The sequence below is a fragment of the Athene noctua genome, chromosome 1 (genome assembly GCF_965140245.1).
Source record: "Athene noctua chromosome 1, bAthNoc1.hap1.1, whole genome shotgun sequence".
Taxonomy (NCBI): domain Eukaryota; kingdom Metazoa; phylum Chordata; class Aves; order Strigiformes; family Strigidae; genus Athene; species Athene noctua.
The window spans coordinates 43,076,550-43,220,728 of NC_134037.1; the positions used below are offsets into that span (position 1 = coordinate 43,076,550).

General features: G+C 39.3%; 1 protein-coding gene across 13 annotated transcripts; it reads right to left on the reverse strand.

Annotated features, from left to right (window-relative positions):
• Positions 1–12,266: 12,266 nt before the first annotated feature.
• Positions 12,267–60,499, reverse strand: MAP3K7 (mitogen-activated protein kinase kinase kinase 7). 13 transcript variants are annotated; one of them, XM_074896045.1, is made up of 19 exons: positions 60,357–60,499; positions 48,321–48,431; positions 46,651–46,716; positions 45,707–45,752; positions 44,903–45,041; positions 43,755–43,879; positions 40,665–40,793; positions 38,482–38,612; positions 38,003–38,084; positions 36,660–36,811; positions 35,845–36,004; positions 33,230–33,310; positions 26,855–26,922; positions 20,846–20,954; positions 20,431–20,475; positions 18,918–19,004; positions 18,036–18,097; positions 17,377–17,492; positions 12,267–15,333 (listed from the first exon to the last, which is right to left on the reverse strand). In XM_074896045.1, exons 1-19 carry the CDS (start codon positions 60,444–60,446, stop codon positions 15,153–15,155), a joined length of 1,980 nt encoding a protein of 659 aa, XP_074752146.1. In that variant the 5' UTR covers positions 60,447–60,499; the 3' UTR covers positions 12,267–15,152. The 13 variants fall into 13 exon arrangements, with proteins under 13 accessions (XP_074752146.1, XP_074752155.1, XP_074752148.1 ...); XM_074896054.1 differs by lacking the exons at positions 18,918–19,004; positions 20,431–20,475 and having other exon boundaries at positions 20,846–20,940; positions 26,850–26,919; positions 35,845–35,907; positions 35,938–36,004; XM_074896047.1 differs by lacking the exon at positions 20,431–20,475 and having other exon boundaries at positions 26,855–26,919.
• Between the last annotated feature and the right edge of the window lie 83,680 nt (positions 60,500–144,179).

Genomic DNA, 144,179 nt, shown 5'->3' on the forward strand with positions numbered 1-144,179 from the left:
GAAGTGTGCATTTACATTTTCTGCATGAGTTTGCAATTACCATTAAAATAAAATTCAGTTATGTCCTTTTAAATTACTAAAATGTGAAGAACAGATTGAGCTGGTCCCATTTGTTGTAGAAAATGACTTGAAAATGGCCTACATTTCAAAGAATTAAATGATTCTTACTGAATAAGAGGTTTTAGAAAATGATTTCCAGTTGTCTAGAGTTAAGGTGCTTCCAGGCATTCTGGTTTAAACAATCTTTCTGTTAAAATAATGGATTGTTTAATGTTCCCTACCTGCTTCAGTACAGGTTCATGGAAGGAACAAAGACAGTTTTCCCACAAAGCCTCAGTTACATCTTTCTTTAGGAATAAACAAGAGAAATGACATCTCAGCTGACCACATCCAAAACCTAACTCCAAGGTACCACAGCACTGAGCATCAGTCCCGAAAATGTCCTTCCCAATGGGGAGGTTCCTCCTCATGTCATGAATTTGAGGGGGGCTGTGTGTGCAAAAATATCCCCAAATTCTAAAATGCAGCAGCTCTGGGGCTTCACTACAAACACAAAACTCCTCCATGTGTCTTTGAAACTGTAACTCTAGTAAGACCAGGCTAAAAATTTTACAGGTACCCAATGATTTAAAAGCCTTTGTCTCACTTAAACATAATAAATGTATGCATTTGAAAGACTGATCCCTCCAGCCACTGATGGTGACTGGGGCCCATTCTCCAGTGTCTGGCTGCGAGATTGCTGGACCACTCTTCAGCAATGCACACTTTTTTATCTGGAAGGTTAGATGCCAAATTTCTGCAGTCTGTGTCATCCCATGTCCAGGAATGTCAGTGACTACAGAAGGAGGAAAAGTAAGGTGGCCTTGACATTGTTGCTATATGTCAAATGGAATTAAAAAAAATTTTTTTTTTTTACAGGACTGTGATGCCAGATCAAAGTGATTTGGCCAACTAGTGCTCATCTTCAAAAGCAACTTGATCTTTTAAGAAACTATTTCCCATTGACTTCAGTGGAAACCTGGGTTTCAAAATGCCAAATACCCTTCTGAGCATGCAGTTCAGACACCTAAATTATTTGGCTTTTTTGAAAGTTCTATCTCACTAGAAATGGCCTTATCTGCCAGAAAAGTTGAAGGGTTCCTGAAAGGAGTATTGTCCTCAAGAACATACTCTGTATTGCAGTCTGAAGTGCCCAAAATTGTTTTTAATAAGAAGTTTTACATCGTAATGACAGTGTTCAAGAGAGTACAGCAGTGTTTGTATTTATTTCCCATCATAACCTGCTGCAACTTAACTTTTTTTAAAATTAAAGATCATGTAAAGTGAGCAGTGCAAAATCACGAGGAAAACCACAGTCTCATCCATAGTTTGAACAGACACAGAAACAGTTTACTCTTTTGTATAGCAAAAAGGTCAAAATACACGGCTTTCAGGGAAACACAAGCAGATGTATCTATTATAGATTATAACCTTTAGCTAAGTTGTAAACCATGCTTATTAAATAATTGATAGTACATCAGAGCTTCAGAAAAGCCATGTTTAACATGCTGTGTTTAAATAAAACGGCTTGTGATAATGATTTTTTGTAAAACATTAAAGTACAATTATTGACACAGAGACCAACAGGATTAATCACTTCCATTTTATTAAACAGATTATTATATCTAAATTCATGATGAAACTCACAAAAATCTCTAGAAGAGGAAAATTAAACATGTTTTCACTGTGAAATATCACTTTAAACATGTATTTGCAACAGAAAGCTTGTTGAGGGTTTCTTCTATTTAAAAATGAAGCTTAAATGCTCTATAGACTGCTCATAACCCCAGAATGATATAACTAGCTTTAAAGGAAATGATTAGATGACTCTTAACTGATGTAAATCACCAGAGCTGTGCTAGAATAAGTAGAAATCTACTCAATGGACAATTTTGATTTCGAATAAGATATAGACTGCAGAACCACCAAAGTAGTTTCCATATACTTTCTTTAAATTATGGTGAGAAGAGGAAAAAAAAAATTAAAATTTTTCTACACACCCCCCCACCCCCCCCACCCCCCCCAGTTCCCATAGATGACTGTAAGACTACATGTTCATTTGGTAGAAGGAAATGCAAAAATACACCTCGTTTTCCTTTTTGTCATGCTCTGGTAAGTTTAGAAAGGTTGCACTGCTACAAGAAATAGTCAGAGGGAGCATGTAGTTAAATGTAGAGATGCCTCATCTCTAAGTGTTTTATTTGTCTGCATCTCTTATGTGAGGTAGGAGGATGAGAGTGGTGCAAATGCCACACTTCTGCCTTCAAGAGCCCTGCCCACTGCCAAAGCAGAAATTGGACTCCAGCAAGTACTTTTAGAATCCTTTCAGGGTTAAAGATAAGAAGCCACGATGGGCATGAGGCTTACATCAGGTCTTGCCCATGGCAGTCACCACCGGAGCAGGAGAACCCTGCACTTGTCCTTCTGCTCTTTGGTGGCAGTTGCAAATACTGCAAGCATCCTTTGGCCACCTGAGTAATTTCAAAGGCTACTCTAGTAAATAATCTGGGTGATTTAGGTACTGTGTTGGTTTGTGGTTTTTTGTTTGTTTTGGTTTTTTTTTTTTTTTAAATGTGGAAAATCCTAAAGCAAAAGTAACATCCAAGGTTATTAAAAATAAGTAGACTAATTTCAGATTCTTCTAAGATTACTTCTTCTTAACTGCTATAATCCAGATTTTTTTTGTGTGTCCAAGCCTGTCCAGCTGTCATCAAGGTCATCCTGGGTTTTAAGTAGCCTCTTTGTAGTACCTGCAAACCCCAGCCTCTACCAAAGCCCACATTTTCTCTGCTCTTAAATAATTAACAGTGTCTAATTTCAGACACAAAATCATTCTGCACCCATTAGAGAGGCTTTGTGCATTGAACAGGTTCCACGTGACATTCCTTCTCAACAATTCCAGACCAGAAGGAGGAAACCACTGCAATTCCCATTTTCAAGCTGTAAAGCAGCTTTTCAGCACTACCAGCTGACTACTTAGTGCATTTTAATTAGCTCAGGAACATTCCCAGGCCACCGCGTTGAAATGAAATGTGTGCACAACTGAAGACTCGCTCATTGGCAATCAAATTTTTAAGTTGCCAGGCCTGCCAAGTTCTCTCTGCAAAGCTGAGATGCTTCTTCAAAAGAAGTGATATTTCTCTGGGGGCAAGGAAAAAAAATAAAGCCATATTTTTGCATAATCACAGCTTTCAGTAGTACAAAATTCACTGCTCTGTGGGAAATTACAAAACAAAAAGTCTTAGTAAGTATGAAGTCCTCTGTGCTCTGACATGCTAATACAAGGGAAAAATTGCCTTGCGCAGAAGAGATTATAAGGGCTATTTTGTGCCGTTTTTCTGTTGCCAGGTCTTTATTCAGGGTCTCACATTTATGGAGTGGAGCATCACAGTTTGAAGGGCTCTGTGAGCAATATAGCTCAAAAAAAATCTTCTTCCTGCTGCTCAGCCCTCCTTCAGCAGACATCTCTCTCACCTCCAGGAGACCCAGGTTATAGCATGATGTAATTTAGCCCCTGCTGGCAGTCTCAGTATTGTTTAATTAACTTTTTCAAATTTATTGTGGTTTCTTGCAGATCCAGCGTAAATGCTGTGTCTTGGCTACTGCAAAGCTGACACTGAGAAATTTTGCAGAAAAACTACATGTATTTATTACCACTTACGTAGAGAAAATATATCGCTTTTGTCTACTAGTGTGCAGAATAAGAAGAGGAATAACACATTTTTCTTTTTCACTTTCCTTGAATGTAGAGGCTAATTTGTGGCTATTGTGTACTTATTTCTGTATATTTATTTCTATATATTTATTTCTATATTTCTATATATAGGCAAATAAGGTCAAGATAGCTTAAAGCCCATCTGTGCACATGTCCAGTCTTACGACAGAGATTACAAGTAAAAGATGGCTGTGTGAGACCTCTGTAGTTGCCTAAACTTCAGTGATGAACAATATGGGAAAAAGAACCTGAAGCTGGGCATGAAGAAGCCATTGATCAAAAAATTGACTGATCAGTCATAATTTAGGGTGTTGATTGTGCAGATAGCAGGCATGGTCCACTGGACAGGTGTTGGCCTTGGCTGGCTCCATGGCTGGAGCTGGGTGAGAGTTGCCAAGGAGGGCAAGAGCACCCCAAGCTAAGCATGTATAGAAATTTCTGCAAGACTCAACCAGGCGATTCTCCCAACAAGAGACAACAAATCAGATCTTCGCTAACAGCAATGGTACACTGAGAGAAAACACAGAACACAGTGGGGTTCAGCAGGGTTTTGGCTGTACTCTCCTGAATTCAGCTGTATTGTCTTATTTTCTGGATCCCTGCAAGAAACTCTGGCATTAATTTTTTTTTTTTTTTTTTTTTAAGTGAAGAAATCTTGGCGCAGTTTCTCAAGCCAAGTAGGCCACAGTTCTCTCAAAATGATAGGCCTCCAGGGACCCAAGAGTAACTGAGCTAAGTCAAGAGACTAGCAAAATGAATTATTTTGTAGAGCCTTAAAAGTTTTCTCCAGATATAAGTGAGATATACATGTATTTAATTTTTGTTTGTTCTCTCACTGTTGTAGCAAGAAAGTAATGTACTTTTATTTATGGCTTCGCAATCACTGCTGGATTCATCAAAGGAAGATGACCTTGCATTTCCTGTGTTCTAAATCGTAGAAAAAAAAGAACTGAGAAATTCTTTGTTATGAGCACTGCATGTGGAGATACAGCTTTAGCCACATTCTTTCCTAACTGCACAGCATTTTAATGTAATTAAGCACAGTGACTTGTAAGGACAATTGTGAAGATCTCTGTTGACCTCTTATTTCAATTAAAAAATGATACTATAATTTTTAAATGCTTTTACAAATTTTTTAACAAGTAACAATATGTTTGGTTTAGACTATTTTACTCTGTCCCTGAATCACAAAGTTTTAAGGCATTATCAGAAAGTTGTCTCAGATTGCTTTCTTTCATTAATAGTTATGAACCTGAGCAAGATTAAGCCGAGTCAGTTATTTTGTAGCAAGCCTGAAACCCATGGTCTTTTATTAAAGCCTTTTATACATAGGAGACACATTATTTCATACTAGGATGTAATTTCATCACCCTGCTATGTATATCCAAAAGATGTACCCATTCATTCATGGCTATCCCCGCTTTCACAACAACAGCTGACCTGGTTTGTAATTGGTCTACTTCCATGTGTATCAGTTAATGAATTTAGCTGCAAACATTAAAAAGCATCCAATCCTTGCAACTAAAAGGATGTATTCTCCAGTCAAGCTAGATTCAGGAAACCTCTCCAGAATTGTGCTGCTTAACTGATACTTAAGCAGGGACAGAATCACTGGAGCCCACTATATAAATTACTGTATGGGTAGGCAGGAAACATGATTTTTATTCCCAAATTGGGTTTGGACCTTCTGGAAGGTCAGCTACACTCCTTTGGACCTCTATTTTCCTGTAATCATGCTTTTTGAAAGTGATTTGAAGCCTTCAAGTGAAAAATACTCTGCAAATGTTATATGTGGGTAATAAAAGTAGGCCTAATGACCACATCTTTTTCTGTTAAAGGCTTCCCATGAGGCCAGCATCACCTAAGGCGACCATTCTGCAGCATTTTGCCAGTGTTTTTACCCTGTTGTTGCAAGGGTCCAGTTGTTGCAAGATGGGCTCCAGTCATTGGTTTATCATTAGAAGTCTGTGCTGAGACTTATGCATCTAAATACTGGTGAAAAGCCAATCACTGATGTAATTTTTCTTATTACTTATACTCTGTACATTGCCAAATAAGCTTTTGCCTCCTCGTTGCTGCAATGACATTTTTTTATAAGACGCTGCTGCCTGTGATACCAGATGACAGTGCTAATGACCCATGTCCTTGCTCTCTGCTTCCCTTGCTTACGCCTCTTGTTTTTCCACACTCAATTAAGGAAAGGAATTGAGGTTAATATTCCTGTCCTTGAAATTAAATCTATCCTTGCCCCACAGTGCAATTAATGAAAACAATCTGGATACAGAGCCTTTCATCTCTAGGTCACTGGTTTATTCAGTAGGAGTTGACAATGACTCATGCCGTTAATTTGTCTGCTGGGTGGCAAACACAGAGTGAATCGCCGATGTTAGCCTAGATTATAGGCATTCACTTTGCAAAACGACTGCCACAATTTAACACCCCTCCTGCTCTTTGAGGTGAAGAGTTGTGGTGGCTACAAGCCTTCTTGTATCATAGGGCCTCCTGGAGCCTGCCTGAAAACATAAGGGTACAGTTGGCCTGTGCTGCTCTTGATACTACTAATTCTAGGGATAATTAGATAAACCTGGCTACTAGATGTCAAACATTAGCCTTGGTCCAAATAACAGGGCAAGTTAGGGTATGCACTCTTCCTGTGAAAACTGCAGGTCAGTTTGGCTGTTAAATAATTTTAAGGTCCAGAACATGTTCAGCAAACAAACCAGATGGGTCACAATGGGTGTAGGTATCACCTCTGGTTTTCCTCACTGGCAGATGCTGACAAATGTGGAGTTCCTAGGGTATTCACAAATGCAAAAGGCAACTGAGAGTAATCTCTCCCAGATCCACCTGCATAGTCTATAGGGAGGCTGACTTTGCAAGGCAAAGTGATGCATGTTCTGCATCATCCACTTCAGGAGCCTCAATTAGGCTCACGGCTTGAATTACTGTGGAGGAACACATCTTCCTTGCCTGTAGAGCAAGTGGGAGAAAGTGTCCTTGTGAATACTTCTACCACCCCTCCAGTTACCTGCTCCAAGGCTGAGCTCTGATAAAACGGTCAGTTGGGAATAATAGCCATGAGCAGAGTCCGCATCATCCCCTCTGCAGTCCTGATCCTTGTTATAGAAAAGGCTGTGTATCTTCAAGCTCACAGCAACAGGAACTTCTTCCATTAGTGGCTGCCCTGATACACTGGGGGAGGCTTTCCAACCCTGACAAGCACACTAAGCTCTTGAAATAAAAAGAAACCTGTAGTTTTCTTGCCCATGCCTCTTCAGAGCAAACCCAGAAACATCCCCAGAGTCTCAGATTGCTTACAACTATACTGAAAATTTTTGAACTCTGCTGTGCCTGAAAGAAAGGGGAGCTGGCATTAGTGCATTATCATCACTCACAGAACAACGATTAGGTCTGAGCAGATACCATGGGGAACATTAGTCCAAGTAAATACCAGCCACTGGATCATAAAGATTCATGAGAGCTCAAAGTGCTTAGTGTTCATCATCTGACTCTTAAGGGATTTGTATTTATGCCAAGTTAATAAGTGAACAGCATAGCCTGCGATTCATTGCCATACTATACAGCAATATTTTTATGCAATTGACTGTAGTAACACTGATGTTGCATTCAATTTTTGACTGGCTTGTGGAGGCAGCCACTTTTCTTCTCTTGACAGGCTCAGGCTGGACCGCAGGGCAGACAATGGAGTTGATAGCACTGAGACTTGAGAAACCCGTTGTGATGAGCTTGCAAAAGTCTTCACAACGTAGAGTGCTGCTGTGGTGGCTTGAATACAGATCAATAAATGCCTTGTCTGAACATTCTGTGTTTAAGGTGTATTTTAGAGCACACTTGTCTATTACACAGCAGGAGGGACACTGAACCAGGACATAGTAAGTCAGCACTTTTAAACTACTTTTAAGCACTTTTTAAAACATTCAGCTCATTCATCCTGCAAGCAAAAAGGGGTCTTGGGACCAGGCAGCACTGGCTGACACAGAGGACAGCTAATTTTATATTACACTGCCAGCATGGACAGCTCTTTGGTTTTAACAAGTGATCTGAACTCCAGATTTCATAAATATTAATTGTAGATTAATTTCAATTGATTCTGTTTGCTTGGGGAGGGGCAGTGATTATTAGAAATACCCTCTTTTTGAACAAGAAGACAATTTAGATGAAGAAACCTTAAGCGGCAAGTTGCTTATCACTATAAACCATTTGTAAGAAACTTGGCCATTAGAGTTGCTGCTGTGATATTAGTGAGACTTGCCAGGGACATGTGGAAGAACATACCCTCTCCCTATCCCTGCACACACCGTTCGTGATCTGGGACTGTACTGTTGTGTGAGGCTGATATTTGTTGAAGAGCAAAGAGTGTGATATTGTCTGTAGTTTGACAGCAAAAGGGCCTCAGCCAGGCATGGTTTGCTGGAAGAGAACCTCTCAGACCAACTGACAGATTTGGAAAAAAGCAAAATTTTCAGAACGCCATCTCCCTCCTGCAGGTGTGAGGGTAATACACCATTTGCTTTCCTGACCAGACAGTTTTAGGCATCTGGATTAACACGACAAATTGACTGCAAATTAATTTTCCTCACTGCCATTCTCCACTTTTCTTTCAAATTTTTGAGATTTTAGCATTTTGTTTGTTTTCAGAAAGGGACTTTGCAGGTTCACTTTCTGTGAACCCAAAGCTCCGCCTTCCCCCAGCAACTTCAATATTCAGACTAGAAGTAACCACTCGGGCAAATGAAGATACAGTGCTGCTTAAAAATTTGTATCATCAATACCTGCCATTAGACTGATGTTCTCCCTACTAAAGATATTCTGAAAATGAGTCAATTCATTGTTATAAAATCTGCTCCCAAATAAATCAAGTAAAAACTAAACTTCTCTAGAGCCATCTTCTTTGCAATTAGCTTTTATGACTTTCTTTAGCAAGTGTCTAATCTCTATACATCTCACTGGCAGAAATGAAATTTGTAGGAGCTGAATATAGAAAAGCTGTGTGCAGTTGGTTATATCAGCTAGCTCTTCTTCTAGTTTTGAGATTAGGCACCAGCAAAGGAAAAAAAATCCCCCAAATCTGAGCTCTTAAGACAAAACTAAGTTACAATCTTAATGGTCATCCCTCTTTGCACCTTTTGTGATTTATCACAAAAGGATTATATTAAAAAGAGATCAAGTTCTTAGCCTAAGGCCCTGCTCCAGAATAGATAAAAAGTTAGTTTATGGAGGAGAAAATTCCTCTGCCCCTCCACCTTGCTCAAGTCACTGACTTGGAGAAAAGATGCTGCTGCTGGTATACCAGCTCCCTCTGCTCTTGGAAACGAACAGCCCTTTCAGCTGTGCCTACTCAAAGCCAGTGAAGGCTGAGGTTTGCCCTGGAGGTGCAGGTTACATGGTCCTAAAACCACAGAACTAAATCATCTGAGATAGAAAACTCCACTTGACCTATAGCACTTTTTTGGGGGGCATGCCATAATATGCAAAGTAAACAATAAGCCAGTCACATTCAGATCCCCAGCTGTGTTGGTACAGCTTTTTTCTTTCTCCTTTCACGTCTGAGAAGTCAAAGCATTCAGGAGAGCAACCATGAAAGCCTCCACCACACCACTTGTTTCACCACGTGGTTCCTTTAGTAGTGCACTCAGAGGGCTCATGCCAAGGTTATGGGTGTGTTCCCCTGATCCAGAGAGGTGGGATACAGTGTACTCAATGACCTGCACCCTCGTGGTGGTTTTTTTTTTTTTTTCCTAAAACAAATCCCTCAGCCATCTCTTGACCTCTTAGTACCTAGCATTTCTGATAAGCATAAAAAGATCACTCTAAACCTCACGCTTTGCTAGAGGTGTCTCCCAGCACTCAAGGACACCTGAAGTGGTGGCTAAAGACCTCTGGCTCTCAGCAGCTGGCCCGCTAGCATTCAGCCATGGCATCATGCTCTGATGTAAAGCACAGCTGCACTGACCAAAATGGCTCCTTGCGCCATCTCTCCCTCTTAGGTCCTATCCAAGCACTTCAGAAGCAGTTTATGTCCAGCAGCCCCACAGCCCCCAGGCAGCCCCCAGAGGGTGAGCTAAATTAGCTTCACCTCCTACATCATGAACAATTCCCGGCTATGCTCTAGCCACGTTGCTAACAATGATGTAAGAAACTTTAATAAGAGTCTGATTTGCACGTACCAGGTTTAATGTTTTGGAGACAGCTGTTCGAGAAACCCTCCAGTGACAGGCACAGGCAGGCTCTTCTGGGGCCTTGGAGAACAAAGACAGGAACACTTCTGCAGTGGCAGCTTGGCAAATATGGACATCTTCAGATGACAGGACAAATTATTCCCTCTCCTAGCCTCATCTTTGTAACTTTGCCCGGTTTTGCAAGGAATTCTGAGTGATCTTAAATGTACATCATATTGACACCAGCGATGCAGCATAAAAGGCTCAGTGCAAACGGCTCTTCCTCCTTTCCTTAAGCAGCTTGTTGGCCACCCCTTTTCACACCACAGGGGCTACCAGGACAGTCATGGTGGCTTTGCATGTCACTCAAAGGTGGCCCAACAGGTGAAGTCCACCTTGCTCCTCCTCATGAAAAAAGAAAGGAACAGACCCAGGTAGAGCTCTTAAGCACACCCACCTCATCATATGATCTTCATCACCCACAGCTAGGGATTTATTTCTAATTTTCTGCTACAAGCTAAAAACACGTCCCAGCCCACATGCTGAGCCCATAGGTTATATGAATGCAAGTCCCTGGTTGGTCCTCTGCCTAAATACTACAGGAGAGCAGCCTACGTGCAGCTGCTCCACAGCCTCTCCCGTTCAACACCAGTGGGAAGGAAAAGCATGGCCGGGAAAAGGGAATACCACTGCATTTCACCAGTCTGCATGTCAGCAGATCCATATTTACACAGGGAGCACCCACCGCTTAAGGACAGGAAGAGGTCTGAGGGAAGCCAAAACTCGCGGCCGCAGACTGCGCACTGCTAGGGAGCTAGAGCCAGGGTGCTCTGTGGCACCCCCATCTCCCCCAGCACTGGCAAAGAGCTGTGCTCTCGCAGCAAGGACCAGGGCCTCCACTCCTCCCGCTTCCACGTCTGCCTCTCCCAGTGCCTTTTGCTTCCCAAGGCTGGATATGCTTTTAACTTCTTACAAGGCAACAATCTGCTCCTCGCTTTCCGTCTCTAGAAAGCAACAGTTCAAGCGCAAGAGTAGCTGGGCTGCCTTTATCCAAGTTAGAAGGGGGGTATCAACAAAGTACTTGTAATTATATAACAAGCCTATTTTATCCTTTGGAGTATCTCAAATTTTTAGCTACTTCGTGTAAAGCACATAGCTATGAATAAACCCCCTATTTTTTCATTAATGCTTGTTTGGGTTGAAACCCTAGGATTAGCAGTGCTCTAAGCATTTTAAGACATTATTTTATTAATAATTAAAAATTTAATGTATTTGGTCTAAATTCAGTTTTCCTTTTTCATTATGTACCCCTCCATGACCAGAGTCAGGATGCCAGTTCAAAGACAAAACATATGCAGCAAATCTGTCCAAATGCAGTGGGAGATCTGAATTGTCCCTGCAAGAAGCAGAAAAGGGTTACATGGGCACAGAAAGTAACCGATGCACTCTTCACATACACACACACCTGTATTTATCTGTCTCTGTAGAACTTGAACCTCACAGGATCAGAGCACCACTCATCTAGTGACATTACTAAAGTAAATAAAATCTAACTACAGAAAGCTCAGATTTTGGAAATAGAAAGACATCTACCAATTCTGGTTTGATATATACAGCTCTCTACACCTATACTTGTTAAGTTCACAACAGTGTGTATATGTGTGCATATACATGTACACAGGTTTACTTTCACAAGATCCTCCTCTTCAACCAGTTCACCATGGGGAAATCTGTATTTTGAGGGGTTGCCTGTGCTGCACCTTTTCTGCTCTTATCCTTTCAAACTTTCCTGCAGGTTTTAACAGGGCACTTGAAACAGCTGAGTTGTTCAAAGCAGCTCAGAGCAAATGCAAAGCACGATTTGGTGTTCTTCACAGGCAAGGAGAGTGTTAAGGGGTTGCCTCTTGTCTGTGGTATGGAAACTCTAAAGCAGTAAAATCCATTATGAACAAAACAGATAAGTTCTGGGGAATGGAATTTGTCCAAACTGAACAATGAAAGACAAGCACTTATCTTTTTGCACAACATCCGTATGAAAGATGTGGCATTCTTAAAATATCTTGATGCTCAGTTATGAGTAAGACTGTTCACCCTACACCCCACTTTTGCACACAGGAAGGGAAGAGCTAATAGCAGAATTTCTTTTGGTGGTGGGAACAACTGCATGATGATTATCCCCCACCCTCTATGGGATTCCATGGGAGCTCAAGGATGCCCTGGCAAGCGTTGGGGCATTACTGCGTGTTTGTGGAAGTCTCTCAGCTTTTATTAATTAGATTCCTGACAACGCAATAAAAATCCTGTAGCAGAAAGCCACACTGCTCATTCCTGAATCATATGAAATCATTCACCATTTTATGTACAAGTTTTGAATTACAATCTTCAACTTCTCATCAGAAAAAAACCCCAAAAGCCTAAAAAAAGCATTTTTGGCAGAACTGCAGAGTGTACAGAAGCAGTTTCAATTACATAATATATTACAGAACACATTTTGTAACAAAAAGCAGAGCCTGTTACCTTTTCTGAGAAGGCAGTGCCCAGACAAAACTAAGTATTTCACCTCCATTATTAGAGGAACAGCTTTAACTGGACAAAAGAGTACATGAAAAAATTCCTGAACACTCCAGATGGTTTAACTGAAAATTTAAAGAACATTTGTAAACAACTCTAAAACAAGAGCCTTATGAAAATAATAAAGGTCACTCAAAGTTAAGCTGTTAAAACTCTTCTTAGCCCAAACTGCTATATTCTACCTTTTTTTTTTTTTTTAAAAAAAAAAGTATACACAGATTTTGCCACACAGATCATCGAGAAAACTGGGCAAATACTTTTTAAATTTTTGGTGGAATTAAGAAAGGGACAGTTTGAAGGCAAAAGGTCAAACTCCAAATTCCCTTTGAAAATTACAAGAGCAACATCACCTAACTATTGAATAGAGCCAAGTTCAACAGTGCATGATAGCACAGTACTTATTTCACAATCTGAGACCCTTTTTAATGTAAACCCTGAAGAGTCATAAGCAACGGTTAGAACAGACTTTTGTATTATGTACCATTAAGTCAGCATTGCATTCACTTTCATTATTCAAACTGCCATAAGATGAGTTTTCATATACAGTACTGATTTACTGTAAGCGTATCTGGATTATGACAAGGCAAACTGTAAAAACTGCCCTGGGAAATTATTTTGTGTTTGTTATCAACCATGCATCTGAAGCTGAGCATCAGTATTAATGCTGCTCTGCTTCAGGCTTCGGCACATGTTAAGTAAGCTGCTGATCACCGAGTGTGTCCATTTTGGTAGATGGACAGATGTATGTGAACAGCAATACTTTGGATAACTTGTGCTATTCCTAATACTACAGCTATTTTCTCTGCCAATTACATTTTGCTATAAATATGTGTGCCCTTAAGTTGATCCCAATATCAGTTTCAGCTAACTAATCAAATTATCTGCTAAGGTTTTGGGAATGAAAACCCTTCCTTTATTTAAGTAAAATGAGGGAAAGGTTTCTAACTCCCAAAGGTTTGCCAACAATAGATTTATTTTCAAGACAGGATGACACTGTTCAGCAAACTGTTTGTCATCTCTGTTGTTCCCAGATAAGTACAGTAGTATCGTTTTTTATCACCCAGGCAGGAAGGTGAAAAGAAAACTGCGAGGTTTTTGCCCATGTTTTTCCAAGTTCTGCTCATGGGCTCTTATGACTAATTATTCATTTGAAATAAGCGTGTCAAATTTCAGATTATATTTTGAAATATTTCTCTTATATTTTGAGGGTTCAGCAGCTGAACTTCAATTTTCTGTTTTCCTTTTGCAAAAGAGTGTTATTAAAACCCTGCCCACAACTGAGCACACCAAGATCTTATATAAGGAGTAATTTCTCATTATATTTAGAAGTGCCTTATTTTTGTACCAGCTAAACGTTAATTCATAATCCAAATAATCAATCTGCAATGTAAACAAGTAGTCATTTTCTCCCATGTAATAATGGTAAATAATGACACTGATCATTACATATTCTGCTCGAGTTCATTAAATGCAATTCTTCACTCACAAAGGCAGCAGGCATTCTGTGATGGACTTCCTTTGAACTGCGTTCAAATGAGTGGAATAACCGAGATTCCTGATGGAGATCTAAGCCATTTCCCTCATTTTCTTAATAGCTTCCGCTATTTGCATACTCAACGCCATTTCATAATTTGCTATTTAAAATAAATTCATTTCCCCAAACCCTCCTCTCCTTATCTAAAACAAACTTATTTACATTTATGGTAAATGCTTTTCAGCAAATAAGTTGTAAGAAAAAAATATCAACCAAACAAGTGGTATAAAAGGGAGCAAGTATTTAAAGTTCTGTATTAATTTGCTTTCTGAATTTCCTTCCAAAGATGCTACAGTGAAAAAAGCCTTAAAGGTTTAAAACACACTTTTACACATTTTTGATTCTTTCCCTCTTTTATACAAGGGACCAACTTTGCCCAGTGAACCACCTTCAGAACTTTTGCCCAGGAACTAAATGAAACTGCATGTCATTCCCCCCGAGAAAGTAAAGAAAATACAGCCTTTTACTTCAAATATTTTATGAATGCAAGATTACAAGAAATATATTAGTCAAAATGCAGGGCTATCAAGCACTGAACCAAGGATGCTGGCATCAGTTTGCCTACCATTTTGCATGTGGAAAAAATACACTACGTCTACAGGTAAAAGGCATCACTAATGCATCATGAATTACTCTGGTCTGCCAACACCACCTCTGCAGCTTGGTGCATGTTTAAGTCCTGAAAATAATTGTCATATTAATAGTTTGAGATGAAACACTGGAACAAAACCATTTTTAAACAGGAAAGTTTCTGTTTTGCTCTTATCGAGGTAACACCAAAAACTAAAAACAAGATCTTACAATTTAGCAGCCACTTTAACACTTGTTAGGCTAGCCTTCACACAAGGAGCATGCATACAGCCACTGTTCTTGCTTTAAATTGAGGGCTGTTGGTTAATTCAAGTCACTGTTTCCTCACCTTATTTGATTAAACTGTTGAACTGGATGTCCACCATAGGAAAAAGAAAATTAAATGATGTTAAGTGTAGCAGACAAATACAGATCACACCAAGAAGCTAACACTCATGAGTTGTCATAATAAGGGATAATAACAACAATAAAAAAAATATCAGTCTTTTCTGTGCATATTTTTCATTTGAAAGGTCCCAGGAAATCACGATGTGCCTGGCCGTTTCTGTTGCTGATTTCTGATGACCTCCAATTGTTTTTTGCATTGCTGGTAGTAAGTTGAGAGACTTTTGTTTTCATCTAACAGCTTTTTATGTTCTTGTACCAGGCGGGATGTGTTCTGCTGGTCTTTTTCATCCTGGTCCAGTTCTGCTATTAGTTCTTGTCTAAAAAAAAAACAACCACAAAACAACAAAACCGTAACTGTAATTTATAATCTATTTCTATTTGTGTGTAAATGACTTCACATGTTTCAAATCAGTATTTGATTATCAGTCTGAACTCATGGCTGCTGATATTTTGTACAAAAAAATAAGTAAATTGACAAAAAAAAATTACTCTTCATTGTTAACTGTGGAAAAATTCTCTTCCAAATCAAAACCATGTTTAAAAATTGAAAAAGCTGCAAGCCACAGCCTCTAAAATTGTCCTTTATATAATGTCCTTCAGATTTTGTTCTACAGGTCACAGTGAAACATCTAAAGGATCCACACAGAATTTCATAAATATATTAAACTCTAATTTTGCTTAACTATATATACATTTAAAAACTCAAAAGGCAACTTGAAAGACAAAATTGCAATAATTTTGTTAACTTCTTAGTGAAGTGCTGTCTTCCAAGTGGACTTGAACTTCTTAAAGCAGTGGAAAAGCAGAACCAAGCAGATTATATCTGTAACTGTTGTTTCACTTAATTTATAAGTGTTTTAATATGTTTTTAGTAACAATGTTAGAGGAACAAACACACAGATAAACTTGCTATAAATTATCCTGCAAAACTGATATAGCAGTTTGTTTTACTGTTTGTTTATGAGGTGACAAGAAGGCAAGCTGTCAGCAATATTTTAATAACAAATAGTAGAGGAGAAAGTTCATGTTAATTAATTGTTGCCATATGGTTTGCAATTACAGTTAAAGAAAACTTAATCTTTCTATAAAGGTTGAACTAATAGCTACCTTAAGCAGCATTAAATTCACCAATCACAATTGGTACTGTTTTTTGTTTTCAGACCTATGGGCAATTATGTTCTGACTAAGAAAAACAGTTTAGGAGAAATTTGTATGCAGACTTTCTAGAAAAAAAAAGTTAAAGGAGGAATCTAAAGCCACAGAATTAACAAGTTTTGAGACAGAAACACACTTTTATCTAAGTTATTGATCTTAAGAACAACAGAAATAAATGCAAAATGAATATATTTACCCTAGTTTCAGTATCTCCTCATGAAGTCTAAAATTCTAGTTGCACTTGAAAAATATTTATTCTCAGGATGCTAGACCAAAAACGTATAGAGGAGGTCAACCTTACAGTTAGCTTTCTTCCCTGTTCTGTATGCTACTTCTAATGTAAAAGAGGTTTATACACACATTTTTCTCATTAGCTATTCCATAAACAACAAGGCAAGCTTCTCATTAACAACCGCTGGCCTGTAGTGGCTCAGACACTGGTGAGCAACAAACTGGTTACTTGGTCTAGCATGGGAGTATATATGACCTCTCAGAACTGCTCCCCAGCATCAGGAAACAGAAGCTATGAAAAGCAGAACACAACAGACCGTACTGCAAACTGAAGTTCTGAATCACCAGTAACTCTGGCCTTAATCTAACAATACATGCCGTTGCTTCACTTATATGCATACAATGTAAGAGGAAAGAGTTTATTTCTAGGGCACAAAAGATACATAACGGCTTTTAGGTCCTAAACACCTGGTAGAAAAATGTAAGGTGTGTGTTGATAATACTGTTGTAAATGTGATGATTTACAATAGATAAAAGCTAACCGCAAAAAGAGTAACATTGACGTATTACTCAAGATTCTATAATCCATTATCCAAGTGATTATCTGCAAAATACAACCGAAAATCTTTTACTGGACAGTGTTGGAAAGAAAATGCCAAAGTTCTTCAAGAGTCCAGGTCTTTCACTTGAGATGATACAAAAAACATTACTTGTATGTTACATATACAGATGTGCCACACACTTTAAAGTAGGACTTATCCCAAAGAAGAGTTTTGATTTTGATTAAAACTTTCAATTACCTGCTCTAAATATCTTATCTGTACTGAGCAGCTCAGTATTTCTGGGATTAAGGTTGGAAAATAACTATGCCCTATAAAACATTACTTAATAAAGCCAGAAATAATAGTCACAGATAACAGGCTTTGTGTAAAAGAAACATACAGAACAGAAAAGGTTAAACACATTTCACTTACTTCCTCTGCAACAGCAATGCAATTTCTGTCTGAACTTTCATATATTCTTGTGCCATTTTGCAGTGCTGTTCAAACACAGCCATAGATTCTTTGGAGTTTGGGCACGGTGCTAGAGGCTGAAAATAAATCAGACATGTTAAAAAGTAATGAACTGATATCTTAGTATATAGTGTGTTAGAATGTCCCTGCAGTGTATTTATAACGTCTTTTAAAAACCAGTAACCTTTTAAAAATAAGCGTTAAACCATGCCCTGGAAAATGTTACTGCACTGATGTCAAAGCTGACTCAAACCTCAAATCTGCATTTATTAATCTAATATGTCACTAAAATCCAAGCAGCGTTTAATCCCCCACACAACAAATAAAGTGTGCACAACAATTTAATTCAGTAACACTCAAGCAAATAATGTCTTATTTTGACAGTCAAACTCAGCTTACACTTGGTTTTAGGGATCATGTTTCCCAGGGCTTGTTTTTAATAGCTTGATCAAATCTGAGACAACCAATCTCAGATTACATAATATATTTTTTTAGCCTTGGTCAAAAGTTAGACAGAATATAAACACAGGTAAATATGCAACACTGTATTTTGCAGGTCCAAATTCACACATTAGAATGAAATGCAAAATAAAGAATCTAACAAAGCATTTATTTATTACCTGTAACTGGTGATCTAATGTAAGATATGCCATTGGGATGGAGTTATCTGACCCATTGGTCTCTGTAACAATACCAAGGAAATTTTAATGTATTTTCAGAGTTAATTCTATTCTTATAGGACAAAAACAAGAATTCTAAATCATTTCACAATACACAATCTGAATGTGGAAAGGCAAATGGAAATAGCAGCGTTCCAATCCCAAGGCAGATGAATCATTTTGTATTTCTGATAAAGTTAAGAACTTCAAAAGCATGGTCTATCACACCAAGAAGAAATAAAGATTAAGGTTATCATCCTACACTTCTAGAAGCCATGTAACAGCATACATTTTAAAAAGACTATTTTGGTACAGTTTGCAATCACGTTCTCTATTTATAAAAAAATTGCCATTTCATTCTTGTTTATGAAGGATCAGCCAGCCAGCCCATGCATCTAATGATTTTAAAATTAGAAGCTGTGCAAACCAGCTCTGCCAAAATAAAATAAGCACAACCTCCTGCTCAGTTTTGAAACCTGCTCCCAGTGAGGTCTGTAAGTATCTTCCTCACAACATGCTCTAGGCCATCTTCTTTGTACTGTAGAGATACTTTGTGGGTAGCAAGGAACCCAATAAACAATCTATCTCCTGGGCCCGGCTGCTCTCTTCTTATAGTGCAGTTACTCTGGATTTCTCTAGTGCTTTCATTCCAGATTTAACATTTATGAATTCTTATAGATCCTATCTTTTGGTAGCCCACAATCTGGGGATCACAAGGTTACTTAAGCTTTAAGAGACATAGGAGTAAAGACACATGGAGAAACTACTAATTTTATAGCTGCATTATTGCTACTAGAGGATTATATGGAGGAGGGTAGGTTGGAAAAAAAAGGGGCTGCTTACCCATACCCCAAAAGCACCTGCCACAGAGTAGTCGTGGTAGAGAAACTAAGGTGTTGCCCTCAAAGACTATGCTATCTCCAAGAGCAGCTTCAAAAAGAAACAGAAATAAGAGGGTGGGAATGGAGAAAAAGTGGTTAAGTGTATGCTTGTAAGGAAACTGGAAGGTGGTAAAAAAAAAAGAAAACAACCCTAAAACCAGAGACTTAATCACCACAGTATCTTAAATGAGAACAATATAAAAAGTCCTTCCCTACATTAGACTATTGCCATATATGGAATACTGTTACAGCAAAGGAATTATTGCAATGTTTCAAATACATCAGTACATGCAAAACACTTCAGATTACATTCCTGAGCATTTGTGCACTGTCACAGAACTGTAGCTTTTCCTGTGATTGACCAGATTTGGCTGCATCCTCATTTTATCATTTTGCCTCATTAACTTAAAAAAGTACCCTCTTTTACAGAAAACTATAAAATTATTTCTCTTTTTCGAAATTCAGACAATTATTTGTTCATGGACTGCATAAACCTAACAGGAAAAAATATACATGTGGTACATTCTGTATTTACCTGAGTATAAGGTGAGGGATTTCTGTGGGCCAGAAAACAGACCTGACTTTTAGCTCTAGTGCTGTGCTGCTTTAAGGCCAAAGACTTGGGACAAACTGCCTTTGCACTCGCATATGATCAGCAACTTTCCCCGATGAACTATTGACTGGGTAAGAGCTTGCTTCCATGTGAGGCAGCAATTCCCATAAGCGCTCACTGCTTAAAGCAACTCAGGTCCCACACTACACAAAAGAGGGCACAGGGTGGGCTGTGACAGTGGGCTAGGGCTTTGGGAAATTATCAGTGACAGGGCATAGAGTGTGATCAGGCAAAGTGACAATGGACAGAAAGAAGAATGCACAGAAGCAATACAGGAGTATGCTGCCTTCCTCCCACTAAAACAGGGGTTTAAAAAAAAAAAAAAGAAAGAAAAGTACACATCTTACATACAGAATCACCTTATATTTGGTAAAATACAAGAGTGCATATATATACATACATACATATATATATATATATATATATATGCTTGTGCAAGAGTCAGTCCACATGTGAGTTTCCACTTTGCAGTTGGTTACAGGAAAAGCATGAAAGTCTGATCAGCCAAAGATGAAACAGATAACAGGAAAAAGATTTCAGAATTTAAGGCATTTTTTTATATTCTAAAAAGGAATTTGTGGGGATCCATTGTTTTCATGCAGTCCAGTACTGGTTCTTTTCATAAATGGAGTGCATTATGACATTTAAAATTGAATTCAGCTATTAAATTATGTTTATTCTTAACCCTATTTCATAACAAAAGAACACTGATGCTACAGTAGAAGTATTTACAACACTTCTGCAGACACACTTATGTTAGTTCATTTAAAAAGAGTAAGACTATGCGCACACGTACATTCTGCATAAGCAAAATTACAACACAGGTAAAAACCAGAATTAATGTATTCCACCTGATACTCACCTATATAGCATTTTATTCCAGAAGTCAGAGCAATGAAAGCTTTAACTGTGCATTCATAATACAAATGCACAAGACTAAAATGCTCTAGGATGTCTATTTCTCTAATTCCCCCAAACCACACTACAATCAAAAACTGGTGCCAAAAGGTCTGCATTAAATACTACTGTCACTGTGTATGTACTTTCTTACAAGCAAAATGCTTATTACTAGTTTATGTAACTTAATGTAATCTAAATAAAAAAAGTTCTTAAAGCCAGTGTGCAAAACAAAGCAGTAATGTAATGATTTAAGTTAAGCAGAACTAAAATGGACTGTGGCTTTCACCACTTAATTTTATTAATGTCTAGGCACACACCCCACACCATAATCAAATACTTTATATTTTTTTACAGGCAAAAAGTTAACTAAGGATTACCTGCATCATCAGGTGTCCATGGATTACGAGTTGGTTTTTCAGAGGTTGGTCCCGAGGTAGTGATCATTCTCACACTAGGACTAGATGATCTACTGCTGTTTCTACTCTCCTGAAATGATAAAACAAAATAAAACAACAAGAAAAATTAAGAGAAGATTTTTTTTAAAGGATTAATTAAAAAAAAAGATTAAAAAAATAAATGTGAAGAAACCTGAACCTATAATCCTCCCAAATACTCTCCTCCCCAAGTTTTTTACCCTGAAAGTTCTCCAGACAGTTTGATAAACTTTACATGCATTGCAGGGGTAATTTCATCTCCATTTCTACTCCATCTTTACTGTATAAAAATAAATGGATATAATTTGGCTATTCAGCATAATAAAAAGCAGTGGTGAACAATATCTTCAAGATTTATATAAAAGCATGACACTATGTCTAGTAATTTTCACACCACCATTCAGCAGAAATCTAGCAGCTCCATAACATAAGGAAAAAAAAAATTGTTTCCAATGTTTAATCAATGAATAGAACTACATTCAACGAAAGGAATGCAGTTTAGGAACTGCACTAGACTGTGGTGTATTATCAGTTTTCTTATGATTCCTATGTCAACTCAGAGATTACGTAATTCATCTTCAGAAAACATGAAAAAAAGTGTTTAATCAAAAAGGATCAAGTAAAGCAAAGCCATTAAGAAATGAGTACAGTCTCTCTCATAAAGAAAATTAAGAACTAAACCAAAATTCTGTAGAAAGTTCCTTTATATATAGCTTGACGCCTCAAATCCTTTTGTTTACCAGAGCACAAAACCATAATAGACTTCATTATTCTACTGAGCTTCTTTCTAAAATTTACAGTATATATTCCTGTATTTCATATACCCCCACACTGACATAAAATTAACACAGTAAAGGACATAAGACTATAAAACCCCAGTGAGTTTTGCAAGAAAAAAATGAAGTAAAAAGAAACAATGCTATTAAAACACACCATATTAAAAATAGTTGCATTTATCATGAAATGGTTACTTAAATGTCCCTATTTTTGAAAAAAGGCACTCAAATATACATTACCTGGCAACTGTATTCCTTTATGACTCTAATTTCCAAATATCCTAACTTAATTTGAATTTTTAAAGATAAGATTTCAGTCAAGTAACAATCTGAAGAGCAATAAGATTCTGCACATCAAAACATTATTTCAACTGAATTATGTTTCTCCTTTAATTTTTATTAACCACTTAGTGTTTTATGTTAGTAGTCAGGAACGGGGCAACAATCACTGTAGAAATAATCCAATGGATGTTATTATCCAGATGATGGCATCAAACACTTTGAAAAAAGCTTTTGTGTTGGAGTCATCGTTGACTTTACCAAGGTTTAAGTTACTGAGCTTACTGCTTACTGTCAGTGTCCTCAGATATGAACGATAAACACACTCTGGAGCAAGCACTTTTAACAGCATGTAAGTCCTTTAAGCAAAAAAAGATTTACCGAGTGTCAACAGTTGACAGCAAAGGGCACTGAAGTACTCTAGCTACAGTAACTTTACAGTGTTGTACTAGATTGCTTGCTGTACCAGATTGTTTTGATCCATCAACAGAAAAACACCATTTCCTTGATAACACTGTTTAGACAAAATTATTAGTGATAGAAATGAAGGATTTGTATCTGAAGCATATCTAAAAAGCATTGCAAAGTCCAAGGAAGTTCCCAGAACTGAACACCTGTTAGATTACAGCATTTGAACGTGTGTTGTGTGAGATGCTTTAGGCCTCCTGGACACCAGCCTCTCCGACAGGCAAGTCAAACTTGTACTACTGATGCCTGAGGAAGTCAGGGCTGTTATTGTTTCAGTGTTCAGCATGCTGCCACTGCATCACTTTCATCCATGGCCTTACGTGGCTTTTTAAAGCGGAGGAGGGTGGAGGGAGAAGGGTTACTGGGTTTGTAAACATTTCTATTACATCAGATTAATTTCCCTGCCATGTACAATCTGCTGGTGTGACTCAGACTTTCACATTTTATAGTCAGCTATGTCTACAGGGACTACCACCATTCTGAGAAATTCTAGATAAATGTGAATTAGTTTTATTCTCATCTTATTACGTAATGTACAACTGCACAAAAAAAGCCCTTTTGTTGACTTTTAGTGCAGATGTGCAACCACTGGCAGATAATGGGAACAACATGTGTGTCGTGCGTGTCCCGTCCCCCCCTCCCTGGCTCCTTTATTGTTTGGCTGTCTTACCCCAGGTTTAAGACTAACCCATGCTCATTCACAGAGTTCTCAGCTGCTCTTTAAAGGCTGTTCTTTAGCAATCAGTTTCTGTCACCCTTTCAAGGTTATCCTTTCATCCTTGCTTCTTCCAGGTATCACTCAACAGACTTGTTATCAGGTTACTCTCAAATCATCTTTGCCAGGTGACCAATGCCAACAGCACTGTTGGCTTCTTGACTTCTATTTCTCAAAGATTTGCAGTCTTGAAAAGCTGGCATGCTGAGGAATAATCGCCTCCTCAAGTTTAATTTAAATAGGCAACCCAATTTAAAGAAATCATTATTACTAGCCCTGTCTCCTCATCTGTGGATTTTATCTTGCTGTGAAAGAGGAGAAAAAAAGAGTGTATCTGTGACCAATTTCACAATCTCACGGACAGAATGATTCATCTGTCTAATATCAGATACTCCAAATTATCACACTTAGCTTGTATGCATGTGGGCATGTACATTCTGACCTTGTTTCTCAACTGTTCAGTACAGTAAATGGTTTTCTTTAATATATTAATTTTTCTTTCCACTTCAACGTAAACTGTAAGAGTTAATGAAGGCTCAGCAACAGTTAATAACAAACAAAAAAGGTTTAAAAGAGGTAGTTTTGATGTTATGATAACACTGTGAAGGATTATGTACCAAAACATTCAACCCAATCAAGATGCACAGGCAGGGACATGGATACCTTACTAGGCATCTGATCACAACCTGCAGTTCTTGGGTGATTATGCCAAATAAGTTTCTCAGTATCTATATAATACTGTAAAGACTCTATCCAGAGTAAACATCAGGTTCGCTGTGTTTCTTCAAGCCCCCAAAGTTTTTATGGCTGCAGTTCAGAGTCTACACATTACACAGGTGTCTAGGCAAGAGCAGTAGTGCTGGACAGACATCACAATACAATGTTTTAAAAAGCATGTACAAAGAAATGGAAAGGCAGAAGAAACAATTCAGTGCCAAAAAAAACTTTAAGTGGAAAAATGAATAGAGCTTCACAGTATATAGATGGAAACAAATGGAAATGTAGCATTTGACTGTACAGAGAGAGTTGCATCAGTGCTGCTCACGTCACTTGGAGTTAAGGTCCAGTCTAAGGTCACCAAGCACTAGAGAAATCTGTGAAAAATCAGACTTAAACACATGTTCTCAACACTGAACTACTCCAACAGCTGATCCAACGATAGAAAACCTTTGGCTTAGAGTATTTTCCCACCTTAACTGTTGATGTAAAAGGGTCAGTTGAGTAGTAAAATCATCTGCAAAGTACTGTTGCTGTCTGCTGTTGATAACATCAGCAAGATCAATACTGAAAAATACGTGTGTGTCTCAACAACCTAAACCCAGTAATCATCAGCCATACAGAACCGCACAAAAAGTTCTTCTAACAATACACAAATAAAATATACATACAATCATAAAACATACAAGAAGGTCAGATTAAAACAGACCAGCAGTTAAACAGGGAGATGAGAGTCTTGGTTTACCCTTTCAGGTAAGCACCCCAAATTTTGATATATTTATTATTATCAATACCAGTGTTTTCCTCCACCTCCACAAAAATTCCATTCTGAACTGGAAATATCTTTCTGATTAAAAAAAATAACAGAATAATTTCCTATTTATGCAGCAGCAATTTTCAGGAAAAACATTTTTAACAAAAAGATTTCTGATCAGGTCTAGTGTGTCAGTCAAATAGTTAAAAAAAGAAAAGTGGCACCAGGGCAATTATTCAATTTTGAGCGGAATAGGGGCTTACAAGGGCTGGGTGTGGGAGCAGAGGCACGCAGTACCATGGTGGTTTGGTGAAGAAGGCTGTGCTGCAGGGTGGGTGTAAAGGAGAATGGAATGTGGGGAAGAAGGGTGTTTGCAAAGAAGGAGGGGAGGGGGAAGGGGATCTTCACATTAGAAAGGATAAGCTATATATGGTATGGTGCATATAGGGAGATATGGTAAACTGACCAGAGCTACGCTAATCACAGATGGTTTTTCTGCTTTGGCTAGCTTATATGGATAGCAGGTTCAAGATTTTCAACAAAAATTCAAGGCAGTGAGGTCCAGAGCTATAGAAACCCATAAAAAGTCTTCTGTCATATTATATTGTGCTCACTTTCTTCATTGTATTGTGACTTCTTTAAAAAAATATACAAATATATCTATGTCAAAAGTTAGCATTAGTTTCATCAAACTTTTCTGTCTCTTCTCACACCAAAAAGAGGATGAAAATTAGTTACTTGTTTATATTGACAGTGCAAAATTTTCTTCCAAAGATCATTTTTCATGCCTGTTAAAATATGTTTTCCAGATTTTATCATGTTTCCAAAAACTGCAAATTAGAAGCAAATAATTGTAATTTTCAATATGTACACCATCAGAAGCAAGATAGTAAAATGTGATTCTGGTGCTTCTATAGACCCTCATCAGAAATTGGTGAGGTAAACAAAAAACCTTTTCTGTATTCCCCTGATCACAAGGGCAATTTAGCTAGAACATCCATAAAATCAGCAGAACAGCTTTCAAAGAAAGATTATTATAATACTTACTAAAATATGAAGTGTCTGGTGAAATTCTGTATTTTTAAATATTAACCATTCATTAAAATGAATAGAATCAGTGCAATTTGGCATAACTGATGTACTGTCACTTAATTTTTTTCTCCCTAATCTTGTATAACTTTAGTCCTACAATTAACTGAATATGTTAACCTATTTCTTTACTAAATTTTGCAGATTCATTTCTAACAAACCCGTCTTTCTCTGAAGACATTAAAATATATTTAAGACTAATTTATTATTTTCTGATAGATGTACATAGCAATTTCTACTAAATTCTACCTTGGGGATTGATGAGGTTTCTGTGGCTATCATACTTCACAGAATTAAAAAAGGATCAAATGTTGATCTCCCTGATAACTACATACCCCAAAACTACCACCTATTTTAGATTATTGCAGTAGGTTGTTTAATATGGAAACCTGATGAATATGCTAAGCTCCAGTTTCCCACATCCAAATAATAGTAAGGATCTCAAAATTGCCAGTTCACGCTAACGACCTAGTCTCTGTGAATTACTGAAAGACAATGAAACACATAAAACCACAAAATAAACACATCTGAATGAAGCATTAGCTGTACTTTTCTCATTTAACATGTTCTTAATTTGCTTTAAATTTTATGTAGCATATGTTATTATAAAACAGCTTATTGAGAAAGACTTTTTTTTAAACAAAACTTTGTGACAGCGTCCTGTAAACCTTTCACAAGAAATGGAGATGCTACTGTAAGTTACTATTCAGGGTTCAGAGACTAATGATAAATATATGTTTAACACTGATGCACAGGCTTCTTATTTTTATACAAAAAGTGAGTCTAATGTATGTATAACTGTTCCAGACAATCATTAGCAGTAACTACAAATGTTTTTTACATATAGAGACAGGAAAAGGCTTTCCTGCATAACATGTGCCCTCAGTCAAATTAAGTGGTACACAAAAGCTATGTGTATATGAAAATGATAAATGCTGCACAAGCTATACAGAAAATACTTCTCATCCAGAGCTCATTCATAGATTACCCTCATGGAATCTCATTTAAATGCAATACAAACGACACTACAATCTGCCAAGCTTCCACATCATTTCAATGAAAGCATCAAAGGTGAAGAATTAGAGACCAGTTTCCCTGTACAGATTTGGTGTTGACTTTAATGAAAGATAAAGAAGAGACGAGAAAGACGTTACCTGACTGGACTCTGTTCCAGCAACACTAAGATCTTGAATGGATCTGCGCCTCTGCTGTCCGTTTCCTGCTGGGAAAAAAACAAAACAAAAACAAACCAGTGAAATCTATTCAGAACAAAATAAGAAGGGTGCGACTGTTGCAGAGGAGCTTGGAATTTGTACAAATCCACAGAGAGAAAGTGAGAGAGGGGGGGAGAGAGAGACAGCTGCAGAATTTTAACTCAAAACATGCTGGCCTGTCAACAAAAAGTATATCCTAATACAATAACCACTCCTACCACATGAATAGCTGCTGCACTCTACTCCACCATCTTCTGTCACATGTATTTGGTCAGGCTTAGTACTCAGGGCAGGAGCTGGTGACGACATCTATTTCAAGTGCGTTACGTTATGGGGATTTCTAAAAGCTAGACTGCAAAGATAACAGGCTGCCAGCTTTAACCTGTTGCTCTTTGGCATGCCCAAGGAACACAGCAAGGACTTCTGCCCATGTGCCGCTCCCTCACGAAAACTTAAGAAGCGAAAACACTTCCTTCTTGCCTTTGTCTCCTTCAGATGAACAAAAATATGTCCTATTCTCATGCTCTGAGAAGTGTGAAAAGGGCACTGTTCAGCTAAATCACATCTCACCATCAACCTACTGAGCACAATGCTGTAATCTTTTCCTCTTCTCCTTCCACCTGTTAGCAATTATCCACCAGTGACAGCTACATAAAACAGTTTAATTTTTAACACTGACACGCAATCAAAGGCATTTCCAGGAAACAGTGTCTTCTTAAAAATAAAAGGAGATTACGCAATGGAATCTCCCTGGCTACTTTGATTTTTATTACGGTGATTGTTTATATTGTCTCTTGAGAGCAGGTCAGCTGTCCAAAAGGAAACACCAAAACGTCCTGAGGAACAGCTGACAATGCTCAAAATTCTTGCTCTTAAACTCTGCATTACGTAACTTCTCTACTGGAGGGGAGCATCTGAAACATGTCCTGCAGCCGCAGCAGCCCCTCGCCCAGTGACCCTGCACGCAACAGCCAACCCAGCTCACTCAAAGCCCTGTAACAGGCATCGCACTTTTAACCTTTTAGATACTTCTTATTCAGCATCATTTCCATATGACTCCACAAGCCTATCTTGACAGGTGCTTTGATTTGCAAGAGTTACTACAAAAATGTAAGACTATTTAATATTAATCAATACATTTAATGCTACCATACTTTAAATTTTTAAATATAGGTACTACTACATGTAGGAACACATTACCACAAAACATCAATACAAAATTCTCAGTGTCACTTTACAATTTGTGATGGCATTTTATGGTCTAAAATTTATAGAAAGTACTATGAGAAACAAGCATATAAAAAAATCAAGAAGGATTCTAGAATGGGAATATATTCTTTGCTTTGACTTCAAGTTGTATTGCAACTTTTCTGTGGTCTTGGTCTTTTGCTTCTGAAATTCAGGGAAAGTATATACTTACCTAAGCAACAATGGTTACATTATATTTAATATTTCAAAACTAGAGATTGTGTGAACGACAGATATGTCAAAATTTCTGAACTTGTCCATTTGCAGTGAACTTTTCTACTACTTAATCATTTAACAAACAAGATTATACACTGAATAAAATTCTGTGCTGTTGGATACTTCATCTGGCTGCCACAGCTCATCTCAATATTTAAGATATGGGCGATCCACCCACGACCGATACAAAATTATGTGCACGTTTCATTCAACAAGTTATAAAATTAGCTCAGCTGAAATAGGCTTGCAAAAATATCTGAAATTCTCATTTCAGATTAGCAACATTTGTGAATTTAAAGAACCCGGCACATGTGTTGCTGAAATATTAGAACATGGCTGCCAAAATGTTAAAATAATAAGGGTGGGGTGCAAGAAAGAAAAGAAAATGCCTTGGGGAGAGAAAGAGGGGCCAAAACTACTGTGTTGTAATAAATGAACACCTTTAAATAAAATATCTTCAAGTTAGTAGCATGAGGGAAGAGCAAGCTCTACTAGGCAATGCCACTTTAATTAGTGTAACTACTGCAGACATCTGGCAAATAGCTTAGACAAAGCAGAAACAGACTACGAACTGACAAATACTTATTGCTCCAGATTCAAGACAAATTTCAATTGAAAAATACACTATAAAACATATGACCTTTATTTGAAATAATAACTGCTATTTCTCTACGCTTTCCTCTCACAGTTTTGATCTTGTTCTTACTTCTATGTCCATTTAAAACTAATTTTTTCCTCATTACAAAAATGAAAAGACTTGTAAATGCACAGAAGTTAATATACAGTAGCTTGATGCACTATGTCAGGATTTCAGTGGTTTACAGGATTTTTAAGACTAAAAATAAAACATCATAAACATACTTCCTGGCCTCAGAAAACCCCATTTCACATACTGTTGTTTATATCTAAAATGAAATTCAAAAGGAACAGGAAACTTCCACCATTTGCTGTCCCAAACTCCAGCAAAAACAAATTCTACAACTTATGAAGGCTTCTGATCACACCCCCCGCAAATATCCAAGACCAGCTATGAACTCTTCTCCTTGCCCTTTAGCAGATACTTGCGTCTCCTTTTACACTTTCTTATTTGTGCACAGTACACTCTCTTCCTTACACACCTACAAGACCCAAACCTCTCTCACAGGGCAGGATGATCAGTGAATGTAACAGCGCTGGAACACATTTTAAAGAAGTTAAGACACTGATTTGAATTCCAGAAGAATGAAGTGAGCTGGGAAGACAAGGGTGGGATTTCTGGCTTATACCGATTTTAAAAGTAGATGGAAAAATTACAGACCTAAAGCATCTATAATTCCTATCTACTTTCTAAAGGCAACTAAAACATATCTATCCTGAGTAATCATTTATGTGGTGTCAATGCTATAAAAATCTTAACACTGTGGCACAGTTTCAGACGACAAAATTACAAAGCCAGATGCATGCACGCTATATGCATGAGATGTCTAATGTTGTCAGTGGAGTAAAGTCTGCACTTGGAAGGTATATTTACTACATGTTGCTTGACTGTTTTGTATCAAAAAGGTGTTCTGATTATTTTTCTTGATTATATTACAAACCGTACTTAATTTTTGCTGTTTCTTTAAACATATAGCTACTTAAGCCTTCTGTACTTACTATGGTTTTTATTTTTCATATAGATAAATAAAATCTTGGTGTTTATTATCTATACTATACATTATATATAAATTGAAAAAACATTGATACTTCACTTGACTATCTGGTTAGAGGATACCATTGCTGAAAAATCATTTGCCAAGTTGTTAGGCAAGAAAAGAATTCATTGATCTATTTTCAGTTTCTAAGTTTTTGTAAGCTAGTAACACAAACCAGCATTTTAAATGAAAGGAAGTTCTATTCATCCTTATTTAAACCTATTCAGAAGCAGCAAATACGTATTAAAAACTTCCACTTCTGCCAACATTTTACCTTCAACTGATAAAAATTTGTATTTTACGACCTCAGTAGCATAATCAGTTAATGGATGAAAAGCAGCTGAAGCAACGCATTACAAAAAACCCCAACGATAGCAGATGTAATACTCATACTTCTAAAATAGCCCTGCCCAAAGCAGCTGACTCATGGTAACATGCCTGCACGGTTCCTCCCCTCTACGGGAAGCAGCTGCTTCACCATGTGCTCAGCAGAACTTCAGGCAGCAGCACACCCTGGGTCAGCACTCCCGCTGGCCTGAGGACGGAGATGGGCTGCTCGCCCCACCGACAGACTTGCCCAGGGAAGTCTGAAGGAGCTGGGTATGTGGAAGAAGTGCTAAGGAATGTAATGGGGTGGGATCGAGATGGAGGTGCCAGTTTGGGTATCTTGGAAGTATAACTAGAAGGGGAAAAGTGTCTTAAGAGGCCAGGACTAAAAGCATTATGCTGAGAGAATAAGGAAAGGAAAGAGGTGAGAAATTGGTCACCTTATATTGTCCTTAAAAGAATAACTGAGCAAGGTACTTCTGAATAACTGCTTTAAGTATACAGATAAATCTAACTAGTTTACTGGCCTGATTATCATATCCCTGTCACATAATGATTGATCTTTTTTTCTGGCCTTGGGATTCTTAAGGGAAAGTTGTTCTAACAACCAGAAAACTACGGCCCAGACTTATTTGCAGACAATTTACATCTTTTTCTGTAGTGCCAATACTATCTTTTAGCTTAAGTAATTCTCTTTTCCTAGTCTATAGATCAATGTGCAGCTGAAGAAAAATACTCATTTCTCAGCTTTCCTTTTGTGGGCTAAAAAAGCCATGCTTTCAAGATTCTTCTTTATACTCTCCATCCATCTCAGTAATCTTGCTGTTATTTCAGAGCGCATGTACAGTTCTTTTATATGGCTGCCCAGAAGAGTATGTTGAATTCCTGATTAAACCTCAGAAAAGGCCTGTAAATAGTGTTAGCACTTCCTTATCTTTCCTGGAAACGAATCCTAAGATTTCACGTTCTTTTCTAACTACATTACATTAGTGGCTTATACTACCTGGGATTAATCTGCATTCACCTGCTATGGTCCCTTGTCATTTTATTAAAAGAGATTGTTGCTGGTATATGACCCACAGTTCATGACACTGAATTTTACCCTATTTCTATTTTTTCTCCAGTTGTAACAAAATTTGCCCTATGTAGTACCATAATCCTCCTCTTTATGAATCGTTGTTTCTGAAAGCATTAACAGGCAATTTCATTATCACTTATTTAAGAGTAAATTTTCAGAAAATTCATTAATACGCTTGCTTCAATCTTATACCTTTTTTCATTTCTACAGGTTGCTATTTCTCTTGTATCTATTTCAAATTGCCCTTGGTATTCACTTCCTGTCAAGTTCAATTAAAATAGTTCAGGTGAAGAATATCTAATAGACTTCCTCTGCCTAAATAAGTAAAACCAATAGACTGGTACAATCTATCTTGTGAAAGACACATGGCACTTTATTTTACTGACATTTTAATTATTCTCTAAAAGTTTCAAGGTTTCTCGGAAGCCTCTGTGCTGATACGTGTAGACAGCGTACACAGACAAGAGGCACTCCGTTTGCTTCTAGAGGTCATCTGTCAGGCTCTCATCATATGTTGAAACTGCAAAACTTGACAGATCTCTGCACTTTCTCTTTGCTCTCTCAGGATTTCATTTATGTCATGGCAGGCCAGAACCATTTGAAAATTACAGTGGAAAGCTATCCTAGTAAACATTCTTGCAGATTTGTTAACCTCAATGCCAAAAAGCTTTCTTTTAATGGGTCATGTGCTACTGTTCTTTGGGATCTACTTTTTGATGTTCTGTGTTTGTATGTGTAAACTTCAATAAAGTTATCTGAAAGAAACTTGTATGAAATTATCTCTTGCATTCAACTTTGAAATACCAAACAAGTCAAGATTTACAAGAAAACTTCCTCAGATGACACAAATTTATAGTTGGGGGTCCACAGTTTTTAATGGATCTCTAGATTAGCAGTAGATACTATGCCTTGCATCTCCTGCCTCTAACAAATTATTCTGAAGTGACATGCGTACCACTACTGGTATACCTATCACAGTTTGGGATTGATTATGCTTATTTTTAGGCTTTGAGAAGTATGAAAGGAAAGAAGGAAATCCACTTCGATTGCAAAAAATAGAATGGAAAAGGAAAATGGTATGCTGCTCACTAGCCTGGGATAGATGAGAATTATTCATTAAAGTCCCAGCTGAAATCACCAGCTATGATGTCTGATTATACTGATTTTCTTCCTGTCAGAAGCCTCTCCTAATAATTTTAGTTTGCATTAACTTAAACACAACAGAAATACCTTCTGCAGACACATTTTAGCTCTTAAAAAGCATAGTCAAATGTAAGAATTACACAGATTGTGTTAATTCTTTTTAACCACAAGTATCACATGGATTTGAACTTCTTTACATAACGTATTTAAGTTTTCTGTTCCACTAATATTTGATTAGATTAAAAATGGGTGCTCCAACACAAAAAAGATCAGGGCAAGATAATTACCTAGACAGGAATTTTTCAACTTGTCCATTTTCACCAAGTAAGGTATTGTAACGAAAGACTGCATATATAGTTTTTTTCTAAGACGACTCTGAACATCAAGATCATAAAGGAAAAAAATCCTTTATCAGAAAAAGTCAATTCAAACTTGAAGATGGAATCCTTTACTGATAAAAGTAAGTTTGTACTAAAACATCATGCTCCTCTTTACAGAGACATTATGAAAAAAAATCTTGGGATAATTTCTAGTTCTGTCCTAGCGCAACTGGAGCAAGAAGTATTTTTAGCAGTCTGATCATTATTCCGGCATCTTAACCAACTGACCCGTTCACCTGGTCTGCGATACCTGGTATGATGATCTCAGGGACATCCAGAATGTTGCCAAATGAAGCAGTTTTACGATGGCCTCGTTTAGGCTTGGAATAGGCTGAAAAAATACACACATACAATACACATGCAAAACACTAAAATGGCAATAGCAAAATTATTAAGTCTCTAATATTGCATTTTTCATAAACTTGGTTAAACTATAGTTCATGCAAAAATGTGTCATGCAGAATAAACTGCATTGCCTTTCACTCATGCTTACACAGAGTAAAGCAACTGTTAAAAAGCAAAAAATGCAGAACTAGCTGTCATTACAACAAGGTGTAATTAGTTAATAGTTAGCAACACAAAAGTCAAACACAGAAAGCAGCATGGCAACAAGGAAGGGAAAACCAAATGTAATTATCCAAAACAGAGAACAAACTGAATTATTTCAGATCACCTGTATATTTGGAATAAATTCTTGATTGCCTGAACTTATATAACATCTTCTCTTTAGGGTTGGGTACAAACTATTTTGTAAACAAGATTAATAGTTGGGTACTTCTGTTTCTTTAAACCACCTCCTTTTAAAGGAAATCTCATCTGTCTCTGAAAAAAGCTCACTCTTACTACATTTGACAATCATTCCTGCCTTCCATTCTTTTGTCCTATTAGTGAAAATTTCTTCTTTTGCAAACGGGGTATCACTACCAACCTCTTCATTTCTGAATGATATTCGAGTTACATACTCTGGAATAAAAGCTAGTCATACATTTTTTATTTTACTACTTATGTAGTTTAAGATAAATAGTTCCCATTCAGAGAAAGTCTGAATACCTAAAGGTAGAACATTGCAGCATATCCGCCTCAAACTTAATAAGTAATGGCGCATTATGTGATTTACACTTAATCTGGTGATAGATGGAACAAGAAGATTAAATAATTCTTGACCTGATTTACTCTTAACAACATCCCAATTCTCAACCAGCCACAGGTTCACAGCATATTATTTCTGCCATGCAGTTTAAAAAACAAAAGCAAAACCAATACAGTGCTGTTTTAGCTCTTTTTGAAAAAAATTACAGTCAGATGGGTTTGACCTCATTTCTAGTAGTTCACTACTGCCTGAAGTGGTTTCATTAAACAAATTAACTAGTATGTTCAATATATTGCTTCTGATTCAATAAAAAGAAGCCCTACACTCATAACAAAAGGAAGTCTTAAAATATTCTGAAATAATGATTATTATTCAGAGCAATGTACTTAAGGAAGACAAACCAGGAAAATTAAAACCTCACACAAAGGAGGGCCAGATTATCTCTACTAATGTCAAAAACTTACACTGACTTTCAAGTGTCGCTGACCAAAGTGAGTCCTGACATATTTTAAAATTAAATCAGCATGTTATTCTTATCAGGTAAGTATACAGCTGCCTTCTGTGTTAGGAAACCTTTAGATATATTCAGGGTGAGATGTGCTACACAATCATCCAAAGACTGACAATACAAAAGACAAATCTTGGAATAAGGCTTTAAAATAAGAATATAAACGTAAAAAGTGTTTAGGGCAAGATAAATATTATTTCACAAGTAACTTCAGCATTTAGTAAAACAAGATCCTGAAGTAATCATAATACAATGAAGAACAAAAATGAAACAGTCATGGTGCACAAGAAAGCCAGAATATGATGCAAATTTCTTTATTAATCACAGCTACTTGATCACCCTAATTTCCAGATTGGTAGAAAAATAACTAGAACAGCTAAATAACCCTGGACTAACCAAAGAAATTTGGATAATTATTTAAATCTGTGGTTATATACCATACCAAAAAAAGTTTCACATATTTTAATCTATACAAACTATACAAACTTCTTAACAAACAGTATCTTTGATGAAGAAAAGAGACAAGAAAGTGTTTGCCACGTATACACATTTTTATTAATTCACTCTTCTGGGAAGGATAAAGATTGCTTTTACCATAAAATTATGTCTTTATACTTACACATAAATTCCAATTCACTCAAGGATTAAAGTTTAGACACAACAGTTTACAGCTACCTGAAGCAAACCTGGCAAAACACCTGTACCTTTTAAAAATTTTTTTAACAGAAGATACCCATGCTTTGTTAGTCTGATGAATAAAATCTGATCTGATGAAAAAAAAAAATCTAACAATGCTTCTCTTCTGAAATCTGTCAAAGTGTATTTTAAAACTTATTTGGGAACATGCTGAACTTTAAACCTATCTCAACTTCAAAAATGTTATAGAAATAACCTTGAAGGAAATGTTATTTTAGAAATATTTATGCTAGCAGAATTGGAATAACATTATCTGAGATGCAAAGGAGAAAGTTGTACATTTCGAATAGGACTGATGTTTAGAAGTGCCATAATGATTTTTTAAAAAGGTAAAGTCTAATTCAACAAAAGTAATCTCGTCTGCAACCTTAGAAGTACCCAATTAGTATACTCAACCTTGTTGAGTGTACAACTGTGAATTAAGCCATTTTCCCCTGCAATTAATAAAGACTATATGAAAATTTAAAGTATTTTCATATGGCTACCGGTATTAACCTTTTGTAACACTATGCATGTTTTATATCTTCCTTCCAGTTCCTTAGTCTATCCCCCAAATGTCCTTTCATTTTACCTGTGATGGAAGCTATTCTTGCTTCTATTTCAGACATGTCAGCACTCATCCTTTTGGCTTCTCCTGAAACAAGAGCTGACTGTGGTCGTGCACGAACATCTGACAAGCTCTCCACACTGCTCCCACGAGATGGGGGTAAACTCAAACGGCCAGGATCACCCTGTTTCAACAGTCACATTTTTAAAAAGAAAAATTCTGCAGAAGCCTCCATGATATGCACAGTATGTAGGTTAAAATGTATTTCTGTAATGTGCATTTTAAAAGTGACAAGATTTAAAATTTATAATTCAATAAATAGTAATAATTTAACTATTATTGGCATACAAGAACCAAGTTATCTGCAACTCGCAAAAGAATCTCACTTTATGCAGATCAAAACTGAGTAGAATTAGGCCAATATTGTCACAAGAAAATCTTTGTATTTTTTCATCCTACTTGAAATAAAATGTAGTATTTTCAAAATTCACATAACTGCTTAATCCTTTCACGTCATACTAATATTTTAATTCTAAGTTAAGGCGGCGATTTTCAAATATAGTATTTTTTACTCTAGTGAATTCCTTTAAATAAAATGAACTTATTTTTTATTTCATTAGAGATCTTATTTAGAGCTTTCCAGTTTACCTTTTTGGAATCATTCGATATTTTTCCATCCCCTTTCACGTTCTTTTCCTATAACTAACTGGCTCCAATTTTGTACTATTTTTGAAAGAAGACACTAATGTTTTAGTAGTCTCTGTTGTAGCAGTTACAGCACTTTTTTCCACCTTTGTCCTTTTCATTATTATGGTTCAAAATTGTACATGTTGGCTTACCGGCTGCTTGGCTGTATTCTTCATTTGCTGTGCCAATTTTGACTCTAAACGTTTAATAGTGTCATTGGTAGAAGGTCCTTGGAAGTCACCTGGTTCCATGTTAGCATCGCTCTTGTTACTTGTGTTTGTAGAAGTGATGTCCATGAATGAACCTAGAAATCATTAAGGAGGAAAAAAAATTTGAGTTTCTCCATTAAAAATACTGAAGTGCATCTCTTCACTTGAGCATTCTCAGAAGCCTAACTGCTTTAAAGCAACACTTTTGAAAACTTTTAATGAAAGGCAAGCTACATGATTGTAACAGATTCATTAATGTAAAAAGTAAAAGGAATGAAAAAGACGGAAATACATGACTAAGTACTATGATTCCATTCTGAAGTCAGTCTTTAGCTCGCGCTGAAATTGTTGGGGTAGATGTTATGTTAACAACACAACCAGCAACCTTATTCACAATTAATGACAAAATCCATCATTAATCATAGGGGAGCACAGATATTTGAAAAATAACAGACAATATATATTTTTTCACAGTTTAAGGGATAAATCTTATCTTAAAATCATGTGCTGAGGGGTGGAGAACAGCTAGTAAAGTCAGTACAATGCTACAGCTGAAAAGATTTTGTAATATACAGGTCACTAAGTAGCAAAGTAGCTAAGGAAACTTTATCCAAAGTAACATCAATTTATTTGGAGATAGAAAATAAACCAACCAAGCAGTGGAAGGTGAAGACACCTAAGATTAAGAACAACTGAAGTAGGAAAACTGTACTCTAAAATAATGAGAAGACTGTATAATCTTTATTTTCTATGATTAAAAATATCTCTCTGAGGGCAAGACTACCTGAAAGCCTGGCCCACATTTTGTTCCGTTCACTTTTCTAGTGATCTTCTTGCACTTAAATTACTGTTTACTGAATCTTAATGTAAAACAACTGCAAGTTCAAATTGTGGTGAACATAACTGAAAGCAGGTGCAACTTTCAAGAATAGTCAAAAATTTCAAAATGCCAACTCCTCAACATTACATCTGAGTGAAAGAGTGTCAACTGCTAGCAACTTTCACGGGGAAGAAAGGAGGAGACCTTAAACCTGGACATTTGAAGACAGCTTTTATTATATACTTGTTCTCCATTAAAGGTAGACTTCAGCAAAACCATTTGGCAGAGAACACTAAATATGATGTGGCATGAGATCTTAATAAAAAAATAGATTCCTGCCAATGCTTAAAATTTTGGAAAGGTTACCCTTCCCAGTTTGAGTTCAAAATCAATATGAGAATGTGCTTTATAACCCATCTGTATAATTTCATGTTACTGTTCTTTTCTCTTATTTATATAAGTGTACCTGTACTAGTTGCAGAGTTGCTTTGGCCTTCATCTGAATACTGGCAAGGATACTGCAGAGGTTCATCAGCTCCTGGAAAGTACTGTGAAAAAAACACAATGATTTGCTAAAGAAGCAATTAACTGTTTAAAAATTATTTAAATAGTACCTCATACAGTAATTTATAAATATAAATTATATATTATGTTTCTAATAATTTATGAGAAATAAGTGCAACTGGTTTTAGTAATACATTAAAACAAATCTATGACTATTTTTATTAATTTCCCCAAATTGGTTATGAGTTAGTATACCACTCCCATAAGCAGAGGAATTTTTTCCCTTCTCTACTGTAATAATTTGATAATTTTTATCAAAAAGAGAAGGAGAAAACATGCAAGTCCACCTTTACAGGGTGATAAAAGGCATACCTTTTATAATTTAATTTCCCAACTTAATAGGTTAAGAAATGATTAAGATACTAAATTAAATTTTTATACCCGCATTAAGTGTGTCATTATTTTAACAATTTCCTCCATGGATGGTCGTTGTGAGGGATCCTTGGACCAACAACGGGTCATTAAACTCTCAATTGGTTTAGGTAAGTTTTTGATCAGTGGTGGCCGAGTACCTATAATTGAAATTAGAAAACCCCCTTAATTTCTTAAACAGACTGTAAGATGACTGAGTGACTGATCTCTCTCTGATATTTTGCTAAATAAAACCAGGAAAATGTATAGTTAATTGTAGACTGAAAGAACTGGCCTGTACTTAATCTTCTCTTTCACAAACCAAAAAAATCGACAAAAAAAGTTCTTTTGCACTATGTACAAGTTACAGTTACATACAAACAAGTAGAATGAAAATTAAACTTTTCCTTGAGTAGTGGTTTGAATACATTCACTGACTGACCAAATACAACATATTACAATGGCTAACAAGTATGTTACCACTCTCTGAAGAATAAAGCTCTAGACCAAACTAGGAAGCAAGTAGTAACAGTCTTTGGTTCCTAGTGCTGTACTTACAAGAAAAAAAACCCAAAAGAAGGGGAAAAACCATTTTTGAGGGCTGATTTTGTTCTTAAGAACTTTCTGGAAAAATTAACCACTGCAAGTACCAATTTCATGTGACTTTTTCATGGCCTACATGCATTTTAATTTACGTATTTTACTTTAACTGTTGTATAACTATTCAGCTGTTTTTTTGATTCAAGGTTCTACTCTTTTTACTATTTCAATGAGCACAATTAATGGACATCCAGTTGTGTTTAATACAGGAGATACAGTGACATTTTGCGTAGAAAGCAGCAAGTATTTAAAAATGTATTAACTATAACAAATAATACATGAACTAAGAGTGCCACAATGGTTTCAAGTGAGATGATGTGCCTGGACAATTCCTTTCTAAGAAGGAAAAGAAGGGGGGGGAGGGGAAGAGGAAAAAAGAAAAAAAAAAAAGAGACTTTTTAAAGCAAAAGTAAAGACAGATAGGGAATTTGCCTTCCCCTAAAGGATACTCTCACACCTTTCTGATTTATGACGACATTTATACTTACTTTTACAGTTAATGCTTTTATTCAAGGTACTCATCAGTCCTAATCTCAATGACTTGTGTCATTGAAAGACTGAAATAGAGAATTTCTTTATTCAGAAATGCCATTTGCAAACATCTATCTTTGTGCGTTATTATGACTACAATGCTCACCCATCCTATGGATGCTCACTTCTCGTCTTCACTGAATAGGATGTCTGTGCTCACCTTAAGCTTCTATCGTTTAGTACTGAAGCATGATGCTCAGGCAGAGTACCGGCCTTCATTGCTTGTTTGTTAATTACATCTTCCAAAAAAGTTTGTGCTTTCTTTGATGTTGTCTTTTGCAAATGGCAGAAACTCTTTGCAGACATTCACTGAACTACTTCACTATCATTACCTTACTCTTCTTAAAACTCTGCTTTGCAATGATACCTAAAAACACACTGTTAAAAACGTTACACCACTATCATGAAGATACTACAGTCTATTACTCTGACCAATGTTGTACCACTGGTTTCTTTTGTCAGTGTGAATCCAACCATTGTCTCCGGTTTATAGTCCAAGCTCCTGAGAATCTGTTCTGTATAGTACCTAGCATGTCCTGCTCCCTGACTGCAGGTACCTACACACAAAGGTTAAACAATTCAAACAGCAGAACAAAAAAACCCACCAGATAAAAAACAAAATAACATTTTTAATTACTAATGGTCTTGCAGGAGTTTAATGATTTCCAGCATTTCTAAAGAAAGGTCAAATTACTAAAACTCATGTATTTACTGTAGAGGCCCAATTAAAAAAATGACAACTTGACTAATAAAATTGTAATTCATCCAGACAAACGGGTTGTGGGATTTTTTGTAGCACATGATTCAGATGATTTTTAAAATAGAATGTCATCAAAAAAAGAACATGGCTCTTTTCCCTTGTACATGTAGCAGTGAATGCAAGCACTGTAACAGCCAAATAACACAAACTCCACACTGGCACAAAAGTGGCAGTCTTAACTATTAGTCTTTATGACAAAAATGCATATTTAATAAAGTATAAACCAGAAAAACTAGTAACTTAAAGCTGCATAGTTAAGAGTGTTTAGCAAATTTACAGGTCAAATACAGAACTTAAAAAGCAATAAATATTTTCAACTCACCATTGTGAACTGCCCACATTATGCGGAAAGCTGGACCACCAATCTCATCAAAAGGTTTCCTACGGGTAATTACCTCCCAGAGAATAATACCCCAACTGAAAACATCACATTTTTCACTGTAATTGCTACCTGGAAGAAAGCCATCAATATAATTTGTCTCTTTTCTATAGAACACATGAAAAAGAAGTACAGTTTGAGCTGGTAAATAGCTCTATATGCTTCCTTTCACTTAACATTTGTTTAGCTGAGAAAAAAAGTTTTCTAAAGCTGGCTGATTCATGCTAACTTAAGTCTGAAATCATTTGGCAGTAGGAATGTTAAAAATGCCTCTCTCTGGAAATAAACCCTGTTCACTTGGGAGTTACCCTGAAATGATAAAATGCATCAGTTTTCTTACGCAATATAAATCACAATTTATTAAGTTTCAAAGATCTCTTGCATTCAGGTTTTAACTGACTACACTTCCTATAAACATTCTTCTTCAACTCATTTCTTCCATGTTAGTCACAATACTTTCCTGCAGAAATCAGGAGGTCTGAGGCCCAGCTAGAAATTAATCTGGCTTCAGCAGTCAAGGATAACATGAAATGTTTCTATAAGTATGTCAACAGCAAAAGAAAGACCAGAGAGAGACTCCATCCCCTGCTAGACGCAGGAGGAAACACGACAACGAGTGATGAGGAAAAGGCTGAGCTGCTTAATGCCTTCTTTGCCTCAGTCTTTAATAACAAGACCAGTTGTACTGAGGGAATCCAGCCTCCTCAGCCAGAAGACAGAGACTGGGAGAATGACCCCCCTGCAATCCAGGAGGAGACAGTCAGTGACCTGCTGCATCACACAGACACACACAAGTCTATGGGACCGGATGGGATACACCCGAGGGTGCTGAAGGAGCTGGCTGGGGTGCTCACTAAGCTGCTTTCCATCATTTACCAGCAGTCCTGGCTGACCGGGGAGGTCCCGACAGATTGGAAATTGGCCGATGTGATGTCCATCTATAAGAAGGGTCGGAAGGATGATCCAGGAAATTACAGGCCTGTCAGCTTGACTTTGGTGCCCAGGAAGCTGGTGGACCAGCTCATCCTGAGTACCATCATACAACACATGTGGGACAACCAGATGCTCAGGCCCAGTCAGCATGGGTTTATGAAAGGCAGGTCCTGCCTGACAGACCTGATCTCATTCTACAACAGGGTGAGGATGAGGGAAAGGCTGTGGATGTTGTCTGTCTTGACTTCAGTAAGGCCTTTGACACTGTTTGTCACAGCATTCTGCTGGTAAAACTGGCTGCTCGCGGCTTGGATGTGCATACGTTTCACTGGGTGAAAAACTGGCTGGATGGCTGAACCCGAAGAGTTGTGGTGAATGGAGTTAAATCGAGTTGGTGGCCGGTCACGAGTGGTGTCCCCCAGGGCTCGGTGTTGGGGCCACTCCTGTTTAACATCTTTATTGATGATCTAGACGAGGGGATCGAGTGCACCCTCAGTCAGTTTGCAGATGACACCAAGTTGGGTGGGAGTGTTGATCTGCTCGAGGGTAGGGAGGCTCTGCAGAGAGACCTGGACAGGCTGGAGCCATGGGCTGAGGCCAACTGCAGGAGTTTCAATAAGGCCAAATGCCGGGGGCTGCCCTTGGGCCACAACAACCCCCAGCAGCGCTACAGGCTGGGGGAGGAGTGGCTGGAGAGCTGCCAGTCAGAGAGGGACCTGGGGGTGTTGATTGACAGCCAGCTGAACAGGAGCCAGCAGTGTGCCCAGGGGGCCAAGAAGGCCAATGGCATCCTGGCTTGTGTCAGCAATAGCGTGGCCAGCAGGGACAGGGAAGGGATCTTACCCCTGTCCTCGGCACTGGTGAGGCCACCCCTCGATTCCTGTGTTCAGTTTTGGGCCCCTCACTCCAAAAAGGACATTGAATGACTCGAGCGTGTCCAGAGAAGGGCAATGAAGCTGGTGCAGGGTCTGGAGCACAGGTCGTAGGAGGAGCGGCTGAGGGAACTGGGGGTGTTTAGTCTGGAGAAGAGGAGGCTGAGGGGAGACCTCATCGCCCTCTACAGCTCCCTGAAAGGAGGGTGCAGAGAGCTGGGGATGAGTCTCTTTAACCAAGTAACAAGTGACAGGACAAGAGGGAATGGCCTCAAGTTGCTCCAGGGAAGGTTTAGACTGGATATTATGAAGCATTTCTTTCCAGAAGGGGTTGTTAGGCGTTGGAATGGGCTGCCCAGGGAGGTGGTGGAGTCCCCATCCCTGGAGGTGTTTAAGACTCAAGTTGACATAGCACTGAGGGATCTGGTGTAATTGAAAATGGTCAGTGTAGGTTAATGGTTGGACAAGATGATCTCAAGGTCTTTTCCAACATACAGTATTCTGTGAATTATACCTATCTCATTATCAAGTATCATCAGTGTTCCCCAGCCACACTCTGGGAAAAGAAATAGCTTGTTTTCCTACATAACTAACTGTTAATAACAAGTTCCTCGGTATGTAGTAAAGGGGAAGTACATCAAATCTTTACATTACACAAAAAGCAGACAAAGATGAAGTTATAAGAAAGCGAGCAGTTGAAAATGAAGGCAATTATGCTCAATTTAGAGACACTAACTGGAAAATTCTAAAGATAAAAGGTGATCAGAATAGGGAGTGAAAGTAATGACAGTGTATTTAAATGTCAGAAGAGTTTGAAATTACTTAAGGATCTCAAAACCAGCACAGTCCTGGGGAAATAGCTCTCTGGTTGTGTTTTATTTACTTATAAAATAAGAAGCAGGAGCTGTCTAAAGGTATTCCCTTGTGGAAGTCTCAGCAATGACACAAAGATTCCACATCTTCATGTAATTAACTGTTTATTACTAACATGATAGAGTCAGCTCAGTGCTGTTCTTCAAAACTGTGCATAATTATTTGGCAATATACAATCATACAGATTTTTAACTAAACATTAGACTTCTGCCAAGACTCTTTCAGCTGTTACCTCAAACTTTAATACACTGACTGAAATAAAGAGTACACGATGCTCTTATTTCTTATACCAAATTCATTCACAGTTGCACCCCTAGAAAGAACGCATAATACTGACACTGTAAATTCTTGTTACCTTCGAAAACTTCAGGTGCCATCCAAGCAGCACTTCCCTTATTGTTGGTCATGTGTGTTTGAATATCACAGGCTGTACCAAAATCGCAGATTTTTAGAACTGTCCCCCCAGCTACCAAGAGCAAACTGTCAAAGAAAAAAATAAATAAAAAATTGTAGTATGAAGGAGTCTGGTAATAAACCACTGATTTTTTTTAATCCCAACAATCATTCAAATATAGTTGAATACCTAAGGCTTTGCTTCCCAGTGCTATAATAAAAGTTTTATAATTTGAGAAATAAGTATGGTCACTTGCACATAATCTGAAGATTGTAATTTATTAATATTCCTACATGCTAGATTTTAAATAAGTATCTTTAGCCATAGTAAACCACTAAAACAAAATTAGTCTTTCAGAGGTTGAAAACCAACAAGTACTGTAACAATTTTATCAGAATGATCATCTCCCATTAATGTCAGTCAATGTAGCTACTTATTTAAATGAAAGCACTCAAAGCGTGGCTTCACATTACAGTTTTATCTGGTAATAACTGCAGGCTACCACCAAAAGGGGATAATCCTGCTGATCTCCCCCAATCTCTGTTTCCACCTAATCTGCGGAGCCAGATCTGAAGCTGTAAAATGAGTCAGATAAACAAACTGACTGGGCAGAAAACTATTCATTTTTGTTCCAGTGGAAAGTGATGGGAGAATTGGCAGGGGCAGTGGAACAGGCAGGAGGGGACAGAGGAGGATGGCCATGTGGGGCAAGAGCTCTAATACATCAGATTAAACATGATGTTAAAATCAAGCAATCAAACAATCCCCTTACCTGATGGTCTCTTATTGAACACCACAACTCACTGTAAAATTCGGGCATTTTAAATGCCTATGATTAGAATCCCTATCAAAATCCTCTTCCATGATGCAGGAGAGGAGCAGGATGTGTTTTCCAGTTTAACAGAAAGTAACTGAGTACAGTTCATTGCATATACTATGCACCATTATTCTGTAACTGAAGCTTCAAATGCACAGCTTTCATTTACAGTATAGTACATTCAATAAATTCAGTATCAATTAAAGGTACTTCTTTCAAATGCAATGAAATTATTACAAATTATCTTAAATTCCAACTGTAAGAAAATGTGGAATATGAGCCATAAACCTACTTTGGTGGTTTCAGGTCTCTGTGAATTAAAGCCTTTGGTTTCATACTGTGGAGATATGCCACTCCTTGGGAACACTGTAAACACCAGCTCATGGCATGTGCAGCAGTATAATGAGGCAGAGGTTCAGCACCATGCAGCACTGCAAAACAAAGGCACAAACTAAAAAGAACTTTATTGCATATTACAACAGATACAATGGAGTTAACAACATACCAGTCAGAAAGCTCTATGGAATCTAATTAATTACCAATGCCCCATTACTGTAACTGAAATAACCTTTTGCAGACTGTTAAAATAATGGAAATGTCAAAATATTTTCCATTTTTTAGTATGTTTTTCATAATTTTTTGATGTTAATATGAAAGGTACTGCTTGCTCTCAGCTATCACTGGTAAAGTCTATGTTAAACAAATGCTCAGGGAATTGACAAGTTAAAGAAGAATCTTTCCAGATGTTCCACTAGAAAACCTTAAGTGACTTCTATAAAATATAACAAAGTGATATCAAGAAACAAACCAGTGGACTGAAAAGTGTTTTTTAAAAGAACACTCTTTTCTCCTTAAAATATTTTTAAGAATTTCAAAGAACCAAAAAATGTCTAGGGTTGGAAGGGACCTCTCGAGGTCCATCGAGCAGGGTCAAGCAGGCCACCTACAGCTGGTTGCCCAGGACTGTGTCCAGGTGGCTTCCAAGTATCTCCAAGTATGGAGACATGTGTATGAAATGACTTTATGTTTCAGATCACGTTTGCTCTAACACTAGCACTTCAGCTCCAGGAAGACACTATGTTGAAATGATACTCACCATTGTATAGAGAACCTCCTTCAGCATACTCCATAACAAGACACACCTTTGGGGGGGAGGGAGGGGACAAAAATTAGGGATATTTTAAATGTAGGGGTGGAAAACAAATTTTCTAAACTGAAAGGAAAGTTCTTTGAGAGGAACTGCAAAGTCTCCATATCTAAGCTAATGGAAAATTTATCTATGAAGTAGAGTCAGTTTGAATGATACATATTTACATATAAGAAACAGAAATCAGTTTTGTATCTGGGTTCCCACTGTAAGTTAGGAAAGAAGAAAATGACCTCCCTCCCCACTAGTCTTGAAAAGCAAATGCTATCTTCAAACTGCAACTCATTCGCCTTTACTTTTTTTTAATGGTTTACAAAAAATATTAAATACCACGTCAAAAGAACTTCACTAATACTAAGAAGAAAAGGGATGCAGCATTATTTTAACCAGTTAAATAGTCCATACAAGAATTAGCTAAGGATCCATCTGTCCCGTCACAGTACTTGCTTTTCTGCTTTGAGAATCTGTGGGACTGTTTGCAGCTGTGGCAAAAAGAAAGCAAATCCTCAAAATTGCATATGTGAGAATAGGAACTGATTTACAAGCTGTGAATCATGTGTCACTAATGTATTTTCTTTTTGTATTGCTGATTTGCAATTAGTAAGACTGTAAATATGAATGATGCTATGTGTGTAATACACCAGAAGCCATTCTGACAAACTGAAGTTTAATCCATGTTTAGAAATAGCTTTGAGTTTTTCTGGAAAGAAAAAAATACCAAACCCTGGAAATATCAACCAATCTATGTATCTGTATGTTTTCTTATTATAGCTAAAACATACAAACTATATACACAATACATATTTTTGTGTATAAAATACACTTTTTGTGAATTGATGTTTGCATATGTTAAGCTAGTTGCCTTTTGTCATACTGACAAAGGTGTAACTTACTGGATTTAGACAGGCTCCATATAACTTGACAATATTGGGATGGTTTACTCGTGACAGTTGTCGAAGCTGCAATATAAACCACACTTCATTTCAAACCATGGGATGAACTACTCCTTTATTTTTCACATCTATAAATCATACACCACAACAGCAATTACAGTTTTATAAGTCTGCATAACTCTAGATGGTGATTTTAGGAATTACAAGACTGATGTCCCTGTTTGCATTTTAATTTATGTAATTAGGTTTGTATCTAACTGAAACTGTATTTTAAAAGAAATGTTGAAGAAATGTAAATTTAAAAGAAAGTATTTTTTTCATGGTGTAGTAAAATCATTCGAGTCATAAGCACTGTACAGTTATGACCTCTATAGGTTTGGTGCTCTTCCTGGAACCTCCAAATTCTGGAATCTTGATTGTCTGACTACATAAACAATCTGATTCATATTGGCTTTATTCACAAATAGAAGATTACTGTTCTAAAAAAAAGCCCAAACCCACAACCCTATAAGCAGCCAGTTTAATATTAATGTGACATAGTTCCAAGAACCTAATTCATAGAACCAAGAACCGCCTGTACTGACAATCAGACTATTTTGCACTGAATTTTTCTTTACCAGTAGGTAAAAGGGAAGGAAAAAGGAATTTTCTTCCCTTTACACAGACTTCTGAGGCAGCTTATGCTGTTCATTGTCTAGAGAGCTAGTATTTTTTCTGTACACTTCAGAAGTTCTAAAAAACCTGGAGTATTACAACTGATGCACTGTGTAGGGTTTCCTGAATCCCAGTAATTACTGAAGAATTTGTGGGATTATCTTCTCAGATCTCTTTGGACCACAAAAATGCTAAGCGACTGATCAAATCTATTCAGTATTAAATTACACTCAGATTAATAACATTAAAAGCTTTCCATGGCAATGAACAACATACAAATATTTACTCAGAGAGGCCTATTACAAATGTTTCCCTTAACCCTTCAGCTCATTACATTTTTAGATCCAAAATTAAGATTTGTTTTTAACATATACTGTCTATCTTGATCATCCTAGATTCTTACTGATTAAATACTAAGCAGCATATCGCAATATATTTCGTTACACAGCTAACTTTTGATTCTAGAAAATGTTACGTATCTTGGAAAGTTTATCAGTATATCTGAACTACTCAAGATCTTCCTGAAGTAGACACTGAATGAAAAGAGTGATTGTCCTTAAATGAGTTACATGTATTAATAAATTCATATGTAAGAAAAAATAACAAAATGATTAGAACTGCTGAAAGAACTAAAAAACAGTTTAAAGTATGGACCTGACTGTTTGAAGAACCTACGCTGTAGCCCCTGGAAGTGTTAATCAGCTTCAAGATTTTGGCAAGTATTTCAGCTGCACCCTGACTCCACACTGGGACAGGATCTAGGAACTGGTGTGCCAACTGTGTGTCCTCCTCTCTCCTCTGCCTTGCCTTCCAGCTTTTATGGGAAGCAGACTAAAGGAGCTGCAATGTGCTCTGACAGGTGTCCTGTTCTGTACGACAGGGGGCCCAGGCCTGTACTGGGTACCATGGCTGCATTTACCCTGTAATACAGACATAGCTTCGTATGCTAAATGCACCCATGAATTTAAGAAAACAAGCTCTACCAAACCCTGTATTTTCCAGCAAACTTACTGCACCTCTACAATGAAGGCTTTTCTTTCAGATTCACTTTCTATTTGTTTGATGGCTACATCTTTAGCTCGCCATTTTGCCTTGCAGACCACACCAAAGGCTCCTCTTCCAACAACCTAGAACAAAACATGGAACACTTAGTTAAAACTTGGTTTTATTTGCTGCACGGAACTTCAAACTGAAAGAAAATTTAACTTAGAAGACTGAAGACATACAGAATTGAGTTTTGCAGCAGCAATTTACTATTATGCTGTCAAAGCATAAATGCTGCTTAGCTAAGCTTCCTCCAGAGATCTTCTACAGAAGAATTGGAAACACACATACAAAACATTTTATTATTAACATGCAGGGACAGTATTTCAGAAAAATATGATCTTAATTATTTCAAACAAGATTTGCTCACGAAGCAGAGGAATGATGGCAATTTTTTTTTCCCAGATTTGACCAGTGAAATGATATCTATCTGCTGTTGTTTATTCTTGCTACTAATAGGAATTCAAACTCCTGCAATTTAAATGCATGTGCAAACAACTGCACAGGACTATGAGGAAGTTGGGATGAGGTGTTTAATGTGCTCAAAATTATCCTTTAATTTTCTCACAGATGCCTCAATAATGAGAGCGGGAAATTCCCTTAAGAGTCCTTCAAATAAGCAGTGTCTGCATAAACAATGCTTTCTCTGTTTTTGTTGAGGTCTGATTTCTAGTATATTTGGAATTAACATTGCCTAAAACTATATAAAACCAGACAAGTCAACGCATCAGTGTAACTTCACAGAAGCAGTAGTAGCAGCTTCTGCATACTGTATTATTCAAGAACCCCTGAATGTGAAGAAGCTCTAACACTACCATTATTTGAAGTAGTTCCTTAAAACCAAGCACAAAACCGAAAGCAGGATAGAGAGAAAAAGTGTCCTTTTTCTATGAGGTCACTTCCAGTTACTGGTGAGTTATAACCTATGGTTAATTGAAATTTCACTTATTTTAATTGAGTTCTTAAGGAGGAAAATGGCAACATACAGAAATAACAACAAAACATGTATATGCAATGTAAAGTTGAAACTAGAGTGTCACCAGCACAGTGACTGTAACCACTCCAGGAAAGCACAGACAAGCAAGTTGTTACACATATGCCCAAGAGAAAGGTGGTGAGGAGGAAGAAATGGAAGGCATACAAAAGATAGGACCTCCTCCAACTCCAAAAAATGCAAGGCAGGGCAGATGAGAAGGATAGGGGTGAGGGAGAAACAAGGGGCTAGGTGTGCTAGTCCTGGATTCTCTATTTGGCCCTAGCAGCCTTTTTTCTGCGCTGGTTTTAAAGGCATTCTGTGCTTGTGTTCCTCGTCATTGACTTCAAGTAATATCATATGTATCCCAAGGAACAAAGCAGACACCTCTAATGAAATAAAACGCTTTTCTGGGAGATGAACAAGAAGAGAAGGGAAAGGAAGGGGAGTGAGGAGAGGGTGGAGTGGAAGCATTTACAAATGTGATTATCATAGCAGTTTATTAGGGCAGAATTTGATTTTATTGTCTTCCTTAAACAGATAATGCACAAACAAGAGTATTATTTTGGATAGAAAAACACACTTCCCCAAATTACAAAGCTCTTCACTAGAAAGTCATAGTTACTTATGAGTTTATCCAATAAAAATTGGAAAAGATTCTTGGGGGTGGAGGCATGGGAAGAAATAGTCAAAGTTAAAATATAGAGACGCAACATAACTAAAAGACCCACAAAATGTTCAGGCATATTACATCCACATTATAAATGTCACACTGAATTTTATAGGTTCACCAGTGAATTTACTCCTTAACAGAATGGTTTCTTAAAAGAAAAGTGTGGTGTTAAAAGATTTGTAGGAGATCAGTGAATAACCACACATTCACGATGCTGAAACAAAGCAAACTGTCTGCTGCCTGAATGCTCACTCTTTGAGGAAAAAACAATTAATAATTCTACCTTTTTTTTTTTTTTTTTTAGATGCCTCCCAATATAGCAATAATCCAGAATATAAATTAAGAGTGCTGGTCCAGAGAAGGCAACCTGGTAGACAGGAATGTACAAGCATCAGACTGTACTTGTCAAGGCTCCACACCAAAGCAAACTGACTATCATTTATGTAAACCATGCTTGGGTTAGGCTCTCACTACATGCTTTCCTAATAAATAAATAAATAAACAGTGAAGCTGATTTTCCCTGAGAACGGGGTAGAAAAGGCTGCAGGTACATAGCTCAAGACCTGCTAAACTTTCATGATGAATATGAGAAAGTCTGCAATCAAGAACCCAGTTTGAAAAGGGGAAAAATATAAATTTAAAAAATAATCAAGATTTTGCATTACGAAAGATGATAAAACAGTAAGTAAACCCAATATTTTTGAAATAATTTTGAAATCTCACATAGGATATGAGACACGGCTGCCCAGCCATGGCAATCAATGGCATTTTCCTCTTCTGGTTTCCTTAATACACACAAAGTAGTATTTTTCGCTTTTGCATTACAGCATGCATGTAGCCTTCCAGGAACTAACTCCTGGCTTCTCACCTTTACTCTTCACTACAGTGATTCACAGACTGAGTCTACCACAAGACATCCACAGCAGATCCAAAGAACGTGCCCCATTCTGTCCCGTGTACAAAGGAACCTGTTGATTGTAACCTCCTCCAGCTACAGTACAGGGCCTTGACTGTTCTCTTGATATAATACACACCAACTATTTTCTTGCAGTCCATAACTGAGATTAGAAACACCAACCCATAGGAATGATAGTCGAGCAGCCTATGAAAATAGTGCATATAGACAAACTGGAAACAGTGAGTCACCTGAAGACCTGAAAGTCCCAAAATAGTCTCCCTTGATATTTCTTCTTCTCTCTCAGACCATGTTTTGAATAAAATTACCCAATTCACTGGGGTTGTCAGCTTCCCACCTTCTTCTGCACGCATAAGAGAGCTGTGCACTACAACCCCTCTACCCACCGTGCACAGCTCATGACCAGACCTACACTTTCAGAAAAATCTCATCAGTCTGTGTGTGTGCCCCATTAAGTCTGCATTTCACAGAAGTGTCAATTTACTGAGCACATGGAAATCATCCATGGTGGAAGCACATGTAACTCAAAGAGAGCATCTTGCTCACACCTGAGAAGTACTAAGGTCAGTCAGTTAAGGAGAGAAGGATGCCACAGAGCAACTCAGGCAGGATGAAGTGCACTGGCAGCAGCAATTCAGTTTCAGGTCTGCTGCTCCCCTACAATATCAAAGAACTCAAACTGGGAAGAACTGTCCCCTTCACTTCAGGAAGAAGAGGTGTGCATATAGTTTCTCCTAGCGGGATACAATTGGCCTTACAGTTCAAGGCTGAGCAAAGCTCCTTTTAGAAGGCTCCTTTTAATGCACCTTTTCTCATACTCCTTCATGGTGTTTGACTACAGCTCTGTTACATTTAATCCAGTGATGAATAAAAAATATTGCTGTTTGAAAACTGTATATTTGTCAGTTAAGATTGGTCTCAGATACATTTGATAAAACTGAACGAAGCAATTTGACTTTTTTTTTTTACTTAGCCTGAATAATTTACAACAGTTTGTGATAGATCAGGCTTACTTTCTTCAGCTAGTCATATCTTTCCTTGCTGAAAAGACTCATATATGTCCATATATACAAACGTATTCTGTGTATTATGGATATAACTTTAACATTATGACTATGCAATATGTACTATGTATATTGATATATTAAATATTTTCCACATATATATAAAAATAAAATCACATGTATAACAACAAAAAAAAAAGCCCTAGTATCTCTTGCATTTAATTCCACATGGTCAAATTCAGCCCATAAGTCAATACAATTGCATACTGTTCCCCTGAAGAGAAATCCATGGCTATTTGCAAGTTTAATACCAAGAATTTGTATATGTATTTCCAGTTCATATACTAGAAGAACCATTATTTTTCAATTCTGATGTATTTTTCAATAACAGTTTTGTTCAATGAAGAAACTAAGATTAACATGTATACTGCCCAATGTGATGTTTCACATTATGCCATGAATGTCACAGTACTTGGGCTCTAGTTGAAAAGTGGAATAAATTCCAAGAATCAGATGTACTTTTTGAAGTCCTGCTAATGACTGGGGAAAAAAAACCCTCCCCCCCCCCCCCCCCCCCCCCCAATCAAGTGTCAGATACCAAGAGGAAGAGTTTACCAGGCAATCTAAATCTGAATTATGTAGTAGAAAGCTGTGAGAGACCATCAGATACATAAATTTTACCGTTGGTGAAAAGTTTGACAAATGACTATGCAGTCAAGGTTTCATAACAATTTATCAGTGACTTGGTGCCTGCTTAGGCAGAGGGTTGAACTTGAGAAGAGGACACGAATGCACTGAATATTTACCTAGGATACAGGGAAAACAGAGGAGAGCCAATCCTCCACTAAGGCAGTTCAGACTCTTGGACAGCATATGAAAGGAGCAACCATCAGAAGCAATGATGGATCTGATACAAACTTGAAGTTTATCATATGTGCAAGCCCAGTATGGCTTTCTTTCTTAATCCAGAGAAAGTATCTTATTCATCGTAAAAACATCCTTTATAATTGACAGAATGCAGCCTGTGGTGGATTCAACTCATATTTCATTTTCTTCCTTTAAGTTTTCACTGAGCTTATTCTTTAAAGGAGTTAAGTCTTAGAATTTGTTCGAACAGTTTAAACACTACGTTGTTTCCTTCAACACCGTGTACTGGAACTAAGTAATTTAATAGCACAGGAGGGAGGCGCTGCCTGAACTTTAGTTTCTTCATGCTCATTCCTTCTTGTCCCCTGCTGTTGGTGCCACACCATATGTTTGGGCAGTAGTGCATATTCTGAATTATATGAAGCACAGTTAATGGAATTATTGACACAACAAATCAATAAACAGCAGTTGATCTGTAGCACTGTGTACAGTTGGAAAATGATCTAAAAATAAACACGTTCTTTTGGTAAAAGATTTTGGCCCTCTAAATATCTTCTAGGAGAAAAAAGGAAAATATAGGGCAGATGACATGTTTAGAAATAGAACACCAGTGCTTTTACTTCTACTTTTCCACAAAAGAGAATGAAGTTTGTCAAGAACCATTTGGTTAGTACATGAGAAAGACACATTTTAAACTGGCAACAATTCTTAAAGATTTAAAGATTGAAAAGTATATACAACTTTATTCTTCTCCCCATAAAATTCATACCAGTAAAAAGTTATGTTTTACTGCGTGACATGGTAAAAGAAAGTGTTTGCATGTTTTCCAGATAATGTATTTGGAGTATTATTTAAAGAATATGAACCATACAAGAACTCTGGAACAAACATTGTCTCTGTGTACAAATAGTATCAAATGCCGTACATAAACAAAGATACACGATACTGACTTGTAAGTATGTAGACTATACTGACTGGTAAGTATGTAGACTAGAAATCATGCAGGAAATAGAGACTGCAGATATGTTAAGGATGTATCTTGTCCTAAGGGATGGGACCAGTAATCCCCCACCCCAAAACAAAAAGCATCTCTGTTTATTCACGGCACCCTATTACCCTATCAGATGTCAAAACGTTGGAAGAATTAATTTCAACTTTGCATTAACTGCACAAGTTCTCTATTCACTCAAAAGTATAAAGATGCAAAGTTTTCTCCTCTATCCATGAGGTTTCCACGTTAAGTTAGCTCTGCATGCTTTATACCTAGTGCTTTTCCTTCTAAAAAACCCTTGCTGTGTATGTAAGACAGCAATAAAATATAATAGCTCCCTGGTTAGCAGATACAGTATTCTTTGGAGAATTGTATTCATAATTCGCAGTATCTACATGACAAATTTGTTTACGATTTTGGGAAGCAAGACCAGCAACCAAAAAGAAAAACCCAGCACAAACCCAAAAATCCTCATGCTTCCAAACAGACAGCAGTCTCTGAATTATCTTTAATATCTATGTTCCTTTGGTTACTGGTATATTTGTAAATGAAAGGTTTATGCAAACTGACTTTTAGATTTCTCAAGCTTCAGACACAATGCAAGGGTGGGGGATATTGGGGGTGGGGAGGTCATGAAGAACAGTTTACAGTCCCTAAAAATAATATGCCTACATTTTCTATCATTCATTCAACCAGCCTCAAATTCCAACTTTGTTTCCTCTGTGTGTGCTATGCTTTATTAAGCAGGTTGAAGCAAATCGGCCCCGTGCCACAGATGACTGTGGCCAATACCCTGGCAGCACTATTAGGAAGGAGTTTAGATCTGCCAATTCTTACAGCTACATTCTTTGACTGGTTAAGTTTATTTGTACTGGTACGCAACTCATTTGTAAACGTCCCTTTCCCTTTCTGGGATTCATACAGCAATGAAAAAAATCCCAAACACCAAAACTGCTGCCCCCCCCCAGCAATCCCACTAATTTTAAGTAAAATAAGTCGCTGAGGTTAGATTTAGCTTCCAAGTTTCAATTTGAGTTATGCAAAACATTGTAAAAAAAAAAAAATTTCTTAATGAAAAAAACTGGTTATTAAAAATCAATTTACATTCTTAACAAATATACATAACTTCTTGCCACAAACTAATACATTGGTCTGTATTTAGGGCATCATCTCTTAGATCTGCACAACCCTGTACAGCTTTTATTTAGTGACTTGGCTATATGAATTTAGTTGTTTTAAGAAATCATTCTCTTTTCAACTTCTTCAGAGTATATTTATGGAGAATTAAAGTATCATCATCTATCTTCCTAAAATTAGTGGTGTTTCCAGAAATTCTTCCTTTGCTCTAAACACACAACCAACCCCTTTCGATAGCTCAGTAGTTCTAAGAAACGTGTCCATCTCAAGCAAAGATAACCGTTTATCAGGTTGTACTTTCATTCCAGCTTTTTACATAGATAGCCTTTTACACATCTGTCTCAAGAACTGAACTCATTTTAATTACCAGTAATTTAAAAACATTAACAAAACACTTGTCTGATGCTCTAGTATGAATCAATTTGTTCCATTCCAGCAGCCCAGACAGGAGATTCTAGTTTTAGACACAAAATGCTGGGTAATGAGGCACTCAGGGTGAAGGACTCCAACATGAGTTGGGCTTGCTGGGCTGGCACAGTCTAAAATTACTGGTCTTTGAAAAACAAATAAGCATTCTGCGGTCAGTAAAATACTGCTAGAATCCACTGGGTGGGATAAATAAGGGATATGTGGAGCTTGTTCTGTTGTTTTCGTTTTGTGTTTTGTTTTCTGTTTTTTGGGGTTTTTTTTTTTGTTTTTTCTTAGGGAGAGGCCTTCCCAGCACCCCCCAGTTTCTGACAGCAATTACATTGTCACTCAGTTGTGACCTTAGCTGATGCATTAGACTTGGAACTTTATTATTTCCTCATAAATCCACATCTTGCTTTCATCACTGGAATAGAAGAGCCTGTGAGGTTTTTCCCATGCATTCTTTATGAGAGTAAAAGATGAATTTATTTTACCGGATGCAAATTGATTCATTAAATAAATCTGTATGTCTAGAAATAAGTGTAAAGTCTTACATTACATTAACAGTTTAACTAGCTTATTAGCCATCTTCTAACACTTACTGCACACTAAATTTCATCCCCATGAAATTGGTGTTGTGTAATTTCCACTATAAATTCACACTCCAGCTGACAATTCAGCTATTTTCTTATGTAGATGAATGAAGAAAATCTTACATTGGTAATAATTAAACAAAATTTAAATAGTGATTTAAATCAGAAATATATTTAGAGTAAAGCCACAGAAAATTCTGATGTAAGTTTTCACCACATACTAATTTTCTGCCTTTGCTTCTGGATGCGCAACTTCGCACCTTGAAGGCTCACTTTCCAGAAAAGGCTGAGAAATTGTAGATGTGACTGACTGCAGACGGATTCCTAACTACCACCCTTGGCTCATGAGCCTTTTGTACTCGTGTCAGATAGCCAAGAATATTGTTCAGATCTCAGATCACACCTGCAATTCTCATCCAATCTTATCCCAATTTTGCAGATTGGTATTCTACAACTGGACACAATCTCCCCAGACATAAAAACGATAGAAGTAGTAACAACTCCATGTTCAGCAGCAGCTTATGCAAATCCGCTTTACCTTGTAGTGTAATGGACATAACCAGTCACTGCATCGCATTAACTTTTAAAAAGTTAACTAATAGAAAGGGGAGCAAAAACCAGTTGTCTCACTGTATTCCTCATTCTCTTGTCTCTGAACTGTTCTGCTCCATACCTGCAAGGAACACATGCAGTTCTTAGCACACTTCTCAGACAGTTAATGAAATTATTCAACCGTTTCAAAAATGTAGGTGAACATGCCATAAATTGCATCTCCTTGGTTGCTGGCACCTTAACTAGGTTTTCCAAATTAAATATTTAGAAATCTTACCTGTTCATCTTAAAGAAAACATTACCTTAAATCCCTTAGAATTAACTACTATTGCCCGAATAGATCGTTGAAAATAAACTTTAGTGTATACTACAGTATACCAACAGACCATTAAACAACAGTTTTCAAATAATTTACAGTTTCAGACTGTTCAGAAGTAGCTTGCAACTATGCAAGTATGGCAATGGTTTTCAACCTGGTCACATCAAACAGTGACTGGGCAGGGCCACAGCATGCATGACCAGACATGCATCTTTTGGCCATGCAATCCAAGGCATACACACATCATGTGATGAAGAGGTCTGCGTTTTGGTCATGTATGGGACTGTTATCGAGTTACACGAAGGAGGAAGGGCTGTGGGATTTTCAGGAAAGAGTGGCAGGGAGCAGGTTGTCAGACCAATTCAAAACCAAAGTCTGTTCATCGCTTAGATGTGAAAGCTCCTCTGGGAGGAAGAGTATTTAAGCTAGATTTTAAAACAGGGCTATTAGGCTTTTTATTGTTAACTTGATTTCAGTTACATTAACTTTTCAGATAAATTCTGTTGTTTTATTTATTCATTTATTCAGTTTCTAACGATTTGTCTATTTTATACCTGAAAACTTAAGAGAGGACATTCTTACAGTCAAAATTTGCATGGTAAAGTAGGGAACATTTCTGTTGAACCCAAGTTTTACATTGTTTTTCCCCTTCTAGTTTTGAAGATGGTCCCACTGTGTCACATCAGTTTTGATTTGATTCCAACTCGTTCATAATTATTATATCTGTATTTTACATCAACCTAAGCACTTTAGATAGTTACAGGCAGCTTGGCGTTGGAGACATGTTTAACTGGTGGGAAGTAACACGACAGTACAGTTAGTCGTGTGCATGGTAGCTAAAACACCATATGGTATATTCTTGATATTACTCACTAGAGTTTAACCAAACCTAAATGAAAGCATGCTTTATGGATCTCTCATTTATTAGCAAGGACTCAGGGCCTACAAGTATTCCAGAACTTCAATATCTATTAATAAACCAGTGGCAGAGTGGGACTGCTATCTGCTGACAAGACAGCCTTGATAATACAACAGCAAAGCTATGATTATACAAGCATTTGAGTTCCCAGTGTAGATCTGTTGACACTCCATTTTGAAACATCTTAAGTTTGCCAAGTATATTAAAATCTGACCATTTTGAATCCTTACAGTCATTTAAAAATCCTTGAAAACTTCCAATCCTGAAGTGAGAGCACAGAAAATCCTCAATAGCAATGTGTATTTTGTTATGACTGCAAAGTTGACTATTTGTGCTGAAACTGCAACGTAACTAAGAGGTCAACACCCACAGTTGAGAAAAACGAGGTCTAGGTATGGTCTTTAGTTCACCTGTTTTATTGTAAAGTAGATCTTATTTCTTCCTCTGTGCAATGATGGTTAGACTGCATACAGCACTATGGTATCCCCATTGCATATAAGAATTTCTGGTAGGACAGGTACACTGAGTGCAACTCAAAATGCTACACCAGCTGTCATCAGATTTTCTCATACAGAGGACACTTTATCAGAGCTCCCCTGCTTATATCTCCAACAAGGATACTACTCTGAGGATAATGCCACAATCACATTAACTAAAGCACAAATTACTGTTTAGGCATCTTCTCTACATATATATTCAAGCATATAGTCCTGTCTCAGCAGGTGCTATACAGGTATGTAGAACATAGTCAAGCCCTGAACACTAAACCTTAGAATGATGAATTCTAGTCATACCAAATACACACCATGCAGCTCCACATTTCCTACATAAAACATAGCAGTATAATCCTTGCTAACAGCCTTCCCAAGGTTATCATGAGGATTAAAGATCTGTATGGTATTTTATTAATTCAAAGTGCTATATCTAACATATTAGATGTGCTACTCACTTCTATAAGCCACCACAGGACATGTTTTTCTGATGGATAAATTCCTATCAACTTTATTTTCTTCTTTGGGTGAGAAAAGCCATTTCTCCCAAAGCATGTGATTTGATCCCTGTCCATTAGTAAGTGTTGCAAAAATGTCAGCATATTATCAAATGAAAAAATACTTTCAGTTCCCAAACACGATAAATGTTCTCACTTCTGAGCAGTTAAATGAATAAAGGGAAGAGGAACGATTAGACTTACAGCCAAAAATCTTCACGATTGCCCACAGAAAGGGGAAAGGCCATCTTTCAGAAAAATATTATTTTCTGAGAATTTCCAGTGTCTTCTATGATGAAAGACAAAGTTACCACAATACTACTTGAATACAGCTGAAAGCACCATGGTGTTCTATGAAAATATTGCAGATTTTATGTTCTGTGAACTCTCCAAGGCCACAAGAGCCCACCATAATAATTAAGAACAAACCAGTATCTAGCAAACCACTTCAAAAATGTGAGACGCTGGTTGCCATATTTATAAAAGCTACTACACAAAACTAAATTCATTTCCACATGAACTATTTAAGAAAAGAGGGCAATTACTACTGAAAGAGAAAGATACTAATCTAGGAATAAAAGACAAATACTGTTTAAGCAGTTTTGGGTGTCTGTTAGGTCCAAGTTGGACTCATCAAATTCATTATGGATCTGTATGAAGCAATTTCATTCCTGTAGAGATGTTAGCAGGGGAGGAAGAAAAAAAAACAAACCTCAACAGCAGCAGTATTTTTGTGTGATTCTGAGAGTTAAACAACGTTGTGGTATAGACATACTACTGAGCCCTTCATTAAAGCATATAAGGTATCCTAGATGACACCCATCCTACTTTCACAGGAAATCCAGACAGACGACAGGTACCTACTAAACTCTGTACTTAATGCATTTTATTTCAGCCTCAAAGAATTTAAGGCAACAATTTTAATATGAAAGTAAGAACTACAGAAGAAGAAATACTTGCTTCTAACTGTTATACGACAACTCAATGTCACTTCCTGGGTAACGTGGACAAGTCACAAACGGAACGTTACAGATCCACGAGTGCTACATCACTAGCCTATGTTAAGAAAAAAGAAATAATAAAAAAAGTACGTCCTTATAGCTAGCAGAGCTGTAAATTTAGCAAATAATTAACACTGGTATGCTAACTATACAGAGAGTGGTTCAGTTCTGTTCAGCGGCAGAAGGAGAAAGCTGGGGCACACAGAGACCCGCAAGAAACAGCAGAATTAACAGGTCGCTCTTGTGACAGCGTTTGACACCCATACTAAAGTGGGTGGCAAAATGGGCGGCGAAACTTTAAAATGAAAGTCCTGACTAAAGTTATCCCGCTTAAAGACCCCAGGACGCGGCGCCCGGCTGGCAGAAGTCAGCTGGCACCTCCGCCCCCAGCCACACCGCCTTTGTTCCCCGGTGCCAACCGCTGCAGCATCCCGCGGGGCAGGCACCCCCGGGCAGGTACGCGGGGGGGGCCGGCAGCCCCGCGCACCCAGGGAGCCCCCAGGGCCCCTTCCGCCGCGGGGGGCCGGCGCCCGGGAGGGGAACCCCGGGGGCTGCGCGGGAGGCCCGGCGCCGCGGCGGGGGCCCGCCTGGCCCCTCCGGCTCGCCCGCAGGCCGCGCCCGGGGAGCGTGTGCGGAGAGGCCGCCCGGCGGCGGGGCCCTTACTCACCTCTTCCACCTCGATCTCTTTGTAGTCGATTTCTTCGAAGTTGAGGACCGGGGGGGTTTCAATCATTTCAGCGGAGGCGGCCGCGGACATCCCTCCTCTTTCACCTGGGGGAGGAGAGGCCAGGGCAGGCCGGGGGGCCGGGCCGGGGCTACGCGGGGCGCGGCGGCGACTCCTGCCCTCCGCGGGGGCGCAGGTCGGGGCGGGCCGGGCCGAGGCGCCGCCTGGGCCGCCGCGCGGGGCGAGGCCGCATCCGCGGCGGCCGCGGGCCTTAGTGGCGGCGGGCGGGGGCCCCGCCGGCGGCGGCGCCGCCGCTCCGCATCCCGCGCCCTCCCGCGGCGGCTGCCCTAGGCCGCGGCCTCTGCGGAGCCCGGGAGCCGCCTCGGCCGCGCGTCCCCGGCGGAGAGAAGGGGTCGCCCCCTGGGGCCGAAGCCGGCCGCCTCCGCCAGCCCCGGCGGCAGCGGCGGGCGAGGGGGCCGCGGCGGGGGTGGGGGAGCCGCTCAGAGCCGCGCCGCGGCCGCCGCCGCTGACATCAGAGCCGCTTCCTGCTGCCCCGGCCGGGGAGGCGGGGGAGGGAGCGCCGGGGAGGGGGCGGGAAGGGGAAACGCGCCGGCAGCGGCTGCTACTCAGGCGGCCGCGGCGGGGCCACGGCCTGGCGGCGGCACCGCCCCGCCCCGCCGCCCGCCTCCGCCAGGGGGAGCCGCCGCGGCCCCGGCCCCGCTTCCTCTTCCTGCCGCCGCTGCCGCAGGGTCGGGCCGGGGCCCGGTGCTGCCGGAGGAGCGCGGCCGCGGCGGGCGGCGCTGGCTGCCCCCCCCAGGGCAGGGAGGACATCGCCGTCTCAGCCGGGGCAGAGGCAGCCGGGGGCTCCCCCGAGCCTCTGCCGTGCGCGGCGCCCCCCCGGGGGTCCAGCTCGCTCCCCGCGGCCGCACGGTGCCTCTGCTCGGCAGGTGGAGGCGGAGGGCCCCGGCCGAGGCTCCGCCACCGCCGTGCGAGTGCGGGGCAGCGCGCCCCCGGTGCTGCACGGCATCACCTTCCCGAATACATCTCTGTCCCCCGGGGCAGGAGGCGCACGTGCGGGGGACATGCGGCTGGGGACGCGCTTTCTCTGCAGGCAGGAGCGCGGCGTTGGGTGGCCTGTGCTGCTGAGCCCCTTTCTCAGGGGGAAGCACTTGTGTAGGAGCGCAGCTGGGGAGCAGAGAGTAATTCAGCGAATGATGTAAACACACAGCAATAAGGGGATAGGACTCGGGAATGAGCGTATACCTTAACGGCCCGTTCTCCGGGCCCCAGCTGCTGGGGATCTCGGCCCACTCTTGCAACAGCTAGCACCCGCTTCCACTTTTGGCTGGAGCAACGCCTCACTGTTCTGGCGGTAAATCTCCCGGGCTGAGGCTTCAGGGCAACTCGCAGTGTGAAATCAATGCTGGGATGAGTGGATGTAGCTGCTGTTTCACTGAAACAGCTGTGCTTCGTTTTGATATGTTTAGCCTCGGGGCCATATGTAAAAAATTATGTTATTGTACAATACTGTTAATAGTACATAATTTTAATAGATATAGTAAGCTTTCCTAGATCTTCCTCTGCTAAAATGCTCGTGCATGCCTGTATCTCAGTGAAGTCTTGTAAATGGGGAGATCGAGCTGCTTTACAGAGCCAGCCTGAGAAAACTGCTTAAGCAGCTAGGAAAATCAGGGATGAATATGGGCAGTGACCTGTCGTGGTGGCTCAGCTGTTAGAAAAGCTAAAGTGGAAGTGCCTCTGTGAGCTCCTGTGCCTTGTGACAGACTGTCATTTTGGGTTGTTTGCCCTTGCCTTTTTCTGTCAGTTTTAGCAAATAGTCCAGGATTTCCAGGTGTCTAGCAAAGCAGGAATCACAGACAAGCAGTGATGGTGCGTGTACTGGTAGACCGTGTTGCATGCAAGATGAAACTAGTCTTCAGAACAGGTTGGGTCAGTGCAATTACATTGTGCAAACAATCTGTGTGTGGGGGGGGAGCAGACTCTCATCGAGTTCCTATTTTCTGATATGATTTGGTCCAGGAGGATCTAAAGAGGCTTCTGTTAGTCATGGGAAGGTTCCAGGTACCACAAAATCTGGCTAACACCCGCTTCATTTGGCAGCGGGATTATTCAGAGCCCCTCATTTCTCAGAGGTTGTATATTGGTTTGGATGTTCATACTGACCTTGGTGCTCTCCAGATATGTGGTCTCTGGATGATTTCGATCTAGCATCCCCTTATGCCTAGAGGTGTATTTGAGTTTCGTTTTTATGAAAGCTGCCCTTAGTACCCATCTTGATCATACTGTGACGTAGCGTTACGAAGTATCATGTTTGTACCTGTACCTGACCACTTAAAGGAAAGCATATCACTTTTGTATAAGCAGCTACTACTGTCTCAGCTGCTGAGTGTGCAGTGTATTGCTTTTTGGAAGATGAAAAAGATGGATTTCTGAGGTATTCAGAAACTGCAGATCAGATCAAAACCAGACTCCTCTCACATGAATTCATAGTGCTGGATGAATTGCTTCAGTTCTCTAAATAGTTTTAAAAGTGGGATTCAAGGCAGCCAACATAAAGCCAACTGAAGCCAAAGAGCAGGGGTGAATGAAAAACGTGTGAAAATCTTCTTGAGCATGGTGTCAGGCAGAATTCTGAACTTAAAAAGCATGTTTTATTTGGACACATATGCTATGCACTGGGGAAGGTGAACCACATCAGTACTTTTTGGAAAATTGGCTAGGTGGGTGGTGGCACTCTAGGTGACAATCGGTGATATCTAGGAGAACTAACTGAATATTTGGCTTTTTGTTAGGCTTCACAGACCTCTCTTAAGGATATATATGAGGCAAGTGACAGTTGCAGTCTTTTATATTTTAGTGGTGAGATTTTTTTTTTTATTACCTTTATTATTTTTTTTGTTGATGAGAATTAAGAGCACAGAGGAGAGCATTCCAATTATAGTTGCTTGTAAGGTTCATTTCCTTTCAGAAATTGATGTAGAAATATGTATCTCAAAAATAATGAGTTCTCCCTTTGTGAAGGCAGAGTCATCATCATTATCAAAATGTCACTATTGTGAAGTTCAGGGGGTGTTTTAAGGATGTGGTAATTTTGATATTATTCTTTTTGTTTTATGACTGACACAGTCTTAATTAGCTGTGTGTTGGGGACTGAGTATAACTTGTACACCCCCAAAATAGAACATTTAAAATATTTATTCAACAAACATGTTTGAAGGGTGAAGGAAAAGAAAAGTTGCATTCTCCACAGGCTGTTTTTACCTGGGAGAAAAGCAGCTCTTATGTTCAGGAGAAAAAACTAGAAACTGGGAAGCCCACGTTCTGGGTCTTAATGGCCTGCCTCTAACATAGGGAAGAAGTTATACTGCCAGGAAGGTGAGCACTTAAAAGATTGTTAGAAGTCTTAGGATACCGTGGCCAGAGCACTCACAAATGCTCAAACCTGAGATAACTGCTGTGGAGCTCTTTGTAGCTCCTGTCATTGAGCAGGTTTAAGAGCTATATTTTTTCAAAAGATGAGGCAGTAGGTGTTATACAAAGTACAAAGTAAGTCTACAGGGCCAGCCTAACAGACCTGAGACTTAGTCCAAATATCTGGATATCTTTGCTTAAATTTATCCACATATACAGCATCTTACAGCTTAGAATTTGGGCACATTTTCATGAGTACAGAAGAAGATGCAGATATATTATCCTGGCTACCACCTGTCCCGTCCCTTAAAATTACTCTATGTAACAGTTGTAGGAGTTCTTTAAGAAGAGCAAATCAGCATTATTTTTCTCTAACTCAGTTTAGGAAAAAGTTAAGTGCCGCCTTCTTTCAAAAGATTTCAGCTTGTGTTTCATTTTCAGTATATGCAAATTTTTTTTAGTTGGTAAAAATATCTCATTTTAAGTGATGGTAGAATGATACTAGAAAGTCATGTGGGATGGTCTATACCTACAAGAAAGGTTCCCTTCTAGCTTTAAGCACAGGAATAGTTCAGGTTTCTGAAAAGACAGACTCCCTCCATTTTTTTTCTTGTTAAATATTGCCTTGTAAATATGAAGTTATATTATCTCAGTTCATGGGAATCCTGTGTGGTTAAAGACCTTGACGGCAGCTATAGAACTGGTTGTGAGTCATCAGCCTTGCCTCACCTGTGTGTTGGAAAGTGTCTGGATGTACACTATTCATAGGAAACCTGCAGGAATTAAAAGGAGAGTAGTTAGCCTGGATGACTGAGTGACACAAGCTGGTGGATGAACTGTCTTGTGCATTTTCTTGCAAGTGTGAGGCCAGAGCAGGTCCCTGGTGAGCAGTAGTATGGAGCACACTATGAAACACTTGTGCTGTACAAATTCAGGTCCCATCCAGGGGGAACCCAGAGAAGCCTGCTTCTTGTTCCAGCGCAGGTACAGTGGAGAAATCTGAGGACAAATCACCTTGATGATATTGAAAGGTTTCTGTTGCTCAGCATGGCAGAGTTGATGCCTAATCCACTCTTCTCATGTAGCTCCTTTGACTCTTATGTTAAGATTTCCCAAGAGGAGGTTGCAGCATGTTGTGTGTCAGATTTCAATATGATCTCAATGATTTCACCAATTCTGTCTTGCATTAGTGGTTTGCAAACTCTTGCAAAGCAGCACAAGGGTGTCTTCTGCCAAATACACTGAGATGGCAGCCCCAACATGCTTCTTGTTTTCTTATTACTTCTTTCCCTTTATGGGAAGACTTCCCCACACTATGAAAAGTCTTCTAAAAACCTATGAATTTCTTCAATTGTGGTGTGCCTTATAATTTGTAATAAAATGCATATATTAAATAAATAAAAGCCTTGCAAAATAAATGTATGAGATGCTTTGCTAAATACCAAACACAACTGTATGCAAGGAACTGTATTCACTTCAGTAAAAATAAAAAGAAATTCTCTTGTATGAATGTTACAGAAACTCAAATGGTCACAGTTGTTTCTGAACCTTATTTTGCCTTCTGAGTCATGTTAGATCTCTCAAAGTTTTCCAGCAGCCTAAACCACCAAGAGAGCTAGGAAAGAGGTGTAGTGCAGCCAACTGTGCAGTAAGGGCAAAGTAAAGGTGAGAGATAATCTAGATGCAGTCCTGAAACCTAGACAGTGTTTCCCCTGTTGCAGCTATCAGCTACTGGGGTTGGCTGACTAAGTGGCTAGTGGGAAAAAGATACTAAAGAATTTAGCACACAGATGAAGGACAGATGGATGGCAATAGACGGGCTGATCTTCAACTGAGAGCTCTGAAAGACACGGTACATGAAATTTCTGATAGAAGATGTTGTTAGAGATAGGCAGAAATGTTGCCAGGTAGCAAAAGTATTTCATAAAGGTGCAAAGTCTGATCCAGGCATCTAAGTATGTGTTGGTCTGCTCTCAGTAGGCTTTAAAATAAAATGTGAAGGAGAGAATAATAAAGAGCATGGAGGTAAATGGAATGAAATATCACATCTTTTTAATCAAGGGTAGATTATCTCAGATTAACAAAAGATCATTTTTGATAAATTCTGTGATATTTTTAGGCAAAGGGAATGGATGGAACTGTTCTATCTTGATTGTATTTGATATATTGCCTTGTGGGAAATTATTAATTAAGTTGGACATGATAATCATTAAAAGAATGGAAAGTGGGTAAAGAGAGTAGAGGAGTAGCCAGAAGACAATGGGGAGTATCAAAAGGGAAGTATTGGAATGAAGTTATAACAGATTTTTTTTTTTTTTGTAAGATTCAATTTTGAGAGCAACCTTGTTAATAATTTTGTAATTGATGTTGATAAGAGAAATAGAGGACAGTGATTGTGGTGACACACGTTTAGACAGTGTAGTTAATAAAGAGGAAGATAAGAATATCAAATGGAAAAAATCAGATGACTCCAAGGGCAAGAGATATAAAGTGGTTAATATTTAAAATATTAGAGTGCAAGTTTATGAATTAGTTTGAGAACTTGTAACATCTTGTTATCCTATAACAGACTTATTGGAAAAAGATGAATACAACTTGTAGGTTTTAAGTGGTTTTAGGAGGACTATGAGTCTTGTAGATAATGTGCCTAGAAAAAGGTGCAAGCTTATATATCCTGTATCATATATCCAATAAAGCTGTACAAGGTTATGTAGACTTCATCTGAACAGTGTTGGTTATCTGCTTTCCAAAAAAAATTGGGACCTAACTTGTTGCAGAGAAAAGCTACCAAGATGGTCAAGATAAGAGAGGGCTTACCACAGAAGGGAAGATAAAACATGTCGTCATGTTTAATCCTGCAAAACACAGAGAGGATATATCTTGCCTCTTTTAAAGGAGATTGGAAAGATAAAGATATTGGGGAGGTAAACAGTACTGATGGAAAAGTGATGTTCAAGCAGAAGGAAACTTCTTTGGGCACAAGGGTCCTGTTAGTGCATGAAGATTTGAAACCTGAGAAGTTTCTTGCTATCGGGGCAAAAATTGCTTCACTGGGTGGTGCCCGAACATTGAAATCATTTATTTGTCATAACAATCTGTGAGAGCAGACTACTGTATTCATTGCTTAGGGAGGTCTCTTCCCATCATGCTGGCCAAACAAGTGCTATTAAAAGTGTAAGTAATATAATTAATTCTTCTCATGGTCTTTCTTTACCTGACTATACATTGAAATGAACCGTTATGTTCTTAAGATGAAGTAAAAATTATATCGATAGAAGTACATGAGTAAGGCCTTGTTCTGAATTAAGAGTTTGGAGGAAGGAGGGATTTTTACTTTTTTATTTCTTAGAGAAGGAATATCTGTTTCTTTTTCATCTTCTAAAGCTTCATACTCATCAATCAGAGCAAATGGAGAGAATTCTTGCAGGTATGATTTTTAAGCAATGTTAGAAAAGGGAAATGACAGCCTCGTGTGTTTTATGCGAGACACACAAGTGGGTGGAGTACTACAAAGCACTGGAGCAACGTGCTGGAAGTAGGAGGGGAGAGTGTTCACGACTGCCATCACGTAGTGAGGGTAAAGACTAATGTAGCCTTAGTGCAAGTACACTGAGGCTTCTGTGGATGAGGGACTTGTCTTCAAAATCTTTCCGTTCTAGAAGATCTATTCTGCTATTTAAATGACAAACAGGAATAGATGCTTTTTGTGCTTAGTTTCTGGTTTCATACCAGGTAGAACTCACAGAAACAAGGAACATGTAGAGCTGTAAGTCAAATGGAGAACTTGTCCTATGAGGAAAGTCTGAAGGATTTAGGTCTTTTCTCCTGGAGAAGTCTCAGGAGAGGATCTCATCACAGTATTCCAGTACTTAAAGGGTAGCTGCAAAGAAGATGGAGTCTCTCTTTTCATAAAGAGTCACATGGAGAAGACAAGGGGTCAACAGGTACAAGTTACACAGGGAGAGGTTTCATCTCGATACAATAAATTTTTTTAGAAGTTTCATCTTCATACAATACATTTTTTTACAGTGAGAACATTGACTGGAACACCAGTCACAGTGAGGCGTGGTAGAGTCCCCATCACTTGGAGGTTTTCAAGATGTGACTGCACAGGGTGGTAGATAATCTCATCTATCTTCCCTTTCCCACACAACGTTGGACCAGATGATCTGAGGTCCCTTCCAACCTGGGCTGTTCTATCTTTGTAGGAAATATGCTAGCAGGCTAGAAACATCTCCACAGAAGGCAGCCTGATTCCTGTGTGGTTCACAATAGCCAGTGGCATGAGTGCCAAATGCAGACCTATATGTCTGGCCTGGTTGCATGTGCAGGAGTGCCTTGTGTGTGGCTCTGTCTTCTAGTTGCTTGTGGATGTGTGTTTGGCAGCCTGTGTATGCATGCGGAGGACCCAAATGCACCAACAAATAGTCATATTTCTAATTGATATCTGATTCACATGTTATATAACCCAACATGCTGAAAGTCTGTGATTTGTAATGTACAATAAAAATCACAAATATCTGGCGCTCTTTAAATAGGTACTTGTTAATGTACTTTGCTAATTCATCGTTAGGGTGGTATATCTTTCTAGAAGATGTCTTAAAAAATGGTCAGTCAAAATGATCTGTTATCAAGATAACATGTTCTCACCGGTGGAAGAATAAAGCAAATGCAATCACAGAAGAAGGGGGTGAGTGTTTTATATCATTGTATCACTTGTTTGGTAATGAAATATGGATGTTGTCTTCTGATTTACTGGGAGCACAAGACATATGATGCTCCCAATTAAATGAGATCAGATAGGAGCAAAAGTCACAGCAAAACTGAAAGTGACAAATTACCAGAAGTTTTCCTGTCCCCCTAGAAACTTCCAGTCAGCTGGTACTTGACCACTGTCAGTAACTGAGTGTTTCATGAAGGCAGTGGTTCTTCAGGCCATTACTGTAGCCATTACTTCAACAGCCAGATCAATGTAATAGAAGTGCTGAGCTTATTAACTTGCTAAGGCCTAATTTTGTCATAAGCTCAACAAGTTCTAGTATGTAAGCTTACCATTCTTCAGTGAACACTAATGTATCTATCTCTTGGTATCAGACCAGTAGGTTAGATGTTAATGACACTGGAGAGAATTTCTTCTCAGTGAAGGTCAAGCTGCTGAATGTAAAATCATTACTCTCTTTTTATACCTTGTAGTTCATAAATTTAATCCCTGCAAAAAGGCTCAATTTCTTTGAAATTTATGAGAATTTTAACCTGCAGATGGCACCTTCTAGTGGAGAATCTAGCCCCAAAGACACTGAGTGTTTTACGTGGGAGGTGCTCACACCCCATGTGATCTGCTGTTTACTGGAGCCAGGGAAGGAGTCTAAAGAATGCATTGTTACTCCCTGAAAGCATTTTATGCAAAGTGGAACAAGACAAGGTGAAGAACACTCAATACATAATGCCCTAAAATTGGTATTTAATGACATTTCTGGGAGATGAATGTTTGATGAATGTTTGAATCCCCTCAGGCAGAGGAAAGATTTCAGCTGTGGTCTGTTGCACAATGACTGAACTATTAGGTAAGAAGGGCTTGTAACAGTGATGCTTCTCTTCCATCTCCTGTTGGTTAGTCCAGCATAGAATTTGGTTTAATTTTCTTGCAAAAGCCCTAAACCAGAACATTAAAGATGAACAATTAAAAAGCTGAAAATAACACAGCATGCAGATGAACAATTAAAAAGCTGACAATAACACAGCATGCAAATGTTTCAGATCAGTGGCTGATTTGTCAACTTGAGAAGCTTGTACTGCCTTGTGGCGTGTGGTGGAGGAGTGAAGGCACAGCTACAAACCCCCTTCCCCACTGCTGTGGCTACATGGCACTCTGCAGCCATCCTCCTCTTGCATATAGGAAGAGTCTGCACTGAAATGCAAAGAGATACCACCGCCCACATCACTTCCTTCTGGAGTCATGCAGATCCAATTCTCTAAGGCATTTAATTGTCTAATTCATTTACCTTGATGAGAGCTGGGCACCTGTGCCCTCTCAGGAATCTAAATCTGTGTCAGTTGGACCCTACTAGTGAAGAGGAAGGAATATGAACTTCTGTAAAAAAATTAAATACATAGGTCTCATAACTTCGGGGGAAAATTCCAAATGTAGCTGATGTCTAGATTCACAGTTAGTCTGAAATAGTAGCTTTGAAACTTGCATATTTTTTCTCTGAGAAGGTCTCTTGACCTCCCAGACTGTGGGGCTTATATGGCTAGTGGCACAGCAGGTACTCCAAGGTGAATGTGCCGGGTAATGGCAGCAGCCATATGTTGGAGAACGGCTTGCAGAGAGCAAGGCCATGGGTCTCTGCAGAAGCTGATTGCAGCCATCTGAGGTAAACAAAGGAATAAACCCAGGGTACAGTTATGCCAAACAACAGACTGTTATGTTAACAAAGAGAGAAACTGAGGTACACAATGGCCTTGATGGTAAAAACAACCTTGGGAAAGGAGGCAGGCCAGAAGAGGGAAGATGTTGTGACATGTCTGAGATGCCACAGGGGGCTGGGATATTATAATGTAGCTTTTTACATGTATCCAATAGATTTGTGAGTAGTATGCATGATTATTGTAGAGTGCTTATATAAGGTGTGATTTCTGTCAATAAAGTTGAAGCTTGCTCTATCATTCACATTGAATCGGCTGCTTGCTTCCTCCGCCCGCCGCAGCCATAGTTCTGCATTTTGTAGAACGGTATCTACTCCTGGGATGTGTGACAGATCCACCCTGATGGAGACTGGGGATGTAGGGACTGAACTTGGGGTATTCTAGGGAGGCCATGACTTCTGAGGTGTTGGTTTGTGGAGGTGGAGAGCATGGCGAGAGGGAGACACATAGCAGGCATCGGTTTTGTAGTATTTCTGCCAACTGAAATGCATGTTTGGAGAAGAGAAGTGCTGCCTGTATTGGGAAGAGAGCAGGGAAGGTGGGTCCATAGAGCATAGGATCCTAAAAGACCAGCTCGGTGCAGAGGTGTTGTTCCTGCATATGAACACTGCCTGGCAATCAGACCACAGTTGCTGCTACTGCTGCTGAATAAAGTAGGACTCATTGCCACCACTAATGATGGGACCTGAGCTGACTGTTTGGTATCCTTCCTCTGAGGCTTGTGGCACAATGTGTACATTATAGTTCAGATCACATTATTCAAATTGTATGTACAGTGTGCAACCTGGAGCATATTATCAGGATGCAAAAATAGGGAGAAATTCTATTATCTGTTGTACATTAGGCTTCAGATTAATCTCAGCAGAATGTTACCACCTGAAAGTCAGACATCTGGTTTCCAAGTGCCTTCTCTGATCAGTAAGGAGAGATAGGCATCTTCAGAGGGTATTTGTTCCCATCTGTCGTCATCATATATGCTATGACATGATGAATTACTGTTTGGAGATGTCTCTTTCTCTGTTGACTGTTGATGAAGCCTATATGAAAAACTTCAATTAGGCAACTAGGGCTTGATTCATCTTCCCACCCATAGCCATCTAGTGACTTTGGCGGCCCCTAAAGGTTTCTGAGTCCTCTGTGTGGGGTTGGTGAATGTGGTGTAGGTCATGAGCTGAAGGTCCAGCAAGCATATCCCAGGGAATCTGAGACGACACTAGAGAGGTATGTGTGGGCAGCTGGAATGATGGCCTAATTTCCAGGTACTTAGAGTGAGATGAGAAGAATCCCACCACTGGCATCTGACCCCAAACCAGCTAAAGTCAGTGTCAAGCGTCTCAGTAGAATATAGTTGCAGGTGGATCAGCCACTGAATGCTAGATGTCTAAATTCACAGCCTAACTTTGTGTAAAGAGTAAACCTGAGTACAATTTTGGTTTGTTTCTTGTGGGTTTGATCCTTCGCTGTTTCCATTAATGGGAAGTTTTCCAAAGCATGAATGCAACCAGGTTTAAACTTTATTTTTATATTGGAAAAAAAACCAACCCCAAACAAAAATTATCCAGAAGAATAGTTCCCTCTCTCCCTCCCCTGACGACATCATATTAAAGATTATTATCCATGCTTTGGCACGGTTTATCCCATTTTGACCTGACTGTTGGTCTCCAGCAAAGAATACCACAAAACAAAATGTCAGGATGAGCTGATGTTAAGAGTGCTGCCCATTGGTAAAATGCAGAGGGAAGCCTGCCTGTTGGTTTGGCCCACACTCAAACCACTTAGGAAAGAATGAACTAGTTGCTCTACTTTATTGGTGCATTAAATTCAGAGATGCGTCTAAGAAGTTATCTTTGAAAGTGTGAAAATTACATTTAATAGAGCTCTTAAAATATGACGACTGGGTGACTGTTTCTTCTGACAGCCAGCAATTACCTAATCATACAAATTTCACTATGTAAAAGAAATGGAGAAAAGCAGGTGATAGTTCCCTTTGGGCATCTGAGGATTTGATAACCTTATTTCTTCAGTTGTACTCAGGAATACTACTGTCTCTAATCTCTACATCAGTTACAGAATAGCAATAAAAAAAGTAATCTCAAAGATCCTGGCATTAGTTTGTTTGTGTCATAGCCTTTAACTTTATGAAGCATTTTGTGGGGGTGGAATTTGACATGCCTGATGCAATTGTTCTCTTGATTCGGTGTAACTGAAGAAATAAATTTGCAGCAAATAGAAGTCAAGAAAGGAATGCAGGCAAATGTAAAAGGAGACATTTTTCTTCCAGGAAGTTTTTACATTAGACTTCTGAAAGATTTTTGCTGGAACATGGATTCTTCAAAAAAGGTAATTTGACACTGGGAGAAATCATGCATCACACATGTTGCTGGTGCCTGAGTGTTTCACTTGTCTTAGAATTTTATATTTGTATGATGGGGATTTCCTGAAACTGCAGTGGAAGTCAATATTGAGGCCATTTTTATTTCCCCACAAGGTGGTACTGTGGTACTGGCTGTAGAACTCGTTTTGGCTAGAATTTATTTCTGTAACCCTTCTGCAGATGTCTTAAAGACAGATTTTTGTCTGTGAAGAAGACACCTTCGGTGTTAGAATCAAATTCCTTAGTAGAATGGTCTTAAGATTCTTTTTTAGTGTGCTTTCTTTTCCTAACTTTTTGTCTCATTAAAAAGATTATATTACAAGTTGCGATTGTCGGAAAAATTCCATTATTGCTGTTTGGAGTTTTAAACGTTTTATTGCTTTTTTTAAAATCCAATCAGTCTATTTCAGACTCCTTGTTTTTCAAGCTAAAACAATAGTTTATCTGAAATTAATCTCTTTTTTTTTCCCCCCTTTTAGTTACATATAAGTAAAGAGGCACCTACAAGTAATTATAGAAATGAAAATAAATTAAAAACCTTAAACATTCAGGAGAATGCAGTTTTTCTCCTGAAAACAGATCTAACCACTATCAAGCACAGAAACAAAACATAATTAATTGCTTAAATCAACCTCTGTGGCAGTACATGGGGTTCTTCCAGTTGTTTGTAGAGGTCTTTAAGATCTATTGTGAACAGCTCCATGTGTTTGTGCACTCACCATCATATTTGAGGACCTGCATAATTTCTGTGGTCGTGTCTATATGGCTACACTACTGTAGTTTATAGCCTTTATTGGAAAATGGAATAAGGCTAGGGTAGAGGCCTGAGCACTAATCCAGGGGTCTGCATGCTATTCAGTGCTCAGCACAGTCCTTGGCAGGGCTTTGGCCCAGAACACCAAGTACTCCCCCAAACAGAGTTTATCAGGGTTTGACTGTAGCCTGTCATTTACAGGGAAGAGCGTTAAGCTGTATTAATATGTGCTGTGTAGTGATTATTGGTCTCAAGACCAGAGGACAGGCCCTAGTCCATTTTATTCACCAGTATCAGTGTAGCCACTCGGACCCACCGAGTCGTGCTTGTGGTCAGAGCTAAGCATGTACTCAGGTAGGTTTGGAGCTGCTCAGTTTTAGAAACATGAACTCCTGTTTTATTGATCTAGCTTGTACATCCATTGTTTTTCTGTGTGTGGGCTGTTTCTATTCACCCCAAGTACATGGCTATACTATATATAGCTTGAAAAAGCAGTTACTCTACAGATGCTGGTCACACAAGATATGAAACATCATGCACAATCTATAGTTAAAAGCAGGGGGGAACACCAAAATGGGCTCCAGTTATATAAAATGAAGTTTTTCATGCATTTGGAGGCTCACATTGAACTGTTATTTAAAAAACAATATGATATTAGAAAACAGTGATCTGTGCCTTATTTAGTGGTATCTAATAGCTTTTTTAAAGGTAAGTAATTTTCTATAGGTTTTCTATGTATTCTTCATGAGTGGAAGAAATAAATACATTTGAGAACTGTGGCTACTACCTTTCAAACCTTCCTTTCAAAGAGCATCCCACACCAGGTTCTTGTTCTTTGTGGCAGGCCAGGGACTACAACGTGCATTAGGCATCAGGCATCACCCCGAGTAAGTCCCAAATTAAGGGAGTGCATCTGTGTGGCACCATACAATCCTTTATGAGGCAGAGTGAATGACTTGAGTCCACAAGCAATCTAGCAGGCCTTGTTTGACAATGTCTACAGCCTGCCCTTCATGGCCTCAGGGTCAGTGGATAGAGCTGGTCCTGCTGGGGTGAAAACAGGACAGAAGATACTCCTCTTTTTAGGAATATGTGTCTTCACTGAGGAGAGGATGTGGGAGGCGTGGGAACAGCAAATAAGGGCTAAAAGAAGAGCTGAAGGGCCACTAGTCCCCTGACAAGTAGTGCTTGCAAAGCAGATCAGTAGGGTCTGTTGTCAATATTATGGTCATATTACCATGCTGGAGGTAACATGAGAGCAGGACAGGAAGAGCTACACAAGACATTTTTACTCAGACATTCTGTATGCTCTGCAAATAGGAACCCTTTCTTTAGGCGTCAGATCCCAAGCAAAGAATTTCTCTATGACTATGTCTTCTTAAAGCATAAAGCTATGGTCTGTTAAATGTCTGTACACCCTACCTGGAACATGATCTAACAGCACCTTCAGCTTTTGGCTCTGCTTTTGGCCAATCTTCTTCTATTATTGTTGATAAGGCTTCTTTCTTCCTACTATTTTTCCACATTACAAAGAAGTCCCCTGAATCCTGGGTCTTTCCTGCAAGTGTGAATACTTAATATTTTCTGTGGGTTCTTTAGGATTTCAATTTTTTCTTGATGGAGGTAATTAAGAATATTAACTCTACATGAGAGAAAAATATATCCAATGCCCTGGGAAGGTGTTCTGGACCTGGGAGCAATGTCTCAAATGTGCTTGAATGAGATTTAACAAAGAAGAATAAGCATGTGTCTTAGGCAGGCTCTTGAGACAGCAGGATGGGAAAAATATGCTTGAAGGAATCACACTGAAGTGGTTTGCCAGTAGTACATACATAGGATTGCTGGTAGGGATATTTAGTAACATGGATATGGTTCTTGTTTCCAGGACTTAGAGTTCATAAAAAACAGGTGAAAATAGATTAAATGCCTCTCTGACATCATTTTTCCATGTCAGAAATTGCTGTTGGTGCCACAAGTCATCTTTGCAGGGGGAAAAGTGAGCTACGTAGCTACAAGCAGGAAGGGGAGGTGTGTGTATGCCCTATAAACTGAGAATCTTGTTTCCCATGACACTGGATCCCAGTAACAGTATTTCTTTGTTATAAAAATGCACTTCAGAGATTGAACTGAAGCCATACAAGACAATTTTGAGAATCGTACTTCTGAAAGTAGGAGAATATCACACAAATAGTAGCAGACACTGAAAATATTTGCCCTGTGGCTTCCAGCTTTGGTTTCTGTTCCTAAATGCTGCTTCTGTGAAGCCTAAGAAAACTGTTAAGCTGGACTCGCCCCTTCACAGGCCAGACTTATCTCACATGTACTCTGAAACATCTGCAGACTCTGGTGTAAAAGAACCAGAAGCCCCAGTGTTTTATGACCCATTCTGGACTTTAGCGAACCTCTACCAAAGCACAGCTTTGGTATTACGGAAAGAAAATTAAGGGTCACCAATTTGAGATAGCCACCAAAGGGGAGGGCAGGATCAAGATTATAAGAAATCTTCTAAGAATGAACTTAAGAGGTAATAGATCCAAGAGAATGAACTTTGGAAGGCCTCTTATTTTCCTGTAATTTTTTTTGTCAGTTGTTCTTGCTAGGTATGTCTACATGGTGCTCTGGGGTGAGAAAGCTGACCCACAAAGCTTGGGGAGTCCATGTGTTTTCCTCTTATATTGCTTTATCATTTTTTGGAAGAATTCAAACATATATTCTAGTCACCCACTGAAGAATGGATTCTGGTTTATCTAATAAATGATATAAATTGCTGGTCTGTTCTATCTGGAAATGAGAAAGACCTCAGATAAAAGCCTGCCTTTATTAAAGAGCCAAAGACGTTTTAGATCTCATTTGGCCTTCATGCCCTACTCATTCCTCCTCTTTTTATCTAGTGGTGCTTTGCTGATACAGTTATTACCCTTTTCAGCTACTCTAAACATGTATTATTAATTCTGCAACTGGCTTTCTCCCTTCAGCCCTTTTAATAGTAAGCTCACTGTATACACTGTAAGGCTATATACCCTAGAAACACCCTGCATGTTTCTCACCCGAGTGTGCATACTCCAGTTCCCTCTGAATAGCACATTTGGGCCACCTCTTCCTTCCTGTTTGTTCCCTTGCTTTCTCCTTTCTTCTTGCTGTTCTTCAATATCTGCATTCCCATTTTTTTTTTTTCCATTCATCAGGAAACAAAAAAATCAGGGAAATAGAGTTGGAACTGAATCCCACGTGTGAGGTGGATTCAACATCTAGGTTGAAATATTTCACTGAATGTCTATTTTGATATTACACCCTGCTTTTTGCATCATATAAAATGACTATTGGCCTAGACTATCATAATTATCACTATCTGGTTTTAAAATCCATGGGTTCTTCTTTAAAGGCTCCTTAAATAACCCTCCACTTCAGACAATTACTTCTCTCTTTCTGTCTTCATTAGTAATCCCCTCACACACTCTTTGCTACAGTGTTGTTTCATCTTATGTTTGTTTGTCCTAACTAATTTAGATATTAAGTCCTTGGTGACTGACAGTGTGTCTGTCTATGCAAAGCACACTTAAATAAATAAATTTAATAATAATTAATAATAAATATGTCAGCTGAAAGCTGTGCATCTGAGCTAGCAAGGGTGACACTGACATTGATGTGTTGGGTTTCAGGAGCAGTGCTTGCTGTTCTCCTGCCATGGCTCCTCGGGAAGCTCTGTTAATGGCTGCTGTGCTCTGAGGGGTGTCGGGTCCCCCTCTCACAGTCCTCCCCATCAGAGAGTCACTCTGTCTTGACTATTGTCACTTGCCACTTTGAGATCCAGCCTTCAGAGCTAACATTCTCCTGAAGGTGGTCAAAAACCAGAAGGAGAGCATAGAATCTGTTTTGGGGTACAGGATCCTGTAAATTCCTGACATCTCTCAAAAATCACTATTCACAACTAGCACCAGTCCCTTACAGACAGTAAAATTTGTGCATCTTTATTCGTCCTTCTGTGCGGGGCAAATTATTTTTTCCCTCTCTTTTTTTTTTTTTTTTTTTTTTCCCCCTCTCAGTTTCCTATATGTGAAAGCCTTGCAAAGGAAGTAAGCGCTTTTGTGAAACAAGCTCTCTAAACACTCGGGCAGAATCATTGAAACTGGCAGGAAAGAATTCATGTGGTGTGTGTTAACAATTGTCTAAGATAGAACACTATTTAATCTGTTATTCCTGGTGGGCACTACCTTGTAGAAAAATAATATTATTACAGATATAATCTTTCGGTTAGTAATAAACCTCAGGAGTGGTCTGGTGGAGAAGGGGGAGAAGTGAATCCTTCCTGAGCAGAGGTAAACTGGGCAAAATCTGCCCTTCCTGTGTCTGCCTGAAGAATTGTGACTTCTGATAGAAGCAAGTTAGTCACATTTCATTGTGGGAAGAAGGAATTACTTTGCATATACTTTCTCTGTTCCATCCCATAGCTAGAACTGCAATAAAAGTCAGGAAAAGAATACCTGAATAATATATAGCAAAGACAGAAGAACTATTGTAATTTCAGTGATTATTAATCCATCTTAACATGACAATTTCTATCAGAGATGGCAACGTCTAGAATGTGTCCACTGTAGTAGCAAATTTACTGCCATCAAAATCATAAAGTATTTACTGCTATGAGTAATGTTTGTTGTTTGGGGTTTGTTCTTCCATTTCACCCCTGGGAAAGAGGGGTGAGTGCTCATGAGCTTTGTTTTTTGTAGAATCTTTAATTTGTTACATGGGTATAAAATGCACCTTGGAGGAAGTGGTGGGATGCTCTGTGGGATTCAGGAGCTGCAGACTAGACCACAAGGCATTTCTTTCTCAGGCAAATAACTTTTCTTCTCACCCTGTAAGGCTTCATTGTGACAGAACTTTCTGAGGTCCAGGGAGTTCTTTGAATATAAACACTGCAATCTTGAGATTAATTCAGTATTTTGTGGAGTCAGTGGAGAAAGTAATATAATTTGTTCACTGCAATCAGCTGGTAGGTGTCTCTGAAGGTCTGATTGCTTCATGTTCAAATAAAATGAACTGTTACAATCCAGATGGGAGTTAATGATGGCATATATAACTAAGATGGACTTGCTTAGGATGGAGTCTTTTAACCAATCAAAGGATGCAGCTCCTTGGGAGCTTGGTGTGCATGAGAAATCCAAACCTAAACCTAAAATACTGTGGGCACACAGTGTCAAAGAAAGGATATTGCACAGTGACTACAAACTTTCTGAAGTCTGCTGCAGAGCCTCCAAGGTAACCTCTGTGTCTCTCAAGTTCAGGGTTGTGCAGTCGTTTTTCAAATATGAGCTATTTTTTGCTTGTGTGGTGATGCCAGTATATTCACCCTCCCCTTCTCCACAGCTTTTTCCTTAACAATAGCAAGGGTATGGCCACTCATGGCATCTTTTGCACTTTATGGTGATGTGTGGCTCATTACCAGTTTGGGAATACAGTCAGCTATCTCAGCCACCACCCATAAAGAGCTGTGATTTGAACAAAGGTGAGGAATATCAAGGCTATGCAGTGCTGCGTGTCAGTGCTGGATTGTTGGGCTTCTAGTCCATGTCCTCTGACAGCACCATGTCATGGCTGCACATAGATGCCGAAGAGTCCTTGAGAAAAAATGATTTCTTGCAGAGCTCTGTTTTTCAGAAGTCTATTGATGGGCAAGCATTTTTCTCAGTAGTACTTGTTAGGTGCTTCTAACCCTGAAATAAGCAACTATTTCAGCCTGTCCCTCATGATGACATTCTCTTCTAGGCAGGATAGCAATACGTGTCAGACCCTTTAACAGTTGATGTTTGCAGCTTATCCCAGGGTCTCATTCTTGCTATATTGAAGATCCTATGAACTTTATGTGAAGCAGGGAAATGCTACATAATGGTCATCTAATTTGTGTTTCTTTTGACAGCTAAATACCAAGTCATTGTGAATAAGACTCATCTGCCCAAATGCATCTGTCTGTAGCTGAACTAATCACCTTCCTTCATTAATTAATGAAGAAAATGAGGCACTTCTGGGATCCAATTTGTTTTATACCAAAGTAGATACCTCAAACTTACAAGAGGTGTTGAGACCTGGAAGTTTCAAAATTAGTGACCTAACTAAGTTAGTAAAATTAGTACAGGCTGTTTAGAACAGGCTGTTTATGCTTAGGGGACAACAGATGCCTTAATAAGTAATTAATTAAGAGGAATCTCAGGAATCAATATTCCCCCCTTTTGCAGTGCTTTACAGGAATTTTATTTCTTATCATCTCTGTCTTTTTTTCTCTTTGGGAGAGGAGAACCAGGATTTCTTTCTTTCCAATTCAAATGTGGCTTCCATCCATTTTTTTGAAAGGCAGTTCTACCCAGGGATCCCTTAGAATGAATGAGCTGAGGCTGAAAGGTGTGTGAGACTCAAACAAATGCAATGGGCTCAAAACAGGACTAACTGGATGCTATTTATAAGCAATACAGGAGGTCAGATTAAATGATTCAGTAGTCCCTTCTAGCCTTAAAATCTATTAAAAAACCTGAACAAGTTCAATAAAAATGTAATAGCGTTTTACAGAAATTACTCTAAACCCCCTAAGAATTAAACAATTGTCATTAATAGCTGTTTTATGTTGTTTTCACTATATATTTCTAGAGCAAGAAATCCTACAGAGAGGGATATATTTATCTTTAAATCGATGATGTGATGTGAAAAAAAAGTCCTTACTTGAACGATCAGCCCTGGTATAGCAAAAAAGCTTGTTTTCTAGTGTGGATTTGCAAGTAGGAGGAACAGTATTTTAGAAATGAGAGGGGGATCTCATTTTAACGTGAATTTTCAAAGCATCACTCTGTGTATTGTTTAGACAACCCTTGGCTCTGACCGCTGTGTACAAATGCATGAGCCAGTGTGTGTGGGCACTGTGAGTGATTCAATTTTCTTACTATATAATAATAAAAAACCAAATGGTGTTGAAGCCAGCATTTAGGTCTGGAGAAGGAAGCTGTGATAATGCCATGAATCCTTGCACTTGGGGATCAGCAGTGATGGCATACAAAGCAGACACAATGACAGGCAGCTTCTTGCTTAACGGATGTTGATCTAAGCCACAGACACAGATTTATCCAACCTAACCTTTATCCTGCAGCTCCCGTATCCCAACTAATATCTTTAAGAAAATGAGTGGTGCTTTAAAACCTGGGAACTCAAGCCTACAGGAATTAAACACATTTGAAGACAAGTTAATTCATCTGGGTTAATATCACCCGGATAATCACTATTTCTGGCCTTTCTTCTTTCTTCTTATTCCCCTCAGTTATAACTGGTTTACATTTTAATGTAATATATTGTATTGTAGAGGCAGTAGTGTCAATTCATGCTAGTGAAAAAGAATAGAAACCCAGAACTGCTGCAATACCATGTGCCTTCTGGGGATCCCCGTAGCCAAATGTGTCTGGAGAACTTCCCTTCGTAGCATATAGCTTCTGCATCATCCCTAGTAAGAAACATGATTAAATATCCCATAATATAGTTAAATACCTACTCTGCACACACAAACAAGTTTGTCATGATAGAAAAAATACTTTTAATTGCTTTTGTTAGCATTATTGCACAAAGACTGGACTAACAGGTGGTTTTACAAATTTTATTTGTGATAAGACATGGGTATTTAAAGAAGATCAAGTGTGGAAAGAGAAGATGATTTAAATATTTTTTAATAATCAGACCATCACATTCAGGTTTACAGTCTGGTTGGAGATATCATGATGGTCCAAATTAAGAGAATTAAGAATGATGACTGTCAGAAAGGGAGTATTAAATAGACAGGGAAAGAGTCAAGCCTCTAATTCCATTACAATATTCACAGATTCAGTGGCACATAAAATACTGACATGTTGACTCTAGAGAAACTCATTGAGGCCATGCACATGAGTAGAATATTAATTCTGATGGCAGAAATTCTATATGTAAAATTGGTTCAGAACTGCTCAAGACAGAAAAAATTTGGGGTCTGAAGTGCTTTAAGGGTGAAGCATTATTTTTAGGTGTATATAACATACTGAACTATAAAGACTCTAAATGCTAGCAAAATGGAAGTATCTTTTAGTAGTGGGCCAGTGGTGATGCTTAGTGATGCAAAGAGATATGTGAAAGTGCCTATAATGATATTCTTGCATAATTTTTCTCTATGTAGAAGGGACCAGGATGTGAATTGGAAGTGTGGGTATGCCATAACGATGTCCCCAGTTCCTTCCCCACCCTGACTGGGTTGGAATTGTGTAAATATTCCTGTGAGATTTTGGTCCAAAATGGAGCACAAATTATGGGAGGACTGAAGACTGTTTATTGTTGCTGGAGCAGTAAGATACAAATTAATAAAGAAAGCAGCAGCAACAAAATGCTGCCGGTCACAATTTGTGATATAAAATTAAAGTAGACAGCCCAAAGGAGCTAGTGACAATAAGTAAATAACATTTACAAATATGCTGGAGGGAAAAAAAAAAATAAAGCCAAAAGCAAGAGAAGCAGTCAGTCTCTTGATAAATGACAAGGGTAATAAAAACCAGAGGGATGAGGCTTTGCACAATTCTCTTATCTTTCTGTCCTTGTTCTCACTCATGCATCCTAAGCTGGAAATGGGGTCCTCTCATGTCTAATGGGAAAGGACATATAGTATAAAGGAAATAAGAAGAGCAGACATATTCCAGTGCCTTCACCGCTGCTTGTGTGAGCTTATCACCATACAGGGAACACGAAATCTTCAACCCCAACAAAGCTCAGCGAAAATGTCTGGCAAGGCTCACAACAGGGAAATCCTGCCTTTCCTCTTTGGTTTTCACATCAGTCACCTCCATCATCACAGCACTGCGTGAGCTCTCCAGGACTAGATGGGTCAGGACACAGCGGCTCTTGAGCTTTTTTCTGCCTCTGCTCTAGTTCATCAAAAAAGGGTTTATCTGCCTTTCTCCTACCATGTGTCCTGCACTGCTGGTTGTCTAAACCTCTTCCACATCTGCTAGAGATGTGCATCATGTTAAAAGGACATGACGCGCTTGAGTGACTTTTTCCAACTTCCCAGATTCTCTCCTAGTGTAGGTGAGACTTTTTCAGGGGAACAAACTACCAAACCAATGCTCCAGTCTGGTATTTCCATCCTGTGGTCTCTCTGGGTACCTTGACATTAGCCACCTGCTCCAGCAGGCTCTGCCAGAATTCCCCTCACAGCACTGCTGCAAAACCTTTTCACCAGTCTGTCTTCACTCCTCACTTTCCCAGCAGCTCTCTATTACTGCTTTTTCAGGATTTACATATTTCTCAGTGCCACTCCTCCCTCCTCCTTCTGCTCCCCTCCTCGCTGGCCTTTTTTCCCCCCATTTTCCCAGCAGCAGCAGCAGCAGCAGCCCCTGTCTCCGTGTCAGCCTGGCGCCTCTGCTTAAGTTCAGTTGTTAACAGAAGTCACTGGCGTAACTTACAAAATTACATGGTTACAGATTATGGGGCTCTATTTAGGAATCAAATCTTTGCTTTTCTCCAAGCAGCAGAATATAAGTAAACTTGAAGTTTTACCTTCTGTGGAAATTTAATGGCTGAGTCAGGGAGCCACATCTGTGTGGAAAGGAAACTGGAGAGATTTATGGAAGGAAGGTAATGAGAGCTTGACAAATAGGGGAATTATCCCGTAGAGGATCCCTGTGCTCCTCAGACTGCCTTCCTCAGAGCCAGAGCAGCGTTGGCCTCCAAGGCTGTTCAAAAGGGGTCTGCAAATCCACAGCGTGGCGGGAGTGTGACAAATGCAGCCAGAAATATGCTGGCAGCTGAGATCTCCCCAGGCCTGTAAGCCGCTGCTGGCTAGAGAAGAGTAGGATGGAAGGGTAAAGGAAATAATTTGAGGGGAACTTCAGATGAAGAAGGTGCCGGGGCCGGCTGTGCGCTGAGCGCTGGTGCTGCATGCGGACAGAGCCCAGGGAGGCTGTCCCACCCCGAGGAAAGGGGTCAGCCAGTGGCTGGGCTTGCTGGGCTGGCTCAGGCAGAACTGGGTCCCTGGGTGGTCAGGAGGGAGCAGGTAGGATGGTCTGGTGCACCTGAGCCCCAAGGAGCCTTGGAAGGTCTCTCACAGAAGGTGCACGGAGCTGCCCACAGCCCAGCCCACCGCAGCCGACATGTGGGAAGAGGAGTCTTCCACCCTAACACACAGCATATTCTGTTTATCCCTCTCTAGCTGGTATTAGCCTAACATGGCTACGCTGCTCTTGCTAATGTAGGAAATTTATTCAGAGCAATTGCCAGCATTGTGGCTTGGCTTAGCCTTTGGAGCTTGCTCAGACAGTGAAATTTAGGAGAGCAGTGAGTGACCCCGGCAGCTGGCTGTTCATGCCTGCATGGGCTGATGCTCCGTGGCCTCCATCACCTTCACTCGGCACAAAGCTTGGAATAATCAGCGAGTAAAACCTATAACATGCTGAGGTAGATTAAGTAATGCAAAGTGCTTTTCCACCCCTGATGCAATTTCCAGCTATTGCTAGTTCTTCATTTAAATAAATACATTACATTTTTCCCCACTAGCATGCAATACCTACAATTGCTTGTATGAAAACTCTGGTTTGATCATGCATTCATGTTCCTTGATCATGTGTTCAGAACATATATCACATATGCATTGCTTCTGTCTATAAAAAAAAAAAAAAATAGAGGAAAAAATGTAGTGAAATGCCATGACAAATTTCATAAAGGGAAATTCCCACAGCGGTGTTGCTGAGCAGGACTGAGAGCACAAACTTAACATAAAAGCAATTCCAGAATAAAAACATGCTGTGTGTATTATGCAGTATGATAAAGCTAATACCTCTCTTGGAATCGTATGTTTTGGATCTTGTGATTTCTGTGTGTTTAGCATTTTCAGCCTTTGTGTTGTGATAGCAATCTTTTCCTTTAATTTGCCATCTAATTACAAAAACAAAGAACTGCTTTTGTTTTATTTGTTTACATTTTATTTATAGCATTCCTGCTTTACCAGAGGTGTGTTAAATTATTAACAGGTTATGTCCATGTTCACGGAAAAGCTAAATTGAATCCAGTACAATGTGGGCTTATTAAAAGACTGGCTAACAGATTCGCTTTGCCCACAAAACTGCACTGTGGTCTGAAATATTCCTCTTCCAATTAAATCTATTTATTTATTTTGATTTCTAGCAGTCATGGTGAATTCTTTTCAGGGGTATTTTTTTCCACTGAAATGCTCTGTATTTTTGCAGGAGTAAAACTGCATGTTTAATTGGTTATTTTAACACCTTTAGTGCAATATCTCCGTGCTTTAATAGGGCTATAATTTTTAAATGCAGGTCCGTTATTTTCTATGGCACGAACATTGGCAAACTTCTCAAGTGTCTTGCTTCTCACTGGTGTCTCTGATTTCACATTAAAATCCCTCTTTGTCCCTCCTTAGTCCCTGCTGATGACCCTTATTAACCAGAAGGATTTCTAGAGCTGAAAAGCTTATCAGGTTAGAAAGGGGCATGTTACAAAAAAGTGTTTTTGTCAGAACTTAAAGTAACCATTGGGATAAAGAAAGAAAAGCCTGTGGTGTTGCACGGAGCTGCATAAAGACAAGTATGCAGTAATCTAGCTGATTTTTTTCTTAGTATTTTTTCTGCTGTGATGGGATGAAGTGTTAGGCAGAAGCATTTAAGTTTTGCACCACTAAAGGGCATTAACTCTGTGTAGTATCCTGCTTACCTAGCACTTGGCTGAGCCTTAATGTCAGCAGGTCAGGTCTCATAGATGGTGACAAGCAGGTCATCTACCTACTTTCCAGATGTGTTTGGGGGAAACCCAGTTGAACTCTTGCCCTGTTTCTGTTTCATCATCTGGTAGAAAAGGATGTGAAGGACTGAGGGAGAAATGACTGTGCGAACGGCTGTAAAATACCTTGCTGTGCTTATACTGAATGCATGAGGCCAAATCTTGCATTGGTGTTAGCTAGTGTCATGCCATGGGTTGGCAAGGGGAACTCTGTTCATTGATGCTGTCTCTTTGAGTTGTGCCTCTTTAGATAGCAGAGTTTCATTGATTTAATCAGAACAACTCATGTAGCTTTGCACAGCTTTCTATGACTAAAGTTAGAAAAATTGGGCCAATTATGGTAAGAAAAACCATTATATTCTAAAATGCAATGTGACTGAAAAAGACGAGGGTTCATGATATGCTTAGCCACTGAATGGGGAACTTGCTGGGTAGTGCTAAAGACAGAGGACAAACATGATGGTTAGGTGCGTAAGGAAAGAATATCTAATATGAAGGGGAAACTGGTGTTCCACATTGTTCAACGCTGGGGAGATATTTACTGGGATAATAAGAAGTCAGGCCAGAATATCTTCAAAATGAGTACTGAAAACCAGGGAAATGTTACTGCCCTTGTCACAAATCTTTCACCAATATTTAACAAAGATAGTTTCAAGTCTACAAATATACCATAAATATAGAGATGTTAGAAGCCTGATGTATTTTGACTCTCCAAGAGGAGATTAAGAGGTGAACTGATTATGGTTTTCACTTATGTAAGGAAGATATTTGTGGAGATAGTTTAATGCAGTGGAAGAGCCATAATAGGATCCAATAGTCTGAAAATAAGATGGACAAAGGTGGTGTGTGTTTTTAGTATTGACAGTGATTAATCCACGAAACAATTTAACTTCGAATATGATGGCTTTTCAGTTGCCTCATGTCTTTGAATCAATAGTGGATATTTTTCTCAGAGATGGGCTATAGCTCACTGAGATATTATAGATGTAGGAGCCAGTTGTTAAAGTTCTGTAGGGAAAGAAAAAGCTAACTGATCCTCTCCTTCGCCTCGCCTCGCCTCGCCTCGCCTCGCCTCGCCTCGCCTCGCCTCGCCTCGCCTCCCCTCCCCTCCCCTCCCCTCCCCTCCCCTTATGATTTCTGGATCAATTATGTCATCTTGGCCAGCTCTACATTTTGATTCCTGTTCTTATCTGACCTAAGTTTGGGTATAGAAACTTTGTGCACAATAGTCTGTAAAATCAGGGAGATGGTCAGCAACTTTTCTTGGGAAAATTTGTGAACTGCCAATGTTTGTTCTTTTCCAAAGTACTGAACATCAACTGTAAAGCAAATGGACCTTGAAACCCTTAGTAATCCCTTCCTGTTGACCTGACCAAGTGGTCAGCTGGTGTTGGGATTCTAGAGGGTTTTCTGTGAGAGAATGGACATGTGAGCAATCCTGCATGAAAACAAGACTGATAAGAGCCTCAGCCGAGCAAGAATGCGATAAGGACGTAACCTTGAATGAGGGGGGAGAAACTCGATGAGACAAACAACCCCGGTAAGGGGTTGGGACGGAAGAGGAAGTTACACAAGGCAGGAAGACTGGCAAGGCTGATGTGGCACTTTTTACCCAATCATAAGAAGGTTTAAAGCGTGGGCTAAGTTAACTGTCCAATCTTGAGGACTTGTACTGCATGTTACTCACGTGTGCAGGAGAACATTATAAAAGGGCTTTCTTAGGTGTAATAAACGGGCATTGCTTGATCACATTGGTCGTGTGCGTGCTCAGCTCTCCCGCAAACTGGCATATGATAACTTGTGGCTGGGTTCAGGGTCCACTGTCTCAGCCTAAATAGAAATGCGAAGAAGACATTTTTGCTCAGCCTGGAGCCCTGTGAGAGTTGTTCAGGCTGAGCAGAATATACAAGAGGATTTGCGTTTCTTCTCCATTTAACAATTCGTTCCTTTTAAAGTATGTCCTCTTTCAAACAATACTCTAAGGGAGGAGTGGAAATAGAAAAGACCAATTTTACGAGGGTTTTTACTTTGTATCCACTTAAACCAAGAACATAAGTGCGGATTAAGCTATCTGAACAAATAGAAGGCTGATCCTCCATAAGTTGAGACATGAATCAAAGCAAAATGAAAATACCTCCTTTGCAAAAGTATGTCATTATGTTGCTGGTGCTATTGAAAACAGTTGTTTTATTCAAAAGCCTTGTTATAAAACCTTCATGGAAGTGAAGAGATGGCTGAGAAGCAGTCCCTGTAAGCCGTAATAGGAAAACCATAAATGTAACAATTATTTTTCTGCTCCCAGAGTCTGCACAATTTCTTTCTCTCATCAAGGATTAAAATAATGAAAAAATTACAATCATGTTGTCAGAGCATGGTTCATACTTTAATTCAAAGTTTGTGGGCTAATCCTGACAGTGGCATAACTACAGTGAAGTTTGTTGAAATTACTCCTCAGAGGGATTAGATGTTGAGATGTTTTTTGTGTTCTCATGCCTCTACTTTTCATTCTAAGATACCTTTATGTAATCAGTCAGATTTTTCAACCATGGGTGAAATATTGACTATAATTTTTTTTTTTTATCATTTCAAGCTGCAACTTAATTTTTCTGTTGTTTCCGTAATATCCTTGTCAATTGTCAACAAACTGTGGTGAATGTGGTAAGTTTCTGTTTAGGCTGTAAATGTGTGATGAATGTATACTCCCAGAGTAATCAGAAGCTGAACTCTAGTAATTATGATTAATACTGTTTGGAAATAAATTGTGTTAATTTTTAGCTTAATGAAATTCCAATAGTCAATTTTACACTAAAAATTGTGCTTGCAAGATCTTGAACCAGCCCCCATCTGTGATGAATGAATTCATGTCACAGTGCTCTTATTTGTGAGGAAATCTCAGCTTCATTTTGCTGTGGAATGCAATTTATGGCATGAAAATGTAGTGGTCCAGAACTGTGCAATCCTCCTTTCCAAATCGCTAATACATGATTTTTGACTTGCAAGTAATCCATTACCTAAAACAAGAAGGAAAAAAAAAAAAAAAAGTGGTGTTATTTCTAATTCTAAAGGCTTCATTGTATTACCAGCGAAGAGAAGCAATATATTCTTACACCCTGAGCACAGTAATATCTCCTGTGTCATCATGTTACAGAGGGATTACAAGTATTTAGATATCCTTTACGGAATTTAAGAAGAAACGTGAGGCGTATGTCATACTGCTCTTAACCCTAGAATGTAGAGGCACCTAGAGAGCCAAACTGATATCTGTGTACATTTGTATAAGTCTTCTGATGCTTGGTGAGCTATGCAAAAGCACAACACAGAGTGAGTTTCCTGGAAAACTTAACTGCCCTGAACTGTTCCAGTAGCAGCGTGGGGTGTTTGTGCACCCTCTGAGGATTTTCTGCAGGAAGTGAAATGGCCTTTCTGGGTCAGGCGTGCAAATATTTACTTAGCTCTAGGGGCAAGTACGCAGTAACACAACTAGGGTGGGAACAGGGGAATGAATGAACGATGTATGGCCACCACGCCAGCCATTTATGTGTTACCTTCTTCTACAGGCCAAGCTGTAGGGTGTCATAGCTGTTTTTCTTGGAGCTCTAGAGCACACTAGCCAAGGACAGGGAATGTTACCTGACTATGGAGGGATAGCAGAGGATGATCCCTCCATCTTTTGCAGAGAAATAGGATTTTTCCCAAGACCTTGGAAATCCAGTCATTAGTGGATAGAGAGTGAGGTTTCTAGCTGTTTGAGCAGGATCTAAGTAAGTTCCATATCTGTAACTCTTTCCTTGTGGCAATTAAAGTAGTAATTCAGTATTTGATTGTATAAAGCTCACCTCAGTGAACAGCAAAACTCCCATGGGTGTCTGTAGGATCAGGTTATTGCCTCCTATTCTTTGGCTACTCTCAGTCGAATGTGGCTCTTCTTTGCCTGTGAGGCAGCTTCCAGGCTCTAATGGTTACTCTAATGACTATTGAGCATTCCCCACCCCAGGAGCGTATTTTACCTTTCCTGCCCCTGTGTCCTCTTTGTCTCAAGCTTTTGACAATGCTGTCAGTTGGTGTGGCTGTTGTGTTTACTTTCTTCTCTATTTCCCTGTGAAAAGAGAAGGACATGGAATTTAAGTAATCAAAAATGTGATTCTGACAACATGAAAACCTTAATCTAGTAAACTGTATGTAGAACAAAAATAAATTCAATGCAGTAAGTGAATGAATGAAGTTTTGTGTCACTGGGGAAGTGTTCTATAAAAGTTGTGACAGGGTTTAACAATATTTATTTTATTTGTTCTCATGTTTCATAGTTTCTCAGACTGCAGTGCCAAAAAGGCCTATTAGGATCATCTAATCTGGACCCCTCCTGCATAAATAGAATTTCACCCAGTAATTTCTATGTCAAGCCTGATAATTTCTTTCTTCAAAGATGTGTTCTTTCAGCAGCTTTGTGCTTCTTAATGGTTATTGATTTAAGCATCCTCCATCCTGTTCTTAAAAATGCTTTGTTTAGGAGAGGAAAAAGTACACTTTTTTTCTTGCCTGAACAAAATAAGCCTCTTTACTCAGCTTGGAATTTCTCTTCTTTCTCTATAATAAGAAACCTCTGCATAGCAGTTTACAACATTTCAGGGAATAGTCTCAATTGTTGGTGGAAAAACCCTATTGATTTCAGGTAACACTTGGAGGGGAAAAAAAAAAAAAAGAAAACAAAAGAATTAAAAATGTGAATACCTGGCATATGATTAGTAGATTCAGCAGCTTCACTCACTTGTCTAATAGTTTATAGACCGAAGGACAGGTTGATAGCAATCACTCACTTCTTCCAAAATAATTATATTGTCCATGTCAGCTTTGCTTATCTTCCCCAAACAGTTTGAAGACCTAACTCTGTGACATATTTGTTCCTCAGTCAAAAAGACAGGAAAAAACATTGATGGTGGCATGGCATGAATTTTCAGAAGTGCATCTGAGGAACAAGCAGGGCAAACTGGAAGCATTGGTCAGATCTCAGAGCTATGATATCTTTGGTATTAGTGAGACTTGGTGGAATGAGTCCTATGATTGGAGTGCTGGGATGGAGGGCTACAGGCTGTTCAGGAGGGATAGGCAGGGCAGGAGAGGTGGAGGTGTTGCACTATATGTAAGGGATAGGCTTGATTTCACAGCCCTTACAGTTCGTGATTATGTAGTGGAAAGCCTCTGGGAAAGGATTAGGGGGATGGAAAACAAAGGAGATGTTGTATTGGGTGTCTACTACAGATTGCCCAGAAAGGATATAAGCAGTGATGAGTTATTCTATAGTCAATTAGTCAAAATTTCTGGATTGGTAGCCCTTGTCCTTATGGGAGATTTTAGCTTCCCAGACATCAACAGGAAATATCATACTGCTGTGATGAGCAGGTCCTGGAAATTCTTGAAATTTATAGGAGATGATAAGTTCTTGTCACAGGTACTCAGTGAGCCAGCTAAGAAAGATGCCCTCCTAGACTTGCTATCTGTGCATAGAAAAGGACTCGTTGGGGATGTGAAGGTAGGTGGCTGTCTTGGCCACAGTGATTATGAAATGCTTGAGTTTAAAATTTTCAGTGTAATGAGAAAAAGGACAGCAGAGTTACTTACCCTGCACTTCAGGAGAGTAAACTTTAAGCTATTCAGGGAACTATTTAGCAGAGTAGCCTGGGAATCTGCTTTTGAGGACTTAGAAGTCCATGAGTGCCTTTAAAAAGCACCTTTTAGGAGCACAGGATCAGGGAATTCCACTGTGTCAGAAGTCATCAAGGGGGGCAGAAGACCAGCTTGGAAGAACAGAGAATGCCTTGTGGACCTCAAGAGGAAAAATAAAAATGTACGATCTCTGGAAGTTAGGTCAGGCTTCACAGGAAGAGTACAGAGCCAGGGTTTGTATATACAGGGAGAAGATATGAAAGACCAAAGCTCAATTAGAGTTGAAACTGGCCAGTATTGTTTCAGATAATAAGAAGGACTTTTTAAACTACATTAATAGCAAGAGGAGGTCTAAAGAAAACATGGACTGATACTTTTTGAAAATGGTCATCTGACTAATAGTGATGAAAAAGCAGTTGTTCAATGTGTTTTCTGCTTCAGTCTTTAGTAATATCTATAGACCTTGGGCTGCCCGGTCCCCTGAGTCAGTGGACTATGAGTGTGGGAACAGTGGCTTTCCATTTGTGGACACTGAAATTGTAAGGGACCAGCTGTATCAAATGAATGTACACAGGTCCATGGGTCCTGATGGGATTCATCCCGGAGTACTGAAGGAGCTAGTGAATGTTACGGCAGGACCCCTCTGGATCATCTACCAAGGTCTTGGGAGTCTGGGGAGGCCCCTGCTGACTGGAAACTGGCCAATGTTATTCTAATCTACAAAAAGGATGTGAGGGAAGACCCAGGGAACTACAGACCTGTTAGTCTAACCTCAGTTTCTGGAAAATTTATGGAGAAGATTATACCGGGTACTATTGAAAGGATTTTAAAGAATAATGCAATCAGTAGGCACAGTCAGCATGGGTTCACAAAGGGAAAGTCCTGTTTAACTAATTTGATATTCTTCTATTATAATGTCACCTGCCTAGTGGATGAAAGGAATGTGGTGGATGTCATTTTTCTGGATTTTATTAAGGCTTTTGATACTGTCCCTCCTTTTGGACAAGTTGTCCAACTGTGGGATGAGCAGGTTCACTGTGCACTGGGTAAAGAACTGGCTGAAGGGCAGAGCTCAGAGGGTTGTAGTGAATGGAGCTACACCTGGCTGGTGACCGGTCACCTGTGGTGTACCCCAGGGTTCAACTCCAGGGCCAGTTCTGTTCAGTATAATTTATCAACGATCTAGATACAAGAGTTGAATGCATCAAGTTTGCCGATGATACCAAACCGGGAAGTGCTGTTGACTCTTTTGAGGGATAGGAGGCCTTGCAGAGGGATCTAGATAGATTGGAGCATTTGGCAGTGATTAATAGGATTAAATTTAACAAGTTGAAATGCTGGATTCTGCACCTAGGATGAAGTAACACTGAGCACAAGTACAAATTGGGAGAGAGGTGGCTGGAGAGCAGCTCTACAGAAAAGGATCTGGGGGTGCTGGTCGTCAGCAGGCTCAACATGAGTCAGCAGTGTGCCCTGTCAGCCAAGAGGGCAACCCACACCCTGGGGTGCATCACAGTATAACCAGCTGGTCAGAAGAGGTGGTCACCACACTGTATTCAGTGTTGGTGCAGCCTCACCTTGAATACTGTGTGCAGTTCTGGGCCCCACAATTTAAGAAGGATGTAAAAGTCCTTGAATGTGTCCAGAAGAGGGCAACAAAGCTGGTGACAGGGCTGGAAGGAACATCCTATGAGGAGCAGATGAGGACTTAGGGTTTGTCTAGTTTGGAGAAAAGGAGGCTGAGGGGCGACCTCATTGCTCTCTACAGCTTCCTGAGGAGGGGAAGTGGAGATGGAGGTGCTGAGCTCTTCTCCCTGGTATCCAGTGGCAGAACATGTGGGAATGTTTCAAAGATGCTCCAGGGAAGGTTTAGACTGGACATTAGGAAGCATTTCTTTGTTGAGAGGGTGGTCAAACACTGGAACGGGCTTCCTAGAGAGGTGGTCGATGCTCCAAGCCTGTCAATGTTTAAGAGACATTTAGACAATGCACTTAACAACATGCTTTAACTTTTGGTTGGCCCTGAATTTGTCAGGCAGTTGGACTAGATGATCGGTGTAGGTCCCTTCCAACTGAAATAGTCTATTCTATTCTATTTGAATAAAGCTGGTTAGGAGGAGAGCATACAGGACCTCCTGATAGAGGCAGGGAAAGTAGGGGGCAAGGACTCTTCCATGTGTACCATGGGCTTGGCTAAGGAGCCACAAAGTGTGTGATGTTCTACTTAGAGTGACCTTTTTGAAAGTTTTCTAAGTGCTACAGTCACACTGTTCCTGTGAAGCACTGCATGCACCTGCAAGGTATTAAACACTTTGCATGTACTGATAGTGGTGGGAGTGGAAGTTGGTAACATCCTTCCTAATAAAGGCTCAGGACTGGTAGGACCAAGCTAATATGCTTCAGCAGTCTAAATATTTCAGGTCTGAGTTTTTCATTGATGATTATTTGCGCTGCTGGTTCCTGTTCCCTGGTAGACTGGAGTCCCTCTGGCAAGAATCTGGAAGATGTTGTGGGGGTCCACAGCTCTAGCTAAATAGTCTGAAAGGGAATATAAGGAATAGAAAAGAAATGGAAAATCTACATTGTGAATACTAGAGGCTTTTATAGTAATACACATTTTCATACAGTTCTTTATATTTCAGCTGTCAAGTGGTGTAATGTTCCAAACTAACCCTCTCTAGATCTAGGGAAAAAAAAAAATAAAATCAAAGGAACAGCAAAGTAAACAGTGCATGTGGACAGCTGTACTGCTTATGTTGACCTTTGTTTTTACTTACTCAGTTACAAATGGGTAAGAGAAAAGAACATAAGGGATAGCAGTTGGCATAACACATACCGTTCTCCATTCTTCATTGCTTATTTCACATCTCCTGGGAAGGATGCAACACGCTTGGCTGGACCTGATAAGCAGGAGGACAGTACAGCAAAGGAGCCCATGATAAGTGTCGGCACTGCATTTGTGATTGAATATTGGTACATGTGCTATCGTATTATAGGGTGAATGCTGTTCTGCATATCTGTACCTAACAAACAACAGGAAAGCAAATGGTTTCTGGTGAATACATCTTAAATTTCAAGAAATAAATTTGCAAATATTTGTTACATTTAGAATTTGATACAAATTATGTAAATATTTTGATAGAAATGATGGCTCTGTACTGAATATGAGATTTTATTTCTCTGGAAGGGCCCAGTTAAGTCATAAACTACAAACTTACAGTGTAAATGGCTTACAAATGGCAGCAGAGCTCTAGGAATGAGTTCATTTGTTTTCATTCTGGGGCCATCTGTTGTTATTTCTAATATGTACTTCTTAGCTTTCACTTTTGATCTTTGCAGTTTCCAGGTTTTTAAACTTTTATAGTCCATGATTATATGTTTTAGTGATGTCAGTGAAAGGATATTATCACTTTCAGTGGCTTAGTGGGAGCTTATTATTAGTTTACTACTCTGAGAATTGCAAATAAATAAGCCAGTAACTAAATATTATGGAGAGATGGTTGTGTCTCCATAGTTAGAGGTTGTGAATAACTCTGTGTTTCAAAGTTGATTATAACATGCTCCCTCACAGGAAAGTTCACTAAAACCAAAGCAAGATGCCTAATAAATCACACATGAAATGTCTTGCTGGAGGTTAAATCACTGTGCAAGCTTTGGGGATACTCAAAACAAGGCTAGACTGGAGTGCAGTATTTTATCTCTTCATATACTCACCCTTTTTTCTTTCTTTCTTTTTTTTTTTTAACTGAACCCTCAGAATGATTTTCTGAGTAGTGTCAAATTTATGCATGTAAACTAAAGCAGAATGAGTCACTCTTGCAGTAGTGACTGGGGCACAAAATAATTGGTGGGATAGCAGTTAGCACTCAATCTTTTCTTCTCTCTATCTATCACTACCCACACTTCATTATAAACTAGTCATATTCCTGAAATGAAAAACATACTCTCCAGGAAAGGGCAAAGCAAAAGAAAGTGGTATTTATCTGTCTATCACCCTTTTATTGTTCTTTCTTAGTCCCAGTCTTCACTAGAGCATATTTCAATATTCCTTTGTCACTACTTTATATTCTCATTCACATCACTGTGCAAATTTACTGCTTCAGATACTCCTTTTTTTTCCAAGAAACTCCCTTTTAATCAAGCCTAGCACAAGACACACCTGTCCTGAAAACCTGCAGCCTGGATGAACCTACGCTGAGAACATCTCTCTCTCTTCTCTAACCTCTGCCTGGGTCAAAACAAGTTTTAATTCACTGCATGATGTTTCAGAACACCCCCCCTTAGATCATTTCTCCCCAGATCACAAGCCCAAGCAAGGAGTGGGTTTGGAAATCAGAAACACACCAGGAGAGATTCTTCTAGGCAGTTGTACACAGCTGCAGCCCAGGGGTCTATATCTGCCTTAGCTGTGTAGTTTACCTTTACAGCCAGAGGGAAGGGACAGGCACCTGGAAGGTGCTATATATTTCATCTTAAAATAGATGAAAAAATAAGTCAGATGACTCATGTCTGAAGGGGTCCATTCCCTAAAAGGAGGTTAGGGTGACTGGCTTGGATGCACATGGCTGCTGTAAGTGTGACAGCTCCTGTGGTTGCTGGTGTATAAACACATGGCTCAGCAGCTCAGATCCTCTATCTCAGAACAAAGAAGGCACCATTTTGCTGTTATAACTTTGGTGTGCCCCATTTTTGACCACTGTGAGTAGTTCTGGCCCTATGTCAAGAAGGACATAAGGGAGCTAGAGGAGATGCAGAGAAGGGTGAGTAGCATAATTAATAGTGTGGGGCAGCAGTCTGACGTGGAGGGGTTAACAGATGTGGGATACTTCAGCTGGAGAGAAAAAGGTTGAGGAGGGATACAACTGAAGGTTCCAAAGTCACCACGGAGCTACATAAGGTAAAGGCAGAACTGCTGCTGTTCACCAAACTCTGTGCTGTTGAATCTGAAGGACAGTATCAGAGGCAGGAATGCACCTTCCAACACTCCTACAGCAACAGCTGTGGGTGCTGGGGGTAAATGAGGAAGAGACTGTAGAGAGCAGCCTGGCTTGTGGGCTGTCCTTAGCAGTGTCCCTCTTGTGCAAGTCAGAGGCATGATACTGGGCTAGATGGATTACTGGTAAGACCCAGTGGGGCATGTCTTAACATTTCCCTCCACTGACTGTGTAAGAAATGAAGAGTAGCTGTGTTCCCAGTTTCTATTTCTTGACAATTAATATAGTCTGGCATCAGTCCCAGGTTGGGTGCTCTGGATGCAGCTACCTCTGATGTCGGTCTGACTTTCTGGAGCCACAAGGGTCCACCAAGATCTCTGTCTTTACTAGTGAGGTTTTGTTCGACAGCCTAAATGACCTGGGAGAGAGCAAATTCTCTCTCCTCCTAATGAAATCAATGAGAATTACAGGCACTGAGTGTATTCCAGCAGGTGTTCAGCATCCCACAAGGTCAGGCACTTGGTTAATAGACTGGAGCTGTATAAAATGGTGTATGCTATTAGCAGCCAGGGGAAAAATCAAAAGGTAGAAAAGGACATTGGGCAGAGCTGTCAATTACATATTGGAACAAGAAAAGAGAGAAACTGTCTGTAGCACTTAGAGCAGATGGGTTTAGACAAAACAGAAAAAAAGTGCTAATGTTTATTGCTAGCAAATTTATTCTGCTTTTCAGAATACTAAGTATTTTCAGTAATTTCTACAGCTTCAAATGTATTAAAGAATCACCAGTGCACAGTCACATTGCTCAATGATTCTGAATCCTAACTTGCCTCTAAGTTTGAACATATCGAGGCTCAGGTTAGCCTTACATATTTAGGTGAAGTCAACTTGATTTTTGATTTTTACCTGTAAAAAATAAGCAAGTCCCAAAAGTATGGTCAACTCAGGTCAAAGCAACAGTCCATAAAAGTTTTGAAACGACTAAACAACTCCATGTAACCTCCATTTGACCATTCACCACACCAGTCATATTTGTTAAACTTAATTTATAGCATCTATACAAGCCTGTGTCTCACAGTAGTGTAATTAAATTTGTAGAAGCTTGTCATAGTTCTAACTTTGCAGCTGGGTGTAGCATTCAATAAATAATACCAATCTCATACCACAAATTGACTCTAATGCAAACAGATACAAAAATCAAGCCTGTTCAGAAGAGGTTATTAGCCGCATAATGGAAACAATAACTGAGTTAGAATTGCTCAGCTAATCAGTACATGTTTTATTATCTCATTGCTTTTTCCTCCAAGTTCTAAGAGACCAAATCAGAGATTAAGTTACCAAGTTCAGTTTAATTTTTCTTCAACAAAAGCTTCACCTCTGACGGACTTCGAAGACCCATCGCATGCCTCACAGTCTGGGGGAGGCCGTGCATCCTCTGTAGGCAGCAGGACCTCAGCGTGGTCGGTAGAGCGCTGAGGTGCTCAGCATCTGACTGCAGCAGTGGAACACTGATGGCAATATTGTTCTCTGAGAATCAGTTACATGAGAAATTCTGGCAATTAGTACACAAGCCCTGTGATATTGCTATAGTTGGTTGGACAAGATATTAACAATGGTGAATTTGTAGTTCCTTCATCAAAAGTAGCTGTAAAATGCTTCTATCCCTTCATCAGAACTATAGTGGTGGGTTCTGAGTTCCTCCACTCTTCTGCGCAGAGGGGAACATTCTCTACCCAACTCAAAACCTCTGGGCCAAGAAGGATCTCCCTCAGATCTCCTTCATTTTAACTCTTCACAGTACTCCTTGCATTGTGCTGGGGTAATGTAGCTTTATAGTTTCTCAAGATCAGGAAGGTATTCCTTTCTTATATTTGATTACTGAGCCTGTGAACACTTCAGGGCATGCAATATTCATTGCCCTAGCACAATGGTTTTCTCACTTGTGTTGAGGCTGCTGGATGCTTCTGCAATAAGAAAAAGATGATATTTTTCCAGTTTTCTAATCATCTGATATTGCATTCTGGTATCAAAACTCCCCTGAAGTAATTGTTCATCCTTCTGATCCCTAATTGTATTTATCAACTCAGTATGAAACCTATTGCTACCTGGAGCTTTGTCTTCTTTTATCCAAATATTTTCTCACAACTATTTTCATAATCTTCAAAAGCACCTACAAAATATATCCTCACAGGAGGCATAGTTAGTACTCTTCTTAACAAATACAGAGAAAAAAAATAATTGATTTTTTTATGTTACATGCAAAATTACTGGTAATACGAAGGAATATTTTCTTCAGCATACAAATCCCATGCAGCAGTATGGATTGTGAGATAAAAATTGTTTGTATATTATTAAGTTCATGCTGTTTTGAACTACAGAATCACTTTGGTAATATTTTTCTTGGAAAATCAATTATATATGAAATTGTGTAGCAATTTAGTAACATAAACCCAGGTAATAATATAATTAAAAAGAAAATATTTACTTGCTGCACAGGGTATTTTGTATGCATCTTAATTATGTACCTTTGCTTGCTGACTTGTATTATGTTTATAACCTTTGGGTAGGCTTAGCGTCAGGTGGATAGGAAAATAATAAAAACTGATATCATAGTTAGACTTTAGTTGTAATTTGAAAAATGATTGGTATCTAGATCTCTGCTGCCAGTGGCACTGTGAATTAGGAAAATGGATAGAAAAAATATTTCTCAGCATGTAAATCTTACATAATGGTGTGAGGAATCAGACCCTAAGCATCCAACTGATATGTTTTAAGTATTTTAGGCCAGCCTGGCTAAGTGGTGTAAACAGTCTGACTCTAGCAGAATCAAATCCTTCATATTATTTATCTGCTGTGAGTTAGCTCTGAATTTGATCCTTTGTTTTATTTTTCATTTTAATGAAAAGGACTTTGGGAATTATTATTCCCAGATATCTTACAACTGTAGACATGTACAGTGAGAGATTCCATTTTTCTTCTTTTATCAGAAGTAATTTCTTTGGTTTCTGTATCAGAAAGATCCTCTTTATGCATCATTTTGCTTGGGCTAGATGTTTTATTAGGAGCTGAAGATGATGAAATCACCACAGTCATTGTCAGCATCACTGAAGTAAATGAGACAAGACTTAGCCAACTAGCCAAGTGAGGATCTCAGGCTGATATATCAATATTTGTCAAAGTATTTACAGACTTCTGGAGTCTTTAATTAGCTGTTGCATGTTGAGGATTCAGTTCAGTGAAGACAAACAGGCTGTATTACCTTCAAAAGCTAGATGAGGTTTACTGCAGTCTTACTTGAGGATTTGTTGTTCTGTGTTGCAAAACAAATCAAGCACACTGTGATTATAGCTCCCTATTAATCACTTTCTGCATTGTTTCCTTCTCAGTCCTAACAAGTTTTTTCCCCAGGACTTTTAAATTAAGTCTAAAATCCCTCACATGAATCTCCACAACTCAAGAGAGCTTGAGCACTCTCTTTAAGAGGACTGCTTCACTAATTTTGCTTGATTTTAGGTGGGGATATCCACCGCTGAGTAGATGTCTCATTTCCTGTTGTGGTCACTGCTGATCTAGCCAATACCACTGGTGGAGTTTATTCATCTGACCAAACTCAGGCCAAACAAGTTGCTTTCTGGACTCCCCCAATAAACTCAGATGTACTCATCTGTGCTGTATAGTTCTAAACAGGAGATGAATGCCACTCTTGGTGCCTAAAATGTAGGTGAAGGTCAGATGTTAGGTAGGCTTGATCTTCGAACTTCACCATTGTAAGAGGCAGCCTGTTGTTCAGGGGTATATGCTGAATGACTCATACAGCAAAGATATGTCTCAGGTATTGGTGGAGTTTGCTCATGTTGTCACAAGCCCTTTCACTCATTGTGAACCTGCCGCCTTTTTTAATTCTGTAAAGTTTATGTGTTATGGTTTCCTTTCATCCCTAGGACTGACAAGCCCTGCTGCTATCTTGATGTGCATGTTTTCTTCTCTACGTTTCTCCAGTCTTACATCCTTACATACATCTCTAAGACAAGAAAAAACAAGGTTTACTTTATGGTCCCATCCTTTGGGAAGAGAGGGAAGGGAGAAAAATATTTTATGACCTTCCCACAGAAGCACAATCTCCCCTAGAAGTTGTTTTTTCTGTAACTGAATTCAACTCAAGGTCTCTGTGCTGTTAGAGGCCAATGTCCATTATGCACTATTCTATATTTATACTCAGCTGAAGTTAGTGTCAAATGCTGTAGTTGGACAACTGCCAAGGCTGGCAAGTCCTTATTTTCTGTGGAGAGTCCCATGCATGGACGTCATTTATCAGAATGACAGAAAGCTTCTTCTGCAAATAATGTTGGATTTTGGAGATTCTCAAAAGGATAGCTCCTCCTGTAGTAACAGGTAACCCAATTCAGTTTATCCAGAACATGCCACTGGCTGTTCTCTGGCACTCATCATGTTGTGTAACAAAACCACTGTTTTATCTGACTACAAAATTCAAGTGAGAAGATGAATGCTTTCTTTTAAAATAAGCAGGGGTTTGAAGACTCTCCCCTCACTCCCAAGTCCTGGTGGGAAATATCTTCCTGTCTTTTGACAAAATCTCAGCCTGCATCACACCCACAGAAAAAATGTGGTTGAGGTGGATAGACCAGGAAAGTGGGAGGTCATCTGGTCTACATCCCATTGTCGTGTCTGTGCAGGGGGCTGTTCTACCATCCAGTTCAAGGTCTTTTGGGGTGCCTTGCCAGCAGGGAGCATTGTGGAATAGAGGCTGGTACTGTGGTCCTCTCTGAAAGATGCACTGAATGCACCACTTGTTTTTGCCTACTGCCTTTCTTCAGGCTATGCTTTTAACTAATGGTGTTTCTTGTGTGTATATGTACCCATAGCACTCTGGTCTGATGTGTTTCATTTGAATCTAACCTGACATATTTCTGCCAGTTTGTTCAAGCTCTTGCCACCAGTCTTCCTAAATGTGTTGGCTTGAGCTGCAGTCTGACATATTTTTTTTTAGTCTTTAATATTCAAAAAGACTAAATAGAACCTAGATCTCCTAGATGCTTTTTCTTTTGTAGGTATTGCAAGGTAGCTCTTCTTTCCCTGCTAGGCTCAGTCTTTGATTTGATATTTTTTCTCTTCACTTAGTGTCTCAACCTTAATATTCACCTACATCAGTACTATTTAGTGGATATTATTGAATTTTCTTTCTTTTAATACAGTTCATACTTGTATACTTCTATGCATCTTACTCCTTTTTTCAAGTCACATAACTGCTTTGTTGTTTTCATTTTCCCTCTTGGACCTTTTGAGTCAGCATTAAGGTGCTCTTTAAGATCCATAATGGATCTTGATTTGAGTTGGAAGGAAAGGAGACTGGAAGGAAAATAACTCACTGCTGATCACCTACAATGCAACATCTCTGTACTTACTGTTGTAACCCTTTCTAGTACATGATAAGAATAGAGGGGATTGGTTAACCAATGACATATGCTTAATACAAAAATTAATGACCCCACCATTATGTAAAAAGGAGAGGTATTAAATTTGGCAAACAGAATTTCTTCCTCTTTAAATCTCTACTTTGATTCCACAGCCTATTAGAAAAAGCAGCTAGGAACTGACTTTTGTTTAAGATAACCAAGTACCCCAAAATATTCTTTATCTCTTTGTATCCACAGTCAAAAATTCATATTTACAGATAATGGAAAAGCTGCACATAACAACCTGCAACAACATTAACTTGATTTTTGGACAGTAGAAAAGTGATTTCTTTTTCTAACCCAAAAGAAAGAAGAAAGAATTAATGCAACAAAGACAGATACCAGGGCATTATTTAAAATTCCAGGACATCATTTTAGACCCTGGCAAATCATTCTTCAGATGCCACTGAATAAGAAGAGTATGATGATAACCTGTTTCTCAGACCTGAACTAGAATGCCAACAATGGTCAATTCACCTGTGTGCCCCCATTTTCTGTCTGCACGAGCAAATAGGCGTTGAATGTATTTCAAGTGATTCTCCAGTTTCAGGCAGTTGGGCAGCCCAGTGCGAGATCACAAAATTAGGTAAACATGATAGATTGATGCTGAGGACATTTAGGGTGAATGAGATCTTCTAGTTTATACATGAGACAGCCAGGTAAATTAATAAGGGAAATTGACAATCATTTATACATGCCAGCATCAGCAGGCGTCTCAGCAGAACTGCCAGTGAAAGGTCACAGCTCATCTGCCACTGAGATGACCAGCAACCAGGCTGAAAATAATTCATTTTCAGACATTGTTTGGGTACTTTGTTCGCTGTGGAGGCAGAAGACCTTCTTTTTCTTCTTCTTTTTCTTTTTTTTTTTAGCAGGCAGAAGCAATAAATCAGCTAGTTTAAGAAGACCCAGCTAGGCCAGCACAGATCGATTTCACGGGGAAGTCGATGGGCTGCTAATAGAATTACAACTACCTGTCAAAATAGGGAAAACATATCTGTGACAGTGACAAAGGGCAAATCAATTGAAGAAGTGCTGTGGGCTCTTTTTTCCTTTTTTTTTTTTTTTTTTAGACATAGATGCAAAGTACCTGTGTGTTTTTCAAAGCCTGCAACTGTGAAAAATAGCAATATGTTTATCCTTTACAGGAGTCACCGGTCCTGCAATACTGAATTCAGTGGTCACTTTATTTCTACTGCAATGACTAGGCTATTCCCGTGAGACAGAACTAAAGAGCTGCATCCAGAGCTATTTGAGCAGTTTCTCATGTATTATGAAAGCTATTTAAATAGGTTTTATTAACAGCTGTAATAATTTGCTCCAGGTGAAAAACCTTGGCGTATTTTGTTTACCACAGACCTTTTTTTTCAATTACGCACATGAGCTTGCCAGTTTCAGTGGTTTTTAGTGTTTGTACAGCTCAAGCAGAAAATCAGTTACAACAATGTTGTTGGCTCAGAAATTATGTTATAATTTGCGATAATTAGATAAAAATTGAGTTATTGAACAGTGGAAAGTTGCCATTGTGCTGCAACACTACTCTGCTGCCTGTATAGCATGTACATAACCTGTGCTCTTAGTACACTACATATCTACATTAGAGATCAGAAAAGTTCTATGTAGTTAAAAATGTAACTATAATATGTATATACGATTGATGCAATGGTTTGTTACGGCCTTGCAGATGTCATGGTTGAGTACTGAAGTTGTGAGATATTTACCAAGTCATGCCAGCACAGGTTTCTGGTCTGCTGGTACAGCTCCAAAATAATGAAGAAATACTACAGGAAAATAAGTAGGGTGATGGTCTTTAGTCTCCTCTCACTGTAGCCTTTCCTAGGTCTAAAGCTGTCTCTGACTTTCTATAGAGCAGACCACACATCTTTATGAATTTTGTATACATGTATGAATGACAACTTGGAATAAAACTGTAATCAAAACTAGTTATCTGGGAATCTTTGTCTTATCCCATTACTGGGGTATATAAACCAAAGAGGTGTAAGTCCTTTTGTTTAATTTTTTAGAGCATACCAGTTGGGACAATGATTGGGTGCCCGAAAGCTGTACTGCCAAAATTAAAAAACAGTTTTATACTCAAAAATTTTCTCACATAGTTTCTTTCAAATATATGTATATATACGCACACACATACATATATACATGTTTGCCATATGCTTGCCAAAGTAATGAAAGTGGAATTTAGAGCTATATTGCCTTGTTAAATAACCTGAAGAACATTTGAGATTGTATATTTTGCAGTGCTACCTGTGTACAGGCCCAGATTATGGTGATTGGAAGTATCATGTACAACTAAATTGGGGAAGCTTCCTTAAGTCAATGGTATTTGCATTTAAACAGATAATAAAACTTCCATCAAGTCCCAATAAGAACAGGATTTCATACAGTGCAATTAAACCAGACTGTAAGAGGTGTCAGGGTTAAAATCCTCAGACCTGAATATCTTGCTTTTCTCGCATTTCTTGGCTTGCTTTGCCTATAGAAAATCAGTGCCCAGCTGTGCTCTTTATCATATGCTGCAACTTGACTTTGTTGGGTCCTTCAGGCTTACACAAGTATGGCAACAATCTGTCTGGAGGCAGAACTGTGCTTTAAATTCTCTGGAGCAAGGAATAAACCATAACATTAATCTTTTTGTAGAACATTCTATGCATTTTTAACACTGTGATTTTTAATAGATAGTAATAATAGCAATTTTGAAGTACCCTGCAGATTCTAGTAAAGGACTTTCCTTCAGAAACACTATCCCCTGCTGCTAGTTTGCAAATCTTCTAATTCGCTGCCACATGGAGTGTCCTACGTGTGCAACATTTTTTTACTTCAAAACAGATAAAGCTGTGTCTTTTACCAACAAAGGTTCCCCAACAGCATGTTACCATTTCTCCTGTGTGGGACTACAGCTACTTCAAATCATTTCCAAATAATGGTAGTGGATAGTTTAAAGATCATGAAAGTAATTTATTTGAATTAAGAATTTAGATTAGCCATCCATATATCAAAGCTTATATATCCATACTAAACCAGTATATTTTTTCTGAATAGTGTTTTCATGATGTGGGTTATTCAGTGAGTCACCATATTCCTCACAAAGTCACATCCTTGTAAAGTTATATATATATTTGCTAGAAGCGTCTTCCTGTCCCTGGCACAATGTGGATGTGGATCTTTGTGCTCTATAGACCTTGTAAACCTAGCAGGGAGTGGCTGGGCTGGCACTTCATAGCTCCTGCAGTAGGGAAAACAACAGGGAAGCTATTGATGAAGCTCTCAGAGCAAAAGGTATGAAGTTAGATCCAAGCACTGAGTGATGACGAAGTAAGTGTTTCTCCACCATAGACCATGTCTCTTTCTGGAGCCTTACTCAATTGAAAAACAGTGAGAAAACTCCAGGAAAGAGGACAGATGTTCCTGTTCATTTCAAACAAATATGTAAAAAACCTGGATAACCAAAAATGGTTTAACAATAGCTTTGTAATGAAACTCGGAAAAGAGAGCAAGTGGCTAGGGCTTTGTCATCACGGCTTCAGAGTGCATCTAGTGTGTACAGCCCAATCTGAATTGTGTATGTCACTTTAACTTCGATCTATGTTTTATAAAGTAAGGCTTAAAACTCAAAGCCTTAGGTGGGACAGTTGCCATGAACTTTTAAAGTCTCACAAATAAAAAAACTTGAGGGAGGGCTTGTTTCTCCAGAAGTGCCAGAAAACCCAGTTGTATGTGTCTGAGGAAAATGCATGGGGAAATGTGTTATGGAAACAGTAAAACTTAAAATACTAGCACAACACATACCCTGCCACCACAGCTCTGTGCCTTAAAAACCTGGTATCTTTTTGCTGGGTTGTACCTGGGAGGGAAAGCTACTGGGGACAGAATATGTGAGCACTGCTTTCTGCTCAGCATTGAATCACTCTTGTGGTTGTGTTTGGCCCACTTTTGTAAACTATGTGTTTTAATACACATTATAGACACTCCACTAACAAAGCTATTCATTTTTCTTAAGTAGAATTTCAGTGAAATATGTCTTGAGAGGATATATAACCCTTTTAAGGCAGGAGCAACTATTAGTTACTATAGAGGCCTAGAAAATATTTATTCAGTGCTCTCTTAAGCATGTAGCCTGAATGCTTCACAAAAACAGTGTCACCATTACAAATTAAGCCGAGACAAAGTGCCTGGCTGTCTTCTATTGTTCCAGTTCAATGCACAAAGTCCTGCAAACTCCAGGTCTTTTCAGTAGCATCATGTCAGTGTAACACAATGGAAAATCAGATTAGAGGGGTATTCCTGTTTGGTTTATTAGCGCTTTTGGGAAGAGGTCATGCTTCTACTCCTTTTGAGGATTGTACTTACTAGGCACTGTTTTAAAAGGGCTAATATTTTAACATTGTACTTTAGCATGTATAGCATATACTGAAAATACTCTAAAATACCAAGGGTAAAAAACTCTGAATCAGCGTTTAAAATACATCTTTGGAGCCCATCCTTGCACCATTCAAGCCACTGAGCAATTAAGGAGCGTCTGACTCTCTGAGGTACTCAACACATTCGGGGCAGAACTACCAGAGCTGAAGATTTCCACTGTATTTTAAAGGAGCTGAAGAGCTCTGTGTCTCCTCAGCATTGGCATTTGACAGGTGGTCTAAAATGGCCCTGTGTTAAGTAATGCAAAGTATATCTGAAGGTTTTTTGGCATCTTTTGTACGCATTCAGCTTTTTTTTATCATTTCATTACAATTTTCAGATGAAAATAAAAGTGAAAGAAAAGGAGGAAAACATTAATTTCTTACTATATTGTTCAGTTTTAGTGTTACTTTCTATGAAAAAAGCCCTCATTCCACTGAAATAAAATTTAAAATAAGCAAAAAAGTATCAAAAGTTTGAGCAAAAATAAAGTGTTCCCTCCAGAAAAAAAGCCCAAGCCCCAAAGTCATTCTAATTAATATAGTTTAAGGCCTTCCCACGATATGGAGGATTTATCTTCTACAAAGCTTTTACTCTAATTCATTAGTTCCTTCATAGAGTTCTAAACTGCATTAACTCTCCTGTGCAGAAATCAACACTGTTACGGAGCTCTTGAGCAGATGTGGTACAAGAAAGCCTTTTGATTTTTTTTTTTTTTTAACTCAAAGAGTAATGACACTGCACTATCATGTGGTGAAGGAGCAATAATTTGATAAACATTGTCTTTCCATTAGATTAGAGCAATTAATCTGATTCTAATTTAGCTGAAACATTACCATACTAGAATCCCTAGAGCCCGATGAATAATCTCTAAACACATTGACACACTCAGCAGACAAACATTATCTCCACGCATACTGTTATTCCATATGGTCTCCTCCCATTCTGATGGAGGGCACCCTGCTGTTTCAATCAAATAAATGTCAATTATCTGAGATAGATTTTTTAGTTCACAAGCGCAGGTTTACAATTCAGCAACAGTGGCTGTGGAACAATTGTCTGCTGTTCTCCCCTGATTGCTACTGCCTCCTTTCTCAGCTGCAGACCTTGCTGGATTGTTGTCAAACTTCATTGCATCATACACAGTTTCAAAGGCTCTCTCTTGAAAATTGTAGGCACAGAAAATCATTTGTACCTGGGGAGAAAGCAGCAAAACATAGAAGAAATGGCAGAAAGGTTTGCCATGCAGACTTCTTTACCCTATTAGTTGGGATGGTCTTTATTGTGTTTTCTATTTGTTGATCTAGCAGGGTGCCAAAACTCTATGTGACTAAAGGCTGCTTAGACGATTTGATAGGATCTTACTCTTTGAAGGCAATGGCTCCCAAGCCGTTTGCTTCAATGGGTTATGGGCATGCTCGGCACTTCTCACAGAGCACCTTGCACTTTTAGTTGAAAACACTGTAAAAGAAGACGGGCTGAAAACTGCAAGCCACAGTTTTGACCACTGCTCCAAGGTTCAAAGCTTATTCAAAATATACCTTTGGCATGGTAATGAGTCTGCTTAGTGTATTTGCCTAATGTAAGCCTTGTGGTGTCTAACACTGAAGGAGCAATGTGCAATTCAGGTTGCTTACTGCATAATGCCATCAGTAGAAAGAAACAGTCAGAGCACCCAAGGTAAAACCCTCTCAGTGGTGGTCTGAACACAGCCATTTGCAGGCTGAACTCTTTATATTATAACATATATGACCTCTGTTATTTAGAGTATCAGTTTCTTTCTCTGAATGTACCATATTAGGCAAATACACCTGATGGGAAGGAAGGATGGAGATGGAAGATTTTGTTGAACTGTACTCTCTTCAGCTTTCAATTGTTTGGATGCTTGTATTAATGTAGCAGAAGATACTCTCTCTTCATCAAAACACCTTAAACTGTGTCAGATAATCCTATCTGCTCCAAGGTATGTAGCATTATTTGACCAATCATAGTTGTTTATATAGATATACTGCTTTAGAGAGGGTGTCTGTATATCTGTGTTGGAAATATAATTTGGCAATCTGATATGGAGGAAGTTTTAAAAATTGAAAATTCTGCAAAATTTTAATGATACTTGGCATTCAGCTTGACCTAAATGACATGGCCACTATGAGAAGAAAAGTTTGTTGAATTGGGCCTGCTTCTTTAACCATATGTGTGAGGGCCAGTGTGCCATTCCTCTAGCTGAGAAAACCTTTGGCTTAAATAAGTCTTTTTAGGCCCAGTAGGCTGAGAGTAAGTATAGTGGGAATGGTTTCTCAGCAGCTTTAAAGGACGCCTGTGAAACTGTCCTATTTTGACTCACTTGGGTATAGCATACCTGCCCTTCCCAGCTCTCTTCCTGCTTGCCTTCCTCACCAGGTTCTCCTTAGCATCCATCACATAGACCTGAAATGCTGTAATATCTTACTGCTTAGAAAAAGCCTTATTTTTCAAGATGCTGGCTACCTTCCCCTCATCCTAATATCAAATGACTCCCAGATACTTCAGTATCTCAGGAAAATAATCATTCATCCCCTTTCCACCTGATATTCCCCTTCCCTGGCACACACAGCTGGAAATACAGCTGAGTATCAGTCAATAAAGTGGGTTGGTTTACTTGTAGCAGTTATCCATACATTTTGACAGATGATAGGGCTTTCAAGCAGAGCCATATGGTTATCAGTTTCTAATCTAGAATTTTGGGTATCTGTAATTGTATGTTATAGAAATAAAAAGTGTCTCTTACTTTAGATTTGGACATTCTGTCGCCATTAATGTGTCAATAAAGGCTTTGCTTGAGGACATTGTGAAACAACACACTTTTGTTAATGTTGCTCAATAAAACTATTAATACGATCAGTTTGATTTGAAATGTCTCTTGTCTTGTAAGGTATCAGATCATTAACTTTAACAATGTCAGATTTCTGACTATCATATTCAACCGAATTAATGTCCAAGGAATAGCTAAGAGCTCATTTTGCATAATGGAAAGTATTAATGCACCATAGTGGAAAGTATTAATGTGCTACTTGATGTAAATAAACTGAGCAACCTTCAAATGCTTCATGAAGGATGTAGGCTTGCACTAGTACATGCCATAAAAAAAAGGCAATGAGAGACATGAGGCAGAGAAGGAAACAATAATGATTCTTGAACTGAAGGTATAAGATAAATGGTACTGAACAGTTGAAATCCACTTGCAGTCACAGGGATATGTTGATTCTCAGGGTCTCAGTGTGAGGCATGTTACATGCTATTGAGAGACAAGAAATAGAATCAGGAAGTGCACAAAAACAAAACTCTGTGGGTATGTGAAATGCTGGGGTTTCAACCCCAAGCCCAAAATGAAGGTTGACATATGGGTGATTCCCACAGCCCTTCACAAAGGGGGGGTGAGTTTGCCTTTAGGCTTCCCTCCAGGGTGGGGCCGGCCTGGCAGGGAGAGCCATTGGGTAAAGGAGCCCCAGGTGTCGGCATTAAGTAAGCAAAGGTCAGGTGTCCCACTTGGGGATAAAAGCTGGGACCACTTGCAGGTGGGGGCAGTGTCTGTTTGTGAGGTGGATGTACTTTGCAGAGTTTCCTGTTGGGGAAGGACCTCCTGTCTCCCTGGGACTGGGCTTCAGTCAGGTGTGGCTCTTGTAAATGTGGGCTGTGTAGAGATTCAGTATGTGGCTTCCTTGGTCTTATGTATTTGGTTTGTTGACCTGGTTGTCTCCCATCCCTTCTATTGGAAACTGTATTTTGCCATTTATTCCACCCATTGTTGGTTGTGCGGTGTCATTGTTGGGGTCAGTGGGATTGATGTTGATTATGTACAACCTGACTGAGCTGTTTGTACCCCCAGTGCTCACCCATGTACTGACCCTTTTGTATCAAATAAAGTTTGGTTATTGGTTCATCTTTATGCTGTCTGTGTCCTTTATGCTAGGCCTGATAATTGGCAAAAACAGTATGTCTGCATTAGCATTTTATTTCAAATCAGAGTACCTCTGAAGCACATACTTTATTTCACATTGTAGAGAGGTCTTGGAGTACCTGAAAGTAAACTGAAAGATGTGGTCCCAGCTTGCACCTAATTCACTCTGTTCAGGGCTGGTCAAGTCCATAGGAATAGATTGGAGGTAGTCAGAAATAAAATGCCCTGAGATTCTTATAAAGTGTATAGTGAGTCCTCAGCACTAAGTATTTCACTCAACAAATCCACCTTTTTTTGGGCTGCACCGCTTGCTTGTGTGGACGTAGCACTGAAATATCCCGAAGACTCCTTCCCCTGCCCTGCATGCATGTTCTCGCCCTAATGCTCTCTGGCTATATGAACATGCAAAAATATTGACTAAGACAATAGAAGTTGTCTCAGTTACATTTGAGAAAGTCATGATTTTCAGCCTGTTTTTAAAAGCACCTGTGGATGCTCTTGTACTGGCAGTTCCAACAGCTGACTTTAATATTAACATGGGGCAGATCCTGGTGTGGGCAGTGTGAGTACAGAAGGGGGAATGAAGGGAATAGTGGGAGCTTGAGCACATTATTTTTGAACTCCTATGGATTTGCAGTGCTTTGCTTTATTTTATCCTTGGTCCCATCCTCTGTGTAAAATTGGCACACAATAATACTGGGAACTGACTGCTTGAGTGACAGCTCAGCTGAAAATGACCAGGTGGATGCCAAACTGAATAGGAGCTGTCAGTGCACCCTCATCAAAAGGGAGACATATACATGTGGGCTACGCTAGGAGGAACATGGCCAATAGCCTGAGGAAAGTTACTCTTCCCCAGTCCACACTGGTGAGGTTGTAACTAGAACAACTTGAAGGCCAGTCAAAAATATGACACAACTGCAATGCTTCACAGTGGTGGCAGATCATACAAGAAGGGGAAACAGCCAGAGATTGCGTTCAGGTTTGTCATTAGGAAAAAGTTTTTCTTGTAAGTGCAGCACTGGAGCAGGTTACTTAGATTGTCTCATCTCTGGTATTGGATTTTTGCCCGTAACTGGGCAAAGCTGATCTAGTGGTGGCCGTGATTCAAGTGGGATGTTTGACAAGATGATCTCTGGAGGTCCCTTCCAACCAGCACTGTTATGACTGTAGAATTCTGTGAACCAAGCTGAAGTGCATATTAGAGGAACGACACAGTGAGTAGATTTGTTAACTAGAGTATTTGGCCTGGCTCGGCCTAGCTTTGCAGAATATCACAGGTAGTTTAAGCTATATCACTCAGCAGGACACCAAAAATCTGCAGCAGTTACCTGAGGAGAGTGTCTCTTTGCATCCAAGGTTTCTTAGCAAGGAGAGGTGTAGAACCAAGGCAGAGAAAATAGAGGAAGAGCTTTGGGGAGCCTGACTTACCATTGCTGAGAGGAAGGGGAGGAACAGTGGTTGTTTCTTGAATGAGGACCCTCATTCTCCCACCCAGAAGTAGCTGCTGCCCTGCACATTTCCAGCTGTACTGACAGCAATGGCTGATTTCCACGCTGGCAGCCTGCTGCCTGAGGCAGCTGCCTACATCACCTCACCTTGATGAGTAGTTCTATTCAGGACTTGGAGACTTGCTCGAGGGAACAGAGCAGCTGTACTCAAAATATTGAGCAGACGTCTTCAACTCCACCTCAGCACTGAAGGCTTGCCTGTGCCTCCCTGTGGGGTGACTCAGTGTACAGGTTAGGAGCAGAGACAGGTGTCAGCATGGCCTTAGTCAGAAATCTAAATTTCCACAGCTTTACTGAGATAGTGGGAGATAAAGCCACAAGCTAGCCTCATAAATGTCACACATATGGAATGGCAACTAGATGTGACCCACAGAGGCATAGCTGAGCAGGTGTCTGCTTAAAAATCAGCTGCCTAGGTGATGGCTTTTCTTTACTACCTATGTCAGTTTTCTCATTCAAAGTCAATGGGATCAGTGACATTGAAATTACTGAGTACATTGTTTCAGCTCTGACTTCAAAATTAAAACTTTTATAATTCAAACCTTTTTCTTTCAAAATAAATTTTTTCCCCAAAGTTTGACTTCATTGATGATATTTTTGGATAACATCTCACTTTAGATTATTTTTCTTAGAAATCAGTGACATTTTTGTTCTTGAGTACCTTTCTGATAGTTTTAGTGATGCAAAAGAAACTTTGTGTTGTGGGACTGAAGACACAGGCTCCATTCACAACACAGCAGTCTGTTAGTGAATGGTAAATATAACCTATGGCTGTAAGAGTCTAAATGGATTTTTCCCCTGCTCTATTTTCAGGATGTGACAAAATTACTAGGTAGACTATGTATCCAAAGTCAGAAGTACACTGGGAGCTGAATACTGTCAACAATACCAGAGAAGCCTGATTTTAGCTCCATTGCAACTCAGCAGAGTTCTGCTTTCATGGTGCATTAATTCGACACCTGCAGGCGCTCTCTTTCCTTGCTGAAATTACAAGCTGTCTATGGAGTAGTTAAGGCTTTGGACTGGAGTGTGGAGTAAAGTCATGCAGTTTTTATTGATCCACACAGGGCCAGATCCTAATAGCATGATGTAGGTTACAGACACTCCCTCATGTTGTCTAAAATGGAGACAAAGGATGAAACCGCTGAGATATTTTACTGACATGTCCAGTTTTTAGAGTTCTTCACCTTTACCCAGTCACCTTTAAAATAGTAGCTTCTTCAAAATCATGGTGCTGGAAAATGATCAGTACTCAAATGTGTTTACTTATCAGTTGAAAGGATAACTTAAAAGCCACCTCAGCCTCTCAAAAGAGATTTTGAAGTGCAAGACCACATGAATCAGAAAAGTCAAACAAAAAGCTTTGCTTCTGTTGTGTGCATTAATACATTAAATCAGAAACATTAGAGAAACTTAATTTGAAAGTAGGCAGTTGGCAGCATTATTTGGCTGTTGGACTATTGAACTACTCTGGTTCATGTACTGGTAGGAGGGGCTGGAAGTAACAGAGAGGCTGGAGGGGAGACCACAAATAAGAAATTTATTTCAGTATCTTGAATAAATGTTTAGCAGTCGTAATGAGACTGTGAGGCAGTTACATTTACAATTATATGCTGTGAGGCATGTTAATATGCTCCAGTAGTCATTGTATTATTGTTTCTTTGGTTTCCCTAACGTGGCAGTTGTGTTAGAAGGTCTCTGCCCTGCAGAACAGAAAATGGGGGTGTTTCTGAACTCAGCAGAAAATGAGAGCTGCTGCCTCATACCAGAGGGAGAATCCCACTCCTCTCCTGCATCTGGAGCAGTGGTGGTGTGGGCTTCCAGAAGTGCCTCGTACTGCACTGAATTATGTCTCTTGGCTGGTTTCTCACCTTCAGGCAGACAGTAGCTCTCAAGGCATCATGCCTCACCAGAGCTTTGAAATGAGAGCTGCTGCATCACCGGCAGCAGGTGCTTGGTGGTATCTGGTCTCTGTGGGGGAAGATCATGTTAGAATTCCTGCTGGTGTTTGCAGTGAGCCAGTTACCTAAAAGTCTTGATGCTGTTCAGTTTATCAGTGGAGGTATGCATATAACTGTATATACTGTTTCATTCTATTGAACAACTTGCGTAGACTTAATGGGTACTAGTCGCACATTGTAAATTTAGGACATAAAAAATCAGACTATAAGAGCACTGAATGGAGGTGTACCACATGGCTCTCTAGCTCTCTGTCCTGTCCCTGATGGCTGTCAAAAGGGGATGCCTAGGAAAGACTATAAAAACAGGGTGCATAATACATGATACTTCTCTGTGTTCTCTCCCTGCTTCCAATCATTTGCAGCTCACATACTTACTGACCTGGAGATGTTTCTTTGAATGTATAGCCTGAAAGCCTTTCTGATCTGTGAAATTGCCCTGCCTCTCCTTGAATCCATCTAAGCTTTTATCATCTGCAACATCCTGTGGCATGGAGTTCATAAAATGCACGTGTCTTTCTAAGTTCACAGCCTCAGAGGTCAGTCTGACTCCTTGTGTCAACAGGATTCAGTCCCCCATTTCCATCGCAGCAGGACTGGGCTCCGAAACCAGCTCTTCTTCAGTACCCTCTCTCTGTACCTGTTAATACACGTTAATATTGATTAATGCATTTGCCACATATGGTGTAGGCACTTTCCTGACTCCCCATCCACCCAGGATACACATTAATCAACAGTACAGCATGGTATAGTATGTCTTGTCTCATTGCTTAAACATTTTCCTACTCCCTTATGTTGTTTTTAAATTGAAGAAAACTAAGTGCTCAGACAGAAGTAATAGATCAGTATAACTGGATTTGTCTTAATACACCCCAGATGAATTTGCCCAGAAGAGTTCCCTGGAAAATCTTTTTCAGCATACAAAATCTTTTTGAGGAGTTTTATCACTGAGGATTGCTTTCTGCAACTGCAATAAAAGCCCAAAAGACCCTTTGTTCTGTTCCCACATCTCCTACGAGGTAAAGATAGTCTTTCTCTCCCTCCCCTCCCCCACTAGAGGAAAAAAAATATTACTGGCTTCAGAAAGACAGCATTTCATCTTCCCAAACTTTTAGTTTCCCTAACTGTGTCCTGATAATAGGTTATGGGCTAAGTACAACTCTGCTGTAGCTTTCTTCAGTTGGGCCCAATGATGGTGGCGCTTAGTTTCCCTGATATTAGTCACCGCAAGTCGGGTGCCTGGTCTGAGTAGCCACCTCTGTAGTGGACACAGAGGTATAGGTGCCTCCTGAGAAAAAAATATTTTACCCTGTGGTAGGGGTTTAAAATCAACCTCTAGAGATGTCTTTCCTGCTCTACTGATTAGAGGTTATTGATTCATTGCAAGCTAGCTTAGACTACACATTTCCTCTGGGAAAAGTTAGACGCTGCAACCTGGAGCTTGGAGAACAAAGCAGCATGATGGAGAATGATTTCTGTTGTATTTGGTATAACAGGATTCAAATATATAAAAATTCATGTTCAGTAGACATAAACCTCCAAGTTTTCAAAGCAGTATAATGCACAGACAGAAGCCAAAAGGGCTCATAGGGCAAACATCAGGTCCTTCCGTTATAAACCGTGAATTACTCCGTTATAGTCTATATGACTAATTTATATGTCTAACTGGTCAGTGAATGAATATTGTTGCTGATCTTAATGCAAAATGAGGAGCTACTCCTGAGAACAGAAAGTGGCAAAACCTGTCCCATAATCAATATATTTACTTGGTGTGCCAGCGATAATAATGAAAGAGCAAAAGAGCTGAATGTGATCACCAGAGGTTTTGCACTCTGTTCTGTGCTGTCTGACCTGCCTCTAGGGTACATAAAGTTTCTTTTACATTTGTTTCTGAGGTTATGGACACAACTGTGTCTTTTATTACTTAAGAAATTGCTGAGCTCATACGCAGCTTATATTTTAATGTGCTTACACAAAGTGACCAGGTTATTGTTGCTCACACAGTCCTTACCATACCATTTCATCACTTCTGAATGCAAGTTGCATGGTTCATTAATGTAGTTTTTGAATTTTTTTTTTTCAAATTGTCAAATAAACCTGTAGCTTTCTTGGTGTTTTTATCTTCTGGATGTGTGAAGTCTATTATCCCTATGTCTTACAGATTACTGTACTGTATGAATACCAGGTAGAAACTATGATGTTCTTACATTGACTGCATATCAGCTACTGTGAAATAATGGATACAATCAGACCTTCTGAGCATTGCAAATGTAGCTTGTGATCTGAAGAGTAAATCCAGAATTGCTTTGATGCAGGAGGTATTTTGATCCATAATTGAGAGCTTTTTCATGGAATGATACTTTCCAGAGCATTTATGCAGTGCCTTACATCTTTAAGCAACTGTATAAACAATAAATAATCATCCTCATCAGTGTCACTACATCCTATTGAGTAAGTCCCCAGGGCACTATAAATAAAGGTTATCTTGCAGCCATCAATAACAAACAGAAGACGAAGGATTTTCTCACTGACTTTTATGAAGTTTTCAGTAGTGTTTTGATTTGATTTAGTATTTCTGATAGCCGTGTAGTGCTTGTCTGCTTGCCTGGGATGTTCAAAGGCAAGCAAGTTTGTTAGGTTCACAAATCTCACAAGCCTCTGAAGGACTTCAGCGACTTGCTGGGCTGTTTGGTAACTTCACTGCAATCCACTGCTCTCTAGGGTACAGTTGAAGCTGTACTTGTGTTGAAACCTGTGTCAGGACTGTCTCTAGGCATGCCTACAGGATGAAAACTGCCCTGGCTCTAACCAAAGATTACTTGCTTGAGTTCAGGTCACCTTGTGTGGTTTTTAGCCACCTCACAGTATTAGGCAGCATAAATTTGTGTCTGGCTACCCTTACCTACTTAGACACACAATGTCTCTGGATAAGTATACAAGCTCTCATCAATGTATAATATGTACAACTCCAAATATTAAACTATTACTCATTACAAAGTCCCCATGAGGTAAGAAACTACTGTAATCATAATTTTACAGGTAAGAAACTGAGGCTCAGGGGCAAGATTGTTAAAGACACTAATATACATAAAATGGAGGTCTCTGAATGCTGGTGAAATTTTATCATGAGATGTACTTAATTTCACTTGAAGGAGCCTATTGGCCAATGTTAGGGAATGATCTCTCTTTGCTAGATATCTGAGATCACATTTTTTATCAATTTCTTGCCTTCAGTTGGAAGGAAGGGAGGGAAATTTGTTCAGTAAAAAAAGAAATATTAATTATAAATCCATTATTATTGTTTCTTTTAACTCACTTTTTTCTTTGGTCTGCAGATTCCTTCTTGAACTTACCATTGAAAGAGCTGAGAACAAAATGTCTTCTGTGAGCACCTTTTAGTTTCAGGGCAGGGGGTGTTACAGGAGATGAGAGCAGTTTTCAATAAGGGGCTCTGGGCTCAAGTCACATGGACCCTCCAGGTGCCTAAATAATTTTGTAAATGGGACTTGGGTTATGAGAGTAAACTGAAATGGGTGAGGCTTTGCTCCCTCAGGCCTCTTTCAGACTTTGCCACTTCTGTGATAGTGATTAGTGAATTGCATGTTAAATAACTCTGAACAACTGCCTTAGTTTTCAGACCTGTATATTTAATGAGCTAAAATTAGTTATTTGCTTTGACAAGCCACAGGAGCTTTTCAGCAGCAATCCTGACAGTGGCCATAGCAGCTGCCGCAAGAAGGATTATAATCTACCTCTGTGAATAGCACCAATGGCTCCTAAACTGGCTTCCAGTTACTTTTGTAGATCAATTCTTCTGAAAAAGCCTGAGTCTTGTGCATTTTTGAGAAATGTTGAAATTTGACATTTAAGAGTGTAAGGGCAGACAGAGAACGGAAGTTTAGGGTGCATCGTGCAGAGACCTGTACTATCAGGATAAGACTCAAATCAGAGCTGACCCAATTGGCAAAATTAATTTGGCATGAGCTAATGAATGGTGTTGACATTTTGAGATCATCAGTTTATGTGCAACAGGGAGCTGCACATAGAGTGATTAAGGCAGATTAATTTGGGCCAAATGTGCACTCTGTTTTGAGCACATCTCCTACGGCAGAGTAACCAACCTGCACAACAGATCCTCTGTACATCTACATTCCTTCAGTGGAAGTCCTCTCATGCAGGTTATGTGACAGGACAGGGTTTTTGTGTCATACATGGGTGCTGGGATGGTTGTTCCTGGGTGACCACCCTCTCTTATCCCTCTCCATGCTCCAGGTGAGCTGCAGCCAGCCAGCAGGAGCTCTCCACCCTTTTTCCACCTCTCCCCAGGAAAAGAGTGTCTTCCTTACCCCCGGTGCTGTACAGGAAAAGAGGCCTGCCTTTCATGCTGTAAGAGATGATTCTCTCACAGTAGTAAGGCAGACCACTCTATAACTTTTAGTTACTCATGTCACCCTTTTTCAAAGACAGGCACCATTGTTTCTCTTTTCCAGTCTTCTGGAAGCCTATGCATCTTCTGAGAATTAATCAAAGATATCCACTAATAGCTCTAAGGTTGCTTCTGCGAGGCTTCACATTTCAGTGAAGTTCCTGAGACATGAAGCCTGTTTTCTTCCTGAAAACATCCAAGAGCTACATATTCTCTAAATGGTCTAAATCCTTTCTTACAATTTTCTTCTGAGGTTAGCTTTGTTAAATTTATGAGCACAACTCACCACTTTAGTGAAGATTGACGCACAAAAAAGCCACGAAACATGCCAACCATCTTAATACCATCTTTTGGCAGCTTATTTTATTATTCTTTTAATAGTGAATCCAGTTCTCTCCTTGGTCTTTCTCTTGCTTCTAACATACTTATGGAAAGTTTTCTTGCTAGCCTTTCTGTCCCTTGCTACTTTAACATTATTAAGAATGTGATAACTCAAACATTGATTCAAACAGCTGGTGTAAGAAGTACAAGGTATGTTGTGGTACTTTCAAGTGCAATTCTGGTCAGCTGGAGCGAGTAGCTGCACAGCAGTCTGCCTTGCAGCAACCACTGGCATTTAGTGGCACACAGTAGAGCTGGTGGTTGTAGATGTTTGCAAGCGGAATGAGCTGGCATCATGTCACATGCCATGAAGAGACACTGTCAAAGAGATCAGAAGAGCGGACAGCACTCTAATGTATGCCACAGCATCATCTCCCTCCTTCTCTTCTTTTTGGGCACACTGGAGGTCAAATGTAAGACTGAAAATTGGGATAACTATGCATTCAGTGGACTTACTGTGCCTTGTGAGACATCCCACCCTGTCGTACCTGCCTGCAGCTGCCCTTGCTGCGCCTGGTGATGAATGCAGGCTCTGTTAGCCTGCTTCTGACCTAAGCCCCAGGCAGACCGAGAGGTGGACCAACTGGCTCCATTTCTCTATGTTTTTTTGTCAGTTCCTCTGTCTAAGTCATGGAAAATCTCTCTCCGCTGTGCCTCCCCCTTTCTCCAAGCAATGCAACTGGAGCTGTGTCAGGGCAGCTAGCTCCTTCTTTGCTCTGATTGCACAATAATGAAGGGATGGGAAACAAAGACTAGAAACTTTTAAGATTAATCCCCCTTCAGTTCTCAGCTGTCAGACTTACTTATTTTTTCCTTTTTTTCAGGTCATTATACTACAAGTCTTTACTCTGAATGAAAGCTTAAACTCAGGTATTTTATTTTCATCAGGGCATAATATTCAGCACAGAATAATTGGCTATAGTTTCATCTGGATATTTGTATGAGGCCTCCTATCAAATTCCACTAAACCCTTACTGACCCTTTCTATTTTGCTGAATTCCTTAGGATCTTACTGTAGTAGAGTCCTAGCAGACAGAATTTTGCACTCAATTATACCTATCTCCACATCTGAGATGTCATGTTTTCATGAAGCCTCTTTAAACAATCAAGAGAATTAAAAGGTCTTCAGGGCTGCTTTGTAATAAAAATAGTAAGAGTAAAAAAAAAAAAAATCCATAACCTATGTGTTTGTCCTTGACATAGGCAGTATTTTTTCTACAATTAGCAGGAAAAAAAGAGGAAGAAAAAAAAAGCAGGAAATAAGAAAAGGCTTTCAGACTACATTCAACTGCTTCAAAGCCAATAATAAAAGTACCACAGTTAAACCAGAAGACCAAAAAGGCATAAGGTCATCAAAACCAAGGCTCATTGAGCAGTGTATTTGGATATATGTCATTTCCACTTTGTCTGTACAAAGAGTGCTATGTTGTATATAGAGAGCAGAGCCCATGATGCCATAAAATTAAAACCAAAAAATGTCCACAGTCTATTATGGTGGTGTTATGAAAAGCAGGCAGATTTCTTATACATGAATAGACTGGTGTGACTATTGCATCTACCTTGATGTTTCTTACTTTACTGATTACTTTACTGATAGTGTCTTTAAAGATACTATCACAGAGGGAATGTGTTTTCTCAACCAAGAAAAACTGGCTTTGTGCCACTTCTGTTCTACCAGAAATTGACCCAACAGTAGCTTTGGGATTTAATTTAAACAGAGGGAGACAAAGCATAACAAAAGCATGGAGCATAACAGCCCAACATGGGCCTCTGCTAAAGCACAGGGAGTCTTTGCTGTTACAAGTCAGAACATAAGGGAGTCTTTGCTGTTACAAGTCAGAACATATCTAGACCTAGTGTTTCTGTTCAATTTTTGCTTTGTTTTCTCTTAAAAAAATATTATCAGTTTAGAAGTAAAAGCCTACTATATAATTTTCCTTCAGAGATAATAAAAGACAATGGGACTGGCTGATATTTGGAGCCATTGAAAAGTTATGCCTCTTATATTCATGCCTAAAAATGTGTATGAAATATTTTGGGTTATTTTTCTCAGAAGTATCAGATTTTCATGATATAAAGGTCATGGAAGGAGTTCATATCAGACTTGGTCCTGCACAGGCTATTTTATTGAGTCCTTTGCTCTCTTATGAATGGGTAGCACTTCAGTCACATTTTTTAGCATATGCAGTGCAAAGGTGGGTTTAGCCCTGCTGCTGTATGATACAGGCAGTCCATTGACTTTGGGCAGGACAGCCCTAACGAGAATTGCCAGAAATACTGCTTGGATCAGTAACTGTGCTAACAAGTTTGAAAGGCACAAGGCAAGCAGTGTCCTCTTAATGTGGAAATCTACAACTTGTCTCTTCGTCAGGTTATTCATGTCTTTTCTGACTGATATCATTGAGTGTTTTTTCAATTTTCTCCTTTGGTTGAGCTTTGAGTTTCTCTTGCAGGTACCACAGCTAGGAAACAAAATGCTCCATCACAAGGAACATACAAATAAAGAGGAAACAGAACAAGAACCATGTCCCAATGACAGGAACAGCAAAGCGTTACTCAACGAGTGCTATTGGGCAGGGATTAAAGATTCAACCATGGCACCTCAAAGTCACTGCTCAGGTAGGACCAGGGAAGGCCTTTCACATAGACCACCAGCATGCATGATCCTAAAAAGCCAAACCATAATTTATGTCTGATGTAATAAAGGGGCTTCATCACCAGTGAGTGTGCGAACCACAGGAATAAGTAAGGAAATCAGCATAGGTTAAAAAATATTTGCAAATATGACTCAGAAATTATTTGGTCTTCTAGAAATTTTGAATTTTACTTCTCTGTGTTTACTTACTAAAGAGCAGAACCTGGAAGATAGTAAAGAAATGAGTTAACAGCCATTATGGATTTGCCAACAACAAATTATGTCAGTCATTTCATTCCTTTCTGGAACTAAATAATAACTGCCCTTATGGATAAGGAAGAAACAGGCAATGACATGCTGCTTTCTCCTGATAAATTCCGATATTATCTTTCATGACATTTTATAGACTAGCTAAGAAAACACTCAATAGATTTAATTGTCATAAGACTAGTGTGACTCTATTTAGAAAACTGTATATAGAAAATAGTTATCACAAGCTCACTATCACTTTTCAGTATTTTCATGAACTTTCAGATGATACCAACATTTAAGGAGCATACTGGAGGACAAAACTGGGCTTCAGAAAGAGTTCGACAAGTTAAAGATGCAGTCTAAGGCAGCAAAATGCAGTTCAACAAGAATTTCTCCTGCTCTATTAAGTTTTGGGAAAGGCTTGTTTAGAATATTATGGCCAGTTTTGGGTACTAACTTTTGAGAAATATCTGGCTCGACTGGAGAGATTGCTGAGAACAGTAATTGTAGGAGTAGAAAATGTGATTTATGAAGAAAAGCTTAAGAAATGGGGATGGTTAAATAAAGAAAGGAGACTATTAATGGAAAACGTAACAGTATTTGCACAACTTGCTTAAAGAACAGGGAAAATGTTCCCTTCATGTTCTATTGATATAACAAGAAATAACAAGCTTTAATTGGAGCAATGAGGATTCATGTTGAAAGTTAGGAATAATGTAATGAATGAGAACAAAGACAGGAAAACTGTAGCACAATCTGTGGAGGGTTGTGGGATCTCCACCCGAGCAACTCCTCTGTTACGCATGGCTTGGATACAGTTCAGTGGGGAGAATGATTATATGTACCCCTGAGGTCACTTTCAGTCCGATTTTCTGTAACTTTTTGCTGAGTCTGTTTTTGTTTTCCTTTCAAGATGAGGTTCATCCTCAAGAGTGACTGTGAAATGAAACACATGTTAGTTAGCAGAAAAAGATTAAATGGATTTGATATCCACTTAGGTGCTCAAATATGGGCTTCTGATCACTTCTCACAAGCTCAAAATGGTCTTTTTGTGTCCAGTGTGAGCCTATAATGTTGAATGAACCTAGCAGGTAGATTTCAAAGTACTCCTGCCCGACTTCCACATTCTTAACAAGTCTGACATGTTCTATTGTATACGTGAGACAGTTCTCAATGAGTTAGAAGTCAGATGTACTCTTTTAAAAAATGTGCACTCTTTTAGAAAACCTCAGGCTCTGGTTCTTCTTGAGATGAACCTTAAACTAAGCTTTACAGCAGAACAGTGCATGGAATTGCTTGCCCCTTTGGTAAATGTTGCCTTTGCTCATGGTAGTTCAGCTTCCAAAAGAAAATTTCAACTCTCCTCACTGTAACCTTCTTACTCTTACAGTTGTAGGCTATGAATATATTGGCACCCAACCTATGATCCAAAAGGTTTTCTTGTTAATAAGTTTTCCTGTTAAATTTTAGGGTTGTAAGGTCAGGTTCCAAACACTTGGGAGTTTTTCTGTTTCATCAGAAGACTCTGAGCTCTGTTATTAGGCTTGTTGATTTTGGCTTATAATTGCAATCAAAGCTGAATAATTAAAAAAAGCAGCAGTGGTTCAAAATGATTGCCAGTTGTAATTACAAACCAAAATCAACAATCCTACGGCCTACTGGCACCGTCTGCTTTTTACTGCTCACTGCAACTATACTTCCCCCATTTCCTCTTCTCACTCAGCACTGGACACCTTTCACTTGCTGCTTGACCCCCTTGCAGGGCATCAGAGCTGGGATCTTACAGGGTGCTGTTGTTAGCAGGATGTCTCCTGTTACAGGCACTCTGCCCATGTATGTGGGTTTTGTCATCTCTTCTCCCATGAACCTGTCATATGAAGAATGCCTCTTGTTGAAGGAAACTTCAAGTAACCAACTGACTTGATTAAAAAATTTTTATTATTGTTTGTTAAATTGACAGCTGGAAAATTGACTCCCAGTTAACATTTCTAGTTTCTATTACTGTGTATCTAACTCCTTCTTGAAAATAATTCAGATTTCTCATTTAATAACCTGAATATATTCTTTTTGCCTAGGTGTCATATCCTAGATTTGCATAATGAGATTTGAAAGCATGTTCAGAGGCAAAGAGCCCCTAAAATAACCTAGATTATGTTGAAGGAGACAAGGAGACATTAACATATAGAAGCCAGAAGAGAGTGAAGAATAGATTTTTCATGGCTGTTAAATATTCTGCAAGTTAACAGTATCATCTAATATGACATTTCATCACAGGCTACAGAGGCAAAACAATTATAGCATAGTACATTACAAACAAATGAGACCAAAGTATAAATACAGAAGAAGCAGAAAGGAAGATAGTTTTGAATATTAGTACTCACACTGGTCAGGGGCCATAATGTAACCTCTTTCAGCTGCCCAAGTATCCCATTCCTAAGCCTGTACCTAGTTTTAGGTACAATTTTCTGCTTTCTGGAAGAAAAAATTGTACTGGTTTCCAGTGATTTTTCACTAATTTTGGTGATGTAAGAGAAAGTATATACTTTTTATCATGTTTAAATTCTTGCAGGAATGTTCAGGAGAATGAAGTGACTGGAAAACCACTTAGATTTTCTGACATTCAGCCTCATGAATTTCAGTACTGCTTATGAAAAAGCTGCTCGCTAATCAAGACTTCCTTCTCAGGAAAAAAAAAAAAAAAAAAGGCTTGTTGTTCAATATAGTCTATGGAGATATGAGACCTTACCTGTAACCTCTTCAGTTTGAAAGTGAAGAAGCAGATTACCAGACCCAAGCTGCAAGGCTGCAGGTGGTTCTGAAAATCACTTTCTTAAGATGAAAATGAACCACAGAACTGACATGCTAATGGGGTGAAAGGAACATCATCTCCTGTGTTGTCTGGAATTTGGGTGACATTTTTTGTAGTCTGTCATGAAATATCGAACGTTATTACCGATATCAAGAAGTGATTGAACATGAGGCAGGCATCAATATGTCTATAAACAGACCAGACAAATTGGTGTATACTTATGTGTATTTCATCTGTGCCACCTTTCTGTTGTGAAAAAAAAGAAGTAAATACAATATTTCCTCTAGGATTGCCTTTCCCTTTTATTATACATTAGGAATTTGAACTTTATTCTTAAAATCCCGTATTAAAGAAGTGGCCTAGTAATTTTCATAGCACAGTAGAGAAAAAACTTATTTGACATGTTCTGTGATACTTTGTATTCAAACATTTGCATAGTGGAGTATTTTCTTTAGTGTTTGCTTTTGTGGGAAGAAGTCATGAAGTGTATGTTGTACTTGTGGGAACACAGTGTTCTTCTCTGTGTTCATGCTTTATATTTGATGTGATAGGGAGGAAACAACAATAATGAGGTTAGATTTGATAATTTCACATAAATCATGAACAGGAGCCCACATACTTTCAAAATAAACCTGATTGAAATTCATTCTAGTTGGCTCCCATTAATCTTAATTGCAATTCCATATTTCACTTTAATAGGTTGCTAAATTTTAGGAAGCTGAGTTATTGTTCTTATGTACTTGGTTAATTTTTAATTCACAAAGTTTTTCTGACTTCTGCAGCTGGAAACAAACACCAGCATTTTTATTTTCTGTATGGGTGTTTATATGTCAAGCAGCATCTCTCTGATTCAAAGCAGGGTGAGAAAATGCAGAAAGTTCTGTTTAAGGGCAGACTTCTGTACCTGGGATAAATCTGGCAGAAGCCTTCTTTTCATAGTTCATCTTCTAAACCAAAACTAAATCTTTCAGTCTACAAGGAAGAGGGCACTGGTAAACCAAACTGACCATATAGCACCTGCATTGCTTCAAAAAACTCTGCTCACTTTTTTTAATATCCAGGAGGAAGACCTGGCATTTGTATTGAAGCACCTCTGAGGACAAAAATCTCAACCTTTCTGCTTTCACTGACTTCAAGGAGAGTCGAGTGCTCTCCACACCTTTCAGAATTGAATCCTTTGTAAACTTGCTCATGATTAATATATGTTATGAATATCTATTAAATGTTACAGTAGCTTGATAACACCCAGCCATATCACTCATTTATTAAAAGAAACTGTTCAGTCACAGTCTGAACAGGGGGGCTAGAGAGCAACTCAACTGCAGTTAGATTGATGATACTTCTAAAAATTGTCCAAGCATGTGTGCAAGAACCTGTCAAAATAAGAGTTTAATAAATGAGAAAGTGAAGGACAGGTAACTTTCCCAATATACAGAAGTTGTGCACATGCATGTGCATGCTTCATTTATTCCCTGGTCCCTAACAGGCAAACAATACAGAAAGAGAGTCTGTTTGCCATTTTGAGCTAGATTGTCTGGAAAAGAAATTTGCCAAGTCAGTTATTACTGGGGTTACAGCAGCATGCAGTGTGGTATCACTGAAGACTGCTTTTACATCAAGAGATTTCCACCAAGCTCAGTGTAGTGGTTCCTGCCTGTAGCTCCAAGAACATGTCAACGCTGCCCAGAAGACCAGGGCAAGAGCAGGATTTGCCCCCTGGGAGGACAGGTGGCATCTGCAGAGGGGATGGGGAAGGCAGGTGAGGAAGCAGGGGAGACACAAACTTGAGATAGGGGGGCAATTGATGCTATGTAGTTGCCTACCCCAGGCAGCCCCATCCTTCCTCTACAGTAACAGAATCATCCTCTGATTTCATAGGAAATTTGCACTTTTCAGAGGTATGTTGCCCAAGTTAATTGCTGACTTTGTCAGAAGCTGTCCCTGTTTGCATCAGAATTGATGAGGTGCCATGGCACTATAAAACTCTCAAAGGCAACAGATGTGAGATATCAAAGCATTTTCCTTCCTACTGATAACCTGGAGGTGCTTGTGGTGAGTATTTGGTAAAGTAGATGAGGAATACATTTTGAAAAAGTAGTGCCTATTGTAGGGATTAAAAACTACCGTTAGGCACTTACCTCATGTGAAACACACACCAGCATCTTAGTTCTAGGCTTTGATTGTTTAAGTCTCTGACAGTAAAATATAAAGCAGTGAAAGTGGCACCTAAACAGAAAAGGACTGTCGGCTAAGTGGTTCTTAGTGCCTGAGCAGTCCATAAAAAGAGTCTTTTCTGTGCAGTCATCTGCTCCGATTGTTCTCTCATAGCTACAGAAATTATTCCATTCATGACTACAGTAAGGGGCTTGACATAGTCCACATTTCTAATAAACTGCTACAGTACTTCTTTATGAACTAGTTTTATTCATTACTAACCTCTTGTTTCACAATGTAATTCATATGTAAAGCTCCTGATAGGTTGCTGACTGAACATCTGGGAATACAAACTCCTCTGAATTCCATATTGTTATTTTGATATTCTTATTAGTGATCGCAGCTCTGGTGTTTTTTCTTAGTAAGTGAGCTGTGGGTTGTCTATGGTAAAATTTCAAGGTTTTGGGGTTCCAGGATTTTGTTGGAATAAAATTGCAAAGGCTGAGTAAACTTGCTTTGCCTTAATCTCTCTTGAAGCTGTGGTTGATATCTGGTGTGTGATTTTGTATGATGTGATGTGTGGTTGACTGAAAGTGTTACCCTTCACATGTTTTTGACTACCTGTGTTCTGATGTGTGTACACTAAGAAAGCATCCTGGAAGATGTTTGGCTAACCTTAGTATTTAGTCTCCTTTGAAAGGAGAAGGATGCTGCCAGGGCTGTAAGCGTACCCAAATGCCTCATCAGCATTACCACCCATGCATCCCCTGCCTATGGACGAGGAGACCCATTTCAACACAGATCCCCAATCCTGGCTGAGACATGTTAAGGGTTGCTTTGACTCCTTCTGTCTTGGCTTCCTGATGGGACCTTCTGGAGGGACCCCAGACTTATGCTTCAGTCAGGTGTCCATCCGTGCCCCTCACTGGTCTTCCCAAAAAGTCTTCCTGGATGGACCCCAGATCTGACTCATTTCATTTGCCTTGTCTGATTGTCACCAGATGGTTGATGGCTGTCACAGTCACTGGACTCCCTCTTCTCAGATGTGGTGTGTCAGCACCCACTCCTGGTAGGAGAGGACACTGCCTGTTCTGTGGTCCCCTCAGCTCCCGTGGGCTCCCTTTCCTTCAAAAACAGACCATCTCCCCCAGAGGCAGTATTTTCTGCCTCAGTTGGCTCCGGCAGCTGGTCATTATATAATGACCTTTTTGAATTGTCTGACCCAAGTCTCACTGGCAGGAGCAGGAGCCTTTGATGATTTGATAAATCCAAAATAGATGAGGGTCACTTTGCGGTCATGGTCAGGTTGACTGGGAACATCTGCTTCATCTAATGGCATTTAGTGCTTTCTATGGAAAGGTGGATTTGTCCAGGCATGTGATGTATTTAAAGATTGTGAGTCACCAACATCTGAAAGGACTTTAGTGCCCTCATGTCCTGTGCTTGGCATTGGCATTAAATGTAGGTGAAGACAGTATACTGAGCCTTCATCGGAATCTCACACCACTGTGCTCACAGAAACATTGGACTATCTCAGCAATCACTTCTCATGGCTCAGTTAGCCTCTCCAAGAGTGAAGAATAATAACTTATTATCAAGTTCTGTGCGATAGGAATAATGTGCAGTTCTTGCCTGTTCCCCGCATAATTTCTCCTGAAATTGCACTGTGATTTCTGCTGTACACTTTAATGCACGGTAAATTAAATGTATTTCTGGGAAAGGAAACACAAACCCAAAACAAACCATCAGCCCTCAAACAAACTAAATTAATTGTTTAATAATTTACCTTGATGGAAGAGGCACATGGATGGGAAAAAGTTAACCCATTAGGGGAAAGAGTATCAGCAGTAAAGAACAGTAATCAATATGAAATAATCACCACGGTACCTGAGTGCTTGTTCAAAATCCAAAAGTCTGCATCAAGTCTCAGCCTCCTCCTGGCAGGACAGAGGTCACAGTGTGTCACTTTCTGTCATCTTGGCATAAATTGCATATTACGAGTTAAGAAATGTAATGAGAAAAAAATGGCTGATGCCCAAGTTTGGGGTATGTGCCATTTGTAAAGAAAGTATCCTATTCAGAAATATTACTCCTATTCATGAAAGTTTTAAGCCAACGCTGGATAGATTTTTAATGTAGGTTACATAGAAGACTGTACAATATAGTTTTCTCTTCTAAACTGAACAAACTTTGCATTCATCAATACGGGTTTCTTGGCATGCAAGTGGTATTCAGGAGCGCACAAGGGAGTGGAAAGGTGGGCCAGAATAGAGGTGAAGAATGAGGGGAACTTGGCACTGACACAAATGATACCAAAAATGCTGATTTAGGGAGGAAAAATGTAAATCATTTTTGATGTCTTTTGAAGAAAGGTGCCCAAGTTAAAGTTGCCTTGAAGGCATATGACCCAGCCTGACATTGTTTTGGCAGCAGAATGTGAAGGGTTTGTATGCAGAGATGAAATGTCCTTTGATGCTCACAAACAGCCTTTCTGACAATGACAGCAATGCCAGTACCTTTGAAGATCCTGTTATTTTTTTTTTGTCTCTGGACAAAGAGAATTGAGTACAATTTATTAATAATGAAGCAAAATATATCTCATTTTGTATACATGGGTATATTTTATCCCCTCATTTCTTCAAAATAGTAGCTAAACCTAGCATTAACTCTGAAGAGGTAGCTAACTGGCTAACTGGTCTTTTTTTTTTTTTTTTTTTTTTTTTTTTTTTTCCTGCGACAGATACAGATACAAGACCATCACTTTGAAATCGCTATACCCAATTTGGGACTGAACCAGCAAATAGTTACCACTTCAAAATACTGAGTCAACCATAAGATGACATCTATGCTGGGGAGCTATTTAGCATGGAGGCTGTCTGTACCTTGTAGGGTATTCAAGGCCATATCATATAGAGCCTCTCCTGCACCTACCCCTTCTCAATCTCTCCCCAAACCTGGATTTCCCCGGTGTGGACAGGAGAAGCCCTTATTTCTGCACCATGATACAAGGCCATGCTGATTGGCAGATGCTAGTGGTGGATAATTATCAATTCAGGTACATTTTGTGCTCACCTAGCTATATTTTTTTGGTCTCCCTTCTCTTACAATGGGGAGTAATGCATTTGTTTACAGCAGAGACCTTTATATGTCTTTTGGGCCTTTACAGTCCTGTGGGGTGCATCACCGTATAATGGTGTACGAGTTTCTGTACATCTGGGGTGTAAGCATATAGCAGAGGGGTTATTTTTTGCTCTCCTGCTCAACTTCCACAGCACAGCAGCACCCAGACAGCACTGCAGTTTCTCTCAACCTTCTCAAGTCAGGTGTGAGAACTATGAGGACTCTGTGGTGATATGCTGCAATTGCGCAGGGTGCCTGTGGTGCTGGGGGAATCAGGACTGTCTCTCTGGCTGAACTGTGTCCTGAAGTTTTGCCTTTGTCATATGCCCATTCCTATTTTTAAATGCAGTATTTTTCAGTGTTAAATGCTTCAAAGGATTGCTGGACCAGATCATGATCTGTTACGGGCCTGAACTGGGACCCAAACTAGAAGGATTTTAGTCCAAGCTTAAACTGAACTAAGACTGGGTTGAAGAAACACTAGTTCAGCTCCCACCAGCAGGCTGTTTTCATTTCTGAAATCTGTGTCTTGCTACACACGCTTGAATCTCCAAAGGCTGGAAAGCAGCTGCTGGTGTTGGATGGGTTAATTATATTCTGCAGCAGCAGTTCCAGCTTGAAGAGCTTTAATTTCTGCCAGTGCTCTTCTGTGCAGATTGAAATCTTCATGGACTATCATGACCATTTGCAGCTGTGAGAGCAGAGCATTAGAAATGGGTTCTTTACAAAGGCTACCTGGGTCCTGCTGGGAGAACAGGATAATTTCAAGGTGGAGGAAAAATTCTTGTTAGCTCTGTCTGTGAATAGCACCAGACCTCTGTGGGTTGCTGCAGGGGTGAAGCCTGGGACTTGTGGCAGTTGTCCTGAAGGGCAGGACTTTGGTTTGATTTAATCTTACAAGAGTTAGAGGTGTTCTCTTCACTAATTCAGAAAATTCAACACTGCCAAGTTTACCTGTGAGCAAAGAGCTCCCAAGAGAGGCTTAAGCCTGCTGCTTGCCAATGCCCTGTTTTGGCTTTTTGGATCTACCCTTTTCGGTGTCTTCATGTGCTGCATTCTGGGTAAAACTGACCCCTAAGGAGGTAGCCTGAAGCCCATGCATAATTTACCTCTTTATTTAACCTTGTGCTGATCAGTTAAACAGGAATAAATTGAATCCCTCCTGACTTCTGCTTTTCAATATGTGTTTTTTAAAAACCCAAATGAACTGAGATCTTTTCTCTTTTGTAGAAACCTTAATAACATTTCATAGTCTCTAAATTCTTGGCTCAGAAATATATTTTCTTTCTGAAGACTTTCCTGACTTTTAATAATATGGGAACTGCCTGCCCCAAGCAGAGAAATACAGGAGCACTTTTTTTTTTTTTTTTTTGAGGTTAATTCATTAAAAGCTGGTCTCTGAAAAAAAGGTTAATAGTTTGTGACCTGGGTATATCAACAAGGAAGTTTACTAGTACCATATGCTTAGTCCTAGATGGAAACAGTTTCTTTATTTACCAATATCCTACAAAAGGGAAATTTGTAGAACATGCTTGGACATTTAGGGAGATGTTCATTGCTAGTTTAACATTACCATTTAATGTACACAGTACGTGGGCTTTTCTTTCATATTTTGCAATGGATGAAGTGTAAGAATAATAATATATTGCTTTCACAAGCAATTTAGCACAGCATAAGGGAGGAAATGTAGCTGTACTGTCTTAGTACTTATTTTCTAATAAAATCCTAATAGATTTTGGGTTAATGACATAGAAGATGACATTTATGTCCTAAGTATTTTTTTTTCTTTTTATCTGCAGCAGCACAATGAAGCAGGAAGTTACAAGACCAGGTGATAAGATAATGTACTCCTTGCTTGTGTACAATAAAGTACCCTTATAAAAAGTTGGCTTGCCTTTGATGCTTAACTAATGTCTCACTGTGAGATAGTACCTGGCAGGCTGGAGTCAGTAAAGCCAGTTAGGCTTTCCTTCACTAGAGATTGATTTGCTCCTTACTTGAAAGAAGGTCTGCTTTAACACCCCAACAAGGATTATCAGACTTTTTGAAGAGAAAGGCAGGGAAACCAACAATCATTTTTTTCTGTGGTTAATAAAGGAAGAAGATTAAGAAGACTCCCCTGTTGATAAGATCTAACCATTTATGTTCCTGTGTGATGAAAGGTGAATACCTATTTAAGATTTATTTAGTATTTTGTCATCTATAATGAATCTAAAGGGCACAACAATTTGTCTTAACATTCTGTAATGCAATGAAGCTCATTTTAACAAATAACTGTATAAATAACACATTTACTAAGCCCCTCGGTTGACTGATCTTGTGCTTGAGCTGTAAAATATTTATAATTGATAACAGTGAAGCTGAAATAGCAGAATGGATTCTTTCTGTATAGAAGAATCAAAAAAAAGAGTAAGGCATTAGTAGGTGTGTGTGCATGTTTCTGTTAAACTTGCTGTGCATCTGCACAGGGTCTTATTTCATGCTCTTCAAAGTAACTGAGTATTATCACTGATTACTTTGGACATGTTCCTGGACAATATCTACTTTGAAGTGGAGTCTCTTCAAGTTCTTTACAACGTAAATGAAATGAGCATCACCATATTTTCTCTGAAATGTAGTAATACTCTCTGATTTCCAGATGCAGAAAGAAGAATTCTTGTTTTCTGATCCCTTGGTTAATATTTTTACTCCTAGTCAGTCCTGCTATTTGGTACAAAAGATGATAGTCTCTGTACAACAGAAGTAAAAGAATATTGTGGGTGGATTTGGTGTTTATAGGATTGTGCAACTAATCAAAAAAGTTGTGAGACCTTAGTGCTATCACCCGTGACTTTCTTTTTAGTTCTCAATGGCTCTGTTTCAATTCAATGTGCACGATCTTTGAGCAGGGTTTGTTTGGTTTTGTGAATCACTCAGCTCATTTTTGGACAAGTGAGGAACAGAAAATCAATAAGAACATGAGAATACAGCATAAAATTATGCCCAGTGAAAGGATTAGTCAAGCTTCCCACACAATTGTACCAAAGCATCTCTGGTCTGGTTTGTGCCTACCTAAGAAATAATTGTGCAAGTAAAAGGTCTGAGTTTTAGTTTCTGGTGCACAGGATATGCTTTTTTCAGCAGTTTGGTTTGGCTGTACTGGAGTCTAGAAGGAAGGAACACAGGCATTAGGCTATGATATATAACTTTTTTCTTCCAAGGGAAGCCCTTGAAGACTGAAAAAGACACCATGCATATGTCAGTAAGTTTACTTGAGTAAAACAGGTCAGTGTGTTCTTATTTAGCTTGAGATATCTGAAGAAAATCTACTACTGTTACTTTCAGTTGGCTTTGGGCAAGGTCTAAATATTTTTAAAGTGTGCAATACTAAAATAATTCAGCAAATTCATGCTGACTCCTGAGGATGGTACTGCTGCAGTATTATCTGACCTCTTCTTCTTTCTGAAGATTAGAGTTACATCCATGCCTTTTTCTCTCAACAGACTATAAATCCAGACAAGTAGCTCAGATGTAGACCTCTAGTTGCTGAGACCTAATGTTAGGTGTCTACATTACATACTCTGCCTAACAAGTCCATTTTGTTGTGACTCACTTTGCATTTCAACTCATTTAGTGTTTCATTTTCAGTAAAACATTCTCAGAAGTAAAATACATGAGGAGGAGCTGGAGCTACAGTGCTGGAGCAGAAGGAGTGCAAATCTTCTGTGATGGGACTCTAGGGGGTCCTCTAAGGGTCTTCTGCTCTTCTCCTTTACATGCTCTCTTAGGTGCTGTATAGATATCTTACCCCCAGCATAAGAAAGACATGGACCTGCTTGACTGGGTCCAGAGAAGGGCCATGAAGATTATCAGAGGCCTGGAGCACTTCCCCTATGAGGACAGGCTGAGAGAGATGGGATTGTTCAGCCTGGAGAAGGCAAGGATCCAGAGAGACCTTATGGTGGCCTTCCAGTACTTAAAGGGGACCTTTTTCTGTAGGAAAGGTGGGGAGGCACTCTTGATCAGGGAGTGTAGTGATAGGATGAGGGGTAATAGTTTTAAACTGAAAGAGGGTAGATTTAGATTAGATATAAAGAAGAAATTCTTTACTATTGAGGTTGGTGAAACACTGGAATAGGTTGCCCAGAGAACCTGTGGATGCCCCCTCCCTGGAAGCGTTCAAGGCCAGGTTGGACGGGGCTTTGAGCAACCTGGTCTAGTGGAAGGTGTCCCTGCCCATGGCAGGGGGGCTGGAACTAGATCTTTACGGTCCCTTCCAACCCAAACCGTTCTATGATTCTATAATATGGATTTGTTAGAAACAATATATTGAATGCATTAACCAGGACCTTTTCCTCACTTGTGTAAAAGTATTTGTTCTCTAATGCCAGTCACAGTTCTTTGCCTGCACCTGTGCAGTACTTTTTTTTTTTTTTTAAATGAAAAGAATACAGTCAGTGTCCAGCTGAAGAAGTACTAAGATTTTGTCATATGTTGAAAACTTTTCAGATGTTTAAAGGAAATAATCAGAATTCAGAGTGTATATTAAATTATCAACTATCTAATAAGCGTGCTACTTCCCAGCTGGGATCCTTCTGGTACGTTCATTCATCTTCAACCAGTGTAATTAAAGACGAAAGGTGTAACACTGATGATCCTTCTCTAGAGATCTCATCAATTTAATTCTAGAACTATCAATGGAAAGGGAATATCATAAATTGTTCAGACTTAATTGGACACCTGCTGGAGGTCAAGCAAAACAACCAAGGTCTACTGAAATAGGGATTGCCTTCAGTAATTCAGTAATTTGGTAGGAGGGAATTTGGCAAGGCAATGCAACCTTTGTCTTATATCTGTTAAAACCAAACTAGATTTGGCTAGCAAAGAAAAGACTAGAAAATAAGTGGAAAACAAGAGCAAATAGGAATGTGCTTAAAAATATCACCATGAGAATTGATAACTTCATGCATGCAGCAAGCGAAGCAAAACCTGCGATGTCAGGGGTGCATTAAATAGCTTTCTACTGGTGCAACAAGGATGTGCAGAACTATTTCTGGTGTAACACAATTACCTTATAACTTTCTACTTGGAAGGTAGTTGATGAGTGAAAGAAGAACATTTGTTTTTCTCAAATTGTGATTTAAAGTCATATCAGTATATTTTGTGAAGATGATGACTCCTTTTTAAAATAATTTTTCATCTGGTGCTGTCAAAAATAATTTTTCATTGTGGTGATGTCACCAGACCCGCTTGATCTGTTTATAGCTGTTACTTAAATTGCTGTTTCCATAAATGTATATGACTGCCCTGAGGGTGTCTATATTTGTTACAGAAGGTGTCTCAGGAATCTTGGAGCAATCTCCCAATCTAATTAAGTGTGCTATAATTACAGCATAAAGAGCTGTGTTGCTAATACTAAAGGTTCAAAAATCATGAGTCGGGCTCCATAGTTTGAGACTGGTCCCCAAATGTGAATATTTGTTTTTAAAAGGAGTATATTATGTTTTGGGCTCGTTTTTAATTTTTGAACTCACTCTGCCCCCTGCCATGGTTTGCGTGTGCATGTGTGTGCGTCTGTACGTGCATATGTGTATGCTGCTGTAATTCTACCAATAAGGCTACCTCTTCGCCATATGTTTAGGATAAGATAGTGCTGGTCACTACTATGATTCCTGTCTAACCCCTTACCTTTAAGCCTCTGCAAGAATTGTTACTCTGTGAATCTTCCTGTACTACCTCATGTTATACACTCCTTGAGGAGGGGACAAACTGCAGTGTCTTGTGTTCTCCTTCCCAGGCCTAGAAGGGAAAAAGATGGGAAAAAGGAATGGAGGGAATCTTCCCACATGGCAGGAAGGGATGGGTATCTTGAGCTTCCAGTCTCTTTTTACCCCTTCCTCTCTTTGCTACTCAGGTGAGAAGTTTATCTCCCTGGCTTTCCTTTTCCCCAGAGGTGGGGAATTACATGCTGAATGCAAGTTCTGGAATGGGACCACAGTATCTGGATTTACAGAATCATAGAATCACAGAATCATCAAGGCTGGAAAAGACCTTGAAGATCATCTAGTCCAACCATTAACCTCACACTGACAGTTCCCAACTACACTATGTCAACACAACTCTTAAACACCTCCAGGGATGGGGACTCCACCACCTCCCTGGGCAGGCCATTCCAATGCCTAACAACCCGTTCTGTAAAGAAATGCTTCATAATATCTAGTCTAAACCTTCCCTGGTGCAACTTGAGGCCATTCCCTCTTCTCCTGTCACTTGTTACTTGGTTAAAGAGACTCATCCCCAGCTCTCTGCAACCTCCTTTCAGAGGGCTGTAGAGGGCGATGAGGTCTCCCCTCAGCCTCCTCCAGGCTAAACACCCCCAGTTCCCTCAGCCGCTCCTCATACGACCTGTGCTCCAGACCCTGCACCAGCTTCGTTGCCCTTCTCTGGACACGCTCGAGTCATTCAATGTCCTTTTTGGAGTGAGGGGCCCAAAACTGAACACAGGAATCAAGGTGCGGCCTCACCAGTGCCGAGGACAGGGGTAAGATCCCTTCCCTGTCCCTGCTGGCCACGCTATTGCTGACACAAGCCAGGATGCCATTGGCCTTCTTGGCCCCCTGGGCACACTGCTGGCTCCTGTTCAGCCGGCTGTCAATCAACACCCCAGGTCCCTCTCTGACTGGCAGCTCTCCAGCCACTCCTCCCCCAGCCTGTAGCGCTGCTGGGGGTTGTTGTGGCCCAAGGGCAGCCCCCGGCATTTGGCCTCATTGAAACTCCTCCAGTTGGCCTCAGCCCATGGCTCCAGCCTGTCCAGGTCTCTGTAGAGTTTGTTTAGAGATTATGCCAGGACCTTCATTGTACTGGCTACAGGACAAAGCTAGGTTTTGGTGATGATAGTTCGAGCCCATGTTCTGCAGGAAACAGGATTTATTATGCAGTGTTTTGCTTCTGTCAACATTGTATTCAAGTTCTGTATGTACAAAGGTGCTCAGCTATGACACTGATAGGTACAATATATGTCAGTCTTCCAGAGAAAACAGAATGGAGGAACCTCTGTTTGGGTAGACTGATACAAGAGATAATATCTGTTTTTCTTACCAGCTTGCTAAAGTTTAACTAATCCCTTGAATAATTTACTTAGTTATCCCTGGAATTTCCATTATTGAATTACCATAGAGCATCTCTGTGTCTTGCAAGGCAGTTTGAAAGTTTTGCATCAGAAATGGCTGTGCTACAACTTCATATAGGAGCCTGTGGATGGAAATATTTTTGATTTCCTTCCTCATGGCCATGACATAAGTAAAGAAATTATCCAATACTTCCCCCCCCCCCCCCCCCCTGCAGGGAGCTGCCTCACCACAAAATGTTTTCTGTGACACTTCAAAGGGGTATTGTATTAATTGAGATGGATTTAAAAAAAAAAAAAAAGATTAGAAGCTTTCAAATATTATTTTATATCTCTGCAAATGTTTCCTTATACTTCAGCCTTTGTCTCATCTTCTGAATTGCATGGCATCATTGTATGCATTCTTCTACTTGCAACCCTCCTTCAGTAATTTATCCTTTTTGTATCAGCTGACTTGAGGTTCCTGGGTGCTCTTCTCCCTTCGTAATGTTGGTAACTTTCAAAGACATGTAATCTAGTAATGACTAATGTGAGATGCTAAGTTTGACAAGACATTTTCTTGTTCTAATAAGCAGTTCTTGATTTTCTTTCTTCAGTTTTGACTCCACTGAATGGTGCTGTTTGTATATCACCCATCCTTTTTGATTGGGCCAAAACCAAAGACCACATATCCCCATTCTTAACTCTTTTTGCACACCCTCTACATTGCACTTAGGCAGTGAGGTTCTCAAGTAGCCTTCTCTAATTATTAAGAGATATATTTTTAAGATGGACAGTTTAGGTGTCGTTCCATGGGACTCTTGCTGTTGTTTTGGAAAAATGCAAAACTAATACCAGGATGGGGACTCCTTTAATGTTATCTAAACCTGGGCAAGTCATCTTTTCTTGTCATCCAAGCTTCATCTGTAGCCAGTAGACAAACAGGTACCACAGAGAGTGCTCATTTCGTCCTAGAAGAGTCTAAGATTAGTAGTAGAAATTGTCCTCTGCAGGTACCCATAGTCCTTCCCTTTTATCTAGGGGAACTGCGATGTCTACTTTGCACAGCCTAACTTTAAAGACACATCAGGCTTATGCCTTCACTATCTCCTTTTCCGACACCGAGCAAATCTTCATTGAATGTAATGGAGCATCAAGACTGAGATCTCTGCTCCAGGTCCAGCTCCTCCTGTCTTGTCGGTGGCACGCACCAGTTATCAGGTTTCTGAGACATGTTTAGGGTGCATTATTGCCTGAATTAGACAGTGCTCTGGAGCCTGAAGGTTCACCTTGTTAAAAGAAAAATATCTTTTACCTGGAAATATTGCTACTTCTGTTTTGTTCTTTGTTCAGGATGTGGGTGTCAAGTATTAGCAGTATGTCTCTGTCATATGGCCCAAACACCATTCCTGTTTCATCAGCCTCCTGTAGAATGGCACAGGGATACTACACAATTCTCCCAGGTTTAAACAACCATAATGCCTCAAAACAAAAACCATATTCTGCTACTTTATTTTTTTTTTTTTTTAATAAACACAGCCAAACCCTGAGAGCTACATATTGACATATTAACACTAGTGGGACAATTGTATTGCTAAGCCTTAACAGTGCATGAGCTGTGATTAAACCTTTTTGGTTAAAATTTCTCAGTTCCAGAAATTTCCCTTGTACTGACAGTTTAAGTAGGTGAATTTGTCCTTGAGAGGACACAGTTCTTCCCTCCAGACTTCATTCACTTTTTCTAGAACCCCTCCACATTATATTTAGGCATTTCAGTGTTGCAATGTATAACATCAGCTCAGTTCAGCAAAGCTATTGAGTTATTGTACTGGTTGATATAGTGAAATTTATACAAGCTTAATCACATTTATTATCCCTGACAACAATGCAGATGTTCTGAATGCTAAGTGATTTTTTTATAAAGAATATAATTAATTTTTCTGGCCCTGTCCAAAAATGCTTAGTGGTCAGTTCTGCCACTGAAATGTATTAAATAGTATGTAAATCTGGCATTTTGGGAAGTAATTAAAAATAAAGTTGCTGTAATTTTAAATTCAGCTAATGTCTGTATTGCTCCTATCTAAAGTGGTACTAGGCTAAGTGCTTGAACTAATCGATTTTTAAAAGGGTTTGGTTAGTGATCTCAGGGGAAATAAGGTAGGTTGTATGAAAACATATTAATTATAGAGCCTTCTTTTTTAATGATGCATGCCCTTTTTAGAGTACAATATATTGATGTTGCAACTTCTTCAACTTAAATCATCCAACAAACCTTTCTAGTTTTGTCTCATCTATCTTGATTATTCATTATATTTATTACAAAACGAAAATAAGATTTTAGATTTTTAATTATTAGCTATAAAGGATTCCAGAGTAGCTCAATGAATTAATTTCTTTGTAAAAAATATACAACTTCAGCAAATTTTGGATGACTAGGAAATTTGTCTTTCTCAAAGATTATTACTTTCCTGTTCAGTATTCCATATTTTGCTCTCAAGTGTACAGAAAGCTTATTCATGAAAAAGTTTTTACTCTTCTAATAATATATTTAATTAGCTTTAGAATGTGCCTGTTGTAGTCTTGTTTGAAGTGAATCAATATTTTAGGATTTTTTATTTAAAAAAACCCCAACTGTTGTGTTTAATGCAGAGATAAATGCTATGCCTAGCTCCCAGATTAGAGTGAAATATCAGATGCCTGTCTGGTGCAGCGAGGCTGGGCTTTTACCTGCAGAATACTGGGCAAGGCTGGAACCACTTCCAGGGAGTGGGGGCAGAGTTGTTTGTTCCTGAAGGACAGGCTCTTTGCTGGGGGAAGTTGACTGCTTGCAGTCACGGTGAGATGGCAGACTGCAGATAGAAGGATGGGATGTCAGGATTTAGTGTGGGGATAGCATGGGTGGTTAGCAATGGGCACAGCCTGCTGATCTAAGTGGTGACAGGATGCACAGTGAGCCAGAGCGCTGAGGTGGAGCTGCCTGCACCTTTCTCCTCCAGTGAGCACAAAAGGGCATTGAGTATCTAAAAACTTCAGTTTACTGGAACACAGCCTTGAATACATTAGTCTTCAAACGGAGACAATTCAGGCTACGTAAGAACAAAAATGAAAAGCTTTGAAAACAACAGTTTCTCTTAACCATTGCTCCTTGAAGGACAGGTTCTTTATTCTATCTCTGCTCTCAGTTTTAGTGGCTTCCCAGGTTACAGCAACCACTGTATAAAACCAGTCTGGTCTTCAGTCTGACCCAAGTAGTGTGTCTGCCCCTGCCTCTCAGGGGTTTTGTTTTCCCCACTCTGGGATCTAGAAGGTCAGTGTGCTTAGAGACAGACCCCCACTCCCTCCAGAGAGTTTTGTCTGACCCAGTGAGCACCTCCTCACACAAATCAAATGGACAGCCTTCGCCTCTAGCTCCTTGATAAACAAAGCATGAAATTCAACAGTCAGTGAGCGACAGACCAACAGATAAAATAGAATCATAGAATCATTTAGGTTGGAAAAGACCTTTAAGATCATTGAGTCCAACTGTAAACCTAACACTGCCAAGTCCACCACTAAACCGTGTCCCTAAGTGCCACATCTACACATCTTTTAAATACCTCCAGGAACGGTGACTCAACCACTTCCCAGGGTAGTCTGTTCCAATGCTTAATAACCCTTCTGGTGAAGAATTTTTTCCTAATATCCAATCTAAACCTCTCCTGGCACAACTTGAGGCTGTCTCCTCTTGTCCTATCACTTGTTACTTGGGAGAAGATATAAACACCCACCTTGCTACAACCTCCCATCAGGTAGTTGCACAGAGCGATAGGGTCTCCCCTGAGCCTCCTTTTCTCCAGGCTAAAACACTCCAGTTCTCTCAGCTGCTTCTCATAAGACTTGTGCTCTAGACCCTTCACCAACTTCATTGCCCTTCTTTGGATGCCCTCCAGCACCTCAATGTCTTTCTTGTAGTAAGGGGTCCAGAACTAAACCTGGTATTCAAGGTGTGGCCTCACATATAGGGACCAGCTTTCCTGTTTTTTGTAATAGATGCTGCAGTAAGGATTGAAGGGTGTGTTTTGGTAATACTGTTTCTTCAAACTAATTCACTAAAGTAAGATTCCCTGACATTTCTTTGTGTGTGTGGGACACATTTAAAAGAGGATGTTAGCTTATGAATATCTTCACTGCTAGGTGTGATCCCATGCTGTCTTTGTGACAAATGAAACCTCTACTTAGACAGGTAAGACAGTATTAGGCAGACATTTCAAGTATTTTTAATGATGTTTGCAGGTAAGAAAGAGGACCTTGTGTCATGAGACTGGTCAAATTCTTCACAGACCATCTGAGAATGTATCTTTCAGCTAAAAGAAAACTATTAAGTGAATACTTTTATCTGACTGTTCTGTCTGAGAGATGTGAGAGTTATCAGTATCTCAGTTACTGATTAGACAACAGCGTTTTGTTTGTATTCAGATAATCAAACTCTTGAGGTGTTTGCCCAAGATTAGCAAGGTGGTCTCTGGAGAGTGGAGTACAGGGAACACATCTGAAGATGCCCATATTATCTGTCCCATTTTTAATGTCAGGATGTGGATGACAAGTAATGTGGGTTTCAGAAGATGGTTGTGCTAATTTGTCAGCACAGGAGATCCTGTGCCTCCTTTTCCCATTGCACTCTGGCTGTGTGATCCTGTCTGTTTTCTTTTGCTGCCTCTGAAGCCAGTCTGACCCCTTGATGAGACATTTCAGCTTATTCAACAGGCAGAAAATTATCTCCCTTTTTTGCTTGCTGAGTGAGCTGAATTGACTCATCAAACTGTTGGAGCTAGCACAAAGGAAGTGGTAAGTACACACAGCTGGGAGGGAGAAAAAGAGGAAAGCTGAACCATATTTTTAGTGGTAGGAAGCTGTTAGACCAGCTCAGCACTCTTGTGAAAACTCATTCTCGGTGAAGAACTCCTGTGTCATATTCACTCTGCCTCTGGTCTGGTGAAACCTGAATATGTTGGCTGCTAAGGCTGGTGGTTCTGCAGAAGTGTTTGCCAGAAGAAAGGTCGTTTGATTTAAGTGGGTCCCTTGGTGGAGATGTCATTGGCAATGAATACTGATGGATTGGATCTAATTACTAAGACTTAGTGCATAACCTTTTAGTTCTTATATGTATTTTTATAAATGTAAAACTGTCTATAATTTGTTGACTTTTGCAAAAGATTTTTCCATTTGCACTTCAAAAACATTCATGGAACTCCAGAAGTTTTTGTTAAAACTACACATGTATCCACTTTACTATATCTGCTAGTCACACGAATAGGATGAGAATGCCTCTGAATCTGCAATGCTAAATAATATGAGACTTACTGAAGAGAATGCTTGCTGAAAAAAATATAAAGCCACAGAAAAGTGAGCATATTGGAGAAGTTTGCTTTTGTCAATATGGACGAATGCTAGTGATTATGTCAGAATATTCAAATTTTACAGTGTTCAGCAGCCACCATTAAAAAAAAAAAAAAAAGCAGCAGCAGATTTTCAAAGTAACCATCTCCTGTCTAGGCATTAAAGAAAGGGACAAGTTTTTGAAACTATATTCAATACCCTCACATACAGTTCTTCTGGGCAGTTTTGAAACATGGTCAAGCTAAGATTTCAAGCTCTTCAGAAAATCTGTCTTAAACTCTCCATACGATGCTGAATAGGCTTCACACAGAAGTAAGGCAGAATTGACTACTTGTTTACCACAATAGAACAAATGGTATATTCAGATCCAGGCTGGAATGGGTCAAAACAATATAAAAGAAAAGACTTGGGTAACCTTCAGTGAAATATTTTCCCCAAAAGGAGCTCAAAGAATGACAAAGTAACAAAGATCAAATCATTGTTCAAAGTTCAGTCCCAAGAAGACGTTTAGAGAAAAATATTTTTGTTTGTAGACAGAATTTCATCTGTGCAACTGGGGTTCTTAGCTTCTGCTTTGCAAAAATAATAGAAAGGCTTTTGAAACTGTAAAATGACAGAAGAAAATGACTCTGAGAAACTTGTGTAATCTTTATACAAGATTATTGTTACTACAGTAATTTATTACAAGTTTCTTATATGGATAAACGGATTTCAGAAAGTGGGATAATAAAGAAAAGGAAAAGGAGCTATTAGTAGGCACTGGGTTGAGACTGGCCACAAGGGAACATGTGAAATAACAATACAAGGAGTGTGGGCCAAAAAACGGAGGTATTAGAACTGACAATGTACAGAATGAAATTGTATATCATAGAGAAAAGAGTGGTGGCCGTGACTGGAAGAGTGAAAGATACGAAAGGTCTAAAGAATCAGAAAAGTCAGAATCAAAGAAATTAACTTCACTCAGTATTTAGCCATGTGATAAACTCTAAATGAAGAAAAAGATCCCAAAACTAAGCAACAAAGACAGTGGATAAAACAATATTGGAGTGAAAAGTATTTTGGAGAAAGATGATGAAAAGGGTTGGATTTGATGATACCTGTGGATTTGGTATTGATTTTAGAAAGATAAGTAGCACTATAAGTGTATTTATTGAAATAAATCTTCTTCAGGATAAATTAGAGAACAAAAGCTGTGAAAAAGTCCATCACCACCTTATTTCTAAGAGTAATCTTCCTAACTTTTTCCTGAAAAGTCATTGAACCTGCAAATGCTGCTGGTATTTTAAGCTTGATTTTGCATGAAGGGAAGATGCTTTAGACAAGAATATAATAGAAAATTACTTTGAATTGAAGGGCCTGCTGCCTTTCAGTCTGAATGAAAGGACCGACAAAGGGAAGTCTGGAGAGTTCTCAGTCTGAATGGGAGAAAAGCTCTTTCAATGAACTGGATTTGGTCAGGGAGAGCAGCAGAGTGAGATATTCATAGATTTGTCTGTGGAGGAAACTCAGAAATAAGTCAAACATGGAAAATGAGTTTAGAATTTCAGTCCCAAGAAAAGGGGGAAAATACATTGGAAATGCATATGTGTTAATTTTCTCTGCAATGGGTGCCCCAGGAACATCAAATGGCCTGTAAGGAACCATGGACTTATAGTGCCATGACTTCTAGAAGTTAGCTAGTCCAATCCACTCTCAAAGCATGATCATCTACAACAGGTTGTTCAGGATCTTGTGCAGTCAAGTCTTGAATATCTCCAGGCATGGAGATCCCACAACTCTTCTGGGCGACCCTCCCAGCAAAATTCTCTCTCTTAGCCTTCTCAAGGCAAAGCAAACCCAATTCTCTCTCTCTTCTCCCACATCATGTGATCCAGATGACTAAAAAGAAATATCCTGCAAAGAAAGAGATCTTGGAGATCAGAAAACATAGGGTTAAAACACAAATTTCCAAATGTCAAATGGAAGTAAACCTTTCAAGGTATATTAGAAAAAAATAGTTGGAGGTTATTAATTTAACTATGTATGGAGATGAGCAAGAAAAATAGAGTCAAGGCTCACCAGGCACAATGAGGACATTAAGATTAAAAAAAATCTAATGCTATGCCCCCAAAGTCAGTTTAATATCTTGCTTTTTTTTTTTTTTTTTTTTTTTTTTTGTGAAGATAACCTAAGATGACTACAGAGATGGATAAATAAGAGGAGTTGGATATGGAATGGACTTTTACATTTCCTAAGTGAAAGAAATGGATAATTTCAAGGTAACAAATAACTGTTATTGCAGAGTTGTGAAAAGGCCAACCCACAGAATCGCAGATCCAGTATCAAATTTTTCAATGGTTTTCCTGATCTTGAAGTGGCTTTATAGTGGGTATAGGATTTGTTTATGGGGAAAAGTAACCAGAGAAACCTACATCTGTTAGCTGAATAGTTTATAAAATTGAGAACATGTTTTGAGAGAAAAAATAATTAAGGACAAATGAGAAACTGAATAAAATATCACAAATTTTTACCAGAACAGAAATCTGCAAGCCTATCCTCTCACCTTCTTTAGTATAGTGAATTATTTTCTAGGCAAAGGAAATACAGTATATCTAACTATTTGGAATTGCAGTAAAACAGTATATGAATTTCTTATTAGTTAAACCTGATAATGAGCATGGTAAAAAAAACCCCTAACCTCTCGGGAGAACTGGCTAAAAAAGGTGATAGCCATATTTGTGATATAGGGTAGAGGAAGTTTACTGTTAGAATTCCTCTGGAGAAACTGTTGGAATATATCTCCTACAATCTTTTCATTAACGTCTGTGTGAAGGCTCAATGTTTAGAACACAAATGAATTTTGCTGATGGTATAAATTGGGGAGGCATCATTAATGCAGAAGAGGATCATAATATGACAGTGGCTAGACTGGATGACCTTGAGAACAGA

Excerpts from the sequence above, each read along its gene's own strand:
- MAP3K7 (XM_074896045.1), bottom strand. The coding sequence starts at position 60,446 with ATGTCCGCGGCCGCCTCCGCTGAAATGATTGAAACCCCCCCGGTCCTC. Across the intron at positions 40,794-43,754 it reads GGCACCTGAAGTTTTCGAAG|GTAGCAATTACAGTGAAAAA; the intron begins GTAACAAGAATT and ends GCTTTCTTCCAG. Across the intron at positions 36,812-38,002 it reads CAACTCTGCAACTAGTACAG|GTTCATTCATGGACATCACT; the intron begins GTACACTTATAT and ends AATGATTTCTAG.